Source organism: Colius striatus, chromosome 4, assembly GCF_028858725.1.
Source record: "Colius striatus isolate bColStr4 chromosome 4, bColStr4.1.hap1, whole genome shotgun sequence".
In the NCBI taxonomy this organism is placed as follows: domain Eukaryota; kingdom Metazoa; phylum Chordata; class Aves; order Coliiformes; family Coliidae; genus Colius; species Colius striatus.
Window position 1 is genome coordinate 29,546,260 of NC_084762.1, and position 144,179 is coordinate 29,690,438.

Below are 144,179 nucleotides of genomic sequence, written 5' to 3' on the forward strand. Positions count from 1 at the left end.
ATAAAAATGGCCTAACAAAGGGGAACTGTTAGGGAAGAACTCATCTTGAATAAGTCAGGGAGGACTCCATCACTGACTGACTCCTAGGATCAGCTGAGAGGCTGAACCTGTTTCCCTCCCCCACACACAGGGGTGCCTTTGGGTAAGGTCTGAACTTTAAACTTAGAAATCTCTATGGAGTCTCTTTCTCTTTCCTAACTTTGCACACTATATCACTCACATATATACTTGCACCTGCTTTTTGCAGACAGTTGCTGTCACTGGCGATCCATAAGAATCTGTGTAACCTATTGCTTTAATAAATTGCACTGTTCGTATGGCCGGGCATTAAAGTTTCTCATTGGGCACTGCCACATGCTGAGCCTGGTCATGTGAGTCCATGCAGTGTGACCAAGCTGAGTGTGCAGTGTGCTGTGAGTGCATCCGTAACCGTGATAGTTCACAGAGGATGATTGTGACTGCACTAAATTGGACATCACTCAGAACTTAAACCTACTGCACCTAGCCTCCCACCTCGGTGAGGAGAGTTAGAGAGCAAGGTGGGTTATTTTCTGCCAAACTACTTTGTCCTTTTAATGCAACAGCACTAGACCTTAGGAGTGTCCAGAAATGGTGCAGGAGTAGAGAAGCTGTGCATGCTGAAGAATCTAGTTCTGTTTCTATAAACAAATGCCTTTCGTTAGCTTTGACTCTTGGCCTTGGCAAACCTAGGTATTATTATCCCGCTTCAAAGATGGGCCATTCTGATAAGAAATTTTCAGCTTGACCTTAAGAAAAGAGTTTGTAGTTGGCAACTCCATTAGAGAAGGCAGTATCCTTAAAATTATCTGCTGAGACCTTCAGAGCTCTGCCCTAGTTCTGTGATGCCAGGATACAGTCCCAAGGAAGAATTATGGAACTACATTTAACCTGGGAAAAATATGCTGGGAAGAGTAATTTGAAAGAAGGAAAATACATGATCTCACTGGTAGCTGAATGCAAGAGCAATTAGCAGAATGAAGTACCAATTTTTTGCATCAACTAAATTAGCCTTTGTCACTGGGAGACTTTCAGTCAAAGACTGTGTTCCCTTTAGAAACGCAGAGGTCAGTAGAAAAGAGCAGCTTTTTAAAAAAGATTGTTGAGGACTGCCAATGGCTGTAGCTGATCAGCAGGAAAAGATCCCAATCCTTTCCAAATTCCTGGGAGAGAAACCCAGAAAGTCAAAGGGCCTTGTTTGGCTCTCCAGCTGTGTTTTTAAATGATTGGTTATAAATATTTGTAGCTTTCTTCTTTTCTCCTCTCCTGTCCCCAAAAGGAGTGAATGTGTTTCTGTTGCATTTTTGTAAGCTGCTACTTCTTGAGATTCTGTGAAGTGATGGGTTGAAGAAGGCAGTGGTGAAAGACATAGATGCTTGCAGAGCCTTCTGTCTTCAAAGTCTGCTTTTCAAACTGCTGTTCCGTGGAGGATTCTGAGGGAGTCAATATTAAAAGGCAGTATTAAAAGAGAATTGCATAAAGGAAAAGTGGGAGTGAACTGATTAGCTCCAGATATCCTTAAGAAGGAGCAGTGGTATTTAACACGGATGAAAACATGGGAGATGTCACAGTTCCCCTTCTGTACCAAGAAGATATTCTTAAAAACATCTGTAAGCACTGTGGAAGTGCATTGATCCTCGCAGATACAAGGACAAACCTCTCCTAGTGCAAGAGGGGAAGCAGAAGCAGTCAGAGACTGTCATTGGGCATCTGCAGAAGTTGGTCTCTTCCTGGCTTTATTTCTCAACTCCTGTAACTAGATTTATTCCCTCAGAGGGGTTTGTACAGGACAATGAGGAAATTCCAATGAGATGGTAGGAGGGAAAAAGTGTTGTGCTGGTACTGGATGACCTTCTCCTGAGGTCTCTTCCCACCTGCACGAGTTCAGAGCTTATGATACTGAAAAGCTGTAAGCTGTAAAGAGGACTAGCATTACTAGTTACCATGTTTCACTTCTTTGTGAGATTTATCTTCTGGTGGAAAAGCTGGAAAATGTGATATTTTCAGACAAAGAATTACCTATCCTAATGCTTCTGGCAGGAGCCACAGATGCTGTAAGTGACAATTACTGGAGTCCAATGCCATATTAAAAGGGAACATATGATGGTGCTGAGCCTACACATCAGCAACCCATACAGCATCTGCTCTGGCAGCAACAGAAGCTGAGCAGAACAGAGCAAAACTATCTGTGCTGCTGCCCATTCTGCAATTCAGTTGTCCCTTTGGCTGCAGGGAAAGAAGGGCAGAAGGTCAGTGCTCAGAGAACGCAGCTGTCAGCAAGAGGAGGTGAGCAGGAAACTGCATGGTATGGAAGGGGAAGAAGTGGGTGGGAGTACAGCATAGTCTGCTTACCACAGCCAAGAGGCACCCAGCCACACGTCCTGTACACCCACAGAGAGAACATCATCTGCCCTTTTGCACTCGTTCCAGACTTACCATGCACTACAAAGTACTGCATAAGAGTATCTTCCAGAGGCATATCATGATTTGCCCAATTAACCCTGAATTCACTGTAAGCTTTCAACTTCCAAAGCCATTATAAGCCTAATGAAGGTCACTCAGCTACTTACCACAGTTAATCCTGTTAAGAGTGAGGAAGTTTTAAAGTTACTTTTGAACTCACATAGATACTGATAATCTGGCACGAGCTGCAACACATTCAATGAAACTTAATACACATGAAGTTTTTCTTCTTCATTAACTGCATACAGAACCACGTTTGCCTTAAAATGATGTCATTTCCACAACTGGAAAGTTAAACCGTTTAATTTAATATCTCCAAAGTTACACCACTTAACATTGTTTTTCACCACCTTTCTTTCCAAACATGAAATTTAACCATCCTGCATGCCGAGTCTTTTATTTGGGAATGGAATGCATAAAATAATGACTTGAAGAGGAAGGCCTTGCCCATTTTAAGGACTCTGAATGTTCTAATTTTCAATCCTTCATGACTACTGTATAGGATATTATGAGGTCATTGTCATCGGAAAATGCAAAACAGAAGACCAATAAACTCACATTACATAAAAGTGCAGGAATGATTTTTCAACAGCTACATACAAAAATGAGTGATGAAATGATAGAAATACCCAAATATGGTATTCTGGACATTCCGGAGCTACTTCAGGAGAACAAATTGCTTGACTGTTTTGAAATGGCACCAAAAGCCAACGTGCTATATGCATTATTTATATCAGGAAAAAATTCCATGTATTTACAGTTCATGATTTTTATGAAATAGAAATTAGTTAGTCTCAAATTAGTCTCAAATTAGTTTGCATAACAGCAAAGAGCTCCTCCTAAACAAACCCCAAACAGTTTCAAAGTTCATGCAAGCTCAATTTTGCATAGACTTATTTGTGCATGTTTAATGCTAAAATTAACAGTGTTCCTTTGTTAAAACTAACAGTGTAAAGAAACCTTAACATGAATATGAGTTAAATATTCCCTTCAAGACTGCTTCCCGTTGCCTGTAGTAGGTAAAGAGGACTTCAGTATAAGACAGATTATAGTCTATGATAAAAGATGTTAGGCACATTTTTGTAAAATATTTATATGTTCAGTCTTCTTGCAGGACCAGAATTGGATAAAATTTACTCCATAAAGTAGTTCCAGACTACAAAAGTAGATCAATGTTCTTCAAGGTTATTCACTTCATTTTTATCAATCAGTGAAACATTAAATCACAGAATCTTAAGGGTTGGAAGGGACCTCAAAAGATCATCCAGTCTAACACCCCTGCCAGAGCAAGACCACCTAGAGTAGGTCACCCAGGAACTCATGTAGGTGGGTTTTGAATGTCTCCAGAGAAGAAGACTCAACAACCCATCTGGGCAGCCCATGCCAGTGCTCCATAACCCTCACAGTGAAGTTTTTCCCTATGTTTCTTTGGAACCTCTTATGTTCCAGCATGTACCCATTGCCCCTTATCCTGTCATTGGACATCACTGAGAACAGCCTGGCTCCATCCTCCTGACACATGCCCTTTACATATTTGTAAACATTAATGAAGTCATCACTCAGTCTCCTCTATGCTGAAGAGCCTCAGCTTCCTCAGCCTTTCATCATAAGACAGATGCTCCACTCCCTTCATCTCTGTGTCCCTGTGCTGAACTCTCTCCAGCAACTCCCTGTCCTTGGATTGAGTGGCCCAGAACTGGACACAATATTCCAGATGTGGTCTCATGAGGGCAGAGAAGAGGGGGAGGAGGACCCCTCTCGACCTACTGCCCACACTCCTAATACACCCCAGGATGCCACTGGCCTTCTTGGCCATGAGTGCACATTGCTGGCTCATGTTCATCCTGCTGCCCACCAGGACCCCCAGGTCCCTTTCCTCTCCACTGCTCTCTAACAGTTCATTCCAAAACCTGTACTGATACATGGGGTTTTTCTTTTCCAGATGCAAGACTCTACACTTGCCATTGTTGAATTTCATTAGATTTCTCTCTGCCCAACTCTCCAGCCTGTCCAGGTCTCCTTAAATGGCAGGACAGTCTTCTGGTATGTCAGCCACTCCCCCCAGTTTAGTATCATCAGCAAACTTGCTGACAGTGCCCTCTGTTCCCTCATCAAGGTCATTAATGAATAGATTGAACAGTACAGGTCCCAGCACTTACACCTGAGGAACTCCACTAGATACAGGCCACCAACTAGACTCTGCCCCATTGACCACAAATCTCTCCCTTCTTCCCTTCAACCAATCCACCTCGCTACCAGATCATCCAGCCCACACATTCTCAGTTTTGCTGCCAGGATGCTGTGGGAGATGGTGCCAAATGCTTTACTGAAATCAAGATAAACCACATCCACTTCACTATCACCATCTATCCACTTGGTTACATCTTCATAAAAGGCCGTCAGGTTGACTCCTCCTAATAACCCTCTTGTCCTTGAAATGCCTGGAAACAGTACCAAGGATAAGTCGTTCCACCTTTCCAGGGATGGAGGTGAGGCTGACCAGTCTGTAGTTACCCAGCTCCTCCTTCTTGCCCTTTCTGAAGACTGGAGTGACATTTGCTTTCCTCCAGTCCTCAGGCACCTCTCCTGCTCTCCATGAGTTACTGAAGATGATGGAGAGTGGTTTAGCAATGACTTCCATCAGCTCCCTCAGCACCTGCAGGTGCATCCTATCGGGGCTCATGGATTTATGTACATCCAGATTGCTCAACTGATCCTTAACCCAGTCCTCATCAACCAAACAAAACTCCTCCTTTAACCTGACTTCCTCTGGAGTCTGTGGCTCCTGAGGACAGTCTCCAGCAGTATAGACAGAGGCAAAGAAGGCATTCAGTAACTCTGCCTTCTCTGTATCCTCTGTCATCAGGGCACCTGCCTCATTCAACAGTGGGCCTACATTGCCTTTGGCATTAGTTTTATCTGCAATATATTTGAAGAAGCCCTTCTTCTTCTCCTTGACATCCCTTGCAAGGTACAAGTCCAAGAAGGCTTTAGCTTTTTTAGTTGCCTCTCTACATTCTCTGATAACAGTCATATTCCTCCTAAGTGGCCATCCCTTCCTTCCATGATCTATAGACTCTCTTCTTCCACTTGGGTTTGCCCAACAGTTCCCTGTTTAGCCATGTGGGTCTCCTGGCTCCCTTGCTTGATTTCCTACCCACTGGGATGCTCTGATCCTGAGCATGGAAAAAGTGATCTTTGAATAGAGACCAACTGACTTGGGCCCCTTTATCCTCTAATAACCTGTCCCATGAGATATCCCCTAGCAATTGCTTGAAAAGGCCAAAGATGGCCCTGCTGAAGTCCAGGGTTGTGATCCTGCTTGGTATTCTCTTCCTACCACACAAGATCCTGAACTCCACCATCTCGTGGTCACTGCAGCCAAGGCTGCTCTCAGCCTTCATGGCTTCAACCAGACCCTGCTTGTTTGCAAGTACAAGACCCAGTAGTGCTCCTCTCCTGGTTGGCACATCCACCATTTGCATCAAGAAGTTATCATTGATGCACTGAAGGACTCCTGGACTGTAAGTGACTAGCCCTGTAGGCCTTCCAGCAGATGTCTGGGTGGTTGAAATCCTCCATGAGAACCAGGGCCTGTGATTCTGAGGCTGCTTCCAAGCTGCCTGTAAAAGGCCTCATCAACTTCCCCATCCTTATCAGGTGGCCTGTAATAGACACCCACAATAGTGTCACACCTGCTAGCCTGACCCACACACTCTCAACTGGCCCCTCATCCTCACCTGGACAGAATTCAGTACATTCCAGCTGCTCTCTCACACAAAGAGCAACTCCACCACCTCACCTTGTTGGCCTCTCTTTCCTAAAAAGCCATCCATGACCACATTCCAGTCATGTGAGCTGTCCCACCTTGTCTCTGCAACAGCCACCAGATCATAACCCCTTGCCCATACACAGGCTTCCACCTCCTTCTTTTTATTCCCCATGCTGCATGCATTGCAATACAGGCATTTCAAGAAGGAAGCCAGTTGTGTAGGATTAACCCCCCAGCACTGGCTTGCCACCCTTGAACTCAACTCTAGTGGGATCTTCCCCCTCAAAACTAGTTTAAAACCCTTTCTATGAGACTCACTAACTTGTTCACAAGGATTCTTCTTTTTGAGACAGGTGAACTCCATCTGTCACCAGACCAGGTGTCATGAAAATTTCACCATGGTCAAAAAACCCAAAGTTGTGTTGGTGGCACCAGTCTCTGAGCCACCTGTTAATCAGGTGAGTTTTCCTTATTCATTCAGTATTCCTCCTGTCCTGAAAGGGTTGAAGGAGAACACAACTTGTGCTCCCGAACCTTCTAGCATTCTCCCCAGTGCCCTGCAGTGCTTTTTAATAGCTTTTGAAGCTAAGTAGCCTTGCAAAAACAGCACGCAATTTAATAAACTTAAGAATCATTAGATTTGCAAACTTACTGACCAAAGAAAAACTAGAATTGGAAACTATAATTCTGTCTTTTAGATTATTATAAATTGCACTTTATTTGCTGCTGAACAGAATGCACTCGGTATTTCACTTACAAAGAAACTTTAAAACTTAAAGAACTTAAAACTTTAAAAATCTAGAACCATAGTTTCTAGATACCGCTGTCAAGTTTAAATTTTGGTATAGTAATTCAACCTGTTTGTTTTTACTAATTTGAAAGAAACAGAACAAAATACACCCATATTCCCTGGGAGCAGTTCATTAAGGGATTTAAAATTGTGTGAAAGGAAGGTATCTGTTCTTCACCACTCTTGTTTTTTCCTTTCTCTGTATCCAGGCAGTCTTGCTGAACCTGTACTGTATCGGAGCAAAATCATTCCGCCTGAATCGTGTGTTTCACCTTATAAACACAATGAGGCAGGGAAGGAGAGGGGAAAGACCAAAGACGCTTTGAAACATGAGAGAACCAGCCTAGTAGGCCACTGGGGTACCACATGATTAAGAATTTAAGAGGTGTTAAGAGACTTTCCAAGCACATAATGATTTGTATTGTAAAAATACCTGTTATGCCAAGAAATCATAAGGTTTGCCAACAATCCGGAAGGATTTACCTTGGACACTTATGGAAAGAAATCATGTTACAGTTTCTTCAAGTCTTCATTCAGTTTAAGACAGCTGAATCCCTCTGCCACGTTGTAGGCTAAGAATGTGGAAGAATTTGAATTTTAACAACCTCATCCATATCATCCTGTATTTCCAACACTTTAAGCTATGAAGCTTAAACACTTCAAACTATGAACTTAAATGCCCACTTAGAACTTTAATTACAATTTTCAGAATTTCTGTTATCTCCATTATCAAACAAGAATGATTTGTGATTAGGACATATAATCCAATATTATACATTTTGACAGCCTCCAGTTTGGCTACAATACACGATTCTGCTACAACACGTTATCTTGTTTTATTCACTCTTCATAGCCCAGTGGCATGGGCACCACACTTTTAGTTTGTGAGTTGTCTGAAAAACATAGATCTGAATATTAATGACAATGGTCAGGACACTTAGTTTTCCACAAAGAAAATTTTAAATGCAGGAAATGTGTTTAATGACAATCTGACAGATGGTCGACCTTGTGAGGACAAAAGAGGGTATCTTGAAATAGGACGATATCAAAACTAGATTTTGGCAATACAGAAGATGTACTGTCCATGTAGTTCTGTCATAAGCTTTAAAAATACTTTTATTAAATAAGTTTTTCCTTCCTGAAGACCAGATAATACACGAAGCCAGGAAGAGTCCAGGGGTCAGAATCTTCAGTTCTTAGTTATTCTCTATGAGGTTTTTTTTTTGGCTTTTCTTCATAAGATTCTCCATACTCATTCACTCTGCTCTTATCCACAGGATAAAGCCTGGCAGAAAAAAAAAAGTTGCATTATTGTCTGCTACCTGCAGGAATGAAGCAGTTCTGTGCTACCTAATTTTAAAAAAGAATTTATTTCTCATCATATTCTCTGTTCCCATTTATGGCAAAAGCCACAACAGTTTTAAAGATTCACCAAAGATACATCACATTAAGACTTAACCAGTTATCTGGTAACAGGGCCTCTTAAGACATGTATTAGCTGCAATAAAGCTTGGCTGGAGTATTTATCAAGAAATTCAAGATAACTCTCAAACGTGAAACTAGTGCCCAGCCCTATCAGAAGTTATTGATCTCTTAACTTCTAGAAAAACTACCTTGGAAAGGGACCTATTTTACTACACTTATGTGCAATTATACAACCCCAGCTGAAGCCTGCTTTTACTATTACTAATTAGTTGGATGTACACATCCATACACTCTGCTATGATGTGAATTTGGCCTAAAATTCTCATTTGCTCCACATATAAATATTCTTGGGAACAAGAATTCACTTTGTGTAGCCTCACTGATGAACATTTATTTCAAGGATTACTGCACATAACCTTCTTCCTCATCTTAGTTACTTAAAGAATCTGAAACTCATCAGATACTCAGCTTACAAGAGAACCTGATAGCCTGTGTTTGGAAACTTGATAAAGGGGAAAGCAGAACAGGGCAATCCCTTGTCAGAAAACATCCTTCATTAGTGCCTCGTAGAGCAACTTGGAAAGCATGCCTCAGTTACTGAACATGTGTGGACACGTAGCCTCTCAGCAAGGGGCCCAGAACTCCTAAGTGGGTTTGAGAATACAAGCTTAAGAACTGCTCTCCTTCACTTTCCTTCAGGTATTCATCTGGCGGGTTAATTTTTTTGGTAACTTACAAATGGGAAATGATCTGCTGAAAAGGAGGAGTGCTGTTTTGGGGAGGGAGAAGGGAAAACTGACAAAAATTCTGTGAGAAAAGGGATTTCTTGACTACTCTCTTAGCATGCTAAAAAGGGTCCAAGAATACTGTCATCTGTGGGAAAGCATTTTCACTCCTCGTACTTCTGTTTTCAGGATCCTCTGTTCACCATTCCTGTCACCGGGCATGTGCTCAATTGCCATTTTCTGGACCACATTATGTACTACTATGGTATAAAAATTCTGCTTGAAGTCTATCCCAAACTATTCTATAGCTCTTTATAGCAATAAGACAGCAACTACCTACAGCATGGTAAATACTCTCATCAATATTAAAGAAAAGCATACCATCTTTGGTAAAGATAGACCAGGAACACGACATCATCTCTAAAGCACGCCAGCCTATGAGATGTTGGCATAGTGATGATAAAAGCAAATATATCATCAATAAAGGTGTTGAACGCCTACAAATAAAAGTATACTTCAGTTGGCTGTGAAGAAAGGAAGTCATTTGTCATATAAAGCTACAGGAAACAGGCTTCTTAGAACTGTATTTTTCAGTAGAAACACGGACTACTTCCATATTTAGAACAATACTTAAGGGTTATGCTGAAAAACTAATAAATGCAAACTTTACAGTGCTTTAATTTAATGAAGATTGTGCTGTCTACTACAGACCATGCTATTACAGTAACAAGTAAAAAGGCAGTGAGGCTACTTCGGGTGAGAGCATTGTCATGCAAGGGGAAAAACATGGATTTAACTTCATTGAAATCTTTAAAAGGAAGTGGAAAGAAACTTCATTAATTACTCAGGTGATTTAAGATGTAAAAAACGTCAGGGCACTTTCGTTTTCTGTGGGAATTTGAAATATGTGTAAAAACTTGTTAATTTAGTGCTCTAAAGAACATTAACTTGACAGCCTTGGAGAGACTTTCATATTTTCACTTGTCTCCTGGAAGTGACCATTCATCCCTTATTCAAGACATAACTGTCTACACCATTTCTGGTCAACTAGGCATACTATAGGCTCTGTTTTTGAAGCAATAATGAAATATTTTCTCACTACTTTTTCCTGAGTGAGAAAGTTTAAATTCCCAGACATCTGCTGAGAAAGCAACGCAAACAGGCTCCAAGTATGCAAAGGCAACAACAGTTTATCAGGGAAGGTAAAGAAAGTAAGAAGAAGGGCAACTCCCCTGGATCTGGCTCTAGCCTACACGGAGGACTAGAAATCAACTCTTAAGAGTGCACCATCTCTAGTACACACAATAAATGATTTCAACTCACTACAAGCAGCAGGAAATAAATCCAGCAAAGAATATTAACTGTTGGATTAACAAACCGAGTCACTAACACGGCTTCCCCTTTCAGCATCGGCAAACTGCACCTTAATCCATACCATAAGAAGGGGGAAACGATGTATTCTCTTGTGCACAGAAGAACCTACTCTTCAAAATGAATGAACATTTACATGGTGAAACAAAGCATCAGCAGAAGATGGGGGTGTTGGACAGGGGAGAGTTCCAATTAGTTACAACGGGAAAGCTCTTCCTGGCAAGTCAAACCAAATCCAGAATCCAGAGCAACCAAAGAATATAGACAACACCTCTCAAGCCTGTGCAAAGGTTTGTCGAGGAACAAAAAACACCATAGCAAGCTGGAAAAGGTGGCCTAAGTCAACATCCAAGTGAGTGATCGTACAATGATGAAAGGAAGAAAAAGCTAAACATTCCACCTTTCAAGCACTTAGGCAGTTGTCATAAGCCATGGAAACTGAATGCACTAAGGCAGGCCATCTAATAGTATTTAGTTCACCTAGTTGTCTTTTATGATGAGTACTTTCAAATGAGATGAGCTAAAAAGTATAAAGGCCATAACATCAAAGAGTACAGCAACTGGAAAGTTTGAATAATATTCATTTTTGCCATAGTCATCCGAAACAGGAAAGAGTTCAAATGAAAAAACTCAAAAGCTCTCTAAAACAACAATTGCAGATGAGACCTCAGACTATTCTTTCCACTCTTCAAAGTGCAGAAGACAGCAAACAACTTTAAACGTCCTTTAGGAAAAAGTCAATTACCCACTCCAAAGCCTTGTAAGTTAGACATAATGTTAAAACATCATATACTTCTTTCTCCATACACACAAGCCTTTGTTGTGGGTAGCCAATGGCATCTTAACAGGAACCATGAATGTTCTGCAAGAACGAGCTTATTTGCTTGAATACTTGAAAGGTTATTTGCTTGAATACTCTCCCTTTGCTGTCTATTTAACTGCTGATATTTCTGCTTAACTATTGTATTTTGCTGCTGAAGTAAAACTGTGAAATAACTTCACTAATACACCTTTTACTCCCGTTAAGAAACACACCATTTTGTCTAGTATAGGTCTGAAAGACTAGAAGTTTATTTTTGACTGTATTCCCACATCAAACACAGTTTAGTCACTATTCTGCTATCAGATATATTTCAGTCTGCTTTCCTAGATGCCCTTATTCTCTAAAAACATGAAGGCAGCAGAAAGTTAGGCTATTGCTGTAGGCTCACAGAAATGGAAAAGCTACACAAGGTACTCTGAATTTTATTATTTTAGTTCTTTTGTCGCAGATAATCTGTCCAAAATTAAACCATGTCTTAGGCAGTTTTTAATACCCTTAAATACTGATGTTCTGGAGAATTATAATATGTTGGCACAAGGGAAGAATAAATGAAAGCATTTATGAGGGGAAACAAGAAAAAAGGGCACATGTTCATGGCATCAAGGTGGTGATCCAGCCCGGGTTTCTCAGGACACAGGGAGTAGGAAAACAAAGGACAGTACAAAAATCCTAATGACTCAGAGAGGTGGGAAGGATGGAGTCAAATTGCTATCAGCTCTTTACAGGTACCAGAACAAAACTAGAATGTAGATGCTGACTGAAGGACGTAGAGACACAGGAGCTCAACAGTGGATGTCCCCTGTCCTCTGTGTCAGTGCAAGGAATCCTGACTGCGATGCTACGGTACATCCATCTTGGTGCCTGAATACACAAACCACTTGGGCAAGCAAGCAGGTGCCTGTGAGTATGCAGGTATCAAGAGCTGATTTTGTTTTGAAATAAACTCACCTTCTCCTCCTCCAAAGTCCAACGTTAAGTTTTGCTACGGTATCACATTTTTTCCTATCTGGGCAGTCTAGGCAGAGGGGACACCACAGTGCAGCCTCTCTTCCACCACCTAACAACCCAACCCACATTTCTCATTACACTGCCCAGAACCTCAGCACATCCCAGCAAAGAACACTGTGTACATTACTTTAGCCTCTGGTAGCTCCTGGAACATGCCAAAGGAAGGTCTCTGAGTGGACCTATCTGCTCTGGACAACTATCATTTGTTAATATAATCTCTCTTTCATAGAAGAATACATTAAATTGAGACTGAATGGTTTATCTGCAGGACCAACATTTGCACTCACACAAGACAGTCAACAGTACAAAAGGCAGCATTAGCATCAAAACTCTCATTATATGGAAGTCATTATGAAAAATGGAAAGCAATGTTGGTTGTTTTTTTGTTTTGTTTTGCAGGACTTTAGGAAACAAGTTGAGCTTTTAAACAACAAAAGCATTTTCAGCTTTAAGCTACATCTTACTAAGCTGTTTCTTACAGAAAATTATTTCCAAAATGACCGCAGCAATCTTTAAATTCGAGATTTACTTACTTTGTAAGTGAAAGCCTTCCATGGTAAGTGTGCAACAGATTTCATCTAGAAATAAAAATATCAATCTGTAAAAGAGTCTGGAAGAAGGGACTGGAAAAGTAGTCTTTTATCACTTTTCAGTCTTACCTTGTAGTTTACAAACAGCTGGGGCAGCATAAACAGGAATCCAAAAGCATACACTCCTGAAGTTAAAACATGGAAAATTTACAGATAAACGCACAGCAGAAATACATCACACAACTATGCTTTCACAATTAAGAGACCGACATTCCTTTTCCTAAAAAGAGACGATGCATCTAATCCTTTTGTTTACTTTGCAGTTTTGGAACTTACAGTCAAGCTATTGCTCTATATTACGCTGATCAAGCTGATAGCAGTTGATTTTCTACTTTTGATTCCTGGCCTCCATTTGAAAAATTACAAATAGCAAAAAAGACATAAGAAGGGACTCACCATTGACAAAACTGTTTATCAACCAGGAGTACCAGCTACAAAGACAGAAGATAGTTCTGTTATTTTTTCACATCAGTCAAAAATACATACCTGCAATACATCCTCTCTGTGTCTGCATGTCAGTTACTCAAAAAAATGGTAATGTCGCCAAGTACTTTAGCAAGAACTCAATACCTCAGCTCTTCTTTTGATTAGGAAGGGCTCCAGAGAGGGTAGTTTAAGCAAAGGAACAGGAGTTCATTTCAAATGGGCAGTGGCACAGGTTGCCCAGAGGGGTTGTGGAGTCTCCTTCCTTGGAGGTCTTCAAGACCCACCTGGACATGTTCCTATACGACCTCATCTAGGTGAACCTGCTTCTGCAGGGGGGTTGGACTAGATGATCTCTAAAGGTCCCTTCCAACCCCTACCATTCTGTGATTCTATGAAATGATGCTCATTAGTAAAAAACAACGAGTCTGAAGAGCTTTATCAATTGCTTTTATAGTTTTTCAGAACGTATTCTAAATACTCAAGAGACACTTCACATGACAGCATAAGCACCTACCAAATTTCAAATGACAAATACCATTCTGTGTAAACCACTACAGCAGACACTTAAAAAAAAGTAAATAAGATGAATCTACTTTTTTCCCTCCACACAGCTAATAACCCTTCCCATATGTTCAATGGAGCACAATCTTAGCAAAATAACAGTAAGAACAGCTAATTACTGTGATGCTGGTTGCATTTATAATTAAACCTGCACTGCTATGTTAATGACATGTTAGTAGCAACATTACAGCTGTAGCAGCACTTCAGTAATCCACAAGCATTTAAAGAATGCCTCAGAAAATGCCTGCAAGATTAAAGGATAAACTGCTGCTAAGATTATTTGTTCTGTCAGTTTAATACAAACAGATTGAACAATGATAACAATTGTATGACATGAATTGGTTTCACTTTCTTAAGCTACACCTCATAGAACACCTAGTGGATAGATTCAACAATTTTGTGAGAGAAGTAGAATTTTTAAATGCTGCCTCTTTGTTAACTGCTTACTAGGACAAGAACCTTATGAAAAAACTTGTTTTTCCAATAGCCCAGAAATTGCCCCTTTCCAGTTCAAGCGCTATGGCTCACATAGACAGCCAACAGTAGTTCTGATGCTATATTAAGGTTCTGCCTTCTCTCCCCTCCGGGCCTAAATACTGCTAAAAACCACATCTACATTCCTGTCACCATGCTTGTGTTTGCAGACTTTGTCTACAACAAAGTCTCATGGCTGCACACTGGCTTGCCTCTCTCCAACAGAAAATGAACTAGCTATATTTTGAGTGAATGCAGACAGGCCTTTCATCTTCTCATGAAATACTGACTCTTCAGCTCTTGCTGAACTGTAAGTATATTGCAGCAAGTCCATGGCTCTAAGGGAATCCAGAGTTCGTTCTTAAAAACTTGCTTTCTTCTTTTGCTTGCTTGCTATCCTAGCTATCACATCTACCAATATAGGAACTTCTTGGTCTGAGCAAATGATTTTGGGACAGTTTTTGCTTCTCTGATATTGGATAGGTTTAACCACTTAATTCCTCTCATCTCTCCTGCTACCTTATCAGTTCTATGAACATCAATGGCAGCTTTCTTCCTTCTCTTCTGATTGACTGCTTGTGTATGCAAGCTACTTATTTCTGTACTACAGTAATATCAGGTTACCTGTGAAATACAACAGTATGGAGTGTACAGGACGTTTAAAAAACCAGCTAGGCTCTTCAGCTTTAGATCCTACAGAATGAGGAAGTTTCTGGTTCATGACTTACAAGCCAAACAAACTAAAATAACTGATTTCTATAACCCATCATCTCCACTTAATTAATACATAAAAAATGGAGAATGTTTCAATTCTGTATAAAAAAAACGTTTATAGATTTACAGTACCTTTTGTATTTGACATTCAGCAAGGAGTAAGCTGCACCTCCAATACACAGTGGATAGAGCAAATATGACAAGTATTTCATAGCCTAAAAGGCAAGGAAAATAGTTTGTTAGCTCACGTTTTTTATACAGTAGTCTTTTTGTGGCATTAACTGGAAGACAGCACTCTAGCTTTTTTCCTGAAAATCTTTTCCTGTTCCCAAATGTCTTGCTTTTATTTCCAGTAATGCTTCCAGTTCTAGAGAAGGTGATGAAAATTCCAATGTCCAGTTCAGACAGCCCAGCACCTTACAGCAAGAGGCGCCAGAGAGATCGGTCTAGAAGTTGCTCTCAACACCCATGTGACATCTATGTTCAACTCCTTTCAGAAATCAGGAAGCATCAGGAAGCAGTGTAAATGACAAATACCATTTTTTGAGTTAGTGAATTGTAACATTTCTCTTCACACTTGCAATTCTGCTTCTCAGAGAAATGTTTCAACCAGATTCAGGTAACAAAATGACTCTTTCACTGATTCGTTTCATAAATTATCAGAATGAAGCTTCACCATCTGATCATCCACATGAAGATGATCCAGTTGGCAACTATGCGAACATGGAAAATACTGCAATATTGTGGCAATAAAAAAAGCAAAACAAGTCAAGCATCAGGCCACATATAAAGACTTTATAGATCAGAAGTCACAGTATTGCCTCTTACCTGGGTATCATACTCCTCAGTTTTCTTTTCAGAGTCACTGTATGTACCAAACTGCAACACACATAAAAAGTACAGTCAAGTCAAAACTGGGGGAAAAGCTTGCTGTCCTACTCCCTAAACATGGATTTCAACTGCAAACTGAACTGCTTAGACATTAAGCTAGGAAACAGTTTAAAGTTCTTATAAGCTTCTACACAAGAGCAGGATCACACAAATGTCCAGTGCAGCCTACAAAATACAGGGTAGGCCAAAAAGTTTAATTTTTCTCTTTGTATTTTATACCAAACGTCCAAGGACTTCTTTGCTTAGGAAAATGCTGTTGATACAGCAGAGTTCACAGAGCAAAGTCAAATGGCTAAGAATATGGCAGATATGAGAAGCCATTATTAAAAACATAACTACTTTCGTGCACGAAGAGGTCAGTTATGGGCAATTTCCACTTCTCCAGGAATTGTGACTGCTTAAACACAGTTCCTTGAATACTGACAAAGGAACAACCAGAGCTATCAGCCACTGAAGATGCACAAACTTCAAGCAGCACAGAACCTCAGTACTTCTTGTGAAGTAAACACCAAGGATTAGACATACATTTCTCAAACCAACAAGAGAAACTTTCAGTGTAGGTTGTGTATTAAAAAGATTGTGCTTGCATTACAAAAGAAGTTAATCTGAATCTCTGCTGCCAACTGCATGTCCTGCCAAGAGTCTTAGGACTTAATTTTTAAACAGAGAATTTGTCAAAGGTTGTCCTGTCCTCAAACATGTCACATCTTCTACTAGTTTCACAACAGAGAAGTTATACCTACATACAAACAGCTGTTTCTTCTGCTGTACTCCAAGAATTTTTTTAAGTTTGAAAATGCATATCCAGGTTTTGGATTAAGCCATCCATGAAGAGATGTACATGGGAAACTTTTATATTTCTTTAAAAAAAAATTTTATTTCCCTAAAAGCCAAACTGAATAGTCACCTGGAAACACATGGACAACTCCAGAGCCTAATCATTAACAGATCAAAGTCTACTATACCTGGATTTTGGGTCTCCAGGCTTGCCACTTGATTGTCATTTTCAAAGCTTTCTTCACTTTCCACAGCTGTGATTAACAAAAACAAAACATGCATACAAAAGATCATCAAAAGGAATACCTTATGCAGGACTCAGGTCATCAGAATCAAGACCATAGTAGGTCTATTTTAAGCATCCACTGCATAAAGCAGCAACAGCTCAATTGCAGTACAGTGCCTGTGTCTCTGAACAACAAAATGCCCTGTCACCAGACAAGTATCATACTGGGATACATACTATAAAGGCTCCCTGTCAGAGGATGTACTTCAAGTGCAATAATGTAGTGCTTCCAGGAATGCAAAAATCTTAGCACTTTTAATTGCTTTTAAATCCTGCTACCCTGCCTGATCTGGTTTCCACTTAAACTTCAAAAAAGAGTAAATTTGACATCAGAGTTATCTTTTTCCTCACTACAAACAAAAAAAAAAGCATCACTTTTCTTGACCCAAATATCTTTTAAATTACTTGACACTTTAAATACTTCAGAAATTAAAAAAAAGAGAATTATTTAGATTTCAAGGATCAAAATACAAAATAATTTAGAGAAAGAATTACAATATTTACAGGAATATATATTTGTTCCTAATACTTAGTTAAACTTTCACACAACTGAAGAAAGTCTGAAAGATAAGACTAAATTGTTAGTTATAGGAACAAAGCCACCAGAATATCTGATGTAGAAAAAAGTAACATACAGAAATAAATCAGACTTAAAAAAATCTCAATTTACTGAAAAATAATGTAACAGTCAATGAAATGGTACTATTTAAAACAACACTGTTCATAGTTTTCACAACAGTTGAATCTGTTTTATACAACAATTTAAAATTTAAGGATCCCTTTGTGACTTCACATTCAGCAATTTAATCATTGACTAAAAATTCTGAACTGTTTTGTTTCTACAGGGACTATCTGCACCTAAAATGGATGTGTAGTCAAAAATTCCACATGAGAGTTCTGATCTTATTTTTAAAGACTGAGAAGTAAATAGATCTGCAAGCAATGCCGGGTAGAGAGATCTCTTGCATGTTACTATGTGCTTCCCTATACATAAAGCCAACTTTTAAGCTGTGCTTGCAACCCACTGACTGGAAACAGTCTTCTGGAATTCGAAACACAGCAAGCAGTCTCCTCCTTTGCCTCTCTCACCCTCCAAACACCTCAGTCACTGCCAGGGAGAACACTGCAGACCAGTGGCGCTGCCTGATGGCACATGGCCTGCTCTTAGGCAAATGTTTCCGTGAAGCTTTGGTGACATGGTTATACATGTCTGGTCAGGAGTGATGCCCATAAGGTGCTGCGACACAAAGAAGCTGCAGCATGGCTCTGTGTTTGGTTTCCGCAATACCAGCTGGCCCATCCCAGAAAAAAAAGGTGCTCTCAGTTTAGTTATTTGGTAAAGGGACACAACCTGCTTTCCCACTGAAAGCCTGTGAGACAACGCTGCTAAGACAGCAGACTACAGCAGTAGTTTTCCAGTAACTGGTTCAGTATTCTTTTTCTACAGTGAACAACGGATGTGGCTGCAAAACCTGTTTTCTGGTTCTAGAGCTTTATGAACTCACCTCAATCACTGCACCAATGCCTGCTGGGATCAGTACCAATAAACTTGTTTGTTCATCCAAAAGGAAAAGAAATATGACCACAGTACTGAAGCACCGCCAAAGCACTGGAGAGGAAAAAAAACCAAATTAAAAGCTTATTAGTATTTCAGCTGACAGCTGAAACGACAGAAGTCTGTTGGCCTATTTGCTATAATTCTATCTGACACAGTTTAAGCCTGAACATCTATTTACATCTAGATACATCAAGTAGTCCTAGAAACAGCAAATGAAACCATTTTATGAAATCTGTACCACAAAAGATGAAAGAAAACAGGATTTTTAAAGGACTTCTGTACTGCAGCAATCCAGCAACTTATTAATACTACTAACAACTACATTCATGAGTCTTGTCTCGAGGAAGCTGAAAGGCCGTAAAGTAACATAACGTCAGTCTTTGAAACTCATGCAACTAATTTAATGTTTGTAAATGTTAAGAAGTAGGGGTTATCTTTCAGGTTTTGCTTGTGTCTGCCAACTAATTCTTAGATTTGAATATCCATCCTCTTTAGCAGGGACTAAAAGAGAGAAGACCTATACGCTCAGACATCAACAATTACTCTGTACCATTCCACAGCAACTGCCTGTCCCACTGCATCCTCAGGGCAAGAAACAGATATAGGCAGAAAAATGACTAAGGCTTACTAAAGACTGGATGGAAGTATCAATTACTGGAGACTAAAGACTGATACTTTGATAGTGAAGTAAAAAAACACTTTGTCTTTCTGTCTTTCCAATTTGACTTTACTCACTTTTTAAACTAGCAATAAGACCTTAATTCTGAAACTCCATGGAGTGCTTTGAATTGTTACTAACTTTGTGGTGTACATATGAGAGCAGCAGTATAAATACCTTACAAAAACAAAGTGTGCTCTGACAAAGGCAATAAATGGATTCTCCACATGCAAAAACCATGTTGCTGCTCACCCTAATTTAGAATTCCTGATTTTTTCCTGGTAGTGATATTCCTCACGCATTTTAATTAATCTGTAAATATGACAAATTCAGGGATAGTTTCAGAGGTCAACTGACTCTATTATTTTGTTTTATAATCAGAATGGAAAAATCTTAGAAAAGAATCAGGATTTTTTGGGGGGCGCAATAAACAAGGCTAGGAAGTGCTGTGTTTTTTAAAACCTCCAGCATCCAAGGCTGGCTACTACGTCGTCTGTCTCTAGGAAGACTTCACAAGCTGTCAGACTATGTTTCTTTCAACATCCCTACATCCAAGTCAACTCAAAGTTCCCATGCTCTCCCTTCCCCACTGCCCCAGAAGCTTCTACTGCTCCTGCTTACATCAAAGCCCGAATCAAACAACAGCATTTCACTACAGTGTTTTTCCAAGAAATAGTTTGGAACCTGTAGTTATCTATGAGGAACATACGGGACTTGCAGGGTAACATTACCCATGACAGCACATTCTCTCCACCCGTGGGTTTTTTTCTGGTCCCCATTCTTTTCTCTAAGTATCTTTCTGTTCCTTCAGCAAGGGAAATAGAGTAACTGACTTAGTATTAAACTAACTCTCAATTGCAAGACAGTCAAATTTCAGAAATGACACAAGTGCTTAAAAGCAAGTGATACTTGAGCACAATGTTAGCAAAATTAGAACCAGCCCTTTAGCAGTCTTCTTTTCACACACAAAAACCCGCTCATTTTGCCACTTTGGTGAATCTACAAAGTGTCAACCTAGAGGAAGGCTGAAAACACACAGTCTATATTACACAGAACACACATAACACTTTGCAATCTGGCCCATACCTGCTTTTGTAGACATCCCAATCATGCTCCTCTTTTTCTTCCAAAAACTGATGTCATTTTTGAATGCAAGGAAATCAAACAGAAGCTGCGAATAGCAAGAAACACACTCATTTGCTTGAAACGTGCACAAATTAGAGACTGACAGCTGAAATGTTAAATATGCATTTAAGCTGGAAGTGAAGAAACACGTGGTTTAGAAGCTTCATAAATAAAAATTAAGTACCACAATTAAAAGTGAAAACCTGTTTCAGAAGCTCAAACTCTAAAAGCAGGGCAAAATGACAGGATGAATTCCAAAAACTGACACTGCTACAATGCTCCACAACTAGGTGTCCTATAAAGAAAGTTAGTGACCCAATACAGGGTTACACGCAGTAGAGAACGAAGTATGAGGATCCTGAAAAACTGCTCACCTCCTTGACAGACCATATTAAATTCGATCCAAAGTGCTTGGTATGTAATTTATAGTGTAGCCCTCCAGAATATCAAACCTTTTTTTAAAAAAGTCCTACAATACAAATCAGGTTTCCTCTCTACTTCATCACTAAGAAGCTGACCTAAGCTTTGGGAACATTTCAGCATTACATTTATTGCAGTATTTTTTCCAGTATTTTCATTCGGTATATTTTTCAATATTTCCTTTGAGCATTCACTATCCTAAAAAAACAAAAGCAGCACAGATGCATGAAATTCTTGGGTCAGAGAATTTTAATGGAAGAGTGTTTTCTTTTTCATTTGGGAAAATGATGTACAGAAGAAAAAAACATATCAGAAGAACAAGTCCTAGTCTACAAATACCTTTCAAAAACACAATGGAAAAAAGGAAATTAATATGGCTGGGAAGTCTAAGGCTTTCCAACCAAATTAACTTTCCAACCATAATATGCCCAGCAAGTTCTTATCTCTCCCAGAATATGGGAATCACAATGAGTGTAATTGTAGATGACAAAAATGTTCACAGTAGAACAAGTCTAAAAGAATTGTTCATTAAAACAAAGACTCATATTTAAACAAAGACACTCAATACTATGAGAAAGATGCAACAATAAGTAACTATGACTATAACCCTTGGCTCAGTTCTTTATGGCAACCATTTTTTGAAGTAATTTGCACCAGCTGATTTAAATTTCTCCTGGGAACAGAAGTTAGAATCTCGAACCCTACTACTGGTGCCCCAGCTGTGCCAGTGCCCTGGTAAACCTTGCAGCAGCTCCACAAAGTTAAGAGGCAATATTAATTCTAGGAGCTTTGGTTCAACTACAACTTAAAAAAATAAATAAGTGAAGTCAAGTGATTTACATTTCAGTCAAGACTGTTAGTTTCTATGTAGTCATCTCAAATTTCTGTCTTGAGATTTTTATATTAACTCTGTATTAGAAACACAGCTGGCTTGTACCAGGGAACATTTCCATTGCTCTACTGAAATTACTGTTTCCAAGAACAGTTCTTCATAAGTGAAAGAGTTGAAATTCAGCCCCTGTCCTTTTTTATTTCACTTACATGGAATGCTGCTACGAAGAATGTCAAAGCCAGAAAGTACAGGTTAGTGTCAACAAAAATTCCTTTTACTTCATCTGCATCCTTTTCTGAAAACCCTAAGAGAAAGAATAATTAATTATGCAAGTACCACCAGACAGTTAATCACCGTTATGCTAGAGACCAGTAGGAATCTTATGTCACCTGAACACATTTTGTTAAGGAATCATAAATCCAAAACATGATGGCAACTTTATTGATAAAACCCAAGTTTATCTATATTTTGGCAAGCTATTTTGCTTGCCTTAAACAAATCACATCAGTTAGACCGATGTGCCTTTAACACCTTGTGTAAGTACAATCTAAGCTCAACCCCTCACAGGCAAAAGGAAGTAATTCTGGCCTGAAGTGAAAATAAAAAGGCTTATTAATTTTATACACGTAAGCTTCACATTGAAAATTAAAAAGTGAGAAAAGGACTATTCCTGTAGAGGACAACAAAGGTTACACTTACTGAGGACAAGCAGCATCTTAGGAAAGCCTTTTTTTCCAGGCAGAGGAGGTACTCCTAGAAGCATAGGTCTTGATATATGTGTCCATCACAAGACAGTCAAGACAGAATTTAAAAATTTCAATTATGCCATTCCAAGAAGGCTCATGAAAATTCATGGAGAAATGATAGTGGTTGTCCTGGTTTAGCAAGGAGCAGCTTTTGCTTGGTAACGGGGAGTGGGTTGCAGTGAAGACCCATTAAAGAGTTCTCGGACTCTCCCCTGGCTCCTGGGTTCAGACCCATCTCTGGCCCGGCTGGGCCAATCTGGCGCCTCTGCCATCACTATTTAGGGACAGGAATTTGGAATGCTGGCAGGAGGTGTGAGAGTGGTACAAGATGGAGGTGACCACACGGACCCCACAGTCAGAGAAGGAGGAAGGAAGGAGGAGCACTAGACCAGAGACCCCTCTGCAAGCTGTGGTGAGAATTCAGGCTGTACCCCTGCAACTCATGCAGGGCAACGGCAGGACTGAGAGCCACCAGCAGCTCCCTGTGAGTGCACCCAGGCTGGCAAGGGACTGTGTGGGGAGATGGCCATGGTGCAGGTGGTGCTGGAGAGCCTGCGTGCCGCAGAGCAGCCCTACACGAGGCAGAGAGGAGCTGCAGCTTTTGGGATAAATGCACGTCCGGGCTGCCCTGTGTGTGAGGTACCCCATGGACCTGCAGGGAGGACTGGTGCGGAGCCTCTTATTTTGCTTTTACGGTAGAACTATTTTTAAAACATTTACTTCCCCCTCTATATTCTCGTTTCCTACCACAGATAAGGATTTTATTTTTATCTTTATCTTGAGAGAAAACGACATAAGATTTGTAGCATTAAATCTTTTCACCAGCTAACCAGAAAAAAGAGCATTAAGTGTAATTTATGTACTTATACAAAAAAAAAAATGGGAGGCTGCTTGGATTTTTTTTTGGCCCCAAGATAAACAAACATACCAAACTGCTGCAGGGAGTACACAGCATCCTGCATGTGGATCCAAAACCGGAGTTTTCCAAGAGATATTTTGTCATATGACACTGTAAGAGGTAGCTCTGTTGTTGAATGATTTATAACCTGTATTTCAAAAAAGCATAGTTTCACTATTAACAGTAGAAAAATTGCAACAATTATTTCCATTCTCTTTTTTAGAAAAGAAAGAGATTATGTCACACTATGGTTTAATCACACGATTTTTTGGAAAGGAATAAGACCTTAGACTCAAGTTACTTTAACATGATAGAGAGCACCATCAGAAAATTTAACCATGAGTTAATTTTTTGGACATAAGACAACAGCTATTGACTTAGTATCAGCTGTGTCCAGTATACTCATTTCCATCACAGATCTCAGAAGCCACTCTGGGATGATAACACAACTTTTTCAGCTTAGGAAGTCTAAGACTTTACTGCTCACGAGACTGCTTCCACCACAGCTGACGCTGCAGTGACTGTCCTCCATATCCACTCAAAAGGCAGAAGCAATGGAATCCAAATATATTTGGTGGAATAGAAGGGAGTGCTTGGCAAATACTTCTGCCAGAGGAGAGTCTCAAAACCCACATCTAGCCTCTGCAGTTACCACAGTTCATTACAGTAAGTTAAACAGTCGATAGAGTCCTTTTGTGCATTTTCACTTTTCTTTTATGGCAAACAACCTATGACAAAATCTCAAGTAAGACAACATTGAAGATTACTGTAAAAACTGTTAGATGTAATTAATATTACTCACCATCAAATCTTTCACTCTGTTGCTTAGCTGATCAATAAATAATATTGGAAGGTAATGCACTGTCTTCCCCAACTGAACCCTAGGATGTTTAAACATGGATTTTATGACTGTAGTGATCTAAAAAGAAAACTACTTTTATTCAAATTAGCACTGATATATCACTTTCAGATCTACCCACGTAGATATTTCCCACCATCTTTTCAGACACATTTTAACATACAGCAAAAAATAAGCTACTAGCCTAGAATCTTTGAGAGATCTCTGTATAAAAAAACTAGGCATGTCTTTTATCTTCTTTTAGTTTGCTTCTACTTTTCTGTAGAAAGACAGAGTAAGAATAAATTAAAAAAAAATGGTTGTGATGATGCTGAAGCTGTTGCATGATCAAGGGCAGAGGAAATACAAAAGTCTATTGAAGAGAGACGTGCTGAAGTTTACTACCATATATTTGTGTCCTTTGTCTCAAGTAACCCTCTCCTGTTGCAACAATGACAATTCTCCACCATCTCCCCCACTCCTCTGTACCCCAATGACATCTATTAAATGGTCAGCAACAGTGCATGCTCTAGCTAGCATGGAACTATGCACACGATGGCTGGTAGGCACAAAGGAAGGCTAGAATACTACTGGAGAGACTGTACATGGACCAGAAATCTTCTATGCCTTCTCAACAGAAGCTCTTGTTTGGATTGCTCTTCCACCTCAGCAACCTGCATGGAAACAGTGGAAACTTCCAAGACTTTAAACTCTCTACAAAACTGATGGGTGGAAAGCTATTTAGCAAACTGTGTCCTACATGCAATTGCTTTGTCAGTATTTTAGAGAAGTATTTAGCTTAATGCTCTGAGAGAGACAAATCCTTAAAGTTCTTCACTAGAAAGGTAGTCATCTACACCATGAAGTTCTCTGTTAAAGTCTATAAAACCATAATAACAGGGCTTTCTGAAGTCTGAAAGTTAAATTTTGTTTGTTCACAAAAGAAAGAAGTCTCTATGCATGCTAAGAAAGACTGCATACTAAATATATAATGGGCAAGGCTAACACAGAAATGTACTAAATCAAGGCCAGAAATACTGCTTGATTATTTAACTGAAGAGATTTAGATTTCTCTAGAATGACTGCAATTAAAGCTACTGCTAGTGCAACTGGCTATTTCATATCCAAACTATTTCCTGTATAAGGCAATGACAAAACAGCACTGACCCTTATCTAAAAACGACCAGAAAAAATACCCTTGACCATCAACCCCAGTCCAATTCCTTCTTGTCATGAGCTTATCTTAGGACTTAAGTTCATCTATTCTGTCTGGGAAGCTATTCCAGAATCCCAGGATTTCCTGATTCAGCAACTGCTTCTGAATTTAGCAGGATACTTGTAGAGAAATGCCTCAACATATAGCACAAGCCAAGACAGCACTGCTTATATGGTTAACACTGGAAATAATTTCAGCGAGCTGTGAACAGAAGCTACTGCCTGCATTTAGTGGCCCAAAAAAGAACTCCTATCTCTGATTTTTAGTATTTTGTCAAGAGAATGACATAGTGTAGGAACACACAAAGTAGAATAAAGTCAGTCACAAAGGGAGAAAAAAAGATGTCATATGGGATCTGTGACTCTTCAACACTTGCAGTTTTTACAGACAATTTGCAGATTTGAGAACAAGGGAGTATGAAGTAATATTTTATTTTCTTTGTAGTTCTGCTTGTCTTACAATAACTTCATGCAAAAAAAGTATTCTTAGCTCCAAGATGCCCATGAATGAGATATCTCCAATTAGGTTTTCAAGTACATAATATCTTACTATCTTGTCACTATCTAAATACAAGCATTAGGAGTACCTATTCTTGTCTTCTAGATGTCAATTTAAACATAAATGTGCAGTAAGTTTATAATAAGAAATCCAGTAAAATTAAGTCACCCACTTACATCTTCATGTAACGGTGAACGTCAGCAGGGAGGGATGATCCATCAAAGACGAAATCTTCCACCATTATATTTAAGGTTAATCTTGACCTCCAGTGAGAGATGGGTTCATCTAGAACATTGGTCTGTTTTTCTGCTTCAATTTGCTTTAAAAATACAACAAACACACATACTTCTAACCAATACAGATTTCTGAATAACTCACGCGAACTATGGAGTCATTAACTGCATCACAAGACAGAAGCCCACTAAAAAACACTCTGATTTTTACCAGATCAAGTATTTTGCTCAAATACGACAGAACGGACAGAGCCACCACAATCTGACACTGAAAAACTTCAGCGCCCGTGCATTGCCTTAATTGTCAAGAATGAATATTAAGCTCCTTGATCTTAACGCCTTAAGAACGTGGATACTAGCCTGAAAAGGTCACTTATTTAAAATAAGGACTATAATCAGATGTTACTTCAGAAGACAGAAAAGGATATGGATGGTCAACCATATTAATTTTTGGGAGTAAAAAGATCAGACTGCTTGTTCTGAAATGCTGAGCTTCCAAATGTTGCATAAAGCGCTACTGATACCGAGTACAACCACTGCCATCTACTTGCTTTTCTTTGGAGGAACACCACTTGTCCTAACTTGCAGTGTTGGACTCCAGCCACAACTCGCTTTCAACTTTATTCTGATGGGATTTAGGACCAGTACTGCTGGCTACAGGTATATTTGAGATTTCAAGGAATAAGACAGAGAAATTCTCAAGCTCCACTTCCTATGAGGCGTAACAGCCATTCACAAGTAAATAATTAAATAACACTAGATTTCTCCCTCCCTAGTGAGTAATCATAGCATTTGTCAAAAGATATTATCACATTCTCTTGAATTAAGGGAAAGTATGACACAAGAGACGCAATTTGATATTGGTCACTCACCAAAATCAAGCTCGTATCTGTTTTATAGAAGCAAAGTGTATTATTTCATATGAATCCAATTCACTATAGAAAGCAGTATCATAGTGTTCCAGAATGATACACTACCATCAAAAGCAATGAATCCTTAAAGAAGTAATTAATGTTAACTAAGGAACTGGTTTAAAATCAGTTAGTGCTATAGAGAGCTCTACCTCTGCTGTGCTGAGTGTTCTAATATTAGCATATAAGCTGATCATCAAGAAGAGACGTTTGTAGAGTTTTTTTCCTAATACCATCATTAGTGTAAAGATGCAAACATAGCAGATGTTAACACTAGAAGTGCCTACAAAAGAAATTACTTTTCTTTGCAGTTGTTCATGTATAGATTTAAAAAACACCTACCTGCGTGGCTGATTCTCCAGTGAGTAAGTTAATCTCTTCTGGTTTAGGGACCATGTATGTGGTCAGAGGGCTTACTATATGCACCTGCTTACTGTCATGCCAAGGTAAAATGCCAGCATGATGAAGAAATATATATGCATATAATGTACCATTATTTCGAGTTTTCTTTGGTACAGAGACATTCACTGTCCTAAAATACAAAAAGAAGACATTACAAGACGGCATAGCATGTTGAAATATTTAACTATTACATACAAGGATTGCTGAAGATGTTCTGAAAGCGAGTAAGAAAAGGTTGGAGACCAAAAAAAAGAAGATAAGACATTTGTGTTGCCTGGCACATAACAATTAGTTCTGGTTAATACGTCCTAATGAACTGTGGTTGGATAAGATTGCTTTATATTTTCCAGTAGATATATTTGTATTTCCAAGGTTTTATTATTACCCTAGGATACTTTAATCTTTATCCAACTTGTCCTTTATTACCCTGGATAACACAGGACTACCTAAGCAGCTCTTTTGTTGTTTTTCCCTGATAATAGGTCATAGGGCCAAAATCATCACAGCACTTGTAGAAAACAGCCTTCTGTGTGTCAGATATATAAAACAGACTGTATACAGTAAAAAGTTTAAAAAGAAATTTGAGTTTTGCCAAGCACTTTGAATTAATAGAATGTCTTCTCAGCTATAGCACGCCAAGCACAGAACTCTAGATTGGAGCACTAGACCATGAAGTCACTCTCCTTGTGTTAGCCAAGAAATCATCCTACTTGCAAACTTGCATAATGTCTCCTCTGTTCCGATAAATTTGCTCAGTTTATTTTTCTCCGAATACTTTCAGTGGCTTCACAGACTGTCAGTAAACCCATTCTTACATTTCTAGACTGTCTGGGAAATTATGACACCCAAACTGCACATTCTTTAGTTACAAAAAGCTCGGGGCCAGGCATTTAGATTTTCACAACAGAAAGTCATTTTTACTATTATAAGCAAAGCATGCCTTTGTAAGACATTTGCCTATATGGCTGAAAACAGTATGGTGATCCAAACTAATAGCTCTGTTCAGCACATCATATGTACATGACTGGTCTGTAGCATAGTTGGCGAGATGAATGTTTAGAATGGAATCTGAAAATTATGACAGAAAACGTAGGACAGCATTCTAGAATCTATGTGAGAGAAACAAGCATTCTGCATTTACCAGCGCAGCCTTGTTTAGCAAGCTTTGTTTCTTGCAACTATGAGATGAGTTTCAATGTAAGAAAAGTTTAAGAGCCTATTCCTCAGCTCCTGGTGAACTTAGCACACAATTTCCATCATGGCAGACACTTTGTAAAAGCTTAATTCATTAAATATTCTAAGAATGTAAAGAAAATAATACTGATTTCATTAACATCAGCACTTTGTCCTCAACTCCAAGGCTGAGATCCATCTAACACCTTGCTTGCCTTAACATGCAAATGTTATTACTTTATGAAAACAAGTGTGAACTGGATGGCCTGGACAGCATGCAAAACCAGTCTTAAACCCAAAATAAAGAACAAAAGAGCAACAACTCTACCCTTCCAACAAAAATACCTTACTTCATGTATACTTCCACACATGTAACTACTAGGTTGGATACACGCTTCAGAATTAAATAAAGAACTCGTGGTTTAGATACCTACCTTTCAAATTTGGACTCAATATCAAAATCCTCCACGTTCAAAACCAGATCAATATTACTCTCAGCACCAATGCTTGATCGTGTAGTAGTATACAAGCTTAACTGAAATCAAAACACAGCATTCAGAGTGCAGAAACGCTAACTTCCTCCATCAGTAAGCTAAGAGTATGGAGCTGTATTCCAGCTTCATTCATCTCCCCAGTCTCCTGACAGTTAAAACACATTCTGAAAGAAAATGCTGGAGGACTAAAAAAGCTTTCAGCTATCCCTTCCCTCCTTTTGGGAGCAGAAACATATTGTTATGCAGCCACTAAATAACTTTCTATAAGATGACCTATACTCGAAGCCAAAGGTTTGTAAGTAAATTGAGCCACTTCTCCAGTCCAGCTGCTCTATTCAGCATATGTACCAACAGATATCGGAAGTCAAAAAAGAAAATACACTTCCATCGCCGCTTCCATGCTTACCTACAGGACAGAGGAAACCTACACAGAGCACTCGCCGTGCGCTCCCCGCCGCAGCACAGGACCGGGAATGGGTGGGCAGTGGGCGTGCCACGCGTGACTACAGCTGTCAGTCGAGCCGGCGCGGGGCTTCCAGCACCCGACAGGCGGTGGAGACAGGCCTGGGCAGGCACTGCCGACTCCTGCCTCCGGAGCGGGCCCGGAACCCGTGCGATACTGAGGAACTCCATTCGGCAAGCGGCTGGCTGAGGTGCCACGGGCCGAAGCGAGCCCCGGCCGCCTCCCTCGGCAGCAGGGGCCGCTCCCGGCGCCCCCGGAGGCCCGGCGCTCGCGGCCGCCCGCCCGCCCGTTTCCAGCGGCTTACCTGCAGCTTAGGCCTCCGCGACAGGTAGGGCCAGACGCACCCCGCCGCCGCGCTGCCCCTCGCCTCTGCCGCCGCTGGGCAGGGCCGCGTGTAGACGATGCCGTACATCACCCAGCACGTGTGCGCCACGTACACAGCGAACACCCCCACCACCAGGCTGGTGAACGAGCTGCGGCTCAGCATGGCGGCGGCCGCCCCCGACCCCTCAGTCCCGCTCGGGATCAACCGGGCCGGCCCGGCCCCCGCCGCCGCCGCTCGCGCATCCCCCGTACGGCGTACGGCCAACGGCCCCGCTCCACCCAGCCTCGCGTCAGTTCCGGCAGCGGGAAGGAAGCGCCATGCCGCCGCATAGCAACCGGCAGCGCGCGCCCCGGGCACGGGCACGGCCCCGGTCCGCCGGTAGGGTGCGCTGCGGGGAGGGGCTGCCCGGCAGCCGGTGCGCGCTCCCGTGGCGCCGGGCGGGGCTGCCGCCGGGCTGTGCCGTGGGGCGGGGCCCGGCCGCGGCGCTGCGGCGCGGTCGGTGCGCCCCGCGCGGCTGCCCCTCACAGCGTCAGGGGGCGCGGCGGGCAGGAGCGTGACGGTTGTCAAAGCAGCGGGACAGGACGCTCCTGGCTAGCGGTGTCCACACCGCAGGACCCCTACGAGCCACCTCCCGGGGGAAACAAGCGACAGCTGAGGACTGAAAGGAGTGTGCTAAAAAAAAATAATGCTAAATTTTTTGCTAATATGCTAAAAAAAAAAAAAGGAAAGGAAAGGAGCTCGAGGAGGAAACAGCCGGGGCCATGAGGGGAAGGGATGAGTGTCCAGCCCTGAGCAGCACTGCGGGAGCAGTTCCCTGGCAGCACTTGGGGCCAGTCACGCACTGCTGTCGCAGCCATGAGCTAACAAACCTGCCCCTCAAGGGAGCTGGAAAGCTCTTCCAGAGCCAGTGCTGGGAGTAAAATGGGATCATTTCTTGTGGTCCTTATGTGCCTACTCATGTGGTGTCAACCATGAGAAAGCATTGACAGGGGAGGGGTACGTACCTCAAGAACAGCTCAACTGAGAGCTTCAGGTAGAAGGTATCTGAAGCAGAAGAGGCACAGGCACTGGTTAGAGATGACCCAGCAGCTCAAGGAGGTAGCACGACAGTGAGCTTCCCTGCAACACAGACAAGCAAGGAAAAGGGCATGCAGGCAGGTGAAGGGCTCAGGCAGTCAGGGGTGTCACCATACCTGCTTCACGGGAGGCATGGAGCTTGGGAATACCACAGGGGAAGGGGAAGTTGGGTAGCTAAGAAAATGTGGAGAGTAACGGGAAAAAGGTGGGAGCATGAGGGTAGGGAAGGGGAATAGGGCAGGATGTAATAGCTCAGAACTCATAGTGCTACCTTAGCAGAGACCACATCACCTGAAAAAGACACGGAAACAAAAGAGCAGAAGGAAGGCTGCTGGATTCAGACCCTGCTGGCTCCCTCTTGAGCCAAACAGCAGAGGAAAGCTCTGCTGCCAGAGCAGAGCAAAGCTGGGGCTACAGCCTGTCTCTTCTGGCAGGCCACATGCTACTTTGGCAAGCAGCAGGGAACAACAGGGTTGTATTCAATCTGTTCTCTTATATAGAATGAACTTACATGCATTTGCAATCACCTACAGATATCTGTTCTTTCGCAAAAACCACTGCATGACTAATCTGACTTGGTGTGATGGTTTAGCCCTGGCTGGGTGCCAGGTGCCCACCAATTCATTCCATCACTCCCCTTCCTAAATTGGACAGGGAAGAGAGAAATATAACAAGAGGTTTGTGAGTAAAGACAGGGAGATTGCTCAGCAACTAGCAAAACAGACTCAACTTGGGGAGAAAAAAGGTTTGTTTTATTAATGAATCATCAGAAGAGAGCAAAGCAATGAGAACTAAAACTGAATCTTAAAACACCTCCCCCCACCCCTCCCTCTTCCCAGGACTCTCCTTCCTTCCCCTCCAGCAGCACAGGGAATGGGGGTTATGGTCGGTTCGTTACAGATGGACTTTGCCACTGCTTCTTCTTAGGGGGAGGCCTCCTCACACTTCCCACTTGCTATAGTGTGGGGTCTCTCCCACGGGAGACAGTCCCTCATGAACTTCTCCAGCTGGAGTCCTTCCCATGGGCCACTGTTCCTCATGAACCGCTCCAGCATGGGGCCTCCCACGGGGGCAGCTCCTCACACCCTGTCCCAACGTGGGTCACCCACCGGCAGAACAGTCCTTCAGGGACAGACTGCTCCAGCCTGAGTCCCTCACAGGATCACAAGTCCTCACAGCAAACCTGCTTTGGTGTAGGATCCTCTCTCTCCACAGACTCCCAGGTCGTGCCAGGAACTTGCTCCAGGGTGAGCTTCCCACGGAGTCACTGCCTCCTTCAGGCATCCACCCACTCCAGTGTGGGGTCCTCCATGGGCTGTGAGTGGATCTCTGCTCCCAGTGGCCGTCATGGACTGCAGGGGCACAGCTGTCTGTTTCACCATGGGCTGCACCACAGGCCACAGGGGAGTCTCTCCCCTGGAGAAGGAGGGGAGGCTTAAGCACCCTCCTCCCCCTCCTTCTCCACTGACCTTGGTGTCTGCAGAGATGTTTTCACATTCTCACTCCCTGTTGCTGCTGCAGTTTAACAAAACTGCGCAGCAACTTCTTCCCCTTCTCCAACACATTATTCACAGAGGCGTTACCTCAGTCACTAATTGACCAGGCCTGGGTCAGCTGCAGGTCCATCTTAGAACTGACTGGCCCTAGCCCTGTCAGCTACAGGGGAAGCTTCTGGCAGATCTTTGTTTAAAGAAGCCACCCCTGTAGCCCTCCCCACTACCAAAACTTGACCCAGGCAAAACCACTACAAGCCCCTTTTCTGGTTACTTTTTGATCTTTCAGTGTTATTCTTCGATCACAGAAAATAAAAGTGGAATCAATATCCCTGACATCCCTAGGGGAAACAAAACAAAACGCCAATAACCAAACTGAAAACTACACACCCTCAGAAAAAAAAAAAAAGCCAAACCCTGGAACACCCCAAACCCAAACAAAAAACCCTTAAACCCCTGTATTTCCTACTTCTACAGGTTAACAAACACTGTTCTACACACATTACCACAGAGAGCACACACATCAGCAGAGTATGCCTAAAAATATATGGATTCAGTCTTATTCATGATTGACATATCCTTTCCCTTATTGTACACCTTGTTGTTTATAAAAACTGAAATCTTTTAAAAAAATAAATTCAGTGTAAACCAAATGTTTTTTGTTTAATTTTTAATTTGGCTTTATGCTGAAAGTTCAATTCACAAGCCATTCATAAGGAAAACGTCCAGTTGGGCAGAATGAGCCATGACTGTATACTGCACATCAACACTTGTAGTGTGTCATTTTGTTCCCTTTTAGTAAATCATCATATGACTTACACAGCACAGTTTAAGCATCTACATCATTTGGCTCAGTTCATTACACGCTATAGTCCATTTCAGCCTATCAGACAACTAACAAGAACAGAATGCTCAAATTGAGGTATTTCCTTTAAGAATTTACTGATCACTGGTATTCAGAGGTAACGTTAAATCATATCATTTTAAACATTGAAAAATGTACAAAAACAAGTTCAGTTTTTAAAAAATATTATCCTTAGTCTTCCATGCATGTTAATAAAAAATATAAAAATCAAATCTGTAGCACTGAAGCTATAACTTTGCATTCTGCAAAAGCATTTCCACAATTGGAACCACAAGCTACAGTCATCTTTAGTACACTACTTGGTTTTGCTTTTCAGTTATGAAGTACAGTCAGTTCAGTGCAAAGGTAACAGTCTATGTACACATACCATAGGAGCCATAGGAGGAAAATTCACAGCAGAAAATATGCATTCGAGATGATTATTATCCAGTAGCACTATATATTGTTACAGATTTACACTGCACATCCAAGGACTCTTAGCATAAAAAGCTTGCAGCCAGTACGCATCTCTAAACACACCAGGTCTGCCTGAGCAGCCTTGAAGTCAACAGAAGTTGCATTGATGGAACAAGCACATAATGCCTTGCAAGCAGGTTCCTACAAAGCACCTTTCTGCTCATGTGTTCAACTAACAGCATCCTCTTCATGGCAGTGCCTAACTTGGACTCGCTAGTGGTAAGAGAAGATTCCAAAATCTGGTCATTTAAAAGGTTACATTTTCGCTTTCACATTTAAACTCCCAAGTGTGTTCAAAAATATAGCAGTATATTTTTCAAAATATATAAATGATATCCTTGATGCAAGTTTAACCATAACGAAATAGATCACACTGGCTTTCTTCCCTTGAATTTTCAGCTTGTTAATAACTTACTGTTCCAAAAAGATGAATCAGTACCTGCGATCACATTAGAAATGTCTTGCACACCTGGAGAGGTGCTGGAAGTTAGAAAAGGTTTAGAAAGTGGTCCCGTTGTACAGAAGCCAAATATTTTCAGCATAACTCTGCAACACTGAAGTTGCACAGTATGTAACACAAGGTTGGCAGATCTTTAGTCTTGGTCCTCCTCCAGGGAAAAAACAACATCTAACACTTCTAAAGAAATGTACTGCTGACTTCTATTTCTAATGTTGCTGATTTACACGGAGCTCTTAATACCCTTACAGCAATTTAAGAAAGCAACATAAACAAATCACCAAACACAACCATACAGACAAGCAGCTGCAATGGTTTTGCTTTTTAAGTATATACAATTGCTAAGGAGAGATGTTTAACTTCAGGAATTCTGATCTACATACTTAATAACAAAATATCATTTTCAGATGTTTGCTTAAAAACTGCTTTTGTAGTCTGGAAAGTACAGCACTGGCTAACCTAAACCTCCCTTCTGAATCCTAAGAAATATTTTGCTTGAACTTCATTATAAAAGAAAACATAGGACAAAAATATATACTTAGGGCATACAAGATCTTTACAAGTTTATTTCTTTAGTGTTTAAAATAGAAAATTATCTCCATACAGGATAACGAATGAGATATGTATTTGGGTGTTCCCCACATACATTCATAGACTTAGAAATAACCTGTCATTGGATGAATTTCATTTCCAGTACCATGGTAGGATGAAAAGTGTCTGAGCTTCAGCTTTCTTCAGTATCCATGAGACTTTATTTGCTGTCCCATTTATAGATGCTGCCTTTGGAAGTTGGAAGTACACAGGCACAACTGAAAGTAATGCATCAAGTCAGAAGCCAATCCAACCTAAATGTTCACTGCATTATATTTCTATATTTAATTTCTTATCATACATAGGAACAAGGAGAATCTCATTAAGCTCTTTCAGACCTCCTGTCACCTGGACACACCTGCAACAGTTAAAAGTGTGGGAAAAGAAAATGCAATCCTAATGACATGCAGAACATAAAGCAGTACTTCAGCCCTTATTTTTGAGTAGCATTACCAGAACAATACTTTTAATAGTCTATTGCTGCTTATGACTCAGGGAGAAAAGTTCATGACTGTCTCTTAAGCTTAAGAGGCAGTGAGGCCTCCCTCAGATTGCAACACACCTACAAAGAACAGACAGCACAAGCCAAGAGGGAGGGATATAGAGCACTGAACTCACCAGACCAAGAGGCAGAAAAGATTTGTCTTTACCACAGGAAAAGGCCAACTGCACAGTGAAAGCTTGGCTGCCATGCTACTTTCGAGGGGCTTTTCTATTTGCTGGTTCAAGACCAGAAGTCCAGCCTAGTTTTTCTCCAGCTGACTCTCTTGTCTCAGAACTGGCACACTCTCAAGTAACACTTAATTCATAATATCAAAACAGAATGTTACAAAAGTTGTAAGTTTTCTCCTGCATCTAACATTTTTGCTCAAAGTGAAAAAAGTAAAAGTTCACACTCTATCAACAGATTATCATACAGCACCTTTTTTGAGATCCCCAAGCTAACCTCAAGTAAGGTATGATGTTCATGTTGCCCTGGGTAATTTAGTTCAGAACAAAGCAGCACCACAGCCATTTTGGTAAAAAAGCCCCGAACAAACAAGTTAATTAACAGGAATAACATCAGCTCTGTAGAGAGGGACCTGGGAGTCCTGTTTGATAACTAAACATGAGCCAGCAATGGCATCGTGGGATGCATGAAGAAGAGTGTGGCCAGCAGGTCAAGGGAGGTTCTGCTCTCCCACTACTCTGCTCTGGTGAGGCCTCATCTGGAATCCTGTGTCCAGTTCTGGGCTCTCCAGCTTAAGAGGGACAAGTTCAAGAGAACTTCCGGAGTCCAGCACAGGGCCAAGATGATCAGGGGATTGGAACATCCTTCTGATGAAGAAAGGCTGCAGGAACTGGGGCTGTTCAGCCTGGAGAAGACCGAGACTCATTAACACAAGTACTTAAAGGTGTTTGTCAAGAGGATGGGGCGGCACTTTTTTTTCCTGTAGTGTTCAGTGACAGGAAAAGGGGTAACAGATGTAAACTGGAACACAGTAAGTTCCACTTAAAGAGAAACTTCTTTCCTGTGAGGGTGAGGAAGCTGTGCACAGGCTGCCAAGGAGATTGTGGAGTCTTCTCTGGAGGTTTCCAAACCTGTTCCTCTGTGACCTGGATCTAGGTGGATGCAGGGGGTTTGGGCTAGATGAACTCTAGAGGTCCCTTACAACTCCCACCATTCTGTAATTCAGTGATTCTATAAATAACTTACTCAGGTGCTATCTGAGCTAAGGAGATTCTACTGTTTCCGTTCCTGGAGACCGATCCTTTGAAAACTGCAAACGTCTTTACTGATGACAGATGGCCTCCTGCAGTGGGCCTGTGCAGAAGGACTCTGCTCTGCCACTTTGCTAAGGAAAATGGAACATGCCACTGGAAATGGAAAATGCTGCTGGCAGTCGCACAACTAGTGAAATTATTTTGCCTAACGAACTTGCAAGGCAATCTAGGCAGAGTGTCAACTGCTGCAAAAACGTCTCAGCATATTGTACAGAAACATAAACCCTCCATTTTATAAGCCTCTTAAGCTGTCTTGGTATCATTCACTTCAGTTTAATCCCGTAACACTTGATAAAGCAAATCACAGCATCTGGGGGAAAAGGAAGCTGTTTTCTACAAAACAGATCACTTTTCCACTTGTAAAGTAGAAGTAATAATCATCTTGAAACAAACTTGAAAGGTTTCCTATAGAAAGAAACTGTCTAAACTTGATCACTATGAGATTCAGGGAGTATTCACAGATCTAAGGCCAGGCACATCTAATGGTTGATCTGTCTCAGTACTTATTGATCACACTGTGTTGGTGAGTAACATCTATACCCTGTTCCCTGCCTTGGCTATAGTGAAGAATGATCGTGCTTGTTCCTCTGAGGTGGTGTTGCAGGATTTTACCTTGAAGGAGGCCTTACAAGGTTCCTGTCATGCTTTGAATGCTTTTCCAGTCTTCAAGGGAAAAAGGCAGGGAGAGCACGTGAAACCCCATTGGCTATGCTACCAGCGACATAGATATTACTTGGATACAGATGCTGCCATTCCCTAATTGAAGAGTAGCTGGCTTAATTTCTGACTAGCTAGGACTGCAAAATTACCTGAAGAGCATCTCAGTCTTCTTGATCATCTGTGAAACAGATCTTGCAGTTTTGCTGGATTAATAATAAACTTAATTAATAGCCAATTATCAGTGGCATTGATGATAAACCCTGACTTTCAATTTTGACCTGTTGGACCTAATCCTCCTCCTGAAGTTTTGCTAAATGTGAAACTCTTGGCCAATGTATTGTCATGTTTTAGTTCTGGAACACTCATGAAAGTTGCTGCTAGAAAAAACCCAGAGGCTTCACATTAAGCAGAACGAAACATTTCAGAAAGTCTTACGACCCATACTCTGACCTAAAGGAAAATTTATCTGACTTGGTCACAGTTTTTAATCAGAATTTTTATTTTCTCTCCATCCTAGCTCAGTCCTGTTACATATACAAACCTGTCCTTGCTACATGTGCTGCTCAAATTCTGAAACTTGTATTCTTAAATGATTTTCCCTTTTGTTTTTAAATAAGAATACCATTTTTGAAGGAGCAGAGAGCAGAATGTGATTTTAACAGTCAAAATTAAAAACTGTACTTACCACATTACAATATAAAAGTAGGAAGAATAATTAATGGCAATACCATAGACAGCCATGGAAGGGAACTCTTTACATTGGCTTTGGAAAATCATCAAGGTATGCAAATGCTGAAGTGCAACAATCTCTTTTCCAGAAAAAAAGTTGACTACATTTTAGGAATTTAAAAATCATTCAAACCAGTATGATGCTTACAATGCTTCAACTAGCTGACAAGCTTACTCAGTTTGCAGGAAAAAATTAATAACCAGCTATGTACAAAACTTAACCATTGTTAACATTAACAAATATCTAAATGGTTGGTGTCAGGAGGCTGGGACATCCCTTCTTTCTATAGTAGCTAGCAACAGGACAAGGGGTAATGGGATGAAGCTGGAACACAAAAAGTTCCACTTAAATACAAGAAAGAACTATTTCACTGTGAGGGTGAGGGAGCAGTGGAACAGGTTGCCCAGAGGAGTTGTGGAGTCTCCTTCCTTGGAGGTCTTCAAGACCCGCTTGGACACGTTCCTATGCGACCTGATCTAGGTGAACCTGCTTCTGCAGGGACGTTGGACTAGATGATCTCTAAAGGTCCATTCCAACCCTACCATTCTATGATCTATGATTTACTGTTACTGTGAGGGTGGTGAGGCACTGCAACAAGTTGCCCAGAGAGGATGTGGCTGCCCCATCCCTGGAAGTGTTCAAGGACAGGCTGGATGGGCTTTGAGCAACCTGGTCTAGTGGAAGGTGTCCCTTCCCATGGCAGGGGGTTTGAGTGAGACAATCTTTAAGGTCCCTTCCAGCCCAAATGATTCTCTGATTCTATGATACTTCCATCAACTTTGCTACTCAATAGGCTGCATCACTCCCCTGCTGCACGTCTCCTTTTCGACCTTTGTGACCTAAGGATTTAGACCTTCGAAGTGGGATTAACAAACATACACGTGGGCCTGATTGCTTTTTATCATAGTATGATTATTCTGTGTATTGAAACATAGTGTAATTAATTGGTATGAAATCAAATGTACAACCCAATTTCTCCATAATGCTTACAAATTACCCATAATACCTTTTAAGTATCTGCTTACGGCAGTGGACTCTTGAGACATCTGTAACAGCGCTTGCCTTACTGTGGTAGAAACAGTGGTTTAAACATGCATTGCACCTCCTAAATAGTTGTTCTGTTATCTTTGAAGAAATTTAAATAAAGTAAAATCCCTTTTTTAAAATACAAAAAAATATTAAATCCAAGGTGTTAAATATATTAAAAATACAGAGTATACTTGCTTAGCCACATCAGAATAACAGAGCTTTGGCCTAGTGTCTCCTACAATATGTAAAAATTCTGTCTGGTGCAAGAGCTCTACTGACAAGGGATGGCAGTATTACATAAAAATTGAACAACGTGCATCAGAAATGGCAAGTCCCTTCACATCCCCGCATCTGTTGTGTAAAGGTCATTTATTATGTTAAACCATTGTATTACGTTAAATCTGAAGTAATTTCCTCATATGTCCCTGTAAATTTAGAGGCTGTCAATAACACTAGTTAAAATAAAACACTGTATTTGTAAATTCCATAATGTATTAATTGAAAGCATTTACATGTCAGTGTTTGGCGTTGCAACGCCTATAACAACTCAGCTGTTCCACAGTCAGGTACCTTTTGTAAAGGCTATAACTATGGAACAACTAAAACATTTCAGGGGTGAGACTTTTGACAGATGAGCTGTAATGAACATTGCTGCAGTAATGCAAGGTGTTACAGGTCTCAGTCCTCAATAAAATCCAAGCTTACCACCCTATGGTTATGTAGCTTTTCTGTCACTATAAGGCAGTCTAATATCACAGCTTCATATTCTACAGATGCTAACATGACCTGAATTATACTCACCAGTCACCTAACAATGTTTCCATGGAGGTTGAGCAGGACTGCACCCTATCATTCATCCTATTTTGTCTCCACCATGTTAAATAATCTCACGAGAGCATCACAATCCATTACAGAATCCAAGTAGCATTTGGTTTGGGTTGCATTTTTGGTTTGGGTTATGATTTTGTTTTGTTTCTTTAGTATGATTGCTTCCACCAAGAGTGTGTGCTCACCAAGCAAACAATGCTCTGCTCACTAGCCTTCTTCAGTAGCAGCTCTGGACTGAACTCACCAATGCGCACTTTTTCAGTGCCACATCACCACACAACATGGCATTTGTCTAAGGGTTAATCTATTTAGGCTGCAGCACCCTTCAGTGTAAACAGTCTGCACAGTTTGAGCACATGTGCAGCTATCAGACTCATCACAATTAGAAAACATCTGCCTCATCAAAACAAATATGAAACCAAATGAACCGTTCTGTTTTCAGAAGATGGATCCCCAAGACAGACACACCACACATGCAGATTAGTCATATCCATGTTTAGCCAACTTCAGTTTTCTTTGCCCTTTCACAGATATGGACAGAGTATTTATTTCTTCCTCTGGAGAGCCTCCCACTTCAAAGCTGTCCACAGGATACTAAGCTTACCTTTGTTTTTGTTTTCAGACACATGTCTCAGGGAACTGTATCTAATCCTCTGCACTCTGAAATTCTCGAATATCCAAGCTCACATTCAAAGAAAAAGATGGCCACATTGAGCCATGTACCATAATGTCTTGTAGAGGAGATATGATACATCCAGACTACAGTTCACAGGTCTTGTCTTACATACTGACTACCATACATGCTGTATAATCACAAAGTAGTCTCAGAACGTATCTCTATGACCCTGGGGCCTGATCAATAAAATCAGGTTATCTCCATTTTAGTTGTCTGTCCTGTTTTCAAAGTGAACAAAGGCCCCTCATCCCACCTGGAATGACCCATTCTCTTTAGTCTAGCTAAATTTACTGTAAGGAAATTTCCTAACTCTTAACTTGCTTTTTAAATGAATAGCCTGCATCTACCATCAACATGGAGAAAAGACTCTTCCTGTCTTCTCTATAGCAACTTTTTCCATATTTGAAGACTGTTTTCATATCTTCCTTCAATCTCCTCTACTTTAGATTAAAGAATACTTTTGATCTCTTTTGAGTGCGTTCTGTCCTTCAGACTCTACCCAGCTACTCTCCACCTTCCTCAGGTGCCACAATATGAATAGGTAAGGCCTTATCACACTTTGGTGACACAGAAATGCCACCATACTTCTCAGGCTACACTACTAATGCAGCCCACTACAATGAGTATCTTTTCTGCAGCAATGAGTTAGAAGTGCTCAGTTGTTTTGTGCTCTATACCATCCTTGCCCCAATAGGTGTTATGCAGTAATACCTACTCCCTTCTCTATTTGAGCAGCTGACTTGTCCTACCCCAGAGTAGTTCCTCACGTGCCTTATATTTCTAAACTACTTTTCGTGATCAGTTTTAATTCAAGTCTCATCTGTCAGTCTGCTACAGCTGTGTCAAGCTTCACATCAGTTACCCATATAAATAAAAAAATGTAATTATCACCTCCAAATGAGGATTTACCTCCACATACCCCAAAGAAAGCATAATTTACTACTTCCTCCCCCCCATTTTTCTTCTGAAGTCTGTTTCAGTTTGGAAACTTGCCACATACAGTGAGAGATTTCTAGGGACACATTCCAATACCTTAATGAGCTTTAAGACACCTCCTGTTAGTTAAAAAATACTAGTAAAAGCATTTGGTACAAACAGATTTCCCTCTGCTAAATTCCGTCAGGTCTAGTTTTACATTACTCTAGCATGTGGAAGGTACAGATTTCCAGTCACAAATCCATCACATTTTAGCACAACAGCCCTACAAAATTAGTCATAGAAATTATTTGAAAGTATTTTCTGTTTGTCTGGAAGTAGAGTTGCCAGAATTATTTTGTGACAGTCCTCATTCCTACTCCTTGAGGCTTTTGTCACATTTCCTAATCAATGAAGCCCTATGGTTGTATAATCATCTAAGTTTTTCTCTGAAACATTCACTGTTAATTAAGGCATCTGGCTTTACAAAAGGAAAGCTAAGAAATGTTACTAATATAAGTAATTTAGGTTGGTCATTTTTTGAAGCTTCATACACGTTATATGCAGTATATGTAATGTTGCTATAGAGATCTAAGTAGCATTCTTCAGAATGCTTTGCAACTTGTTGCTGCCTTGGCCTCTGATGTAACTGCAATCTTTTCAAACTTGGGCTGATACAACAAAGTTTTCATGATGTGTTCTGTGCTCAGTTATCTGTATATACAGGTTTGCTACAAAAGAAACCTGTGATTCCCAAAAAATCTACATTAAATAGAATTGTGTAAACATCTCCCATTTAAATGATGGGTGGACATGATTCTAATTGATCCTAAGAGAAAAGCACAGTTTTGTCATGCATTTGCAAACATGTCAGTTTGGAAAAAAAATCACATTTAATTTCATCTAGAATTTTACAGTAGAAAAGTGTTGGAGTGAGGGATAAGGAGTCTTTCCTTTTCATTCTACCATGGAATAGACTGAAAGAGAAGCAGTTTTGTCATTCAAAGACAAAAATAAAAAAGTAATCCTTAGCAAGTCTTTGCTTTATTGTTTCCAAACTGCTCACTGAAACCAAAACAAAGGGCCAAAATACACTTGCCTTGCTCAAGAGAATAATCCTTCTGAAATTAACCAGACTGACTATGCAAATATGAACAGCAAAGTTTGGCCCCAAATAAACATCCCCAGAAGTAGGGAAAACACTAATCACCAAAGTGCACTTAACACCATAGTAGCTACAACTTCTTTATACATGCACAGTTTGTGCGACACTTTGTACATGAAACTAGCCAATGGAATATAAATAAGTGTGTCGCTTCCTCTTAAATATGAACATTATTAATGAAGCACATTCACATTTTTGCCTTTCAAAGACCTTTAGAAAAAAATAAAAACACCTTCCCCGAAGTAACCTGGAACATGTTGTTAAATATAGAACATATGACTCAAAACGGTTTTAAGGTAGAAGAACTTTCACAAACAAAACTGGTATTTGCTGTATAATTGGAGTGACTTATGAAAATCCCAAGAAAAGACAATCCTCTCACCAGGAGAGGAAGGTAAGAGTTGTAGTGTTAATCCAGCTTCTTCTGCAGAGGCTTGTTTTTGTCTTCAGTGCTTTCAGGGCTGAAGTCAGTACAGATACCATTAGGAGCAAAAAGAGATGAAGTCTCCAAACCACTCTCAGTTCCCATCTGATCAGCATAGAGATAGTCTTCTGCAAAGTGTGGCTGCAAGTCAGCAAATCTGTAGAAGTCATCTAAAAAAAGAAAGTAGTTACACAGAATCAGCTCTCTGAAACAGAAGGACACTAAACGTGAATACTTACAAATACATAATCACACGATCACTTTGCAGAAAAATAGCAGCAGTTAACATAATGCTATCCCCATAGCTTGTTTTAGCTTTAGTGGTAAGTTTATCACATCCCCAGAGCTGTGATGCTGCAAAATGTTATCTAAGCCCTCTTAAAACACTTCAGAGCAGTTTAGCTTGTATGGTAAAGGATAACCAGACTTCGATCTGTATTAAAATGCATGAGGAGAACCACATGCCCTGCCATACCCTCTCAGTGTTCATTGATGGAAAGCAAGAAGCCCTCCAGCTGAGAAACAGCAAACAGGAAGAGTAGTCATTTCTTAAAATCTGGAAGTCTTGCAAACGTGCCCTCATAATCCTCTTCAACCTAACAGCAGCTGTCATTGTTGCCTTCTGCTTTCAAGGTCTTTTTCAAAGTCCTAATATTTTGGAGAGTAATATGTGGAAAGATAACTAATTTGCAACACATTAAGAAAAAAAATAATGTTTGATACTATTACAACAGTAAAAAGAGCAGAATTAGTTCTTGGGGGAGCAGGCAATCCTTAACATCAAGAAGTTTACATTTTGTGTTAAAAATAGGTAAAAATTTGCTCATAAGACTTTTAATTCAGACATGATTTGAACACAAGGTACTGAACAGGAGACAAGTTGTAAGAAGCTATTCTTACAATGTAAACTGACACTGCAAAAAGCTGGATGTGAACATTATCACTCACTTAGTCACCTATAGTTTATCACACACAGCCCACTCAAATTCACTGCCTTATCTCAGAACAGTTCATGATCAGATGATGCCCTGAAGTCCCTGGAATGCAGTTCAGATGACAGCTGAAGCAGCCTTTCAGAGGAGTGAAGTCCAGTTCCTTTTGATACAACCAGGCTAGTGTGGAAGAAGGGAACCTTTCCCTCTCCACCACCTTTCTCTGTTTGAGATGACATATTTTTCTCCATATTGCAAAGAGCAAGGGAATGTCATTTGGCTCACAGGGGCACTGAAGTAGTAGGTCAGCCCTGCCTCTGAACTGTTGCAAAAGAATAGATGTGGAGAATGTAGTAAGCATAACTTCCTAAGTAGATATTCTTTATCCACAGTTTGTATGGACGTAAAGTATTTTGGACCCTGTAATTTCAGTAAAAGTTGATGATGTTCAGGCCATGAAAACCAACACTATAATCTCAGCTGAAAAACCTGTATGTACAGCAGGCTTTACAAATCTTAAATGTTTGAAAATGCATACAGGAGAAAAACTATTTTTGCTAATATTTAATCCTAGTTCAACTGTTTAAAAAATAATCTCACAGCAAAGAACCTGATGCATCTGAACTTTTCAAGAAAGATGTGTAAAATTTATATTTACAAATGTTGAACAGTGGTATTAGGTGCAATTATATATTAGAAACACTTGAGTGAAAAACGATTAATGAGAATCAAATAGTTAAGCACATTCAATGAATCCAACTGAGTATATTATTTTTCTTCATGTAACAAGGAGAGAGCAATCAGCTATCAGCCTTAATTGGATCTGGCTTGCAGCAGGAGTATGAAAGCATTCCCTTTTTTCCCCATGGACACTTGAAGCCCATCCCAAGGATCTATTCCTTTTTGTAACATATAATGTATGCATCATATTAATGATCGTGAAAAAATGGTGTTTTTTGGGAAAGGTTATTCTGATAACTATCCTAACTAAGGTAAGACAAGTATAAAAATTTCAACAATCAGTAAAAAAGATGCTCTTACAGTCACATTAAGCATGATCCTTTTTGCAAGGGAAAGACTGGAATATTTACTGTAGATACCATTCTAAGAAATTGTTCAAAAAGCAACTGTATTGTTTCTGAAAATAAATCCAGAAAAATAGTCTAAAAGCTCTCAGATTCCAGGGAGGACTGCATTGAACAGGACAACATTTCTGATATATCTCAGTAAGCAGACATTCTGTGTCTTGTTGAAATGAATCCTGGAGATATTAAGGAAAGTTTATCAAAGTTGTACACAGCAGAGCACAAAGAAAAGCACCTGGGATCCCATTTGATCACAAACATGATCACAAACATTGCCTCATTGATCACAAACATGAGAGATAGGGTGATGCAGGAAGAATGAGATATTCAAGTATTACTTCTAATCACAGGTCTCACAATGGAGCTCAAGCTTAAAGCAGCTGGAGGAAAGATCACCATAGGCACTTACTTGATAAAAAAGTAATTTTGCTTCCTACCCCCATTAAGAGGCAAGAAATAAAATGAAGAACCTAAAGTGGAGTTCTTTCAAACTCCTGTCTGTATTTTTTACATTGAGTACGCACGTGTACTGCAAGAACAAGACATTTTTCTCCTGCCTTTGCAATATCCTCCTACTACTTGATGCTCCTGATAGAAGCTCTAAGGCTCTGCCTTGTTGCTGCAAGCAAGCAAGCTAGTCTTCAGAACACTATTCACAGTCATCATTTGTCTTTTAAGAGCAGGTGGAGAGTTTCCTGGAATTCGTGACGCCCACCTATTCAAATTCTTCAGAATCACATTTTAAGATTGAGAAAATTTTGCTTCTCTCTGGATTATGGTGAAGGGATGACCTTGGAATTAAGGCACATCTAAATAGTTAAGTCAACAGCACACTGCTTAAGAGAACTGATATACAGATCTTTATCAACTAGTATGTTTTTCAAACATGACACAAAAATGTAACTTCTTCCAATTCAGAGACAAGACTATAAATCTTGTTGTACCATCTCAATTTTGTTACTGCCTATTCTGTTTACCTGCAACTTGATCTAATTTTCTGGGATGAGATCTCTGTCTTTGAGGACTCTGCTTTGTGTGCAGCAATTTTAGGTTTGATACTTCAGATATTTTTATTCTTACAGGTAAGACTGAAGACTTAACATTCCTGTTTCACGTTCCAATAACTGAGAAAGAGGAGCTTTTAAGTAGGCCCTTCTGCTGTGTGTATCCAAAATAATGTCAGTTCTTTTCCATTAGATACAAAGTTTTCATTTCTTAGACCTTGGTTGGGCAATGTCTTCAGAAAAGTGTAGTCCTTTCTCCTTTCTTAGTATTTAAATGCAACAAATTAAGTATGTGGAAAGTTCCGCATATTCTCAGGAAAGGCAAGTGACTGAGTTCTCACAGAACTTTGAAGATAGAAATGCAGTATCAAAACTTTATTTTTATCTTTAATTCTCTACCATATTGAATTGTACATTTATTCTTACTATTAAGATTTCAGATGTATTAAAATCTCAGTGAAAGATGAGAGAGTCCTCTCCAAAAAAGATCCAAGCAAAGTTTCAAAGAAATGATGTAAACACCATCCTACTTTGTGTAGCTTCACAAAAGACCACTCTTGACTACAGGAAATAAAATAGCAAAATGAGAGCTAAGCACTTCAGTGGCCACTGCCAAGGCTCAGTGGTTCAGATTTTCTTGTGATGGGAACATACCATGACCACGTATGGGAAAAGTGCAAATTTAAAGGCAAGTACTAGTAAAGATGTATGTTAAAGATGTACACTGAATGTACATTGAAGATGTATATTGAATTTTTGAATAACTCTCATGAACATTCAGTTGTACACTATCTCAAATTTAGCTATTCTCAAACAATGAAGTGTGCAAAAATTAGAGTTCTACTAGACTTACCACCTTAACACACTGTGCTGGTATTTCTGAAGCTGGCAGTGCAGTGGAAGAGTTGGTTCATGACTCAAAAGAGTTGGGAGATGAAGAGCAACAGAGATAGGTAGGAAAAAGGCAATAGTACAAGATGGACATGGAAATCCTGGGGATATGACAGATGAGAGGTATAAAAAAGAAAGCACTAGTACAACAGGAGTCAAGGACACATGACATAGTAGTCAGGAAAAAGAGAGGAGGAGGGTAGTGGTAATGATACTTATTGCAGTAGCTATGACAGTTGTGTAGTTGAAAGCTTTACATTGTATGACTGAAACACAGGAATAACTAGTGGAGAAATTGTTATTTACTAACACCAATGTCTTAGTTTGTAAGATTTTTACATATTGATTATCCTCAAGGAAAACCAATAGAATGGGGCATATCATAAGCACTTCTACTCGAGGTGACATGTTGGCTATCAACAACTCAGTCATACTAAAATGATACAAGTAAACTTAGATTCTAACTGCATAAAGAATGAAGAATCTGAAGTATCGCACAAGTACTCTGATTCCCAGCATAATCTATTCACCCAGATCACACAATTTTTTAAATGGAACTTTCTTGCCTCTGTATCTACAGACCATGTGTTGAGCAGCCTGGTTAATATCCCCTCATTTCCCCCTGCCCCACACTCGTGACTTATTTTTCAAACATATTGAGAAGTTATTATGGGAGTAGAAAATCTTACATCTCTCTGCATTTTGTGAGAGCTGAAATAGTGGGGAACAAGAGGCAAACCAGCAGGACAGAGGTAAAATAGCTTTCTTAAAAACACATGTTCACATACATAAAAGTCACAGAACAGTACATGATGAAAAAGCTCATCGAAGTATTGCCTGACTTACTGTGGAAGGAAAAAACAAACCTGAAAACATATAAACCTGACATTTGATATTAAAGGTGAAACCAAAGTATTTTTTTAGAAAACGTAAATTTACTTTCTCTGAAGATTTATCATTGTTAAAGTCAACAAGTCAATGAAAAATATGAAGTTTAATAAAAATATAAGTTGTTTGTATACAAACATGAGTTCAGACAACTCTGACATTTTGTGACAGTTCAGATGGACTTAAAATACTTACCATATGTAATCTCTCCTTTTTCGTCCTCATCTACAGCTCTAAAAAGATGTGTAACATTAATCTGTGACACACCCATGGCAGTCTTCAGAATATGAGCTAAATCCTCTTCTATTATAGTTCCATTTTCTGACTGGTACAGCTATGAATCAAGACAGCAAGATAAATCATTGCAAAACTGAACGCTAACTCCCGCAAACAGCGTTATGCTATTAAGTGACACCAAGGAAAATCTGGAATTGGAAATTCTAGCTGCTTTCAGACTGATGTGCTCCACTGAGGATTTCTGATTAGTCTGGGTAAAAGACAGCATTGATTATTAGTTTATTGTGTATGCTGAGAAAGCAAAGCTACAGTCAGAAAAACCCTGATGTTTACATGCCTAACTACTGGCATTTCAATGACACTCAGAGACATGACTGTTTAACAAGAACATGTTTTGAAGACATATATGCAACTGAGAATAATTTTTAGTCCATTGTGGTATGTGTCCAAACTTCAAGAGTCTGTGGAATCAGAAGATAGATTTAAGTCAGCCTAAAATACATAATGTTTCTGTTTGATCAGATGAGAAATTCAAGGTTCCTTTGACCAACATTCATGTGATTTGGAAGCCAGTTTGCATAAAACACCTACATCTAAGTGGCACTGTATTAATTAGGAGAAATTAATATAAATATATTAATGGGCCTGTAATTTTTTATTTGCCAGAATTTTGAGTATTTGTAATTATTTGCATATTCTTAAGTTCTGAAACAGTTTCCTCACAGAAGGAGTTAGCCTTACTACAAACAAGAGGTTGGTAACTGAAAATAATTGTTCATAGTCTCATTCTGTCTTTGTACATATACAGTGTTTTCCTTTGAAAAAAAGTATGAGTATTTCAAAACATCTGTAACAAATACAACTTCACTGAACTTTGTAAAATAACTCAACTTGCCTCTGCAATGGAAATTGAGACAGAAGAGTTTTTGAAACATCCATGCCTCATTTTCAAGAACAACACTGCAAATACTGAACCACGTAAAAAAATGCTATTTTGGAAACTTTCTTTCAGTTTCTCTATATCACTGAGAAGGTGGCAACTGATAAGATTAAAAACCAGCCATAAGGATGTATTTTTCACAGAAACAGAAGTTGCTGTCGTGAGACTGCACACCTTAGTGGAATAAAAAAACCAAACTCTGAAGTACTGTGGAAGACAACATTCAAATCTTGCCTTTTGCTCTGTAGCACCTAACTTGCACACTGTTTCACACGGAGTAGGGGCAGGGATAAGACTTGTTTAATAAAGCCTGCCATACGTTTATACGTCAAGTTGTCAGGTGATACTTGACAGTAAGGCTCAGAAGTGTCATATTGGTAAAATTTATCGCATCCTTTCATTTCCATAACAATTACAAAGGGAGAATGCATAGCACTTACACTAGAGCTCTGCTCTTAGGCTTCATTGCAATAATCCCCCCATCTCTTTTAATTGCCCAGCGCTTTAGAACTCAGTAACTCATACTTTTCAAGTTCTTCAACCATTTACTAAACACTTCCACTTCGAAAACTTGTGCAACTATGTGACATGTTGCACTTTATACACAAACAGCAAGGTGCTTTGCAAAAAGTAGCACATGGCAGAGGATAGCAACTGCTCCAAATCACACATTCATGAACTAGCTAGATCCCTCAATGGCTCCTGAAAAACTATGCCAATGTCTTACTGTAGGTACACAAGTCCAGGAAACTGGGGAAAGAAAAGAATTCAAAGTTCTCTTTCCCTTTCTTCTAGGATACTGTGAGCAATTTTTCTTCATCTTGAGAGTTTTTAACCCTTCCAGTTATTGCTAGCAAGATAAAATGAACCATATCCTGCTTCTGCTTGCTGAGTGCTTCCTCTTGTTCATACATGCATAGAAATCCTTTGTAGTTCTACAATTAACTTTATATTTTGCGATTAATCAAGGAACCCAAAATTATATATTATGAGTTAAAGAATAGAGCAGATAGTGAAGACTTTTTTAAGAAACAGTTCAAGCAACTTAGGTACTTCCAAAAAAAAAAAAAAAGGGGGCTAATCTGAGCTTTTCTTCCTCTAAGATGGTATAGTGCACACTATGCATGATGACAGCTAAGTTTCACTGAAATACTGCACAAAACCCATGTTCAAGTTTACTTTAAGGCTGTTCATTTCAGTATGAAGGCAGAGGGCTGACCAAAACAGCACCTGATGATTTGTCATGCCATTACACAGATAAAATGCAATAATAAGGGCAGAGACTTTCCTGGTTTTCCCACAGAAGTAGTGGGAGTAACAGCAGCTATTAGAGGCAGATTTCCCCCAATATCCACAGGAACTAATAATTTTATTCCTTGCACTATCAAATTTGTTTGATACTGGTGAAAGGGTAAGAGTTAGAGATGTGAACACTAAACATACACAGAAGCCTTATGGCCTTAGCAAAACATAGTTAAGAGAGTAATATATGTACGCAGTGGAACCTGAAATGTAGTACCATGCAAATGAATGTTCTCAACTCCATACATTCACTAGTGATTCCTGTAGCAAAACTTAGAACCTCTTCAGTTTCCATAAAACTGAAGACCATGGGAGTTCAGAGAAGAATCTTAAGGGTTGGAAAGGACTTCAACAGATCACCTAGTCCAACCCCGCTGCCAGAGCAGGACCACCTACAGTAGGTCACACAGGAACTCGTCTAGGTGGGTTTTGAACGTCTCCAGAGAAGGAGACTCCACAACCCATCTGGGCAGCCTGTTACAGTGCTCCATGACCCTCACAGTGAAGAAATTATTCCTTTTATTTCTTCACCTCTTATGTTCCAGCTTATACCCATTGCCCCTTGTCCTACCATTGGACATCACTGAGAACAGTCTGGCTCCATCCTCCCGACACCCACCCTTTATGTATTTGTAAACATTATTGAGATCACCCCTCAGTCTCCTCCAAGCTGAAGAGCCCCAGCTTCCTCAGCCTTTCATCCTAAGGGAGACGCTCCACTGCCTTCATCATCTCTGTGGATCTGTGCTGAACTCTCTCCCGCAGCTCCCTGTCCTTCTTGAACTGAGGGGCCTAGAACTCGGCACAATATTCCAGATGGGGTCTCATGAGGGCAGAGAAGAAGGGGAATAGAATCTCTCCCAGCCTACTCACAGCATCCCTTCTAATACATCCCAGGATGCCATTGGCCTTCCTGGCCATGAGGGCACATTGCTGGCTCATGTTCAGCCTGCTGCCCACCAGGACCCCCAGGTCCCTTTCCCCTCCACTACTCTTCTAACAGTTCATTCCAGAACCTGTACTGGTACATGGGGTTACTCTTTCCCAGATGCAAGACTGTACACTTGCCCTTGTTGAATTTCATTAGATTTCTCTCCGCCCAACCCTTCAGCCTGTCCAGGTCTCCTTAAATGGCAGCACAGTCTTCTGGTGGTGTCAGCCACTCCCCTCAGTTTAGTATCATCAGCAAACTTGCTGACAGTACCCTCTGTTCCCTCATCAAGGTCATTAATGAATAGATTGAACAGTACCGGTCCCAGCACTGACCCCTGAGGGACTCCACCAGATACAGGCCTCTGACTAGACCCTGCCCCATTGATCACAGCTCTTTGCCTTTTTCCATTCAACCAGTTGACAATCTACCTCATTACCTGACCATCCAGCCCACACCTTCTCAGTTTTGCTGCAAGGATGCTGTGGGAGATGGTGCCAAATGCTTTGCTGAAATCAAGATAAACCACATCCACTGCACTACCACCATCTATCCATCTGGTTACATCTTCATAAAAGGCTGTCAGGTTGGTCAAACATGATTTCCCCTTGGTAAAGCCATGTTGACTACTCCTAATGACCCTCTTGTCCTTTAAATGTCTGGAGATAGCACCCAGGATAAGTTGTTCCATCACCTTTCCAGGGATGGAGGTGAGGTTGACCGGTCTGTAGTTACCCAGCAACTTCTTCTTACCCTTTTTGAAGACTGGAGTGATATTTGTTTTCCTCCAGAGGTTCTGTGTCTAAACAGCAGTATTAAAGAAATTAAGAAGTAATAAATCAAGCTGTCAGACAAACCCACTGGAATGGGAAAAATTGCTACTGTCACTTTCCCAAAAACCCTGCATTAACCACCTATTTGGATGTTACAACAAACCACTGAGGCTAGAACAAGATCAGAATCCCTCCTGGGAAGCATAAAGTCTGGGCAGAGACTGCAGAACCAACACAGAAACATGAAAAGATTAGGATGGAAGAAAAATATACCAAGAAGATGTAAAAAGATGAATCTCTATTTATGTGTAGGAAAAGTGTTAAAGTATTTTATTAACTTGAAAAATAAGATTTGAGACATTATAGAAGTAGTAAGCACAACTTGTTAGCCTTTAGTTTAGAGGAATCAATACAAAAGGATTCCAGCTTTGAGTCTTAATGTGCTGAAGAGATTCTACCAGAGCTCTACAGAGAAGAATTTCTAACTGCAAACTTCCACAATTTTATGCAACTTAAGCTTGCAGTGCATTCCCGCTGAACATGACCTCTTAGTCTAACTTTTCATTACCATTGTTTTAGAATGTAATGAACTATCAGCATGACATGTGAAACAAAGTTCTCTTAAGTCTAATGTCAGTATTAATACTTTCTAAAAAACCGAAAGCAAACCCCTAGACTGCATAGAGGAAGAAAACTCTACTTACCTGAAATGCCAACTGAATTGTTTCCAGAGTTTTGGATGGCTTACAGACAACTGACAGAGCAATGACAAATTCCCGAATGTCAATTATGCCATCTTCATTCTGTGAAGGAAAGTCGCACCTGAAAATGCTGCAGTTTGTCTGTGAACCTTCATAAATAACAGTTGCTAAAGATGTAGAATATTCAGAATGACCATTACAGATGTCACTACTAAAAAAAAGCCTCATTGAGATAGAATGAATGCAGGGCAAGAATTAGAGTCACCAAAGCTCTGCAGAACCTTTCCAGAGCCTCAGTCAGAAGCCATAATGCAAAGATTCTTGGAAGGCAGTGCTGCTACTGTCACCTTTCACTTGGCATATTTAAATATTTTACGTTAAACTATCTTAATTACCAGGTTGAAATTAAAATTAGAGAACCAGAGAGTAAGGTAACCTAATGAATACGTAACATCTGGTCTTTCGAGTAAGAGAGAACACTGTGAACATATCCATCTCCTGGTCCAAACAGCACCTCATCGAGACAATGATAACAGATAGTTCCCCATCCTGACTGATTGCCACAGGAAAGAAAAACTCTCTCATTTGCCAAATTCCTAGGTCCTTCACATTTCAAGTATCCTAGTAGAACAAGTGATTTATTTACAAGGTAAGTGAAGTATCAGCTAAAAGGCATTGCATTCAATTGTAACAAGACACAGCAGAGGTGTAGCCTGAAGCCATCTTTCCTCCTCTTCAAGGTTTAGCACTAGAAAGAAAATCAGTTTTGTTCAACTGATACTCTTTCCAACTTCTACTTGAATTAATGCTTTGTTTGGATGATAGGTGCTCTTAGCTTACTGAAAAGGAAATGCAGTAGGCAAACACTACAATGAAGTGCTCAAAAGCCCACAACATTGGCCCAAATAAGAACCTCACTGAGCTCAACTAGAACAGAATGAAGCTAAAACAGAGCTTACCAAAGTATTGCAATTTTAAAACATGTTGTTGCTTCTTACCTCATCAAAAAGTGCAAACATACTTTCTAATGTGTGAGAAATTGGGAATTCCAAATATGCTGAAAATTCTTTAAGATCAACTTTTTCTTTTTTCATTTTCATGGCAGTTGCAGCATATTTATCAAGATCATCTTCAAGTGTTTCTGGCTTCAGCCTAGAAAGCATATTATTTTTGCATATTTTAAAAATAAACCCAGTTTTAACAATATAACAAATGAAGCAGTGCAGAATAATGGTGTAAAACACTACAAAATCTGCAATGAGAATTACTTAGCAACTTTATAATAAAATAATATTTTATTTTATTTGTGGTTTTAAGGCTCCCATTAGCTCTTAAAGTAATTTTTAATACAGTTCAAGGGCTTAATAATCCTGATAATGAATTTGTATCCTTTATTGTATTTCATTACAAACCATATGTGTAAGCAGTTCAACTTCAACGTGAAAAACAGTCTAGAACTACCAATAAGAAATACCAGGCATGGAGAGCTAGGTGGGATTTAGGTCACCTGTATATGGCTGTATTTTAGGAAAGTAACATAAACCAATTACGATTCCAAATTTACTAATGTCACTGAACACAAAAGACCTGGTGCATCTTGCCTAAAAGAAATCAGGGATTACATAACAGTGATTATACCGTTAATCTGTTTGCCAGTTCTCATTTTTCTCATTCTGTCCAGAGCTGGACACCATTGCGAGGTGACCCAAACAAAGTTACAGAAGTGAATACAGCTACAGAAACTCTCCATTCCTTCCAAATGCAAAACCAGATTTTGACTGATGAATGAACAGCTTTGTATTTATGCAGGTATCTACTGTGTGGTTGTGTCTGGGTTTTTTTGCTAAGTCAAGCTTCTTGTTTTCATTTTGCAAAAGTAAGTCTTACTATAATAAACAGTGCTGCAGGTATGTAGGGAAAAGTAAATTTTCTCCCTGATACAACATGAACCAAATCTTGATCAGGTTTTCTCTGAACTGATTTAGGGTAACATAAACATCCAAACTTTCCAGTCTGAAGACAAAAGAAGCCCATAAAGTCTTCTACAATATTGTTCTGCAGTTTTCTGTTCTGCTGTTTGCTGCTGCAGACAAGGAAAAGCAGTAATTTACAGAACTCTCAAGCTCCCACCAGAATTCTTCCCAGACTGCAGCTGGGACTCCTCAGCAGCTTCCTCTTGGTGACAAGAATGAAAAAAATACTAACAGCATTCTCAGGAGCTTCTGAAAAAAACCTCCTGAAAAGCTTCTGAAAAGAGCACTTCTGATAGGAAGATATTTGTTATGTCAGCTCCACATCCTGGCTGTTTGCTGAAATCACTCTTTTTAAAAAACACTGCTTTTAAGTAAAAACACAACTACTGTGCTGTATGCCATTACCTACAGTGACTTACCAGAAATTTACTAACTAAACAACACCAAGCCCTCTATTTCTGAATTATAAGATCCAAACATGTATGATTTGCCCAGAGATTCATTGCCCCTACAGAACATTCCTACGTTCTTCATCCTGGCATTAGGGCACTCGTCTTACGTTCTGGTCCTAGATAGTATAAATAGTGAAACACTCCACTGCAAGCATTTATTTTCCATGATCAAGTAGCAGAAACAATGATGAAGGAATCCATAGAGGATTTGAGATGAACACAGAACTCAGCTTCTCACATGTAGGATTATATATGAGAAGTGCCCACAGATACTACATTGCCACTACAGTACCCAAATGGATTTTAACTATAGGATGAAGGACAGCTGGCATACAAATCCTCCTTTGAGATAAGCCACCAGTGACACAGAATACACAGTCTAACATCTGTTTCTAAATCAGAGAGATTTGATTTGCAAGGAACTGACTCAAAATTCATCTTCTAGAACTATTCGAGACCTGTGAGATCTCTTTACCAGTTAATTAAGTCCAAAAAGCTAAAAAGTTGGAAGGCAAAACTTTGTATGGAAAGTAGCATGGCTTACAGCAAATCTTACAGATGTTCTACGGTTTGGGTTTTATAAATAAAGGAGATATGAGTCCATCTCAGAAAGAGTATGTAGATCAGCAAGGCCAACTTACTACTTCAGCTTAAGTATGACTGTATTGTACTTCTGGTAATTCAAGGTGGGCTGAATTCCCTCCAGCCTTTTCAGAACCAGAAAGTAGCTGATGTGTGGATGCCCATGATCTACTATACTGAAGTCTTTTCAACTCGAGTGTTCCAAAGCCCACAGTAGATTCTGAATCTATGTGAAATGGTTTGAATTGTCCCTATTCCTATATAACTGTTACTTTTAACCAACTGGAGGCTATGAGAGCTAGAAAGCCAACAGTGGATATATTTGTTCATGAAATCGTGCAGGACCTAGGCTTTTGATGCATAACAGTATTTGCTTTTGTGGTGTTTTGTTTCATTTTTTAGGACAGTATATACCAAAGAGAATAAGAAGTCACTATCAAGTCTCTGAGATGGAAAGGTCATTTTTCAAAATTAACAGCTCTGGACATTAACTCCTTTCACAGCAGAACTCACAAGGAAAACTAGATTCCTGAAGGTAGGATAATCACCACTATTTTTCACTAGCAAAAGGTCTTACCCTATTAAAGCTAGTTTTAGCTGGTTTTGACTATTTGAAAACAAACTCCTTTCTTGCATGCTGGGAACCTGACAAAAAACTTGTAGTATCTCACAAAGCTGGAAATTGTGTAAGAACAGCTGGATCTTGTAGCTAGCTACTGTAAACTACAAGCTTAGAGAAACACACTCTAAGCCAGAAAATATATTCAGTTTTATGTCTGCTGATGTACTTCAGTGCTACTTCTTGTCAAAACAGAGAAAGGATTTAACAACTGCAAAACTGACCTTCCAAATACTCTGGCACACCCTGCTTTGTTCCATGAGGCAGGGGTTATCATGTTTGGTATTTGCTATGTTAAGCCTGACCCACAACCACATTCTATAATGGAGAGCATTGCTTTTATCATGACTGCAGATGGAAAACACACTCCAGCGGATTTTTTCTTGTTACAGATCATCTCTGAACACACTCATGTCATAGCACTGTTAGTTGTGAGGGGCTATTACTTTGAGGATGCAAAGCTTTACCTACTGTCTGGGCCACCAATTCAAGTACACATAAAAAGAAGACGTTTGTGTTGTAATTTGGATGGAGAAAGGCTGCTGAGCAAGAGTGGAGAGGCACCAGGCCCTATCTCCCACTTGCAGATCTTCCTAGCCTATGGGGCATTGCCTACTAGGATCCTTGCAGCCAGTTAGATAATATTGGAGTATAGTGGTAAAAATGGAACTGTTATTTAATCAGGTCTTACCAAAATATTATGGCCTTTAAGAGACAGCAGAATTGAATCAATACAAGTAGATTTATTAACACTGAATTTCACCAGGGCCAGGGAAACCTGTAAGGAAGTAAGCCCTGCAGGCTTGCTAAGGTAGTAAAATACTCTTTCAGGGCAGTCATCACTAGTATCCATCACATGGGTACAAGATGCTAATAATATTTAGGTAAGTAAAAAAGATGGTTAAGGACACAAAACTAATAAAAAAATAAATTGTCACCTCTTGGTAAAAATTACTAAGAGTAATCCTACTGAGAAAACTAAAAAAGGTAAGAACAGAAGATTTTCCTGAAACCTGACCTGGAAAAGACGATCTGATTCAAATCGTATCTTTTAAAAGAACTGGACGTAATCAGCAAAGCCATGTCATCTCAGTGAAAAGTACAAAGCATCTCAGAGTCTGCGTACTAAATGCATGCACCAAATCCAGAACTCATCAAACCAAAGAGTTTTCTGCCACATATATATACCCAAAAGAAAATGTGTATTGACCACAATAGCATATTATGTTCTTGCTGTACTTTCTGTATTTAATGCTTTTTGATGCATGAGAAAGATCAGCTACTATAATGGAAGAGAAGATGTGCCATCTTGAAAAACCTATCAGGCTGCCTAGCCTCCAAAAAGCAGTGAGATTAGAAAAAAAACAAACAGATGAAAATCCCCTTAATTTTAGAAGAATATTTGGCAAAAAGACTTCAAATGAATAAGGAAAGTCAGAAAGTAGAAAACAGTGACTAAACCAAGAAGGATATGAGACACAGTCACCCTTGCCAGATGTTCCAAATCACACCTGGGGTTTTAAAAGTGAAAGATTTGTGAAAAAAAAAGAAAAAAACCCGACCAGCAAGCAATTAAGTAAATGAAGCAGCAGCACAGTACTGGGCGTTAACAAATTGAAGTGTTGAGAGAACACAAGAGAACAGAGATCAGCAAAAACAAACAAAAAAATTCAAGCATGAGATAAAGCAAACAGATGATCCTTAACCTGGCTAGAAGTTTGATGAGGCTATCAATACTTCAATATTTCTCCCTCAAAAAAAAAGATGCAAAAGGCCTGGTCCATTAGAATGGCTTCAACAAAATTTTAGGTTACATCAAGATCTGACTTGATAAGCCTCATCTGACCACAATCAGAAAACAGTTACTAAAATATTGCTACATTGGATTGCAATATATGCTACATTTGGCTTCTTTTGAAGAGAGGCGAGATCAATTGATCTCATTGACACAGTAGTCATTTTGGTACAGAGTTCAGTAAAAGGCAGCTAAATTTCAGCCAACTGTGACCTGACAGCTGTATAAATGTGTTAATAGAGCCCAAACTCTTCATTAGGTGAAGCATGAGAACTCGTTGCTGTGGCTGCACGGCTTCTGGACTGGATCACATCCAGCTGAACACAGACTAAATTTTATAGACAGTGCTAATGAAGCCTGTAGATGCACAACATGAATAGAAATAACTCTCCAGTGTAGCAAATTGAGGCATAACTTACTTCTAAAGAATCTAAACCAAAAAACAAGTCTGGATTTGCCTTACTATAAAAATCTTGCTTACGTTTAAAACTGGATGTTACCTTGAAGGTACATTATTGCTCAAAAACAAGTATTAAATCTGTATGCAAATCCATTGGATAAAATTTACTGTTTCAGTTATTTAGGGATGTGACTGGATGATCTTAATGCCTCCCTGGCCTCAAAACCTTTGAATAAACAGCAAAATTACTGCATCACCATTAAATGTGCATTAGAGATGAAGTCATATTACAATCTTCACCCAACTGTGCCAGAAAAGTACCATCATACCAACCTTTTCACTGGCACATATCCAAATCAAGACAGGATTGTATTTCACCAATGTACAATTGTTCAAAATACACAGAGAACTTTTATGTTGTGGGAAGCCTCGGTTGCACATAATTGTTTTGGAGACCAAGACAAAAACATAGAAAAACATAGTTTGAAAGAACAGCTTTAAATTGAGCAGACAGAAGACAGATAGTTTAACAAGAGGATTAAACTGAATCCCAGGATTATCAACTGCATAATAAGAGGCGTGGGTGGTTTTTCGGGTTGTTTTGTTTGCTTTTTCTTCTTAGTGTTGTAGATTTAGAGCCTTTGAAACAAAGGAAGAATCTTTGTTTTTCCCAAGAAGTCACTCCCATCCTACTGGAAATCTTTTCAGGTAGATGCCCAGAGAATTAATTAAAAAATGCTTGTCATTTGAATGCATAATGTGTGTTGTCCTACATTCCCATGTACATCTCTTATTTTCTTCACTTATATACACAGATGAAGTAAAAATTAATGAAAGGAAATAAAATACAGAATGGAAACATGACATTATGCTCTACACTTTCAGGTGAGCAAACAAAAAACAGGAAAGGGTGATTATTACAGCAGTTAATAGGATAAGGCTGTAAATTTAGTTTGTGGTTGTTCAATAGGATGAGAAGAGAATCAGAAGAAAAAATGGAAAACAGCAGCAACAGGTTCTATTATTTGGTTTATGTGATTTTTTTTCACTGTTTGCTGAAGCTTTTCTGAAAGGTAAAGCCAGAGAGAAATGATCCTATGAGAGGAGCCACACTGCATACACTAAGCTAATGTTTAATTAGAAAGTCCATCTAGCAGTAACCTACTCAACAAGCCAATCACTTCTTTGTGCTTCTTGGGAATGGGAGATCCCTCCTCCCTCACTATTATAACACTAATCCAGTCACAAGACTGGATCGAATACTGGGAATCCCAGTGTTCCTAATCCTCTTCAGGAGGTGCCCTCCAGTTTTGCTCAAGAATGAACAAACATACTCTGAACAGACATACTCTGTTCACTTGTCAGACTGTGAAAATACAAGTTTTACAACATACTCATTAGGATCCAGAGATGCTGCTTGCAAGCAAATAACAGTATTGGTTTATTTATATCAGTGTTTCCCCAATTGTAATATAATAACATTTTATATATATTCATAAACGCAACACTGTTATATGAAGAAAAAACATATAAACATAGATATATACTAAAGATACATCTTATATATAGATATTCTATATGCTCACCCAAGGCTTCTCACAAGCTTTGCAAATTCTAAAAGACATGTGTCTGAAGGCAGACGAAGTTGTCCTTCAGCCAAAGCCAGCTGACAGTCTTCAAATGTATAGTCTGTCACGGGAACTCCCAACGCCCTTGAATAAACCAAAAGAAACACAATAAGCAAGATATGTAAGAAAACAGAGCAGAATCATCACTTTTAAAAAAGATATGAAGAAATCCTGTAACAATTGCACTCTATTCTGAAGAACCATATGGAAAAGTGCATAAAAGCAAGTTTACATACAAGAATGAAATATGGTACTCTGTCCTTGAAGAACATCTATTTTGACTTTATATGGCAATATAAAAGAACACAAGGGAAAAATTAGGCTGTGAATAGACTTTCAATTTTTCATAGAACTGAATAACAGTGGTTTCAAAATCATTATTCTAGAACAAAAATACATAATAATTATGTCAAACTAATATCAGTGTAATTAGTAGTATTAATTAATAAATCAACACCCGAGTGGAACAACCTTTACTTTCAGCTAATATTAAAATTCTACAAGGAACACTCCTCTATAAAGAATGGCTAGAATATAAAATATAAAAGCAAACAGTGTTAAACTCCAAGCAAACACAAGTTATTTTAAAGGCCTTGACTCTATATAAGCACTGTTCAGCAATGATGAAAACATTCTTCCATTATCAACTCTGCTTCAGCACAATTCCAAAGCATACTCTCACGCCAACTACAATGAAGACAATTAACTCTATCCCAGCCAAAACCAGCGCAGACGTAAAAAAGGCAGAAGGAGAACCACCAAGTTTGATATGCCAAACAACTAAGTACTCATTTTTGCTTCACTTGTAACTTGATGCTTTGTAGTAATAGTAGCACCAAAAGATACTGAAATGAAATTGTGATATTGTAGTTGCACTGCATTATTGTGTCAAAGTTCAGAGAAAAACACTTCACTTTGGAAGAGGCCCTTAAGAATCCAGTGTACAGACATTAACAATTTAGAAAGTGAACAATGCTCCATATGACTTACACATCTGCACGTTTTCCATAGTACTTGATTTTACTTCTGTTGGTATGGAATGTTATCTCCTTTATGCAGCCTTTTCTAGTGTGATGAAATCTTCCCAAATTTTTTTTTTCTTATCTTCCTCCATTATTTTAATCTACAGGTTTTTCTACCTTACTACTAACCATCTTTTCCATATGTGAAGTTCATAAACAATAATATTAAGATTGACACAAAACCTCAAGACATGCCACAGTTATTTTGGCTTTGATGAAAACTCTGGATCCAATTCTATGCTTTATTAGCTTGAAACAGTTTGAAAAAACATACAGGGTAGTGATCCTGAATGAATCACCACTCCCTTGTAAGAAGAAACAATAAACAGGAAGGAATCAGAGGAAAAAGAACTAAACCAAAAAGATACAGGTACACAGGAAAGAGTGTTGAAAGCTGGTTTGCCTCATATGAGTGACTATGTAAAATGAAATTCAGTTCCTCCACATTTTTTACTTCTTCCTATGTTCCTGTTTCATTGCTCTACTCCTCCTATGAACTGTGTCCTAGTAATATTTCCAGATCAGTAAGCCACCTTAGAGGAATGGATTAGTGTCTTGTGATATGATATTTCCTTCCAAAGATTTATAGTTCACACAGTAATGAACGTTGTATAAGATCCAGATGAAGAACTCCCGCACACTGTGGGGACTTAAATCCTTTCCAGGTTCCACTTGACTTAGAGATCAGGTATTGCAGGTCTTGTCAATATTTGTATTATATGGTATTCAAATTAGCATTGCATAATACCATATTGTACAATACAAAAACAGTTTTCTTGGAAGAAGAAAAAAAGATGGTACAAAGGAGGAGAGTCTATCCTGCCAGTTCAAATTACTTCCTATTCCCTTTTCTACTGTGTGTGCACTACATTATCCTTACGAACTTCCTTGTCAGCAAAACAGATAATAACTCTTAAGGCAGTAGACATGCTAAACAGTACTACTCAGAGCAAGAATATGGTAATAACAAAAGATCTTGTTCAGCCAGGCACACTACACCAAATTTTATCAGATCTTAAGGCAATAGTATAGCACACAACAGAAATACACAAATCTAGAGGTGGTCGGTTACAAGACAACTACACTGAAAAAGGGAAGATGCTTAAAAAAAAAGTTAAAAGAAGACATTGAAAGGATAAAGTGCTCACTTGAGGTACAAAACAACATATCATATGGCATTATATTAGAGAATCAGGAGATGACACAAAACACTTATCAAAAAAGATTATGAAAGGACAAAAAAAAAATCCATCATGACTCAACAACTGATGAAAGGTGGCAATTAGAATGAAAAGACTAAAAAAACCAGAGCAGACAGACAAGTTAAAATGTAACCATGAGGTGGCAAGCCAAAGTAAGAAACAATAGCTTGTTATAACTAAAATATTTAAGCTTTTCAAACACATCAAAAAAAAAGATGACTAAGAAAGAACAGGCCACTAAACCTGGGGGAAGGGTAGAAGCCTGACTGACTGCCATCCCTGAACCAACTTCAGATTTATGTAATCTCTAATAATGGTCCCCAAATACGCTGAAGGAGTCTAACCAAATAGGAATTCAAAACATACACAAAAAAACAAACTGAAACCAAGTTTGCAATACAGAATAAATTCCAAGTAAAAGCAGGAATCATCTCAGAATCATCCAAACCATAAGAGGAAAATGCAACCTGCAATTTTTTATTGCCGCATGTACCCCTTGCAGAAGGGGTAGTATTTGGTTCAGATGTTTAGTGCTATCAATACAGGAAAATCCCCACTTACCATCAATGCCAGCACGTATGCTCAGTGTCATCACATACAGAAAATAGCTCATCTGCTGGCAATTTTTCATCCTTTTGACTTCCAAAGAAAGCAAAATGAACTGAAACAAGGTGTTTATATATCCAGATTTCAGAATTACAAATATGAGAAGTAAAAAAAGGGAAGCAGAAACTTTCGTTCACAGTAAAATTCAGCCACGGGATCAAACGAGGCCAGACAAATTAGGGTGTATAGGGCTAGCAGGTTAACACAAAAGGTCCTTCATTTCAGCTAAGACTGTTGAAAAAACTAAAGCTGAGGAACATACAGTCACTATTTGTGCTAAGACTTGTGTATTTTTCAATTTCTTAGAAGAAGGACTGACATACTAGAGAAGACTGTAAAGCCTGAGTACACCTATAGTTCCCAGGATTTTCTTGAGAACTGGTTACCAAACTGTTCCAACTCATCTCCAGGGCAGCCTTCCTCTACTTCAATTCAATTGCTAAGAAAAAAAAAATAGATTTCAAATTGAGATGGACATTGCAAGCACAACTCCATGTTTTTAATCAACTAGGACGATATCAGCTTTTCCCATATTTTGTTTGGAAGCATTGTTTTCCTCCTTTCTTCATACTATCTCTGGTTTCACAGTCAATTAACCTGAGCCTGGCCTTTTTATTCAGCAATTTTATAAGGCTGGAAGTCCATATCTGGCTTGACATACCGTAAGACTTTCTCTTTCCCTCCATCCTTCTCTGAAATGCTGGCTATTTAACTTTCATGGTATCAGACCACATGAAATTCCCAAGTTGGTAAGTCACTTCAGAAAAATAAAACACTGCCCATCCTCCCCAGTAAAACCCCCAAAGCCAAATAAAAGAAAATAGTATAGACAATATTGTGATGGTGAGGTGGACTGAGAGCTGGCTGAATGACAGAGCCCAGAGGGTAGTGATCACTGGCACAGAATCAAGTTGGAGACCTGTGGCCAGCTGAGTTCCTCAGGGATGGGTTCTGGAGCCAGTTTTGTTCAACATCTTCATCAACGACCTGGATGAGGGGACAGAGTGTACCCTCAGCAAGTTCCCTGACGACAACAAACTGGGAGGACTGGCTGATTCCCCAGAAGGCTGTGCTGCCATTCAGCGGGATCTCCACTGACTTGAGAGTTGGGTAGAGAGGAACCCCATGAGGTTCAACAAGGACAAGTGCAGAGTCCTGCACCTGGGGAGGAATAACCCCATGCACCAGTACAGGCTCGGGGGCAAACTGCTGAAGAGCAGCTCTGCATAGAGAGACCTGGGAGTCCCGATTGATAAGAAACTGGACATGAGCCAGAAATGTGCCCTCATGGCCAAGAAGGCCAATGGCACATCTTGGGATGCATCAAGAAGAGTGTTGCCAGCAGGTCAAGGGAGGTTCTTCTCCCCCTCTACTCTGCCCTGGTGAGGCCTCATCTGGAGTCCTGTGTCCAGTTCTGGGCTCCTCAGCTCAAGAGGGACAGAGAACTTCTGAAGAGAGTCCAGCACAGGGCCACCAAGACGATTAGGAGTATGGAACATCTTTCATGTGAGGAAAGGCTGTGGGAACTGGGGCTGTTTAGTCTGGAGAAGAGGAGATTGAAGGGAGATCTTATTAACATTTATAAATATCTAAAGGTGGGTGTCAGGAGGTTGGGACATCCCTTTTTTCTATAGTAGCTAGGAACAGGACAAGGGGTAATGGGATGAAGCTGGAACACAAAAAGTTCCACTTAAATATAAGAAAAAAATATTTCACCGTGAGGGTGAGGGAGCAGTGGAACAGGCTGCCCAGAGGGGTTATGGAGTTTCCTTCCTTGGAGGTCTTCAAGACCCACCTGGACTTGTTCCTATGTGACCTGATCTAGGTGAACCTGCTTCTGCAGGGACGTTGGACTAGATGATCTCTAAAAGGTCCCTTCCTACCCCTACCATTCTATGATTCTATTATTCTAATTTTCAAAATCTTTTACATTAGTTCACAGTTCTGCTTATTAACAGTCTAGAAAATATTCCAAGGGGTGGTCAAAAATACAATCCCTTTAAATCAGCTATAATCTTTATGGGGTGCTGGAGACATTAAAAAGATGGCAAATTTGGTATTTAACTTCCTATCAGATGTTTCGGAAAAAAATTGTACAAAACATGGCGGACAATTAACCCCAGTTTCTAGCAGTCAGCTGTATAGGAGCTTCCTGAATCAGAGACTATTTATATCCCTCTGGTTTAGAATCACTGATGGTCCAACTATTTTTATAGTAGATCTCATCTCTGATGAATTCATTTTATGCATCTGGTAGTGAATGCCATACTTTTGTATATAAGAGTATTTCCATTTACTTTTAGCTGATCTACAGTTGAGTTCTACATCTTCTGCTATGGAAGGTAACAGACTTGCCCTACTATGTGTTTCCAGAACACTCATGATTTTACTGACCTTCAACCACTTTTTCTTTCTTTCTTCCCCAAATGGAAGGGCTTTCACCTAATTAGTCCTGAAAGGCCAAGGTAGATAGCCTCTTTTCTCTCTGTGGACTACTACTACTTCCTGAAATCTCCAAGCAAATGAAGTCATAAGAGTCTGGAGTTTACATGAAACATACAGCATCTCATGACAGTTTAAGTTTTAGACAGAAAAAGAAGCTGCTAACAGTTGCATTTATTCCTTGTATTAAAACATGGGTTCTGTAATTATTAAACTGGGTAAGATATTGTAGGCTTGTACATCACAAATCTTCATGGAGTGAAAAAGTAAAGCAGATACTTTCTGTTGTTAGCATTCAACAATCTATTTCAAACCAGACTGTTGCAAAATATTACTTAACTTAAATTAAAAAATTATTCCTTGAGACAATAAACTTAGCAAGAAGCTGCACAAAGTTAACCCTGTTCAACAACTACATTTGCCTGTCACACTTACAGCATTCACAGAAATAAACAAAATGTACAGTACAGTAGTTCTCATCTCCATTTTTGTATATGATCTGAAATCTAAACAAATGGATGCTTGTTAACTCCAGCACTTCTGTAATTTTACTACACTTATCCTCATGCCTTTGATAGTATAAAAATAGCATAAAGAAATCTTGAATTTCAAAGTTTAGCACCAGACATCCAACTTCAGACATCACAGGCATAGAGCACCACATTTTTTCCAAAATTAGATGTAATTGGCCACTGAAAATACAACAAATAGCCACAAAAAAGACCAGTAAACTATTATAAACCCACATCCTCAAGGCTGTTGTTATCAACCAGCATTACTGTATCACATACAATGACAGAGATCACATTTTTGATACTATCAAAGGCTGTAAGAAAAAAAGTATCTCATTTTGACTATGTAGAAGGCAATAAAAAGTGAAATGGACACAGAAGACTATCTGTAATATCTTTGGCCTTCACCAGCATGCTAGAAAAAAGGATTTGTTTCTCAAAACCAAACCCATAATCCTCATGTGTCAAGCTGGTAAGAATTACTGCTTTAACTGTATGACGTGCGCTGGCAAGGAGCAAGTAATCCCAGCAACCCCTTGACAAACAAAATATAAGACAGATGTTTTCAAATTCCATTTCTAAAAGCTTTACATTTCAATTGATTTGCTCATCTACTGAAAAAAGAAAAACACGTCTTTAAATGTTTGTGTAAATGGAGAAAAAAAAAAGTTATTGGAAAAATGCAAACCAGACTATAACATTTTGGCATTTCTACAGGCCTTCTGGGCTTGCCACAAAAAGAAACTTCAAAACTCCTGGAGAGTGTCATCTACGTAATTATAATGCTGAGTTCTAACACCAGAAAGACTGGAAAAATGAAATGATCAAATTGGGAATGCTGACAGAACTTCAGTTCTGAGGCGGTTACAGTTTTGAAAAACCAAGGGGAAAAAGTGTTCAGTTTCCAAGAGGTTTCAGTCTAAACATATGCCATGTGCTTTATAAAAAAAAAAAAAAAACAAAGTTGCAATATTTTAACTTGCTTTTTTCCTCCAAATTGTACCATCTAAATCATATTATTCCCTATTTAGAAGGCAATCTCTAAGATAAGCTAACAAACTGAAGTCAAACAAACTGTGGCAACACGTTAGTGTCCAACAGGTCTGTGTATAATTATCTAAGCAGCTTACATCTGTGGTTATGGGTGAGATTACTTGAGATGAGTACAAAAAACCTGCAGTGCAGATTTTCACAATTATCTGCCTGCACTACCATGGGCTTATTTGTGTACAAAATTAATAGTTCTAAGTACATACAACTAACTGGAAGCTGAGCTACTGCCATGATCCTTTTAAGTATATTTGAATCCCAATGGATAGTAAGGTAATCAACAAACAAATTTTGCTTTGCAAGGCAGAAGTGGAAGTTATCTACCTACTTTTTCTTTAAAGTAGTATTTCTATACCCTAAACAGTACCTGGATTATAACTATCAGATGTCTTCTAAAAAAGTGCTAATAAAAATTAGGTGTTCAAGAATCTATTCATCAGGCAAAAGGCTACAAATACACAATGAAGACACATAACTAATATTTTTCTTCTAGGCCTTAAAAAAAACCCCACCCTACTACAAAACAAACAACCTTTAAATGGATATCAGTAAATTAGAAACTGTGATACATAAAAACAATATGGAAGGGTAAAGACAGGGAAAAAAAATGCAACTGATACAGCTAAGAAGCAGAAAACTGTTTTTAAAGCACAAGAAAAAATAAAAACAGGGACATAATCTATTACTGAGGATAGTAAAAATGCCAAGAGGCAAAGAGGACATCTTATATGAAGAAACAATTAAGATAAAGCACGTGAAAGTACTACAAATATGTTAACAGTGGTAGAGATGTTTCCTATTGAAATTTTTTAGAAATAAATACTTGCGATGGCAAGGTCAGATGATTTGTTCTTGATGATTCTGGAAGAGTGGGAGTTGAAGCCTCAATTCTACATACTGATGATTTTACAACTCTGCTCTAGTTCCAGTAAATAGTGAAGATTCTAAAGATTCTAAAGATAATTTTTTAAAAAATGTAACAACTGAGGCCAGACAGCCTGCCACAACTAGAAAATATATACAACAAACAGTAAGTCCTGAAATGAATAAATTAACATATCAAAAAAATCCACATTAACTTCTCTTGATGTAAGGAGATAACAGCTCACACACATGAAGACTGAAATTACAAATTTCGTATTTTAAGTAATACTTACAAAAGTGAGCCAATATAATATATATCTACATGGCATGACTTAGTAGCATAGTGGTTTCAGAACTGTATCAGAGCAATAAGTAACACATGGAGTGAATTGAAACTCAAGATATCACCAAATTCTATTTATATATTTTAAAGACAGAGACTACATAGACTGTTACTGTATTTAAAAGTACTCAATATTTTAATTTTCATTTCAAAGTGCCTCTAAGCAGACTTTCTGACAGCATGCTGTGGATGAGATGGACATTGGCTAAAAAGAGAAGTAGTAGTAGGAAGGCCAGAAAGACCAAAGAAGACAGACTCACTCAAACAAAATAGGTCACATGAGAAAATCAAATATAAAGCATATTGACAGGGAATAATTTGAGGTCCATACTTTTAAACAACAGATTAATCTAATCCGTGCATACATTTTATACAGAATATGAAACTGACCCTAAAGAAGACAAGCATGGAGTAACTATTCAGCAGAGGTGCCTATTCTGTTCTCAGTACACAAAGAATCCCTGAAACGGGAGAAAGAGTGAGTTGAGTGTAACAAGATCGCATATGATTCTAGTTTTCAGCCCAATGCTATTCAGTATCTGTCAATGAGAAAAAAGGCTGACATTCATAGACATTAAAAAACCAATAACTGCACAGGTGAGATTAAGAAGCTCTTTTAGAAAGAAACTTTGAATTTTTATAGGTGCTGTAAAGCAATCAACCATTAAGGCTTCGGATATTGTTCATCCTCCTGATAAGGACTGCAATGGAAGATACCACTGTAAGTTAGCATCGCAAGAAGCAAACAGCAATTGAAAGGTCTGTAGACCTTGTGAGTCTTAAGTTCATTTTCTACCATGAGTGACCTTTATAAAATGGAAACGTGTACCTGGATTTGTGTGGAATTTGGTGACAGATCAGTGCACAAGTATCGAAACATCATAAATCAATAAGAGCTCAGTTCCTATTTATTTAATCAAAACATAAACTAAGTTTAGTTTATAAAAAAGGAGTCTGCAAAATGAAGGCCTGAAAAGCAGCAGGAAAGGGTGTTTTCAAAATAGTAAACCGGACTAAGTAATTTCTGGTAACAGTCTTCACCAATGAGATTATCATCCCCAACATGGTTCGGGAAAAATTAACCATTGTGTTCAATCTCGGATGGTATATGGCAGCAGAAAAGATAATTGATACAAATGGTGGGTTAACACTTGAATGCATCTTCAAAAGTATACAATCCTTGTCGTCATGGATGAGAAGCAATAAAGACATGCAGAGTGCTACAGCAGTTGAAAAAATGGCATTTCCTGTGTTATACTGGTACATCTGCCTGAGAAAACCTGAAGCACAGAAGAACAGCTAGGCTTGAAGGCCCTGACCTGAAATAGAGCTACAATGCCAGGCTCATTTTGGGTTTCACTTTCTGGGCAAATAAATTGCTCTGTCCTGCAAGAAACTAATGTCCTACGGAAGCAAATCTCTGTGAATGACAGCCTCTCCTTTATTAAATATTAAATTTATACGAAAGTGAACATGAAATATCTAGAGACCACCAACACTCTCATCTATGACTCCCAACAGAAAATCTAGCCAAATGAGGCTAAACTAAAAATTCACCATAGAGTCAACAAGCAGAAGCAGCATAAGAATCGGACATCCTGTCAAGCACTTTATTCAACGCTTAAAAAACTGTTCATGAGACAGGATTATGATGAAGACAAACAGATTTCAGGAGTGGAAATCGTAGAACTTGCTGAGTACAACAGCAGATATCAACTCCCCTTGAAATCAGTGGCAAGATACAAGGTTTTGCTGCAACACTGGTTCTAGACTTTCTAGACTCACAAACACAGTATCTGGGACTGCCACCTCTGCAGCTGTAAAACATCCAGTGTGATTAGACTCTCCCAGAAAAATATAACGGGGATGAAGGTGAAAGTATGCATCTAAAGAGATCCTGAACTGACCTCTTGACATCAGAATTGCTGTCACTAATTCAATCTCCAAGAAAAGGAGACAAATCCAGAGGAAGCAATGATATTGTCCTTCACTGAGCAATGCAGGATGCAATGCTGGAGCTAAACAGCACCTACGGTGCTATAGCTGCAACTGCTACAGCTCCAGAACAGACTGACAGCATGTGAGCTGCTATTGTCCCATACCAAAAGCCACCTGAATTAACTGGAAGAGTCTGGAGAACTGCCACCACAACTAAGCATCTGGAAGTTGTCAGAATAAATGTTGGCTAGGTTGATACTATTTTAACTGGTCTACAATACAGTAATCCATGGTATCCAGGAGTCAGCATGCTGTTGAATTCCCATCTGCATTTTAACTTCAGAACTTTGGTATCCAAACACATTTGTTTTCCTTTCACATCAACACAGCACCTGCAGCCCTTCCTTCACCTCAAGCCATATTTGCTATCGCCTGTTCTGACAATCTTCCTTTTGGACCTGCATCCCACTTCCGTAACATCAAATGTCTAATTCTTCAGAGGTGGAAGGGAGAAACAAGCAGAAGAGGAAAATAATCTCTGTCCTCCTATGCACACATAGAATTGACTAAGAAACTTTTTGAGGCCACTGCAACTCTACAACAGGTTGATTCATGCAGACTCATTTTTTTTTCTCGTCAGACATTTCCTTTTGTACAATGAATCAAGTATTGATGTATTGTAATATTATAGGTCCAATATCCTTAAGGAAAAATATTGCAGTCAGGTTCTGCTTATAAACCAGAGAAGCATTACCAGTTTCTATCTACAAACTGGCCTTTGGTTGAAACCGGTAAGTTAGAAATGGAAGAGGAATTACACAAAGGAAATTAAGATTTCACAAGTTCTTTCAAAATTAGTAGAAATCCTTCAAGAGTTATTAATAATCATAGACCTGAGGGTTCTACACAAATACTGAAAAAAACATGCTAATGGCAGATGTACTGAAAGGACAAAAAAATGAACGAACATTAGAGGTTAATAAAAAAAAAAAAAAAACAAAAGAGAATGAAGGACTCTGTATTCAATGTTAGCTTGCTTATGCAGCACTATAGACAAGTGTTTAAAGTGTACTCATGTTAACATTCAATTAGTTTGCATTGTTATCAGAGCTCTATTTCCAACAGAAATAGCTTTCCTGTGTTTTATTACTTGAAATAACCACAGGCTAACATTCCATATCTGAAACTATCTTAAACCTCATTAAAAAAGTCATAGCTTAAAACTGAACCTCAGTAGCAGAACATTCAGTTATATTCACTTTCATGAAATTCAGCTCCCCAGAAGACTAAATACCCACAGCAGTGACAGAACTGGCCTTTTATATGAACATGTTTAAAAATCCAGACAAACAAAACCATCAACCTGCTTTATTCGTGGCTCCTTGGCCTCCTCAGAGAAGTCAACTGCTACGTAAAAAGGTCTGTATACACCACTGCAGACTACAATTTTTTTTTGCAAGCAGGCTACTAAACTGTCTTGATTTCATGGCACTTTGTTGATCCTAAAATAAAGTCATATAAGCACTTTTGTTCCATTTACAACATACTTACTCTGCCATTACACGTCTGACGTTATTGGCATATAACACTGGATTTTTTCTTTCTTCTTCTGAAGGAATATACACTGGTAGAAACTGTGTACAGAGAACTGAATTATACCAAGAGTATTTAACATTTTAAGCAAGCTATTATAGAACTATGGTTAAAAATGTGTACTGTTTGTTGTTACTTACAAAATTATATTAGCGAAAGGATTATAAAAATGGAACTTTAGAGACCAGAGGAAAAATATAATTTTCAACATATCACAACTCATTTTTCCTGTATGTTCCTAAAACTGAAGCACTTTCTTAGAAAAACAGATTCAACAAGTAGCTTTCAAGTACTCTGCCTTACACTTGTAAGCAGCCTTGCTAACAGCTCTGCACTTCTACCCTCTGCCAGCTCCTGCTTTGGTACAGATATTTCAGAAAGTCATTAGGTTTTTTTTTAAAAAAAAAAAATTCCAAAGATCCTAACTGCCCTCGTACAAGTTCTGTACGTGCTACAGAAACTCAGCATCTGCTAGTAGTTGCTGCCTCGAAAATCAAGAATGCTCAGCAGTGTTGACTTCTCTGTGAAAGGTCTTGTTTTACTTGCCTAGGGTAGAAAACCTGAGATAAAGTAGAAGTCCTGCCCATCAGCTGTTTTGTTTTACCCCTGCTGTGAGGCAGTTGCTCCTTGGCCCTTCTACCAAGAGACCACTGTTTTGTAAATAAGTTTTTTTTTTTTTGTTTGTTTAAACACACTATTAATAGCTGAAAACATGTAACTACAGTGGTAACACAAATCACAAATTTCTACAATAGATCCAATTGTTCAGTGGCTGGTATTTTGTGCATTCATTATTTCTGAGGAAAATGTATATCATAAATACATACAGAACACAGTAATGACAAATATTATGATTAGCATATGTTCTGTGTTATAATAATGTAGTATGCATATGTATGTAAACATGTAATAGTTGTTCCTACTAATTCAACCTGCCACCAGTAAGAGATAAGTAGCTATTTGAATATTAAAAAATGTAAGCAAAAGCATTGCAGAGCATCTGTCAAATATCTTATATAATACCTTTACAAAATCATACTTCTCCACAAAAAAGTAATTACACTCTGTAAAATGTTTGAGAATAACAATTTAAAATGAAAGGTTTTAATTGTTTTCACATTTTCACTGCAATCATCTTTAACCTTACGACCACAGAGTATTTTCCTCTAAACAAAATTAAGAATATACATAGATTTTTATGTGTGTTTTCCAATTCCACATTCCGAACAGTGAAGACTAATAAAAAAATATTAGACAAACATATTAAATAACCGGTCTGGCCTATAAGAAGCTGCTTACACAGATTTTTCTCTAGATAGTCCTTGGTTCGTACATCATTGTTCACACACTTGACTAACAAACAGAGTTGGTGTACTATCTGGAATAGCAATCAGGTAATAAAAAAATTTGTTCACAGAACAGAGTTGAAAATGTATTTCATTCATTTAAACTGATTAGAAAGCAAAGCATTAAGCCAAGTAGAAAACTATATTTTGTGATTCCATTTAGACCACATTTTCAGATACAGAAGACATTTTAACCTAGTTTTACAGATCGTTTTACATATAAAATATTAATACAAACTTTTGCTGCAGAATTAAGTACAATATTATGTATCCTGATGCTTTGCAGAATACATTGCAGTATTTTTACTGACCTCTATTTCCACCGAATTGTGAAACTGACACAAAGTAAGCCACAGAATTTCTAACCTAAAAGGAGAAAAAAAGCAAAAGTATGGAGGAAAAAATTTACACGTAGTGCAATGTAGTAGTACATTATGCTCCAAAGTCTTTAAGAAACATTTCTACCTGTTGGTATGCTCATATTCAGACAGAAAATTAACAGAAAAAGGCCTTTGAAAGTACTTCTATATATTATATTCTCTAAGGTGGAACAAAACCAATTTTTACTGAAGTTGCATCTTAGAAGATACTCAGAAGCAAGTAGAGAAGCAGTAATATGATATACAGGTACTAATACATACAGTAAGATATGGAATAAGCATAGTGTGTAAAGAAAGGGTAGGTCTTTTTCAGGAAAATGCTGTAATCTGCATAGAGTTGGTATGATTAATTATGATCTCTAACATTTTATCATTATTTTTTTTTTGAATCAAAGTTCATTGTGCTTTAGAAGTCTGCTAATGAAATGCAGTACATGTCTTTTAGTAGCCTAAGACACAAGATACTGGAATAAACTTGACCTTAGAAAGCACTAAGATTCAAATCCAGGAAAGGATTTAGTAAACCTAAATTAGGGAGCAGAGTCAGTAGTCACATTTTATACAGTATCTAGGTAGTTACAGCAGTCAATCACCATGAGAGAGCTGGCCAAAATCCTCTTAGGCAGATAAAGTGCCGTTCCTAGAAACAACAACCTATTCACTTTGCTATACACTCACTCAGGGCTGCAACATCCTTTTTTTTCCCTTCTTTCTACTGAACTTCCAACACATTAAGCAAAGAAAAGGAGCAAGAACATCAGCAGAACTTCTGATTGGATGTTTATGTCACTGACAGGCAATGTTAAAGTCTGGTTCCTAGGTACTTGTCCAACAGCATTGAAAAAAACCCAGTAAGTTAAAAGTAAAGTTTTCGCCCTGCCAACTCTCCATAATTCTCAAAGATTAAAGATCAAATTATAAAAATCATTTTAAAAAACCTCACATAATCTGTATCTAACTCATCTGATATAGAGAAAATTTAAGTTGTATGCTACAGTCAATCCTTGTTTTCAAAGTACAGTCAGTTGATCTGCTCTGAATACTGCCAAACTAGTAAAAACACTACTTTCCCTAAGTGGAAGAAAGTATATCGTTTCCCATGTGACAAGTTTTCAATTCATTTTAAGTTACAACTTTGAACCAGCAGAATACTTATGGAAACATCAACATTTTCCGATTAAGTTTTGGCTAATACTTGTGAAAGAAGAAAAGAGACGTTTGCTGAGGAAGACTATTACCAGTTTTAACAGTGTTTTCTGCTAAAACATCAGAAATAACTTTTTAGGTCACTTGGGAGAATTCATTCTAGTCAAGTAAAGCTGTAATTTAAACTGACCCAGTAAACTTGAATAACATCACATGCTGCCTCAGATTCCAATTCAGCTTTATTTTAATTTAACTTTATTAGCAGAGATCAGCACTTCCAAATAAGGGTTTTGCACATATTAAAATTATCTGAGGCAAAACACCTGCACCTGCAAATTCCTTGCCTCCTCTTTGTCCTACAACATGTTCTTGACTCCTCAGGTAGGACATTAGGCTGAAAGTAAGTTACTTAACTTTCTGCCCTCTGTCTGAGCTTACTTGCTACATGAACTGTAGTGCAAATGCAAGGGAAGAGGTAGGAACTCACAAGGAAGGAACAGAAACCCCTGCATGCAGTAAATGCTTGTCATGGTTTAGCAAGGAGCAGCTTTTGCTTGGTAACAAAGGGAGCGGGTTGCAGTGAAGACCCAGTAAAGAGTTCTCGGACTCTCCCCTGGCTCCTGGGTTCAGATCCACCTCTGGCCCAGCTGGGCCAATCTGGCGCCTCTGCCATCACTATTTAGGGACAGGAATTTGGAATGCTGGCAGGAGGTGTGAGAGTGGTACAAGATGGAGGTGACCACACGGACCCCACGGTCAGAGAAGGAGGAAGGAAGGAGAAGTACTAGACCAGAGACCCCTCTGCAAGCCGTGGTGAGAATTCAGGCTGTACCCCTGCAACCCATGCAGGGCAACGCAGGACTGAGAGCCACCAGCCGCTCCATGTGAGTGAGCCCAGATGGGCAAGAGACTGTGTGGGGAGACGGCCATGGCGCAGGAGGTGCTGGAGAGCCTGTGTGCTGCAGAGCAGACCTATATGAGAGGCAGAAAGGAGCTGCAGCTTTTGGGATAAATGCACGTCGGAGCAGCCCGTGCAGGGCTGCCCTGTGTGTGAGGTACCCCATGGACCTGCAGGGAGGACTGGTGCAGAACCCACCTGTCCTGAGGAGAGACAAACAGCAGAAGCTATCAGGAACAGACTGACTGAAACCCCCACTCCCTGCCCCCCTAAGCCATTCAGGGGGGGAGGAGGTAAAAACACCAGGGTCAGGGGTCTGAGCCCAGGAAGAGGGGAGGGGTGGGGAGAAGGTGGTCTTAAAGGGCTGGCTGGACTTGCATTAAATTATTTTCTGTTTTCTTCCCCAAGATGAGTAGCCTGGTTTGTTTTGTCCTGAACCTTAAGCGGCAATTAAGCTCGCCCTGCCCTTTGGCAGTCCTCAGGTCTTTGGTACTTGAGGCTAATTGTGGTCTTTTGTGCCCTGATGGGCCTAAACAGTCTCCCAGCATTGCTGCAGTTATATATTTTAGACACCATCCTGGAACCATCTACTTCCAATGTGATGATTTAATTAAAAGCTGAACTTTTTAAAGTGATCAATGATCACTTTAATGTCCAAATCACTTTAATGTCCAAATCACTTTAATGTCCAAATCTAGATGTGTCCTTCATTAGGCCTGGTATCCAGTCCATTTGAAGGTCAAAATTCTCTGAAAAAATTCTAAATTACCTGAATCTTGGCTAATCCCAATGGTTTCCTTGTTTTAGTAATAACATAGGATCTCAGGTGGGCCATTCAAACAATAGTTCCCAAGAAGGAACTATGAACCAGAGAATCCAACCTGTCTTTACAGAGGGTTCAGAATTTCTTGTTTTGATCTTCATCTAAACATTTCCGAACTTCTACTCCAACATGAATGTAACACTAAAAAAGTGTGGTTTTTTTTTTTAAACAAGCAAGAACTGCTTCATTTAGTATTTTACATTATATGAATTTGCTAAGGAAACTCTAGAATAACATTTTGGGGTTTCTTAATTAAAAAAACAAAGTTACATTCAGGCAAGATGATGCAAATAGCATCTCTTAATTCCTTATGTGGGTTGACTGTTCTGTAGGACTAGACCAATTGCAAACAACAGCCATATAAACGGCTGATGACCAAACTGATTTGCAGGCAATAAAGCACATAGAGCAGAAGTGACTTGTTTTACTTCAGGTACTTGGCTAAAAAAATATTACAATTTGAAATAAAAACTTAAAATCTATTCTGCAAACCACCAAAATCATAGCAGCATTTTTACACTGTTTATATCTGAATTCCTCTAACTGAATATTATCCTAATTAAGATCCTAATAATAAGGACACCAATAAATCCCAAATTATATTCCAATAACCACCAATTACTACTTGATTATATGCACCTATAAGACATGTAAATAAAAACTAATGAAGGAAAGCAATCATGATATATGCAATTAATCACTTACGCTCCTGGCCCTTGCCATGTCCATGTAATTGTATCCTAAGAAAAGAAGCATAAGTTGGCATTAATTATTGTACCTTAAACTTTTGTTACATTATATATAGCACAACTAATGACATATGGATAAAAGGTTGTCATGGAAACTTCAGTGCCCTCTTTGCAAAGTTCTTAGCCCTAATAGGAATCAACCCACCTTTTACATAGCTAGCAAATACCCAGTAACCCAGCTCTTAAATACAGACTGTTTATATTCATAAAATGTTTAAAGATCCAGGTCAAATGCTGTTAGCCTTGAAAGTAAAGCTATTTACTTTAAGCTGATGTTCCTTGATAACTGGAGTCCACATGTATCTTCCTAACTCATCCTGCTCATCAGAGTGTCCCTGCATTTGACTTGGACCTCCCAGAAACAAACACCCTGTAACACTTATGATTTTTTTGACATCTGTGGAGATGACATCCAGCAATGTCTACTGAATTGACACAAAGTAGCAGGACAACTAAGACCTTATGTCTTACCCAAAGACAGCATTTTTCCAGTTGCCTTAACTCACAGATGGCATACATCCACCTCCCTGATCCAAGAATCAAAAGGTACATTACAAGACATTTAAACCCATCAATTTAATCTCAGGCAAGACCAGCAGCACTTTTAGATGGCTAGGGCAAACAGCATTTAAAACACTAAGAGAGAACAAATAACAGTGAAAGAAGTAAAGATGACACAAGGAGCAAAAATGGAGAAGAGATTTGGAAAGAACAGGTGACAAGAAGGAATATGAAAGTAAAGGTCACCACATTTTTAACTGTAAGACTAAGAAAGTGTAGAAAAAAAAAAGCAATACTATGAGATGATATTTAAACACAGAAGAAATAATCTAAAAATGTGAAAATTAGTTCCAAGCTATTATTCTGACCAACTAGGAAAAAAATGTACAAGTCATTAATGGAAAGACAAGAGAAGTAGGTAATTTCAGGTTTCTAAAAGACCAGATCAGAAAGATATTTCTATTAATCTACTGAAGATGTTCCAGTTCATTTCCATGCTCTTGAAAAATTAAGTCAAATTCATACTTTAATTATGACTTAGAGCAAAAGGCTATCACAAGAAAAATGAACGAAAGCAACACACCCGTAATAGATGGAAAGTGTGATTAATATGATCATAAGCAGCTTGGAGTAACGTCAGGATATCATGAAGGACTAAAATAAATTTAAATTTTCACTTGCAACATTTTAAAATAAAACAAAATATGATAAAGAACAATTCTATCTCTAGCAATCAACAATGAAAATAGATGTATGGTGATCCATGTACTGATCTTGTAGAACTTTAATATCTATAGTTTCACTGTTAAACGGTTTCTGGCAATTTTGAGGTCTCTGATAATACTGCAAGGAAACACATTATTTGGTTTGTTTTTTCTATAAGCAACTCTAATTTACAAACTTTAACTGCTGCAATATATATAGCTACTTATTTCTCTAATCAGAGACTAGATCTGCCATTTAGGAACAGCATTACACATATGCAATTCCGCTCACTAACTCAGAACAGTGCAAAAAGAGACAAAATTTAAAAATGAGCTCTATAAAGGTACCTTGTTGGGGCAATCAAACAGCGAATAGGTATTTTCAGAATCCAGTTGTTGTGCTAGCTACCTGGCACAATAACTTCAAATAAGCTATGCAGACATGTGCTGCTTCTCATTGAGATCACGAGGGTGCAGCAGGGATGACAATTGAACTCTACGTGGTGGGAAACAGGATTCTGGTGTGCAAGAGGCAGACCTATTTTCCAGAAGACTTCTGCCAGCATATCCAGTGTTTTTATGATAAAAACAGCATGTGGAAGATGGAAGTGGTGTTTTACATATCTAGTTTATACACCTTTTGTATTTAGCACAGCTACTAGCTTATGCTTATGGACAGTACTCACTTTGATAGCATTCTGAATACTTAGAAACTTCTGTACCTAGATAATGAATCCTTTGATTTGTGCAGAGTACATATTCCATATAATTTACATTTGACACAAGAATGTGTCAAATCTTTCATATAATTAGCATTTGACACAAGAGTCATGCCAAGCTTCAAGCAGCAGATTGGCTATGTTTTACAATGCTCAAATCTGATACACCAAAGCTGCACAAGAGATGCCGCCAAACCTCTTACCAAACAGCAGTTACTGGTGGACACTTGAACATAAAATTGTATTTAAAATGGCTCTGTAATACTTAAACAGGTATGCAGTCTTTCATAATTATCAGCACTCTGGCAGAAAATTTAAAGGAAGGAAAAGCTGTATACATAGAGAAATTTAGTGTAAAAACAAATTGTTAAAAGGATTGCTGTAGACTCTATGGAGGCAGATATCAGAGCATTTATTTTAATTAGAACCTAGGTAATATCTGTCAAGCCTCCAACAGGCAAAATATTACCAAACTAGACAAACAAAAGCAAAGTTTGAATTTCAGATCTAAACAACATGAAGTCTTACAATTTCCTTCTGCTCATGCATCAAGAGGAGCAGCATGCTAACATACTACTCCTAAAGAAGCAGTGGTACAGGACCAGAGGTATCATCTATTGTAAACAAATCACAAGCCTGAATACTTTTCATGTTCGGAGGGCAACCCTGACCATAAGGAGTTCTTCATGACAACTAGAACTAGATTTATATGCTAGAAAGGAACTGAATTTTCATCATCAATTTTGCTGCATGTTTCAGTCCACTAAAGAACAATAGTGCTTTTTATGTCCCCTCCCTTTATTTGAATAAATTTTACAGGATTCCTCCGTCTCCATTGTGACCATCGACCTCTGCTCACGACATTTTTCCGAACGCTACCTCTTAACTGCACCCTAATGAAAATAAATCTCACCTTCATGTATCACATAATTCTCCTCCCTCTTCTCATTTTAATTTTGCTGCAACCCTTCTGCAGCCAAGCTAATCTAAAAATCAAATGGTAATAGTAATTATTCCACCCCCTAACCCCAGTTAATGCTTTGTGGAAGGAGACCTTTGGAGGTTAAATGACTCAGCCACTTAAAATGAAGTATTTTACAGTAATTATAACAAGTAGGAAAAAGATTCAGATTCAGGTTAACTCTAACGAATATCTAGAGATATATTTACAATTTCTTTTACAACATTTTGTAGCAATATAAAATTTTTTTTAATTAACTTTTGCATTGATTTATGTCAATGTAAAAAGCTCACAATTTCTGTTAATGAAATGAATTCTGTTCTGTTAGGAACATTTAGCAGGGGGACTACCTATCTATAGAGGACTACCAACTCCTACCATTCTGTGATTTAGTATTAGTTGACAAACACTGCATATTACGTACTACAGGCAATAAGGATAGTTCAGTATGAAAACAGATTTTTGAAGATAAAGCCTTTGATAATTTTCTACTGTTATAAAGAAGTTTAATAGTAATATACCTTGTTACTTCTTACGGCATAAGGGATGTGCCTATCTGCAATTTAAACTGGCAATGCAATACAGGCTGAAAAATATTTTTACAAAAGAATCTTTCTTCCTGAAAATGAAACAATTATTTAATGAAAAGTCTCATGCAATCCACTACACTGCACTTATTTCTATGTGAGCATAATAGAATGTTCAAAAAAAAAAAAACCCCTTCAAGTATACGAGCTAGCAAAGTTCACTAGGAAGCATCTCCTAATTAACCAAGGAATGTAGACAGACAGGATTCTGGTTGCAGTAAGACAGGGAAGTATCTACATGAAGTAAAATGAATAATATTTAAAAAAAACATTCTCTTGCGATTTCCTGTAGGCTTGATCTTGAAATAGATCACGTGAACTTTGTCTTCATTTGTTTGTCTATGTCTTCAAAAGCATTTGTAACAATTGTACAATGTAATGTATAATGTAGTATAATTGATACTGCAAATACACACTGTATTTTGCAAATAAAATTTCTGTAAATCTGATTTATATTGAAGGATTACTTCAATTTGGCTAGGGTCTAGCATTTTGTAGACAACTGCACTGTGAACGTAAAATATGGACAACCAGACATCTTATAAAGGGGCAGGAATCCCAAACACATTACTACCGTTTAACTAGTTATTCAACTAGTTGCAACTAACACCTCCACAGGCAGAAGGTGCAAAAGAATCTTTCAGTAATAAATTATATTAAGAAAACTCTCCAGTACACACCGCAGTTAACAGGAAGCACATGGGAACAGGGATCCTAGACAGAAATTGGGTTTTGCCTTGTCATTTGTAAAGTGCTTCTTGTAACAAAGTCAGCAACTTTCAAAGCACTGTTTTAAAGCAGTAACCTAGTAATAGCAGAAACATTTAAACAGTTAAGACCAATTACATTGATCTCTAAGCATTTATTAGTTTCTCAAATGTCCAAATTTAATTCTCTAACACAAAAGATTACAAAAGTGCCAATGTATTTAGAGAAAAGCCTTCCATATCTACTATAAACTGAACTTACCAGTTTGTTTGGGTAACGTAAAACCACTGGCTGTACAGGAACTCCAGGAATAAATGCTCCTAGAAGGCACATACAACACATCACTACTTTATAGTGATTTTGGTACAGAAGAAATTTATTGCAGTAAAGAAAAATATTATACAATACTGATATGAACAGGATTTAGTTAAGAGTGAAAGAATAAGACCCAAAGGTAGCCTCAAAGGTATTTTAAAATGAGGCTCTGAAGAATGACAATGTATACCTACCTTTTCAGAAGATAAACAATTATGAATGCTTGCTTGCATGCTCTAAATTATCCTCTGCCACCGACATAAACTATCATATACCCAAGTCAAAGCCCAGTACCAAATTCAGTTTGATAATGTTAAAGACAGTGAAGTCATTAAATATCCTGTGTATTTTTCGGTGAGGAATCTAAAGCCTTCTTATGCAAAATAAGCTTTCTATTTTTAGCTAAGCAACACTGATTTGTAGGAAATTTATCATCTCTAAATTAAAAGAAGTAATTTAGCTTTTCTCCCATCTTAATTCCTCTCAGAAGGGCTTACATGTTTACTCTCTAACTATGGAAAATCTAATAGTGAAAAAGCTTTGAACTAGAGGTATTGTACAGAAGTACCACTTCATTTCATAGAAAAATTATACTTCTGATAAATAAGTAGCACAAGATCTATAAATGTCATTCTCTGATCATTTGCTTGTTTTTTAGCACAAAGATTGGGTAAGCATTATAACTACTCTGCTCAAGACTTCTCTAAACATCTTTTCCATTAAAACAGTAACGACAGTCTTCACTTACACTATGTTTTTTATAGCAATTTACTAAGCTCTAACATTTCAATTAAGATTTAAAACTGAATGATGGAAGTATATTGTATTCTTAGCATTACATTTACTTTATAGAATATTTGCATAGATGAAAAGAAGTAATTGTTGATGGAGTATAAGTATCTTTAAATGAAGATTGTCTAAACAGAACCCTGCAGAGATTTGGTTCTTGACCCAGTGGTACTTTCCGTTCAGTCTCCCAAAACAGCCTAAGAATCTTATGAAAGAGTCCAAAGACGACAAAATCTGAGTGGTAGATGAGAAGACCACTATTTAAACAAAACTAGACTAGCTTGTCCTATCTGACTAGCTGGCAAAAACCAAAAATCTGTGTAGTAAGAGCAAGGAGAGTAGGACACATGAGTAGATTAGGGAAAGTTACTTGAATAGAGACCTAAAGAAATTTGCTAATAGTAAGGAATTTTCAGGCAAAGTATCTGGGAGGCTAGATGGATACAGAAGCAGGTTCCAGCAGGAAAAGACAGAAGCATGTATTAGACCAGAGAAAGGAAGTAGTGACTTGAGGCGGAAAGTATATGGTGCCTGGAATGTCTATGGCACAGAGGGAGTGCAGGAAATCAGGACTTTAATGAAGGATTCAGGCTGTTTTTCAAAGCATGGACAGGATTCAGATGGGGAGAGAGAGGGAGAAAGAGCGAAAGAAGTGGATGTTCTCCTAACCACCACTTATTCATCTAAAAAGGTAGAAAGCCAAGAGGGGACAAAGAAAAGAAAAGATTTTGAATGTTTGTTCAAGAGACAATACTGAGATTCCTTCAGCCAAATTAATCAGTGCAAGGAATCACAATGCTGACTCATTTCATGATATTCTAATAGCAATATGTAAGTTGTAAGCAACACAAAGTATAAGACACACACTGAGACCAGAACACAATGAGCTAGGCAGAAATCTAGGAAGAGTCAAAAAACACATTCACAAATGCCTTGCTCACTGCAACCTTGTCATTCACATCTCCCTACCTGTATCATAAAGGCAAGTTTACATTAAACACTGGTGGTTCACTGCAGTATCCTCATTTTGCCCCACTGTAACTGCAGTTTACAGTTGCAACAATATTCTGTGTTACACTTGCTACTAATTCAATCAGCTAAAAGGGTGATACTAACTGAAAAGAGCTTAGAATTTAGACATTCATTAAAAAGCATTTCAAGAAATTACAGCCTCTCTACCAGTGCTATGCTGGTACGATTCTTGTGCTATCTTCACCTGAATGCAACTTAGCTGAAGAGTTGGATAGGAATCAAACACATGCAACACAGCAACAAATGCTGTAGCAGCCTGTAATAGATACATACTGATATCTTAAGCATTATAGTGTATCTAAATGCTGCATGACAGACCCAAAATAAGAAATTGAGGTGGCAAGAAAAAAAAGACAACCACAAAAACCCAGTAAGAAACATTTGCCCTCTAGCTCTTATCACCTCAGCAGCCAAGAAAAAAACCAAAGCATTTATCTGAAATGTTTGGCCCAACAGTGGAACTACAGCCCTTTTATAACATCAGAAAATTTCTATTCCAGTTCCACCCTACTGCAAGTTTTTTCACTCAATTCCTGAAACAGCAAGTAAATTAGAATGCCAAGTGGTATCTCAGAAAATGAAGATACAAGAACATTCTGTAGAGAACAGAGAAATGAGCATCATACCTACCAGGCTTGAATGTAATTAGACAGGATCGGTTTGTGCAAGTGCCCTCTGGGAATATCATTATCTTGAAGTAAAAAAAAAGTTGACTTTTAAGAGCTATTTCAATGTGGATTTATTTATAAAACATATCTTTTCAAAGCTAACATTAACTGATTACAGTTTTCAGGGAAAAACAGCTCAGAGTAAAAAAAAATACTGCTCAATAAAGAAGTCCAGTAATGTTCTGTCTTAATAGTAAAGATATTTTTCTTATCTATGAATTTGCCTCTTCCTTGACCTTCTATTCAACTGGAACATTGATAGCAACCAGAAACACTTGTGAGTACAAGAAAATTTTCCACAGAAGGTTTTGGTGCTGGTAAAAATATCTCAAACTACCTGCTTACAGGCTAAAAGGAAGACTTATTTTTGCATTTATTAACTGGCATGTGCACAGATGTCAGAATGAGAGGCTGAACATATGTAAACAGAATTCTAATAAGGCAAAAAATGATAAAGTTAAACTGAATTCAGAGGAAGAGGTCAGACTGTAAAAAACGTTGAGGTCGGCAAAAAGCCAAGAACTGCTGAAATTTTGTTGAGTAACGGAACAAGACATTTAAAGGAAATAAATACATATAAGGAGACAAACCAATGGACTAGAATTAACATTACTGGTTTTATTGTCCACTCTGGTACTAAATTGCTAGACATTCTGAAAACCACTTCAGCTCTGCAACTCAGTTTCTTCATCTGTAAGTAAGAATATTTACTTTTTAAAGAGCTTTGAAATCTACTGATGAAAAGTCATGATGTGAAAGCTACGTATTACCTTCTGTCACATTGCTTATATATAATGTTTTTGTAGTCCAGTATGTGCATATAACCACTGCCACGTTGCTGTACCTTAACTATAAAAATTTACGAGAAGAATGCTTCACAATAATCACATGCTTTAAAAAAACTGAGATGTTAAGCAGTCATCTCTTCCTTCTCGTTTCTCTTTTCCAAGTCGCATTATAGTGAAGTTTCAGGTGCAGAAAAACCCTGAGCCATTTACTTTAGTCATGCTTCATCATGTGGTGTAACAGAGGTGTACTCCATTTATTGGAACACCTGATTTGCTTCAGCTGTGCTGGTTAGCATCACATCTCCAACAAAGACTTTGGCCACAATCTTTAGAAGAGCAAGGACACACAATATTCCCCAGGTACTCTGCTAAACACCTTACTATTTTCTTCTTCAAGTACTTTCTAAACCTGTCTGTCCATTTAGTATCATTTAATAGAGCTGTCTTCCCATGTACTTCCTCAGTTTCCCCTTTAAACACACTGCAATGAAAAACCTGTGTTTTGTACTGACAAGAGCCTCAGACTGTATCTTCTAGAAAGTGGGGGAGGAAATCCCACTCCCTAAAAACCATATAAAGCATCCCACAAGGAAAAAAGTAAACTGTGCCTTGAAATTACAAGTACCATCTGTCACACAGTAGCAGTATACAGTACCTGTGGCCATTTACCGTCAGACTGAGCACGTCTCTTTATCTCTTCAACGGTCTTCCTGCGAGAATCTTGGTCTGATCGAGACACAAACACTGGTCGGATGTATTTAATTAGAGCTAAAGGGAAAAGAAAATCAAATAAAACAGCCTTTATTTCCCTTTTGTTTTAAAAAGATTTCCCCTCCCCAGTAGTCGTCTGGACAAAAATTTTGATACAAGTACACAAGTACTTTATTATATTACACTGCAAGCTTAAATATTGAGCTGAATTATTGCAGTTTTACTGAGATATTTTCATGAATTCCTGTGAAGAAAACACTTTTCACAATTTTAGCACTTCATACTTGCTCAATTTTTAAATAGACCAATGCACATATAGCACAGATAATTTAAAATGTGATTGTACATATTACGCACACTTTTTTGCAACTAAGCAGCTGTGGCTGGCTATAGGCCATTTCCTCCTACGATGAAAAAAAAAAAAAAAAAAAATCACAAAACCTATAGCCACCCCCAGCACAGTGAAGTAGCAAGAATCTCCCTATTCAAGTGCTTCCAAATAACATTCTGTGGATCAAAATTCCGCTGTCTTTAGAGTCCTTGTCTTCTATGAGAGCTCAGCTTCACTGAAGGTACAACAAAGCCATCTCATACACAGACTATCTTTTCTGGGTAATCAGAATCATCAAGAGAAAAAGCATCTTATTTTCTGAGCTGTCACCTGTTTACCTGTTCCTCATACTAGATGAATCAGATCTTAGGCATTCTCTTCCTGGTTCAGTGGAAAACCTCTTATACATAGCCAGATACATAATAAGCATACACAAGAATCAGATATCAATCCACAGTACCCTCTCTGTCACAAGAAAACTGAGGTCACTTACAAAATAGTAAGTAGCATATACAAATCTTCTGCAGCATGAAGCACTATGAGAGAAGCATAATTTATTTAAGCAGGTTGATTTCAAATACATTGTTATAATTTTTGTATCTCGAAATTTTATTCAAGGTTCAAGAGTCACTAAATTATTAGCTATTCTGTTTGCTCTCTATACAAAAGTTGCTCTCTATATGAAAACTCTATCTAAAATAGTTTTCATATTTCCACCACTGTGAGGTGGCTTCGCTAGTTGTATATACAACTATACTAGTTGTTATACAACTAGTATACAACTAGTTGTATACTAGTTGTATACAACTATCCTAGTTGTATTATACAACTATACTAGTTGTATAATCTTCTTTGGTCAAGGATAAACTTTATGCATTAATGGATCAGCCAGTGCTTAAAACGGAAGAAGAAAACAGTTGAAAGAATTACAGTACTGCACTTGGAAAAAGCTCCTGGTTCTGGTGTTACCCCACTGGCAGTTTAGCCAGCAGCTTACCAAAATCCTTCTATGGTTCTATGAAACTTTTTTTGGTATACTTTGCAGTAAATTCCCAAACAATCAGCCAGCCTCTGAAATACAGCTTTTATCCCACAAGTTCCCAAAGCTTAGGAGACAGTGTATCAGAGGAAAGTTACCAAGCTTTTTCACTTTTTCCTACATCCCTGCTCCTAGACAACATCCACAGAACAACACCTGCTAGGAGAGCTAAGATCATCCTGGGCCAGCTGGGGTTATTGCTGTGGGAAGGTAAAAGATCCCCAAACAATAACAAAAAACCCCACAACTCCAAGAAACCTGCAAAATAACCATACACAAAAAATAGAAACGAAAACCATCAAAACAAAAACCCAGAGTAAGCAATAAAAAATGCAAAGGAAGCCATACTTGATTTTATAACTGTTCATTTTGTTTCTTAGTGATGCTAGTCCTGACATTCTTTTATTGCTGCAAATTACTATTCTGAAGCAAAAACAATATTATCAAGTAAGAGAAGGCAAAAAAGAAGGCAAACATACTAAGCCTTCATCTTAAAGTTTCTTTTACATTAAGCCCAAATAATGAAATTCAAGTTACTTCTGGCCAAGGAATGAACAGGGTAATTTCAGAGCTCCAAGGCGCTTTTCTAAGGATATGCTGCAAGCATGGTCTTCTTTATCGACAGTATGACAGAAACATTAGACTACAGACAATTTTTGAGTCTCTAACCACTAATGTAACCTAGATCTGAAAACTAGACTGGCAAGCAGTGGTAACTTTACAGTTAAAACCTTCCCAAAAGCAAGCTACTACAATGTTAACAACCTCAATAACACTGCAAGTTAACTTACAAACAGGCAACACCACTAACAGCAACACACCCATATGCAAATTAAAACTATCACTGTATTCTGGAAAAGAATGGGGACAATCAAAAGCTTGGTTTCCTATGAATTTGTCCTGTCTCTTGAATTATGTGATACAATAGTGGATGCAAGGTAAGTTCATTTATTTTCTCACAGTTCAGACACTACTTTCACAAAGCTTGCAGAACTCAGTACCTTTCAAACAATCACCTTTCTTTGAAATATGCATGACACCATCACTATTTCAACCTGTCACACCAATTCTTAGCCTAATAGACAGAGTGATCATAGTAAGTCTTACTTCCTTAGGTATTATACTAAAAAGCTGACAGAATTCTTGTTTTAACATTAAACAGTAACTAAGATCCTGTAAGACACCAGATATCAGGATCTTAGTGGCTAAGTCCAACAATTTCAGTAAAACTGGAACTCAGTCATCAGTACAAAGCTGAAAGTACACACCAAGGGAAGGCTACCTCTGTACTTGTCTTTCCCTATATACTCTTTTCATAACAACTTTTGAAAAGAGAGCACAGGGCTACGGACCTTTACTCTCATCACGTATTTTCGTGTTCAGTAAACAGAGGAAAAACTTGAAAATTCAAAGGCTGTGCAAAGTCAATCTGTGCAAGAAATAGTCAGGAGCAGGGCCAAAGGTCTGTACAAAGAAGCTGAAAAATACACCAAATAGATGGAGAAGATGAGGCTGTGGTCAGAAGTCAAGTCAAACCACAGGGAAACCTCAAGACTGTACTGTAAGGTAGTATGCAAGGCAAGGAATAGGCAGGATAAGAGCAAAGTCAGAGAAGGAAAAAAAATAGCATTCATGAAAACGCTTCAGATCGCTGGCATACTTAGCAATGAAATAAAAAAGCAGAACCATGCAACAGGCTTAATAAACAGAACATAATTTTAACCTTCTCTGCTCATCAATTTAACTGTCCAAGACCAATTGTAACAACTCGGTAAAGACCACAGCCCAAGTATTCAGAGATGCTGAAAGATGTGCTCCTCTCACTCCATTAAAACCACACTTAAACTATAAATTCTAGTGGGCCATAGCAGACAACCCCTGAATTAACAGAATTGATCTTGCCAGTGTCATTATTAGTTTTTACTCTAGCAGTGTCAGTCCTACTTGGTGTAGTCACTCTCATACCCAATTTCAGCTAACTGCAAGTAGTCCTGAAGACAGGCAACACATGCTGTGATCCATCTTCTTAGACAGACATCTAATTTAAACAATTCTGCCAGTAAATTCATCAAAACCTCTTTCAGGGCAGCCAGAACACCACAGATAACCATCAGAAAGTTGCTCTAACAGAAAGAAGCATTTTTTTAAGAGAGCCTGAAAAAAAACCCAGTACTGCTTTAATTAATTTCAGGGTGGCAGAACTGTAATTCCCATGCAATCATTTCAAGTATCAGCTGATGCATAAGCAAAAAATATTTCCGATTAGATGAACACATAAAATTGGTATCAATGAACCTTCCAGGATAAAACAAACCAAAAAAACCCCAAAAAGTTATTTCACACCTCTCTATTTCCAGGCAAATATGGATGAGGAGACCTTGTTTCAAATCAAGCCATGAAGTGCTATTTAACATACAACAGAATAAAGTATTGAACAAATAATTTAAATTTTGCTTGACAGTTACAACCATATAGTAAATAAAACTATTCTGGTAACATCACCACTGGCCTACAAGGTGTCAGAGAACACAAAAAGCAATGGGGTGGCAATGTGGCACTAAATACTGTTCTAAAAGGTATCCATAGATTTACACTGCTGTACAAACAGCAGAGTGACAGATTTCCTGCACAAGTAGAGAATGCTGAACATGAGGCTTTCACTTGATCTCTGCCCTAAACAGGCAAAATCCCATCACATATGTGTCTCTGATGTACTGGCTCTTGCCGTCTCAGTGTAAGTTGCCTCTAGGTGAATTTAACATGGAGATAGGCTGTGTACTGTGACTTGCAGTGGAACATCCATGTATAGTATTTACTCTTTGATTTTTCCTACTATGAAGAAAAAAGAGATTACTTTTCTAATAACAGTTGCTCTCTTGTGCATTCTGTATTTAGGGCTTACAAAAACAAAAAGGTTAAAGGTTGAAAAGTGCTGATTCGGTCTTGGTTTTAAGAGCTGCCTCCCTCAAATAAACACACAAAGTTCCAAACTCACGCCTTGTCTAATGAAGTATTACCTAACACAAAAACTGCTCTTTTCTGGACAGAAAGGAAGAAAGAAATCTGCAAGTGGCTCAGAGGTCTTCTGAAGGTTATGGGAAATAAAATATTAAGGTTCCGGAATAAAATGGCTTTTTTCTTAAGAGACCTTAAAAATGGGAAAAACCCCTCAAGCCCCAAACAACAAATACATGAGGTTCTATCAATGTACAAAACTGAAGCCAACCAAGATCAGGATCTTTTCCACTTGGAGTTATATTGTTCTTCCCAAAATAGTGTTATTGCAGTCATGGTATTCTACATGAGAACTGTAAAGTTAGTGGCAGTTTCTTATTAGAGCAACAATCATACACAGAAATAGATACTTTTGTGATCCAAGCTTGAACTAACCACTAAAGCTAAGTAAGTGTCAAGAACAACTTCTCTGAGTTTGACTAAACGGACCATCTGACACAACAGATACCAAGTATCCCTGGCTATAGAGCCAGCGTTAATCGAAAAGTTCTATTTCCAAAGAGAAAGGCAGGAAATAGTCTGTAGGACAAGGAGAGGTCAATAATGGGAGGTAAATAATCAGTGTTCTCTCCAGCTTTAACAGAAGTAAATTCTGTGGTATGTGGGTTGGTCTTTCAAAACGTGATCTATTTCCTCTAAGGACTTCTTACAGAACAAAGACCTTTTTCATATTACAAAGATTGCTGTTTGCTCTCACACCTGCAATGGCTGTATGAGAACATGGTTGTATGTTTTAGCTTTCTGTTGCCAGTCTAAGAAGGATTTTACAAAGGCAGTTGTGTTAGTCTGCAGGTTTCCTTTATAATGTAGTTTGTAACTTCCATAAATGATATTAACAGGAATGCTCAAAAAAAAAGTGATGGTGGCATTCCAGCAGCAGTTTAAATGAGAAGTAATTGTTACTGACTTCATGGTGAAAAAAATAATCCAAGAAGTCCTGGATTGCAAATAATAAATGCCTACCAATGATACACAGGTGACAGTGCAAATATTTTGTCTCCAAAAGAGCTCTTGTGAGGACTGAAATATTGCAGGATCATCTGGATGCCTAGAGCTGGAAGAAAACATTGAATTTTGAAATGGAAGTTTTTTTAAATGAGAGGCTGAAATGGATAAGCAATAACTTCAAGATGCTCCTTGCAATTGGGGAGCCCATCTATGTACTCAAGGCAGGCTACAGTCACAGGATGTTGGTATTCAAGCTGGTGACCTTAGTGATTAATCAGCAGATTTATGGTGTATAAAGAGAAGAAATCTGTGATGCCTTTATCTCACAGCAGGTTTTTTTTGATGAATCTTGGAAATATTTAAATGTAAGATCCTTAGAAAAGAACCGAGTCTACCACAGGTCCGTTCCTTGAGTGCTATGGAAGGTACGGGGAGTGGGAAAAGCAACCAGGTTGGACAATCTGGAAGATTAGGTTGCATAACAGAGATTATGAGTCATTTGGAATCTTTTCATTTCTGAAATGAAAATAATACTCACCTGCCATAGCATAAATGTTTCCCATCAAATTACTTATTTCTTGTTTTATAGTCATGACAGTCAAGACCTATAAAGCACTTTCAAAAGACAAGCTTAAGCAAAAACCCCCACATTTACTAGATGTGGAAAAAAATGCCCACAACAGAACAGATAGTTTGTGTAATTGTCTTCTATTGCTCTTCTGCATTCTGCCAAGTGCAAATGATCTCCTTTCCTTTCATAAATTTAAGATAACATATCCTCTCATTAATTTCACAGGTACCTTTTCAGAGGTTGACATTATAGATAATGAGGAGTTACTTAAAGTTTAAATTAGCTTATCATCTTAAATATATTTTTTTCTAAGTTCAGACCACAGATGACTTCTGAACCACAAAAGTTGTCCAACAAAATCCCTACCAAATCATGTTTATGGACAAATCCCTCTTCCTCCATATTAAATTATTTCTGCAGAAGCACTGGCCACTTCAGCAATGAAAAATAACTGTTATCCAGGTTCTTTTACCAGACAAAAATAAGGCCAGAATTTATGTAAAGAGGTTGCCCTGACTTGAAGCAGGGTCCAGTACACAAAACAGCAAAGTTTAAGGACCTGCAGCGATGAATCGACTGATCTAACTTCTTCAGCCATTCTAAGCTGCAACAGATTCCCAGGTGTCATCTTCCCTGAGCTGAACACCTTACACTAAACTGGTCCAGTAAACTTTACATCTCTGACCTACCAAAACTCTGGTGAGCCACTGTGCAGAAATACTTATTCTTCAGCATCATGTGATGTGCTCTATCTGTTCTGGCATTCTCTACTTAGCAGTTACTGATTCTTTTTTATCATTGTTCAAATGTGTGACCTGATCTAGGTGGACCTGCTTTAGCAGGGGGGTTGGACTAGTTGATCTCTAAAGCTCCCTTCCAACCCCTTACCTTCTATGATTTGGGCAAGTAGTTCCTCCGTAGAGTTTGTTAACATACTCTGTGTGCCAAGTAGGTCATTCTCTTCAATACTGACCACAAACTGAAAAGGTCATAACTCTTCTGTCACAGCAAAAGGATGTTTTCTATTTTTTTTTTTCCTAAAAAGAAGGAAGTTATCTGAAAGAGTCACAAGACTCAAGTCTGCTTTTGAAACTGGCTTTTGTAGTCCAGAGAGTTATCTTCAAGTTGGAAAGCTATAAAACACTGGTACACAAACACACTTGTGGAATACTTCCAATACCATAAAGAACAGGCTTTTAATGATCTGGACTTAAAAGTAGTTTGAAAGTTTAATATTCCATGACTAGAAAATTATGGGTACAATAATTTGGGCAGCTGCTCCAGAAATAATTTCAGAACCAATCTTGGTAATCACTTAGCAATCACGTGTTTTTGTGACTGCTAAACCACCTGATCTCTCTGACAGGCCACATACAATGTCCTGATAAACAGTCTATTTATTTATATTGTATTTGGATATTCTGGAAGATTTAGTCTTCACCCAAAGTCCTCATCTTTGGAAATTATCTTCAAATTTCCTCTGTTGCTTTTTTTTTCTTTTAAACACTGAAAAGCCTGTTTACAGACTTAAGTTTATGTATTTAAAACTTCGCAGAAGATTCTGCATGACCATTAACAAAGTCTCAATTGAGACAGCAAGGGTAGGATTATCAATAGCTGGCTCAAAAACTTTGTTGGTGATGGTACAAGTTCGCAAGATTTACAAAACTGAAGAACATAAAAATAAATTTTGACCTATACAGGAAAAATTCTAGATGAATGTCTAGACCATTGACAATTCTCCATGTGATCCATGAAAACATGGCCACTTTTTCGCAGATAGCACACGACAAATAGCAGTAGTGTGTAGAGGTTTTGCCTGGGCCAGGCTTCTGGAAGCAGCGGGGTTACAGGGGTGGCTTCTTCAAACACAGATCTGCTAGAAGCTTCCCCTGTAGCTGATAGGGCTAATGTCAGTCAATTCTAAGATAGAACCCATAGCTGACCCAGTCCTGGCCAATAATTGTTGGAAGTAACATCTCTGTGAATAACATATTTGAGGAGGGGAAGAAGTTCTTGTCCAGTTGCTGAACTGCAGCAGCAACAGGAGTGAGAATGTGAAGACATCTCCACAGACACCAAGGTCAGTGCAGAAGGAGGGGGAGGAAGGTGCTTAGGTCCTGAAAGAAGGACTCCTCTGTGACCTGTGATGAGGATCATGGTGAGGCAGCTGTATCCCTGCAGTCCATGGAGGCCACCAGGGAGCAGAGATTCACTCGTTGCCTGTGGAGGACCCAACACTGGAGCAGGTGGATGCCTGAAGGAAGCTGTGACTCCATGGGAAGCTCACCCTGGAGCAAGTTCCTGGCATGACCTGGGAGCCTAAGGGGAGAGAGGAGTCCACACCAGAGCAGATTTGCTGCCAGGACTGGAGCAGTCAGTACCTGAAGGACTGTTCTCCCGGTGGATGAGCCACGTCAGGGCAGGGTGTGAGGAGCTGCCCCCGTGAGAGGCCCCATGCTGGAGTGAGGAACTGTAGTCCATGGGAAGGACCAACACTGGAGAAGTTCATGAAGGACTGTCTCCCATGGGAAGGAACCCACACTGTAGCACTGGGAAGTGTGATAAGGCCTCTCCCTGAGAAGAAGCAGTGGCAAAGCCCATCTGTAATGAACTGACTGCAACCCCTATCCCCTGCACCACTAGAGGGAAGGAAGGAGATTCCTGGGAAGAGGGAGGGGTGGGGGAAGATTTTTTAAGATTTGTATTTCTCATCTCCCTGTTCTGATGGTTCATTAATAAATCAAACCCTTTTCTCCCCAAGTTGAGTCTGGTTTGCCTGTGATGCCAATTGCAGAGTGATCTCCCTGTCCTTATCTCGACTCACAAACCTCTTTTTTTTTTCTTTTTTTTCCTTTTTTTTTTTTTTTAAATTTTTCTCTTACTTGTCCAGTTTAGGGGGCAGTGATATTACAAATTGGTGGGCACCTGGCACCCAGTCAGGGCTAAACCACCACATGGTGCAATGACATGAAATATATATTTTTGTGTGTCTTGGTAGAAAAATGTAAATAGCATTGGATGGAATTTAAATACTATATCAAAGGAGGAAAGGACAGTCAGGATCATCCGCCTCACAGAAAACCTCTTGCAAGCAGCAAAAGAAAAAAACCCAGCAAAATATCACAACTACAGTGTAAAGTTTTTACTAAATTTTCAGTGACTACTTACCTCTCAATAAGGTTCATTTATTTAATAACACAAACAGCTGTAACTAATGTAATTAAAGTACTCCTCTAAAAAAAAAAAAAAGGCTTCTGAACTCTGAATTCCAGTTATGACCTTTGCCATGCCTCATTTCCATGTCATTTTTCTGAAGACTTCATGAGGGACTAGATAACTTTTGCGCCTGCATGACAAAGTGAATGCAGACATATAGGATAAAATATTTGCTTACTTCACTGCACTGTACATTCCAGTAACATTCCATTAAATTGCTACAAGTAGTTTTCTGTCCTTTTGTAACTGGTTTTGCTCGCACATGAACTTAATCAAGTGAATAATTTTTTTAAATTATTGCATTAAGGCTGGACTTTTAATTGATTTCTCTAAAAGTTACCTTAAAATTAAACTAGATATATAGGAAATGGTTTGAACTACTCAATATATGTTATTTGTGGTACATACAGTGTAACTACGACCTCTATATCCTTAGAGATGCTCTTCAGGCTTTCACACTGGTCTGTACTAAAACTATTATGTGGGATGGTTAAGTAGTTATTACAGTATTCTGCCAAAAGCCATTTTGTCCTTTCACGACATTTCGGTAACACAACATGGCTTGGAATTACCTCATCCACTGTGGGTCCCCCAAACAGTCCAGCTGCAAGTGAAGGAGAGCTCCACATGGACTATTTTATTTTGCTGAGCTATTATTAAACAGTCAATTGAGTCAGCTGAGAAGATAAATCTGCCCCTGTTTCTATGGCTCGATTTCTCCTAGAGCCCAAGTTCGCCTGGATATCCCCATATGTACAGAACTGTCAACATACCAGTTCACAACAGTATCTTCTTTCAGTTTTGGACAAGGGAGTTCAATTACTTTTTGTTTTCACATATGCTTGTTTGTATAAATTTGTTTTTAAAAACATGCCTACACCCTTTTTCTCAAAGCGTCTATTCATTTTTATACTGAGTTTTAATTGCCACAAACTTTTACTAAAACTCTATTAGATATTCAATGCAATCAAGATACAGCTACAGCTCTGGCCTGAGCTTTACCACTTACAGAGTGACCTTTATACCAAGAGACTCCGTACATGAAGGTTCAGATGTAACCGTTCACCATTTATGGCCATGTCTCAGCTTCTGATTTTGAGTATGTTTTTGAAATCACATTGCCTAATGAAATTTTAGGAGGATGTCAACACTGACAATCTGATTCCACTTATTTGCAAAGGAACTCAAAGTTTTTGTTTAGACTTTTCACCTAAAGCCAAAGTAAAACCTTTTATCCTTTTTAAACTAACCTTTGAAATCTACACAATGAGACACAGAAAGATTCTCTGAAGTTTTCTGGTCCAGAGAAACAACACGGTGTTTTTTTCCAAAGCATTTCTACATAGACTTTGATTAGAGGTCTATGAGCCTAAAAGCTTACACACTTTTTTGGCATTACTACATAAAAAAAAAAAAAAACAAAACCAAAAACCCACAGTTCTCTCAAGCCTTTGTGAGAATTTACAATGATAATTTCAAAGACAGTACTCAAACACTACTGACTTGGACATCTGTATTTCTTATGACTGAGTCCGAGTGCACAACAATTGACTCTTGCTCATCTCTCACACCCTGTCTGAAACAAACTTACTGATGCATGAAGGGTCAGCAGCACTCCCTCAAGTCAGAGGACAACATTCCTAAAACACATTTTTGAGATAGCAGCCCAGCTTGCACTAAGAAAGAGCTTTTGGTGGACTTTCTCCATAGCCTCACCCTTTGCTTTGATGGTCCTATTCTAACTTTGTTTTCTAATTGTCAGGTCTTCAAATGTCACAATTTTACTGCAAACTTACTGTAAGAGTTAAGTTAAGGGGCTGCTTTGACTTTGTACAATGATTCAACTTTGGAGAAAGGGAAAAAAACCCAACATTCCCTCCAGATTTGCCAACTGACATTCAAAGTAGACCAATAAAACCAAAAATCTCCCCATATGTAATATCAGGTTTTTTTGTGTGCTTCAGACCTTCTCAAATACAACCAATAAACTTCTTAAGTAACCATTTTCAGTTGTTCTTGAAAAATAGAGAATCTACCAACTTACTTCCCCAAACAGGAATATCTTTGCTTTCTGCTTTCATCACAATGGAGGCGAAGGTCATAGTTACTGGAATGGCATCAAAGTAGGAAGAATGGGGAGCCACAGTTAATATTGCTGCTTCCGATGGCAATGCCCGTCTGCCTTTTACATTTATCCAGTGGAATCCACCAGCAAGCCACATCATTCTCATGATTGCTTTCAGTAAAATATCCACTATCCTGTGAAGAGAAAATAGTTATGCTGCCAGAGGAATATCTTAAAACAACGAAAATAAAAACATTACACACAAACTTCATAAGCATGACAGAAGTACAGACAGGACCCGCTGCTTACGTGGAGCAGCAATGCTGCACCAACCTTTTGCTTTCTATCTCTCAGCAGATTTAAGATCACTTTCAAAGTAAGATGCCACTCAATTTCATTTCATGTCTCAGGATTAATACTTTTTAATTATAGTAAGATTAACATTTATCACTAAATTATTTTTGACTCAGAAGAAACTAAATAGTTAATAGTCTATAAAACACGTAATAATGTTTTCTAGTAACACAAAAAAAAAAAAGCTGTAATAAATCCAGTCTTGAAAAATGTTATTAGGATACTGCTAGAATGCAACAACCCTGGTTCAAAAGTTCCAGTTCACCCAAATAAAACAGTGGAGAAACATGGGACTATCTACAAAACATACCTGGGAGCTTTAGAAATATTTTCTTTTGTTCCTTTTTCCCAATCTCCTTCTGAAGTGTTTTGAATTTGGTCTTTTTAGGGGGGTTTAGATTGCTTATTTTTTAAACTGTCTGACAGTCATAAAAAGAGAAACATTTACTTTAAACCAACAGAGTCCATCAGTCAAACACCACAAGTTGTTATAATCACATGGACTGGAGGCTGAAGACGGACACTGAAAACGGAACGAAATTGGGGAGGGACAGCCTAAAAAGTTTCAAAATAACTATATGCAAGACTAAAGGCACCCACTACTCCTTTAGCTATTATATTGATATCACACCAAATGAAATGTAAATTGACATGCGTCTGTGGTTCTCAACCTTCCCTCCCGCGATACAAAATACAATGCTAGTGTCAGCTCCTAATTCTAAAGGTCTCTTCAGAATAGCTGATACACTTCTTCCTTGCTTCCCAAACCGCAGTCTTCATAGTTGGGTGAACAACGTCTTACATTCTACCTTAATTAGCATTTCAGTATCAAAGCAAGCACAGACTTATTAATAAGCACCAAAGCATGAGGCAAGACTCAGACAATCAAGAGAAGTTCTGTCAATTCATCACAGGGTAGTAAGCAATGAGGTGAAGCAGTTTCAAACAATAATTTAGAATATGAAATCTGGGCACATTCCATAGTGTCAATCTTCATAACAGAAAGTTGACATTACGGAAGTAATTGAAATAGAAAGATGCCATAATGAAGCTTCACACTACATCCTAGATAAAGATACCAGGCCAGAGATGATCAGGTTTTCTCCCTGTAATTCTTAGGTCACTCAGTAAATCAAACAATTGAGCTATTTTTAGTTTCCCATCTGAGGAAAGTGTTTAAATAATATTTTTTACATTTTTCTTTTGCAGAGAGAAGCAGCTCTGTGGGACAGATATCAGGCATTCTCATTCTCCTCTATTTCAAACTGCTGAACTAAATAATGACTCTCTCAGTATTTCACATCATTCACTCACTTTCGCCACCAGGAGAGGGGCTTTTCAAGCTCTTGCTCATCAGATCCCATCGAAGCAATAAATGCAAAAGGCCAGGCCAGCAACATCATAAAAGCCGCAAAAAAGAGTCGGATGGGAAACAGAGTCAAGGTCATGAAGGCAATCTGAAAAATCCAAAACAAATGCATTATTCTAACACAATGTCAGACTGAAGAAGTCAGCAAATCCTAGAAACTGATCTTAAAACCTAACTTAAAAATATCTAGTGTTAAAATCAGCAGAATATGCTTCAATTCCAAACAAATAATTGTCGTGTTGTATGTAATAATTCTGTGTTCCATCTTGTTATAGCTGTAACAGAGCACACTTTAATGCCGTCTTAGCTTTCCACACTTATTCAGACCCCGTGTTTGTTAGTGAATACATCTGCGTGAGCTTCACATGAAGTAAATATTTCACGTAGGTGTGTTGCAAGTCTTGTCACACTACAGAGAAGTTGGTCCATCACAGCAGCTCCCAGACAGTGATATGCACTTCTTGAGCAGGGTGCATTCACATGGCAATATAGAGATCAACCTGGAAAGCACTTCCAGGACTGGACAGGCACCAGTTCCTCTGTTTTATGTTCTTAGAATGCTGTGGGGAACCAGACGAGGGAAACCTACAGAGACATCTGTGGACAAACATCCAGGCATGCATACAAATTCATGTTTCGGGTCTGTGCTAACAGGCACAACCCCCTGGAAATCAATGGTTTTCAGGAAGTAATCCTCCCCTGGGAAGCCACAGTGAATCTAGTTGCTTCTGCACCTTCTCCCAGCACTCTAGCTCTCGGAGACACCATTCCCAGCCAGTCAGCCATCTGTCCTCAACTTTGGTGAAAAATATGGCATGTTGGAACTTCTCCCATAGTCTTTGGAAGAATTCTCCCAAAAGCAGGGCCTCTCCTGAGTTGTTTCAAGTTTTTCCCAGCTGTCCTCGGGAAAACACAACTTAGCGACTATCTTGTGCAAAGATCCACATGCTCCAGGAAACAGTTCCAGGAGTCAAAAGTCCCATCCTTCTCACTCAAAGGACTGGAAGAAAGAAAAAACAAACAAACAAAAAAGCCTCTCAAAGTTAAGAAAGGTATAGCTTCATATGACTGGTTAAGGGAATTGAAAACTCTTTGAAGCCGACTGGGGTAGTACCAAGGTTCCTCAAGCTGTACACTGGAGGCTAGCAGAAGATGAAGACAACACTATGAAATTCGGAAGGGCCACAAAGAAAAAGATAATTCAAAAGGAAATACGCTACATATTCATAGGAGTACCCGATGAGGTAGAAACATGCTTCTTAGCATCACAATGGCTGGGCAAAAATGAGTAACGAGGCATAAGGTGCTATCTCCTGTTGTGCTTAATCTGATGCCTCTCCAGGCTTCCATGGAAAGCATTACTCATATTCTCTTTCCTGATGCTGACCTAGTCACCATGCAGCTTAGTTTCCCACTGATCAGTTCCTGCTTCCTCTCACTCCCCAAAACAGCTAAATAATCCTGTAGATCTAGGGAACATACAGCAAGGCAAAAGCCTAAGCTACCAGTTTCAAGCCATAAGTTACAAGCCCACTGCAACATCTGATTTTCAAGTGATGCTTCAGGTCAGCACCACCATCTGATAAAAACCATGGTCTCACTTCTCAACACAGGATTCCAGTCCCTGGGTAAACTGGTTCAGGCTGCAGAATTGAAAGAAAAAAAAAGATTTTTTTTTTCCTCACATAGTTTCCCAGGTGAACCAGCATCACTTCCTAAACTGCAATGGTCAGGTGAACGCTGAAGTCATACTGATTCATGCACCTCTGCATCCATAGTTAAGACCACCATGTCTGTCAACCGACAGAGGTGGCTCCATGAACTACGAAGCCATCTGTGAACTGGAGAAGTGAGTGATGATTGGTGACGACCTACTCAGTCCTTTGCATCTCTGTAGCAATCATTGGTTTTAAGGTCACTTTAGAGACATCACAAAACAGAGGCAGTAGTTGTGTCTGTAAGGTTGTAAAAGATGGCATAAAAAGAGAAAAGGCCTCTTGGTCTCCTGTGTCCAGAAACAGTAGTGGTGTAAATGGCCAGCAAGACGCAGTTCCAAATTCGTAGGTGTATGGGGTCTGGAAGTGACACCAGCCTCTTTTTTAGCAGGTGGCAGCAAAGTACCTATCCACATAAGACATTTGGTAGGAGAGAAAAGCAGTATCTTTAGTCCCTGAGGAAGGTTAGGAATCAACAAAAACAATAACATTTGGAAAGTAGTTCCATTTACATTCAGGCATCTTCCTGGTTAAGAGAGCTTCTATCCTGTAAAACCTAGACACAGCAGTAGCGTCAGTATCAGACCGAAAAGAGAAGAACCTGTCCCCACTGGCCACTGCCAGAGATAAGAATGTGTGACACACACTCCTGGTCTGACCTTATACAAACATCTTATTTTGGTGATTATATTTCTACATGTTTAGGATATTCACCCAGCTATGTTTTCTATTGAAATTATAAATTCTATCTAGTAGTAAGTCATATGTAAACACCTGTGTTTTGAGATATATTTAAAAAACTCTAAAGATATATCTGGAGCTGTACCTTGGGAGGTTCAGCTCATGACCTATTCTCTCAAGAGTACTTTGACTACAGCTCATTTAACATTTGCTGGTCTACAGGATCCTACCTAAGTTTTTCAGAAGTTGCAGTGTATGCTGTGAAAGTCCCATGGACAACAAGAAAGGAGAGCTTGAAACAGAAGGCTGCCCTAGGAAACTGTACTCCACTCTTCCATCAGAATGCCTTCAATCTGATGTAAGGTAAGTCACATAAACTAAACAGGTATCGTATGTTCTTCTCATTTGGAGACTCTGCATTCAGATTTGAGTATAAACTTACAATGAAGGCATGAAACTCAGTATTATACCTTTCACTAACAGAGAAGCTGAAATAAAACATTGTCATTTGAATTAGCAACACAATGAGAAACAGTACTAAAAAAAAGTTTATTCACAGCAAAAATTCCATGATTCCTTACAAACTACTGGTCACATATAGAACAAAGAAAATAGAATAATGAACTGTGCATTTAACATGGTAGAGGTTTTTATTTGTTTCAAAACATATCACATAGAGACTACCTCTTGCCCCATTTTCACTTCTTTGCTATTGTCATCCCTATAGCCTCAATTTACCAAAGATGGCATTGGAGCAGCCAGGAATTCATCTCTCAGCAATTTTCTTACTATCAAACTTTCTCACTCTGTAAGTTTCCAAATTGACACAAGTATGGAAATCAATACAGGATTAGAAATTTTCAAGTGTAGCTAAGCCAATCTAAAAGATCATTGCTGCTAAAGAGGGTGGTCCTGTTCACTCTCCTCTCAATCCTTGAGTTAGCTCTAGCACTTATCTGAGCTTGCAACCAGCCAATAGAGCTCATTAGAGTAAAGAAAAGCAATCAGAGCAAGAGAAAACTATCAGAAAACAGAAAAACACAATAATATGCTGGCTTAATGGGCCAAATCAGCTCAACAAGGCACCAAAGGAACACCAGCACTGATGCAATAAAAGGGCCAGGAACACTGGAAGCAAGGAAAATGGCATCTTATTATGTTTTTAAGTATCAGGGAAACAAAGCTACAAATACCTTGTGACAGCTCCAGCAGTGCATCTGCCTGTTCTGCAAGACTAAAATCCAGAGCTTTGACTTGTGTGATAGTTACGCAGAAGGTGTTAGTATGAACAAAGCTGATGGGTTAATGAAATCATGTCTTTTTTCCTTCCAAAAAAGGATCTTTATTTTATTGTGGCATTGAAATAAAATGGGTAGCTTCAAGAACATTGCCCACTGTCACCCTCAGATCAGAGTGAAATATCCATCATTTCTACAGGAAGCACGAGACTCAGCTCTCAAACAGTCTTACTGCTTTTACACTCCTGTCATCTCCCAGTTATTATAAAGCAAATAAAAGATGACATGAACAATTCCTTCGCACACAAATGGATTTGTTTTTGCTGTTGTTTTTCTTTGCAGTTGTTTTGTCCTCTTACTTTTGTCCTCATACTTTTTTTTTTCTCCCACAGTCTCAGGCTGAAATGTTCTAAAATGCATTTACTTTGAGTTGTATTAAATGAGGGAAAAAAGCTAATCTAATAATCTAACCTCTTGCAGAGTGCAGGCTGAGGTGGTAGTGAAGATAATGGGGCTATTTGGCAGGCTTTCAGCAACAGTCAGTCAAACAAAGCATTCTTGTCTCCCCATCCCCTATGGTCAACTTGTTCATATACCTCTAGCCCTCACACTAACCTTTCTCAAGAGGCTTTGCAATCCTGGAACTCACCCCTGCTAGATTCACAGGACAGAAAAAAATCTGTGACACAGTGTGTGCCCTCAGCTGAACAGGAAGTGAGTTCAGCTGTAACACTTCATATGGAACCCTCAGTAACAGGCCAGGACTGCATGGAAGAGAACACACACTGCCGTAATTCACTGTAAAGAAACCTCCCCATTCAAGAGGTCTGCCTCTCCCGGAAAGAAACATTTCTCCTAAGTGGAAAAGTTCTACAGCTCTTCTTTAACAGCCACTATCTCAAGTCCACCTTGTAATCAGTGAAGGGGACAGAAGACCGTGATTAAGGCAAAGAAGAAAATGTATCATAGTTCTGTATATCAATCTGCGTGCTTTTTCCTTACATAAGGCTGCAAGAAAGGTTGTGTTGGAGAACCTTGTGCTGCTGTACATCAATAAAAGATTGCTCACTTAAAAAGTAAGACCGAGCCACACTCTTCAGTGAGGTGATTCCTTTGGTCTGCACACTGTAAAAAGCTACAGAGCTTTAAAACACATCTTACACTTTTCATTGAAAATAAGAAATCCTTGTGGTCTAGTGGCAAAGCTCATGTCTCATGCAGAGGTACAGGGCTGCCCATACGGAAGGCAGGTATGTTCTACCACCAGACACTTCACTGGTGATGCAGCTCAAGGTCTGTTAGGAGTAACAGATCCTATGCAATGTTAGTAGCTCCTATGAGACTCAACGCTGCAAAAACTGATACTTTGTCCTCTCAATGGTATTTTTTAAATTCCCTATAAATAATCAAGTAAAAAGTACCATTAAAAATATGTGTTAACACTGCAAAATAAAACATTGCTACTGTGAGAATTAGATACAACCTTAGTCCATGTGAACACATGCTTTGATTCTCTCCGGTCCCTGAAAGACTTCTCATTAATTACACAGAAAACATGACTTAAAAAACAAAAGTTACATGGAAATCATTACAACTGTGATTTGCTGAGGAAGCTCAAATTATATACTGAATGAGGCAAATGACACAAACATTTTCTTCTTTCTCCTATTCAAACAATAATTTAGTTAACAGCAACCACTGAATATATACTGGGAAACTTGACTAAAAAAAAAAAAAGTCCTTTTCCACTGGAGCTTACTATAAATTCCTTGGCTGCCAGATACTTAACATGAGGCACATTCCAATGTTTTGCAAGACAGCAACAGGACAATGCAACAATTAATTTAATTTGCATTCTCAGTAAAGTTTTGAGTTGGGTCTAAAGCACCTTGATCTGGGAGGATCAACATTAACTTCCATGTTGATAGGTATTGTAGGCTGTCAGGCCCCCGAAACAACATCTTTAAAGAAGTGAAGTATTACAATGATGGAAGTAATAGAAATGACCAACTTAACAGAATGGCTTTTACAGTACTCTCTCATCCAGCAAGTGACCCAAGTCTAGCCAAAGGTCTATGACAAGGGCCATACACTCTGAATATCCAACCACCTACCGCTCACGGTGTGAGGTAAGGCAGAGGCACAGAGGAAAAACCAAAACCCCACAAACCCAAACAAAAAGCCATGCAACTGCAATTTTGCATTTTAATACTGATCGCTGTCATCTCATGCTACCTGCACAATATACGTTATGCCATAAGGACTACAGACCCAGGAACCAAACTTAGATGCTAGGGATGCCTCGACCCAGGCATACCTTAACTTGACGGTTGCCGAAAGCGCCTCCACAGCAACGTTCTCCTGCCCCCATTTAAAAAAATAAGACAAATCCTTTGTCCTTTTTTTATCTTTAAAAGCATTATTTTTTTTTTTCCTAAAGCAAGTTGAGGCACACGCCCTGCGAGCGGCAGGCGCTGCTGCGGCCGCTATCCCCGCGCCTCACAGGAGCCGTCGCTCGCCCGCTCGCCCCGGGCGCTGCGCCGCCGCAGCCCCCACCAGCCCGGCTTAAGCGCACACACGCATGCACCGGATTTCCCCGGTCCCGCCGCCTCCGACGGCTCACAAAGCGCCGGCAGCGGGGTGTCCCCGCCCGCCGCAGGACGCGGCCCGCCGACCGGTGCGCCGCGGGGTACGCGCGGGAGGAGGAGGAGGCAGGAAGCGGCGGGCCAGGCCACGCACGCCCCTACCTTGGCTTTCTCCAGGGGGCTGAAGCGCAGCTGGTGCACGAAGGGACTCCGCGGCGGCGGCCCCCGCTCCCGACTGCCGGCCACGCAGCATCCCCGGCCGCGGCTGCTGAACTTCATGGCGTGGCAGGACTAGGCGCGGCCCCAGCACGGGAGAGGGCGCGGAGGCTCCGCAGCGACCGCTAGTCCCCAAGTAGCGGCGACTGAGCGGGCGACCGAACGGGTACCGGCGTGCCACCTCGCTCGCCACTAGACGCCGGCCCCCGCCCTCCTGGGGGCCCGCGCATGCGCGCCGCGCGCCGGCTACAGCGGCTCGGCTGGGCGCCGGTTTCCGCGTCGACTGGGGGAAGCGAGGCGCGGGGAGGGGGGGTTGCGGCGCGGCGCGCGTGCACCCTGCCTGCCCCAGCCGCGCGCCGCCGCCGCGCGTACACGCGCGCCCACCCAGCCAGCCAGCCAGCCGCGCTCTGGGCCGTTCCCCTCGGGGCATGCTGGGAGAGCGGCCCCCTCAGCAGCCCGGCTCGCGGCGCTGGCGTCACGGGCAGTGGCGGCGCGGGGGCGGCTGAGGGGGCTCTAGCGGCCCTCCCGCCTCCCGTTGAAAACATCTGCTTCCCCGCGGCGGCAAGGCACAGCTGGGGGGAATGAAAAAACAATGTGAGAAGCCACATGGGATGGGGGCACGCTGGGTGAGCCAGGGATGGATGTTCGACGCTATAGCAGAAGCGGCGCGGGCGGTCGGTGATATTGAACGGGCATCGCCGCCGTATCTGGAAGATGCAAGATGTACTCGTGGCGAGCCGTTTGTCGGGTCTGTAGGGAATCTTCTGTTTCAGCCAGACCTAGACAGTTTTTAATGAAGAGTCTTGGTAATTTGCACCCTGGAATCTTGATGAAGTATCTTAAGTTTGAGCTTTTAATGACTCTTTAAATACAACAGAAGTTCTTGAGAAAGAAAAAAACCCAAAACACTTATGTTCTGCCCATTTTCAAAAGATCGAGCAGAATGACCTGTGTAATTCTTGACTCATTCTAAGTTCGATCAACTACAGGCAAAATGGTAGAAAAGATAGGCAAACTGTTTGATAAAGAAACATAAAAGATATTATTAGTCATCATTCAGTGAGATTTAAAGATAAATTAATAAACATAATTCCAAAACCATCATGACTGTACAGTTAATTCCTAATCATTAGGCTTAAAACTACAGTGATCTCCGAGTCCAATGGTTAGCATCATACATGCTACTAGTGGCTAATGCTATTAACTGGTTAATGTGTTAAATGGATAAATAATATCTTACTTTTGAAAGACCATACAAATTTTCAGAGATTAGTCTTCATGACATTGGGATTTGCAAGGTTCTCCTGTGTCAGTGTCTTTCAAGATTTTTACCAAAGATGCAAAATAAACACAATAAAATCCATGGATGCACTAAATGGTGACTTGGTAAACTATTGTGAGAGCAACTGTAATGTCATCTGGACCACTTAGTAAAATTAACTCTTTCAAACAGGTTTTTACAGCCAAACGTGTATGTATTTTTGAAGAGTATTGACCATGCTTCTGGAATGAGAGCTTACATCCTGGAAAAAAAGAATCTAAAAACAATTTTAGGAAAACTGTAACAGATAAGGTCCCAGTACAATGTGTCCAGTATGACTGTTGATGGCCTATCAGGATTAGTGTACAGGAAATCAGTTACTGTCTCTGTTAATGAGACTGATATTAGAACAGGGTGTGCAGCTCTAAAGATCAGGTGTTGCTCAAAAGACCTGCCAAAATATTGTAGTACTTGAGAAAATATCTTACAACAATACATTTTGAAAGCTACATCAATTTAATTTGTCAAAAAGATCTGCAAGAGTTGGCTTTCTTGTGGTGTTCAAAAACCTTCACAAGGAAAAAATACCACATGCTAAAAATTTTTTTATATGGTAGAAAAAACACAGAAGAAGAATCAGTGGTTGGGAGCTGAGATAACGCAAATATAATGGTGTTAATCATAAAAAAAGCTCCTTGGTTCAGTTTGGGATTAGTGATAAGACTATAAGTCCCATGGTCATATTGTCATTATGGCCCATGGTCATAATGTGTGATCCAATGATCCCTTTTAACCTTAAACTCTCTAAGAGTGTTTTAGCTGTGTTCCAAACGATTTCGCTGCTCTCTCCTTTTCTTCGTCTGTGGTGACTTCGAGCCAGTGATTACTTCAGCCATATGAGGTTGATTTCAATAATGAACAACAGATTTCTTGAGGAATGAAGCAGAGACTCCCTCTAACAGGGCCTGCACACTGCGAGGCTGGGGCGGAGGTCATTGCAGCTCCCCTCACTGATCTGCCTGGCTTGCCAGCTGCTAGAAGCGCTCCTGTCAGGTCAATGGGTAGGAGGTGGTGGCCACCCAGCCCACAGCCCATCTCAGGGCTCCAGTGCATGTACTCATTCCCTGACTGGTACATGTAGGACACAAGATGTCATGAGGGTATTAGAAGAGGTTCAGCTCTGAGATGCAAGCAGGCTTTTTTAGTTCTGCTAGTTGTTGATTTATTAGTGTTCTAAAGCCAGCTTTCAAAAATGATCTAATATAGTTAGTCTCATCAGAGTTTTTGTTATTTGTAGCATCTTCCACAAATGTAAAAAATAGTGGAGCATTATACACCTGCCTGTTCCCTTAGCTCTTCACTTGTTGGAGCACCTGTTCTGTACTAGGGAGTGCACAAGCAGTATGCAAACGTTTTATTACTACTTTCATCGGTTTAGTCTATTATTTTCTAATTACCATATCTGTAGCACTTGAAAGATTTTCCATGAGACTTTGTAGTTTTATGGAACTCATTTGTTGGGTAGAAACAGTGTTCCATGAGTTGTAATTTGATAGCAATCTTCTAGGTTGTTTTGAGTTTATCTAAACATATGTGAACTAAGGAAGTCAGAGGTGCTTCCCTGGATTTTGTTTTCTTTAAATTTTTTTTTTCCTTTAAAATTCTGATGTGATTAGTGTCACTTAAGACAGACAACTTAAGATGTACAGTCTAGCTTTCTTAAATTTACAGAAATGTGTTTCCCCACCTCAGCAGTCCATTTAATGTGTAGTTGTGAGAAGATGTATTCAAAGCCCTGTTCCTTGTGAAAGAAAATTTGCCCAGTGAAGGAGCAGAGCATAAGCCTTGGAACAGGGGCTATCCTGTGGCAGGACTTGAATGGGAAAGGCAGACTAAGAGGCTGCAAGCAAACCAGTTTGGCACGTGATAAACAGAGGGGTGAAGGGACCAGCCCACGTGGCAGGGCAGAATAAACCACGCTTGTAACAACACTACTGCTTTTTGTGCAGTGAACTGAAAGGTTTATTTGGATCCTTTCTGAGACACATGCTGAAACTTGCTCCTGGAATGTTATTATATGACCCTGAGAAGATAGGAGTAAGACTCTGCAAGTATGCATAAGAAAGGGCAGTGTAGTGTAATTATTTAAAAACAAGTATAACTTTTTTTTTTTTTCCTGGCAGTTTGGAGATTGAATAAAATACAACTATATAGTATTGGTGTTTGGTTACTACTTTTTTTGTGCAAATCACAAAAGAACCATAACTATGGTGTTGCTGTCAAGGCTGGCATATGTTATATAGCTCACCTAATAAGGACTTATAAGGACATTAGAAGAGGTGATGAATTTATTGCAGGATTTATGGACTCTACCTTGCTTCACAAGAGGTGAAAATGTGTAATGCATTATATTGGATGTAAATGTATTATGATACAATTGGAAAAGGAAATGTTGAAGCTGACTATCACTTGAATAAATTGCAGTATGCTCTCAAATAATCTCCTCAGGGAAACAGTGGAACCTGGAACCATTAAAATGAGACTGCACAAACATATAAGTGCCATTCTACTCCGGCGCACAAAAGCTGTAACTGATCCTTTCTGTCGTTCGTTTATATGATTTATACAGAGCTGTACAAATAAGAGAACTCACGTATAAAAAGCATACAAATATTAATGATGAAATATGCTTATGTGAGCCTTGAAGTAGGCGAAGGACTATTCAATATTTAACAGCTAGACTGAAGTGTTTTTTTTCTAAAACAAATCAAATAAATTTTCAGAAAAAAGCAAATACGTTGACCACAGCACTGAACTGTAAAAAAAAACCCAACCAAATCCTTGCCTAGGAAAAGTCTTTCCTTTGATTTTTATGATGATCCTTGACTTTGATGGCTATTTGGTAGAATCAGCTGATACCTGTTCAAGTGCAATTCAGGTACACCTCCACCCTTAAAACAACTTTTCTGCAGATGGTTTCACACATTTTTTCTTTCTAGTTTTTTTTGCCTCTCATGATTCCCATTGCAAATCTCTTCAATGTTTAAATCAGGAAAGGTTTCAAAAAGTATCCTGTGAAGAGAAAAATCAAACAAGTTCATGCTGAGTTACTAGCTGGAGTACAGATTTTGCAATGAAAATGTACTGACCTTTTTCTTCTGTGAAGAAATGCAGGACCCACCTGGACATGTTCCTATGCGACCTGATCTAGGTGAACCTGCTTCTGCAGGGGGGTTGGACTGGATGATCTCTAAAGGTCCCTTCCAACCCCTACCATTCTATGATTCTAAGATTCTATGATCCATCTGACTTTTTTGAATAAGGAAAGGAATGGGGCTGAAGTTAATGGCAGGTCTGTGACAAGAACAGCGATTTCTTTCTTTTTGATAGTGCTCTATCATCTTTGATGTCTCAGCCTGAAGAAATGAAGTCCTTGTGACAAAAGTAAGGGATGAGAACTCATTCAGGAATTATTAGGAAACATATTTCAGGGTTTTCAAGAAAGAATTGTCCACTGTAATATGTGTCCATCTCAAGATTCCCAGTGTTATCATTCACACGTGGCCTTGGCTTCAGCAATTGAGAACAGACTCATCAGCTGCCTTACTGGAGTAAGAGAAGGAGCGGGTGTTAGGTGTCACAGAGCCCCATGCTGAGCAGATCACAATCACTGCATAAACCCTGTCCCTGCACACCGCTGGAAATTCTTGGCGTTATGAGAGTGAGTGAACCCAAAGAGCAGTGTGTGCTAATTTCACCTTTCCCCAGTTGATGAAAATTAATTTTGGGCAGCTGGAACCCTGCTCAGCTCTCCCAAAAGCCAATCCAAAACTGTAGAACAAATTCCTCTGAGGACTGGGATCTGCCTCGTACTTGATCACTTGATGAAGAGTATCCCAATATGTCCTGGGTATTTTGTATCTTCCTTATTGTTCTTAGACTGAAACCCAGAAGAAAGAGTTTCTGGTCATGCTGACCTTTAAATGTATTAGTTCTTAGAGATGATTCAGCTCTAGACTAAGTTCCTCAGTTCTTACTTGAAAAACCGCAGCCTTGTAAATGGCCATACACACTATTTGTATGCAGATGAAAGCAGAGCACAAATAAAGGCAAATAGGTACAAATTAAAGTAACAAATGTTTTCAGTGCTTTACTATGGTTGTAGTCCTTGATACTGGTGTTCAGTCTTTTTTCATCTTCATACATCTTCCTTTTCTTTCTCTGAATGTCTTAGCTAAAAACACTTGCTTCTAGTCCCAAGAGGAAAGAGCAATCCAAAGGAAATTAAACAGTGTCCCACTGACACAAGATAATCTTGGAAGGTGAGGAATGAAATCCTTGATTTTTTTTTCTGAGATGTTTTGGGTACATCTGTGGTTTTCAAGACACATATGAGCACTCATCTACAGCTGCACCGATTCTCAAAAGAAGTAATTTTTCTGTGCCCATTTTAAAAGGCCCTTGCCCAGGCATACAGCAGCTAAAGCTCTCTATGACTGTCATGGTAATTTCTGTGAGTTGTAATGCTAACTACTGAGTCAATGTTTTCTGTCTTCCAGAGCACATTATATAAAGCAGATAAGATCATCTTAAGCTTTCCGCAGACTCCAAACTTGCATCTTTGTGCAAATATTACAATATCTCATGAAAATACCTTTTGAATGCCAGCACATTTGAAGTTTCAGTTTGTACATGTTCTCTTCCGCCTGCTTCCTTTGATTTCTCATTTCTAAGTTACTGTGTGTATTTACAGAGGTTTTGTCTTAGGCAACCTTTATTTAAAGAGCACTACATTAACATTGTTCAGAATATGTGTAAAGCGGTATCGAAAAGATTTATTTTAAGAAGCTTTGTGTGTTATTCACGTAACAAAATAATAACGGAGATTGCCGATAAAGTGGATCAAATTCATATAAATGAATTAACCAGAAGCAGCCTTTGTGAAACGAATACCATGATCCAATCGCATCCAATACCGCTTTCCAATCATGTGAAATATTTCAGTTATTTTTTCTGACGTGGGAAAGACTACCATTTAGTATGTTTTAAATATTTATTGACTATAGGCTAGTAACACTGGTTAAATACGCAAACATAACATACAAACATTTTATGCTTTTCCAAGTGTAAATAGGACTCGCTGCCAAAAGATCCCTGGGCAAGAATGTCCAGATCCAATCTGTTGCCTTGGGAGGTAGATTATATGGAGGCAAAAATCACAGCCTGTAGTGAAAAAGAGACCATATGAGACTCACAGTGGTGCCAGTGGCTTTATGCCCAGCTCATGCCCATGCCCACGCCAGCTCCCTGGCAGCTGCAGTGCTTGAATGAGACAGGGCAAGGCAGAAAGAGGTTGCTGTGTCTTTCTTACCTGTATACACCTCCCTACGCTGCTGGGGGAAGAGAGAGATAAAGTGTGTGTGTGTGCACACGTGTGCTTGTGGATGTGTTGGTGGGGACAGCAGGGATACACCAACTGCTCTCCAAATACAGATGGATGCACAGGTCTTCCCTGGGGTCAGTAAAATCCAGGGATTGTGTGAAAAAACAAAATATGGCTGTACAACTGTAAGCGGTCTGTTCTGATTGCATTTGGCTTCTGTAAGAACCACAAAGGGCTGCACTTGTATATCTGCTGGTCAGGATAACCCAGAGGCAGGACAGGATACAGGGAGAGCAGGCGGTGTAGCCAGTAGAACCGAGAAAGATGATAAAGAACTGCCAAATACAGATACATTGCTTCAGGATGTGTCACTTACTGCGTCATCCAGTGGAATAACCCATCTAAATCTAAGCATATTAAGTTCTCCAGTGAGTTTATTAACGTGGGCTAACACCATCTGTTTGTGGACGTAGGACATTTTATCTCTCATTAACATGATACAGCAGTTAAATTTAGAAAGGCTCTTGTATGAGCTGAGCATCACTTATGCTATGAATGATTTCTAGGCACTGGAGAATGGAGGGGGTAGTTAGTTAATATGATTGATTACACCTAACTTTTCTGCAGCTTTTCTTAAATTCATGGTCATCTTGCCAGTAGAAAGACAATTATTTGAGTGCAACATTTTGTCTTAGTGATGTTTCAATGGAAATATTTTACAACGATGAGCCATAATGACAAACACTAAGAATGGCAAAACTCAATGCATTAATTTAATGTGAAAGTTTAAGACCCTGTCGAGTAGTCATAATCACTTGAAATGATTTGTTTTTTAGATACACAGACTTATCTTGTACTCAGATTTTTACACTTTTTCATCAGGTCTTGCCAAAAGGTAATTGATTATTGCTGTCAGTTGTGTAAGGTGAAAAAAGATGGTACTAGGTATCCAGTTACTGCTGAGTGGAAACTCCCTGCTAGTGACTCTTGCTTCATTAATATTGCTGAGTGGATCAGATTTTTTTTCCCCCAAAGCTTTGACATGGGTGGCTAGATCTTAGAAAGTTCACTCAGTGGCAGACAAGAGTAGTCATACCAATGGTCCACTGAACTGCTCCTGTTAAAGTGTCTTACATGAGGTTTAAGCTCATCTAAGTGACTTCACATAACTCCACCCACAATCACCAGTAATCGCAGGTCAGACAGCAGAGGATTTGCTGAGGGCACAGGGGAGATTATCACTCCTGTGTGTTACTAGCAATATAGAGCTGCTTGTGTGCTGTACCATGAACACACAGTGATTGTAACCCTTCAGTGGAGCAGCCTCATCTGCTCATCTGTATTTCTCTGGCTCACATCACAGCAAGCCAGAGAGAAGGGAAATAGTATTCCGAGATGATGAATTTATTGAGAGGTCGAGGAGATCATCAGCTCAGAATTAGCTGATCCTCCCAACACAATGTTCAGGCTCCCACTCATGTATTAAGCATGCAATTACTTAGCTCTCCTGTTTGGACTGAGCATGTGTCTCTTGTGACAGTCCTTTGCTTGCGGCATGAGTGAGATTGTTACCAGAGAATCACATCCTCCCTTCAGAATGACACCAGCCTTTCAGTGAGGTTTCAGCCAGAATGCAAAAGAATACTCCACCATCTGGGAAAAAAAAAAATCAGCTGGTGAGAAATTTGGAGTCGGATGCACACTGTAGGATTCATAATTATATGCACTTAAGGAGATTTTCTATCAGTAGATTGCAGAAAGCAATATTGTAATAAGATTCAATGATTGCAAGTATGAGGTAAAATCCTCCAGATTTGAATTAAATTGAAGAGGAGGACATTTGGGGAAGGACTAGTGAAAACATTTAAACATTCAAAAGCTTCCTTTCAAATGCTTACATGTCTCCCACTAGACAATTTTAGTAAAGATTTACTGTCTCTGATAGTAAAAGTAGGAACTAATGCAAAAGTTACTGTCTGGGATTTGGGCCAGAAGTTATAGAGATCAACTTAGGTGGTCATATGATGTTCTGCTTGAATGGCCATTGCTCCAGAAGTAGTGGACTTTACTTCTTTGGCTGGGAAGTTAAACTAATGAACCATACAGGAGAACTACCAGCAGCCAGGGACTCAAGTAATGGTCACAGTCACCACCAGAGAGAAAAAGCAAACTGTGAGAGATAACCAAGTTGAAATGTATTTCAGGGCTCAACTGCCCTAAAGATATGAAGTTCCATAGCAGCAGTGAGGCTGTTGTCACGTGAAGTGTTTGTGAAGTCAGAGAATGAGAATGACTTAAAAGGAGGTTTCTCAGAAGGCAGCTTTTTCTTCAGATGAATTGCTTCCATGATGTAAAAATCTTTTTCTCATTTTTTTTAACTGCTTGTTGGGATTCTTCAGAAAGCATGAGAAAACATGAATGAGCTTGCTGCCAGATAATCATATCTTCCATAAGTGACACTAGCCTTTAAGTGACATTTCAGCCAGAACACAAAAGAGTATTACACGGTCTTGGAAAAAAACCCCAAAAACATGCTTTTGTGTCACTTTCCCTCTTTTGTGCCACAAACTTGCTGCCTGTTGACACGGTGAAAAGAATCTTCCATAATGCTTTTCAAAAAATGAGCCATGCCAGAATCCACAGCATGTGAGGAACTCCCTCTTAGCTTGGTCCTCTCCCTTATGATGAATGTCAAATTTCTAGTCATTGTCTTATTGTCTGAATTGCAAGAAATATAGCTTTGTAGCCTCTCAGTTCAGCAGAAGCTTTGCAACTGCATCTTATTTATAAGAATATACTAATTTATATATATAAATGCACACAGGTGTACACACTATACCTTCAGTTCTTGATCTCCTGTCATTTACCATATAGGAACTGTTTACATGCAGGTAATTTGTTGCCACAGGCCACATACAAAAACTGTAGTTTCATATCCTTCTGCAAAAGATGGAAGTCAGCACAGTTGGGTTCTATGAATCTCTCCAAACCTCTGTTATGCTGGCATATTTGTTGCTCCTCTTCACTTGGGACTGCTGCTTAGTGCTCTTTCCTCACAGAAAAGAACCTGAAGAGGACCAGCTTCACTGTATTTTGCAGTAAAGTTGCATTGACAAATTGTACAGTAGGCTTTTGTTTTATCAGTATATTTTTTTTAGACAGTCATTGTCTCCTGCCATTTTTAATCCCATGGAGTGTGCAGCTCTTGGTTTCAAGCTTTTTTCTTTGAAGACTGAATTTTTTTATATGCACAAATCTGTTGGAAGGATGACTAGAATTCGATTTTTGTCACACCAAGTTCATTAAGTTTCTAAATTCTTGATATGTTGTGGTGTAGCTTCTTGTTCCTGTGTGATTTCTAGGCAGAGTGCTTACAGCTAGATAGTCTAGACAGATAGATAAATGACAACAGTTTTCACTTGCTACAAAACTCCTGAAAGGAGAAGATGCCAGAAAGTGTAGCAGCGAGGGATTTCTGCCCATGTAGCAGTACAGCATATCTGTCCTTCTTTGATGGATTTAAAGTAACTAGCAATTCCAGCTAGCTGGCAGTGGTCACTGAAGAGGCTGCAAACCTCTTTACATTGATGTAGTAGTCATGCAGGAGGCTGCCTGGCCCTTGAGGAGGGCCTTTGAGTTCAGGAAAGCATCCTCACGGGCTCCTCAGACCCAGGTAAGTCAATCCACCAGATACCAGCATGGTAGAAGAGGACACATTAGAGAGCTTGGTGGCTTGGAGGCAATGGAGTGAGCCCAATGGCTTCTCCTGGGGAAGAGAGACTATCTCAAATTCCTGGTGAGGAGATGCTGAGCATAAGACTGTTCGCTGCAATGAAAGGTGTTGTTTTGCCATCTCTGCATCTAGAAATACACCGTGGCAATAACATTTTCTTCAACACCACTTCTGTTCTGTGGGACAGGAGAATGCAGTCACGCGGCTGAGGGACACGGGCAGAACCACTCTGACCACTGCTACCATCTATCCCATCCTCTACTGGGTGCTTGATGAGATAGTGCTGGGGCATTCCCTGCAGAAAATACAGGCACAGGAGGAGATGGTAGTGAGGGCCATGAATCTGGGAAATTCAATGCAGCTGTTTTTATTTTGGGCAATGTTCTGAGTACTCAGTGTGTCTGAGGCTTCTTCCTGTTAAGGACACTGCTATACCAGACGCACAGGCATGCAATCTGTAGCATGGAGTCAAGGCTTGATGTGGTAGGGCAAAGTGGGCTACCCTCATCAGTCGCAGAGTTTCGTAGGAGGGATCTCTGCAGTTTGAACTTCTAGCACTGTCTGTCCCTTTCTTCCATACATCTTGCTCACACAGAACAGGCTAAATGTATCTGTCAGCTTCAACCTCACATTTTTTCATTTGTCTGACAGCACAAATTTCACTGTCAGTTAGCCTAGGGTCAAGTTCAGCTATTCCTCTCTTCTAGCAAAGGAATTATTAAAGGGACTTGAAGCCTAGAGGAGAACACAGTCTGCCTTTCCCTATTAAGTGTGATAAACCAGTCTTACTGTAGCTACAAATTCTCTGTATCTCTGACAAAACACAGAAGTATTCTTTCTGTGAATCAACTCAGAGTATTCAGTTCATGAATTTCACCAGCAGCTCGCATGAGTATGCGGTCTTTCCAGATGCATTGCAGCACTGGGCATTGCTTCTTCATGATGGCAATTTGTACTACTGTCACAACAACTGATTTATCAACAGTGCATCAGTTACCACAATTGTAAATGTTGATCTTCAAGATGTAAGAGGAAAATCTTATATCCCAAAGAGAAATCACCCTAGCAGCACATTTTAAAGACAAAAATTTTGCTGGTGCTGCCAGCTATTGATCTGTTCCTCCAACCAGTGGAAGCTGTTTTGAGCCAAGGCAGGTAGTTCTGGCAAAAAAAGGCTCTTTGGGGAGACTTCATATAGGCTTGTCTGGTTTAGCTTCTTCCACCTCACTAATCTATGCTATTGTCCCTTCACATTGCACAAAGTTGTTTAGCAGCTCTGAATAGGCTTGAGCATGTCTAGAAAGCCTCAGTACAATTGTAGCCCACATGCACGGTTGCTGTACACAACACGTAGCAAAAGTCTGCTTTCAGTTACCACATGGTCTGTTTGCAATGCTTGCTTGCTCTACATCAGTCTGGCAAGTGCAATGTTCCCAGGAACTGGCAGCAGTTGTTTTTCATGCACCCAGTGAGCATGAGGTATCTCCAAATGCACTTGAACCTAACTCTGCTGTGTACCAAGAATGTGTTAGACAATTATGTCTATATATTTTTGTACTGTACTAATTTTTACCTTTCTTTTCCCACCTTGGGACTGGATGGTGCTTAAACACCTTTAAAGTAGACAGATTTGAACAAATTTGCTTTTTCCTATATAATAATTTTTGCAGCTCATTTCTGAAATGTCTTCAGTATTTCAATATCCTTCTTACATACGCTGCTGGTACCAGGTCAACCGATGAAAAAGCTGCTCTGCTACTCAGATGGAAGAGAGTACAGGGGAAGGTATCAACAGGTGTTACCCAGGAGGTCAAAGAAATTAATGCCTTTTTTGCAGTTCAGTCTCTACACTAATGTCTGACAATGGAATTGCAAAAGTGATTGTCTGTGTGGAGCATTATTTAGGAATTTGTGTGTATGTGTGTTTACCTGTCAGAAATTAAGAAGATGGTAACCTTTAAGGCAAGAGTGGAGGAGATAAAAAAGAATAGCAGCAAGAATAAAGATGACCGGATAAAGAAGCTGCATGATATATGCATATTTTTTTCCTAAAGTGACTTTCTGAGAGATGATCTACATGAGCCTGCTCTGCAAAATAAATATTAGAGGTGTCTTACAGGCCTTGTGAAGTTCTGGAACTGAAGAAGAGCCTGAGGCAATGTCATGGTTTAACTCCATCCAGCACCACGCAGCTGCTCGCTCACTCCTCCCCCTCCCAGTGGGATGGGAAGGAGAATCGAAAGATGAAGTAAAACTCGTGGACAGTTTAACAATTAAGGACAGTTTAATAACTAAAATGAAATAAAATACAATCAGAACACCAATAAAAATACATAATAATGTCAACAACAATAATAGTAATAATAATGAAAAGAAATATAACAAAAAGAGAATAAGAAAAAAACCAAGGAAAGACAAGTGCTGCACAATGCTCACCACTTCTGACCAATGCCCAAACAGTGATCCATTCCTTTGCACCAGCCCCCCCAGTTTATATATTGGACATGATATTCTATGGTATGGACTATCTCTTTGGCTGGTTGGGGTCAGCTGTCTTGGCCACATTCCCTTCCAGCTTCTTGTGCACCTGTTTGTCTGCAGAGTCTGGGAAACAGAAAAATCCTTCACTTAGGATAAGCCCTGCATAACAACAACTAAACCATCATCCTGTTAGCAAAGCTGTTCTCACACTAAATCCAAAACACAGCCCTATACGAGCCACTAGGAAGAAAAGTTAACTATCCCAGCCAAAACCAGGACAGGCAGTAAGATCGGTCTCTGCTGTGGGAAAGCTCGAGTGTGGGCTCATCAGTCAAGGGCAATGGGTGCTCAGGCAGTGTGGCCAACGGATGCTGCCAGCTGGTAGCTAGGGGCATGGGCAGGTTACTAGGTTACTAGGGGAAGTAGTTATAGCAAAGAGAGAACAAAACTGAAAATGTTATGATGTGAGGAAAGAGACAAATTCCTGCAGCCTGGAGTTCTGGGAAGGTGGGTTGAGATCTGTAAGAAGCCACTTGACGTTTGTTCACTCATCAGCCCATGAAAAAAACTCGTTCCTCCTCTTGCATTGCAGCAGCAGTTTAACCCGTTTATGGCTTTTCTAAAGCTAGGAGCACCATCTAGTGGAATTCTACGCTGATCCAGAAAATCAAACAATCTAGAGGAAAATCTCTCTAGAAGGAGATTTTGTTTTTACATTGGAAGTGTACACATTTGCTTTTATCTCTGTTTACAAACACATGGGAATAGTTTAGGTCTAGTATCATGAATCAAATGAATTACAAAAATGGTTTTATTTTACCTGTATTCCTATCTAGCCACTGTTACTATCAATTTTCATAGCCATCGTAAAAACACAGCTTATCCCTTAACACAGTCCTTTATTTTTAAGTGCTGTGGATTCCCCACTGCTATGCTTAAAGCTTGGTGTTTTCACGTTCATATTACAGTACTTGATGTCCTAACTAATTCCCTTCGACCCAATTTATGTGCACGTAAATGTCTGAACTGGAGGGGTGCACAAGAGTCTGGTACAAATGAGTCTGTATTCAATGAAAAATCAGCACAACAAAAGACCATAAGAGGAACTGCAAATAATCTATAAAAAGAAATGTTTAGCTTTTTAATGCTTATACTTTATGTGTAGTAAATTTTGACACTAAACTCTCAAAGCTACCCCCTAAGATATATATTTTCTAACATTTTATGAGAATAATTTTGCACTGAGTTATAAATAAATATAAATAAACTGCCTCAGGCTAGAAAAGAGCTGTATGAATGCATGAGAAAGAATATGATAAAGATCCTCTCCTTTTTTATTGTTTTCTCATAATGCAGCAAGTAGAACATTGCAAATGAAGATGCCAAGTGACATATTTAAAGTAACAGAGATGAAGTGCCTTTATACAGAATTTATAAATGAAGTTTAGAATCCTGTTGCAAAGTGTCATGGAGACCAGAAGCAGGCTGAAAAGTAGGATTAGGTGTATTTCTGTAGATAAGGCCTAATGTGGCAGTTGAACACAGCAGTTTAATAGCAGCTCTGGAAATTTCCCAGCTGCTGCTAACTAAAAGCTGTTAGGATTTACCAGTTGTAAGAGGAGTGACTGGACTGGTACAGATCACGGGCCAGCTAATCCATTATCCTGCCTCCAACAGTATCCAAAAGCAGATGGCATGGGAAAATAAAAGCAAATCTATAAAATAATTCCCTTTCAAAACTTCCCCAGCTGAGAGTAATTCTTGAGTCTACTCTGGTCTCTTTTACAATCCTCAGGATTTTTTAAATGCTCTTGCAGCTTCCATTTGATCCCTACCAGACTTATTGCAGCCACAGCCTCCTGGGTGATGTGTTTCTTAGCACTCTTGTCTGTTGTGTGGTGAACCATTTCCTTTCTTTGTTTTGAATGTGGCTGCTACTAAATAAATTGCATGGCTTTTTCTGCTTGTACTGGACAAGACGGGGAACAGTCAGTCTCTTCTCCATTCAGAGTATACATAATACAGCTCACTGTGAATTCTGCTGTCCCCTTATGCTACCGGACTACCACTCACAGGCTTGAACTCTCTCTGATGCCCTGGGACTTGATGAAATTTTAGGTGATTTAGGGGGTGTTTCCACTGCTACATAAGGGAGACTACCCAAGGCCACTGTGGCCCTTTTCTTCCTCCCACCTCTTCTCTGACCCTGCTCCTGGCCACAGGCTCTGGGCTCTTTGTATCCTTCTACCAGCATCAATGCAATTCAAGAGCTGTGGTAATAGCACTGGGCTGCGTTGAACTGCACTACTTGTATTTCCAGTTTGAGAAATGTGATGCAGGGATCCCTGGGCTGGGTTTTCCCAGAATGGGCTGAAATGAAACCAAATGAGCTTGGAAAAAAAGACAAAACAAAATAAATCCCAGAGGTTTCCCAGGACCATGGCTAGTCTAATAAACTCTTTAAGACTGGAGATGGCTCTGCAAGTGTTTCACCTTCCCGCTGCAGAAGCTGGTGAGTTCTAGACAAAGGGCTAGGGGCATGCAGGCTGCCAAAACAGCAGTGTATCCCAATGCCTTCCTGTGGCCAAATAAAATAAATCTGCTTTTAGAGCTGAGTTCAGCCATCCCAAACTTAAACATACATTATGAAACTACATTTCTGTATTTTGCCACCTCTTTATAAATTTTGTAGCTATTGGTTAGTTTTTCACTGACACAGTAAAGCTTCTAGGCAAAGCAGTTTGCGCTTCACACAGATTGGCAACCTCAGTGCTAGTATTTATATGTTCCCTTTTTTTAATATTTATGTAATCCATTCTTTCCTGCCTTCTGCCTCCCCCACCCCACCCTTCCCCTTTCCCTGCCTTCCTGTTGTTACTCATCTAGACTCTTTTATTTCCTTAACTTTGTCATACCTGAGATTTGTTTCCTTCCAGCCTTATGGATTCTGCCTTGCTGTTATATACTCAGCAGAAAAGAGTATGTTAAGGATGAGAAAGTCTATCTTTTGGTGAATTTGGTGTATGCAGGTCACTGATGTTTTTGCAGCTGAGTTGGCTGTCTTGGGAATGGAGTAGTGCCATTTGAAAGAGCAGCTGTTCCTGTCTGAGCCTCCAACCTTCTAAGTATGAATTGTGCCTGTGGCAGCAAAATTAATGGCTAACATAAAAGGAGAAATAGGAAGCAGGTGGCCTCTTGAAAAAGCAGCCGGAGCTCCAGGACCGCATTTGTGCTGCAGAGCACATCATCAGCCATGCATTTTCTTTACCAAAAGTATTTTCTGCAACCCTTATCTGTAACCTTATTCCTTATTTGACCCACAGTCCTTCCAGAGACCCTTCCATCAGCGTAGGAAACTTGATTCTAAAGTAAAATTCAAATGAATGCAGTCAGATCTCAGTAAGAAAAAACCCCACAAAACTCTGCAATGTTGCACATGTCTGTTCATTTATATTTGCTGTTCATATGCTTTTATTTGTAAAAGCAATTGAGTCACGAACATCCCTATTCTTGGAAGAGTGTAATGCCATAATGCAAGGCAGCATATAGTTGAAATCTGCATCTTCCTTTCTAATTGCAGTGAATCATGTCTCTTTGTTGATACATCTCTATGTTTTGCTGAATTCAATCAAATGCATTTAAAATTAATTTTTCAGATATGAGCTTGAGGCACAGAGATCAAGCAGGGCTATGAATATGGCTCTGTAACATCTCAAATTTCTTCTCAGATCTGCAGTCAGATCCACTACACCAGAGAATCATTCCCTACCAGTGGCACTAAATGTACTTTTTTTTAAGACCTATTTAAAAAACCTGCCCTTTAAGACAGGCAAAGTGAGCTACCTAGAGGTTCTTATGTGAGTAAAAGCTGTCAGACTGGTTGATCCCTCTGAATGGCTAATTAATTCACATAAGTCTACATTTTGAGATACACATCAATACTACAGAACAAATGATTTGTAACATTTTGTAAGTACTAAAATTAATGTTGTATGAATTTGTCATTTCAACAAAAAAGTTATGGATTGTTTGTATTATAATTTCATCTTGTTAATGTAAAAGTGGGAATTTTGCTTTCCCTGGCCTCTTGGGAAGCAAAAAACCAGTGTATCTAATTATCTGAACACTCAAGAACATAAAAGAATAGCAAGTGGTGAAATTATAAATCTGTTGGAACAACTCCATGTTTTCTGATTAAACTCTATTTCTGGTGGCTCTCAGCAATCATGTTCCTCCTATGTTCATAGTAATTGCATGTGTCAAAGCTGAGGCCTTCTGTAAACTGTACCAAATGAGTTACAATTTTAATTTAGAAAGAGATAACTGTATTTGCCCCTGCAGGCAGACTGCATCAGGTCAGAAGTATAAAAACGAATAAGAAAGAGAGCAGGGAGGAGGCTGGAGGGCCTCAAGGTTAATAATAAGTAGAAAATCTAATAAGGCTTACATTACAACAGTTGAATTTTAAGGGAGGGGAGGAAAAAAAATGTAATTTGCAAACATGAAGCCAAACTCTGTTACTTGCATCCGATCTATGTGTAAGAGTGCACATTATGATATGCATATGGGTAAATCTTGCTTTGGTACAGAGCTATCTCTGTATTTCATAGTTGAAGGCTGCGATGCACTTTATGCCTAGCATTACACTGATGACAAAAAATGAATAAATAAAAGTTTTCAAAACCTTGGAAACTCTTAAAACCTGAATGTATTTTCACTGTTTAAAAAGGCCTTCTCAATCCTGATAATTGCATTATATTTCAGATTATTTCTGGTTTGAGCAATACAACAGATAAGTGTCTTAATATTTCCTTGCATTCGAAAAAAGTTAGTGTCCTCAGGAAGAATAACGTCCTGTTTTTCTGAATCGAAAATCTTATTTTTTATTTGAAATGTTAATCAAGACTACTAGAAATAAGTATGAATGCAGCTATGAAGCTACAGTAATTTTGTGTATATTTGAAAACCATCACTTTAGCAATGACTAGATGCTGTCGATAATTTTGCTTAATACTCAGGCCAGTGGAAAATTGTTTCTGCTTTACCCTCTGTATGGAAGACCAGTAAAACCCAAGGGTTGTTTGCAAAGAATGAACTGGTATTACTGTTTGTAATTAAGACTTAATTTAATTTGTCTAAGCCTTGCAAAATTTCCCCTTTAAGGAGCCTGCTTCAAGCTAATTCTGTGCTTGTGCATGTTTGATTTTCACCTGAAACAGCTCAGTTGTTTCACAGAGTGAGATTACAAGAAGCCTATTTTGTACCTGTTAACATTGTTTCATTAAGAAGCTGTAGTTCCTTCATGTTTTAATGCGGGATAGATAATTCGAAGACCATGAGAGATGGATAATCTGCTATTTCCTCTATTACCATTTTTCAGAGGTAAACTACCCTCCTCATTAAAATATTCTGCCATTTTAATAATGTGAATATACCAGGCTTTAGCTTTCAGCCTTTCATTCTTGTTGCACTTTTCACTGCTGGCCTGAAAAGCTACTTAATACCTGTATTAGTGTTTTTCCCTCATGGAGATAATTATACTGTGTCATAATTTCTTCTTTCAGTCTTCTCCTTGGTAGGTTAAAGATATTGAGGTCTTAAAGTCTCTTTCTCACTTTTGGAGGCACCTTTTGTGAGTTTTTAATATTTTTTAAACTTTTTAACCCTCTCCAAGTTATGCTCTGCAAATGACAGTGCAATGCTTTCACTGCATTTCTTTATTTAAAAGGAAGAGTGGTCCTTGTGATTTTCTTTTTGCTATCCATTGCATGAATTTGTTCTGAAATTTTTTCTGCTGTCACTTGGGATCTGTTCCCCCCAAATAATGGATCCTCATGGTCTTCATCAGCACTAACTTGAACAACTTGTCTTTTCTGCAAGGTCCATTACTTCCATGCATGTAGATGCATCTGTAGATGCATCTCTCATCTGTGTTGGACCCACTTCTCTCTGGTAATCTGTATACATTCAGAGCTCTGAACTGAACCATGTAATGTTTTATTAAGAACTTCAGGACAGAGCTGATGTGTTTGAATTTTGGTTCTTGATGTTGTTTTGTATTTTTTTTCCACTGAGTTGTATTAATTTTTCATTGTTTTGATAATGTACCCTAAATTGTCTCCTGAACGTATATGAGAATAATATGTATGAACCAGAATCTGCCATGACAGAAAAATGCAGCAAGAATCCGGAAAACATAGAAACACACATTTTATTTCTGCAAATGTCCTTCATGCATCTTTTTTTTTTGGGTAGGGTGAAGGCTGGGGACTGAAGAGGAGTACACAAAATCAGTAGGAGATTTCCTTTTGTAAAAAATCAGTTCTGCATCACAGTGAAGTCAAGGCATTCACAGGCTGAAGGTGAAACTTCAAAAATTTGTTAGATCAGTAATTATTTCAACAATGTTACAACCATTCCAGAAAACTAGTATATATCATGTAAATGGTAGTCGTCTTTAAAGCTTTTTTTTTTACTTTACATAGGTCAGCTGTAATTACAGACTACAAAAAGCCTCATGAAAGTTGATAACTGAGCACATTTTCCACCATAGGAATTTTCCACTTCCATTTTTGCATAAATATATGGCAACACATTTGCTTATCATGTCTATTTGGTTTTTCACTTTGTGCATCACTTTTGACTGGGATGACCTAACAATCGTCACGAATACCAAAATTCTATAACTTAGTAGTTTGAAATTGATTGTGTTAGTGATTTAATATTTTAAGAAGGATGAGAAAACAGTAAACAATGTGGGCAGAATTCATCTCCTTTTGAGAGAGAAGCTTTAATGGAGTTCTGTGCCAAAAGGAACCACAGATGTAAATGAGTTCATGCATTTTAGATAAAGGAAAGTATTATTCAGAGTAAAATCAATTATAAGTTATACGTTCCTTAGCAAACAGTTCTATCATTTCCATTTCAATCTCCTATAAAAAAACCTACCTAGAATAATTTCTGAATGGCTGAAGGCAGATGGAAATAAAGTCTTTTGGCAAACAGAACTAGTTCACAGCAGAGTCACCTGGGGTGTTTTATAAACTGGTGATTTTTTGCAAAGCAGGATTGGTTCCACAGAAAAAAATCCCACCCTCCAATTTCTAGAGAGAAAATATTTTTCTATCCTGTGTTACTCAAAAGCAAAAATGCCTTTAACATGAGAGCAAACATGAATTTATATAATCAGACAGTTTACCTTGAAGTATTCAAACCCAGAATAACATGACAAATTACAGCTTAGTTGATCCTCTTGGAGTTTCAAAATGACATAATTAAATGTTTATCCTGTTCCATGTGGTCTGTTAGCAAACATATTTTCATGGGATATGAACCTTGCATTTTTTCAGAAATAAAGAGCTGCCTGGCATTTGGAGGCATTTAGTAACAAATGTAAATACGTGACTAAAAGAAGCCTTCAGTCTCTGGAACATAGCTTTTATTTATATGTTAGGGAAAAAAATATATGGAATTATTATATGCACAAAAGCTTATTTTATGCAGGCAGTCACTGCTTATTTCAATATTAGTTTTAAAAATGGGCATTCGGATTTATGTCCATGAAATGTGAACTCTGATAAAGGACACCAGCCTGAATTTTATTCTCTACTATTGTCTAACATGAGCAACCATATTAAAGCGATTAAAGCTACTGCAGAGTTTCATCAGCATTAAAAGAAAGTGGAATCTCTCTCAATGTAAAGAGTTCCTTCATCCTGAACCAATCACAACCAGAACCAATCACAGTGTTTCTAACATTGATGAGGTTGGCAAAAAAGACCTTATTTGTTTCATCTGAGACTCTTCAAATAAAGATTCCAAAGAGCATAAAATTAAACAAAATGCATTGTTGTGTTTTTTGTACCGTATATCCCCAACATTATCATGTGATGGACAATGAAGACAAACTTTCATGTATACAAGAACCTCTTTGCCCAAAATCTTAACATTTTTTTCCAATATGAGTTGGTTTAAGAATGGATGATAATTACAGATCTTGCCATGCTTATGTCTTTAGACCATCAGAGTTACAACGGCACCAAACTACTGTGTCCTATCTGCAAAGAGAGCCTGTATAGCTAGCCTTTGTCTTTCAGTAATTGACTGTCATTGACAAATGTACCCCTTTTTTTCACAATACCTTAGCACCATTACTCAGTTCTTAAGACTTTTATGATATTTCTCTCTAAGAATCATTGATCCCTACAACAGAGCCCTCTTGATCTTTGCTCTTAATATTCATTAGGTAAACTATGGAAATCTTCCAGGTTTATTGCAACGGATGATGAGGCAATTAGAATAGATTGGAACATACAATAAAACACTGTCTTTGGAAAAAGCATCCTCCTGATGGATAATACGACACTTTTTCTGGAAGTTTTCAGTAAAACAGCAAAATCATTATGTGTATCAGTTATGTCACGTATCTTCTCTGTGCAAGGACTAATTCAACTGTATCAGTGTACTCTAATATTTTCACTAATTGTCATAGATTCAGAACATTTATTTCAGTACCAGAATGGGATTCCCTCCACTGGTAGGGGTTAACACAAATATTGCTGAGGGTTTGTCTGGAGAGGAAGTTGACTCAAATTACAGCAACCTAAAGAAGTTTGCAGTTGTCTTCTGGTGTAGATACTACATGTTTCTGAGTGGTGTCAGTGTAGAAAGCACTTGTCCATCCCTCTTGCGTGTCTCGGAGTAGTGCTGTTATTCTAAAATTGGGCCCAAGTATGGCCCTGTGTACTACTCAGCTACAACTGTCCTTTTCTGACAGTTTTTACCACATGATTTGTTTTCCCTGGGAAGGTTTTGGCACAGTTCTGGCCTTCCAGAAGACATCTGAGTTAATTTTTTGGGGGCTTATGGTCCCTCACTCTGCTGGAGTAGGTTGACAAAATATTTATTTTGCTCACAGATAGGTCAGCCAGCTCTGTGGTTTCTTTCACCAAACTAGGTTAGACAATTAGTCTGCAAGCTGATATCAAGGGGAGTATTTCTCAACCTTTCTAGACATCTATGTTAGCAAGGACAGAGAGAAATACCTTTAATTTAGTCTATGACTAGTTCAAGTTTAGTTATATTTTGTTCATTCTTATTTTAGACAAAATGTTGAATGAACAAAAGCATCCTGAGATGCTGATTGTAACAGATCCAGTGAGGAAACTCTTCACACAGATAGCTAACTGCAATAGCACCACACATTTCCCTCTAGGAATAGGTCTTTTTTACAAAAAGGACATGAAGAGACAGCCTGCTGTCATATTGATCAAAACTCTAAGTTTAGACATAAATCCATCCTTTACGAATCCTGAGCTGGGGTAGAGTGCCTGGTATATAGCAATGCAGAAGAGATAAACAGAGAAGATAGGCTTTTTAAAGTAAGGTTTGATATCTCAGAATTCCTGGTTTGATTTGCTAATTTGAATGTTTGAGCAGAGCAGGATAATTAAGATATATGGCAGTAACTGAGCATTAATGTTTCAATATAAGATCATAAAGGATTATGTTTAGTTACGTATCTCTGCTTTCATTGCCCTCAGTTTGCCTCAGGAAATGGAACCTTATGAACAATTTTAATGAACAAACAAACAAAAAAAATCCAATTTAGGTGAAATGACATTTGTTTTGAGTTCAGTATTTCTCAGGTTAAATTCTTTAGTCAGGCAACGGTGTTTATTGCAACAGAGAATTGATTGGGTCATGTAGGGCACAGAGTACAAATAACAGTGTCATTCACCAATAGGCACCACAATTTCCTCCAACATGTACTGAACTCCTACCAGTCCTTCCAGCACAAGTGGAAAAGAAACAGGAGAGAGTTGCAGTAAAACACATTTTGTTTTCATTTCTATGTCTTAAATAAGCCTTGAGGCTAAGGCTCAAATGAGTGACAGCCTGGCTTATGTTGTTTTAGTCTACAAAAATGTTTTATCAAATCGGTAGTGCTGTATGTCAGTCATATGTGACCTCTGTATGGAAAATGTTTACATGATATTATTAACTGTTTTGCTCCAGGGTTTCCTCATGAATCTGTGATGTTCTGTGCATTAGCAACATGAATAGCTGTTATGTCTCTGTAACCAAGCTTCTCAAATCTCCAACTAACTTACAGAAACAATTATTTGAAACAATTGTATGTAGTCCTACATAAACTCAGAGTCTTACCAAGCACCTTTCTTCAGATGATTTTTGGGAAAAGTTATAAAAATTCAACTTGGGATTTCTGTGTTCCTTGATGGACTTTCAGCCACTGTATAAATCATCAGTCTCCCCTGCTTAACAATATGTCAAATAAAAAGAAATGACAAATGATTATCCAATGCAGTGATATAATATTCCTGGATGTATTGTTGTTACAAATATTGCTTTTTTTTTTTGTAAAAGACACATGATTTACCCAAATAAATTTTATATAGTGACTACTTTCCAAGTCCATTTCATTCTCCCTCTCCAATTACCATACACACCATCTCTTTGCTCTAAGTCATATTTTTCTCTCTTTTTTTCCTTTCTGTCTTATGAGACCTGTTTTACTTTGGCAAGGTTGTTTCTCCAAAGCCAGAAAGAACAGGTTTGTGAGTGACCTGTGATCTACTCTTCCCCACTCCAGGAAGGACTTGCATTTCAAAGCTACACCTTAAACAGAAAACAAAGTGTTTTGGGCAGAGTCTTACTGCTCACTTGTCTTATATTTTCAAATAAAACAGACCTTGTAGCTGAGTAAGGGAGCCAAAATCTGTTTATATATCTTGGATTGGTTCTACCTCTGTCACTTGTTTTACTTTATACCTTTTATGATCCTGACTTACAACTCAGTTATACGAGTGAAGCTGTGTTCCCTCTAATTGTGCTTTGTGGGACATGACACACTGTTCTCCATACAACAAACTGTTGCTTATATTGGCATGTTTTGTCCCTTGATTTGCTCCAAGGCTCTGGTTCCTCAATGGCTCATGCTGCATAAATGCTAGAATAGCAGCATCCCCATCTATAGCAAGTGATGTAGATCCCTCCGAAGGGAAGCTCAGGCATGCTTGGAAATACAGTTTACTGAGCTGTTTCTGCACTCTATAGAAAGCAGAGATGCAGATGTGCAAAAATTTTAAGAATGGTCCTCCAGCACCATCTCACTTAATCACTTGCATCTCACTTTGACAGACCCTCAAAAAACCTCAAAAATGTGCCCCAACATCTTTCTGATATTCTTTCCACCACCTGGTATAGGGATGCAGCAATGATAGTATGTCATTAACTTTTTATGACTTTAGAAACCTGGCTTATTTCAGTTTCTGCCTTTGTGTTAAATAGACAGAATCAGAGAATCATAGAATGGTAGGGGTTGGAAGGGACCTCTAAAGATCATCTAGTCCAGCCTACCTGATAAAGCTGACTCACCTAGGTCAGGTCACACTGGAAGACATCCAGGCAGGCTTTGAAAACCTCCAGAGAAGGAGACTTCACATCCTCCCCAGGCAGCCTGTGCCAGGACTCCCTCACCCTTACAATAAAGAAGTTTTTCCTTAAGTTTAAGTGGAGGTTTTCGTGTTCCAGCTTTTGTCTATTACCCTTGTCTTACCACTGGACATCACAGAAAAAAAATATTACCTCATCTCTTTGACAGGCACCTTTCAAGTACTTGTAAGTATTAATGAGGTCCTCCATCTGTCTCCGCTTCTCCAGGCTGAACAGCCCCAGATCCTGCAGCCTTTCACGGAAATACATTAAATACATGAAATAACACCTCAGATCATAGGATTATCTAAAGAAATCAGTACTATCACAGTCATCTATTAAGTGTCCAGGTCAAGTACAGGAAGGAGCACTTCATGCTTCACAGTCTTACAGGTTTGGGGTCAGTGCCCTGTACTAAGCTTTGGAGGAGTCTGACCTATATTTTGATCCTCTTGGCCCCTGAAGGTGGAGACAAGAATGGAGAGAAAAAGTTGTCTTCTTATCAACCTGACCTTCCTGGCATCATGTCTGGAGGGATTAGAGGGATACTTAGAGTGAGACAATGCCTCTGGTGCATGTTCTCCTTTGTCAACACTTTTTTAAGATCCTTTCTCCCCATTCATCCCCACTCTTCCCTGTTTGGAATGAAGAAGGCTTTTATGTAGCTTCTTGAACCCTAACAGCCCTGAATCATTGCAAGGACACTTCCACATAGCAGCTAGCTACATCATTGCTCATTTCTGGTTGCTAATCAAAAATCATATTAAAAAGCCACTTGTTTCCTAGTCACACCTATGTAGTCAGCCAAGTGCCACCACACTCAAACACACATGCCTCTTCACCTCAGTTTCCCAACACAGGTGAAGTGCCCAAGCACTACTTTAATTCTTGTAGTTGTAAGAATATAAACTGATGCAGACAGAATACTGATATACACTGGGAACTTCTGCACTGCTCAAGTCGTGAAGGTCAGCCATTTCTTTTTACCTTACCAAACTCTACTCAGACTTGGTGGAGATATGAAGTGGTGCAAAAATATTTTTTTCCTAGCTTGTGTTCCCCAGGGAAATGCAGGATGTCAGGCTTAATCAATAAATTCACATGCCAAACTGATTAAAGGGGTAGTTCTGGCTTGCTGTGCACAAGTCTGGAAATGCCCAATTTACAGTTACTGTTTAGCTTTCATTTCAGCTCTGTTGCCCTTCTGACCTGTAAAGTACATGACATGGGAATTATTCTGGAAAAGTTGCGCATACTCACGTATAATAGATCTGATTTATTTGTCACTAGGATAGTTTACCTCTGTTCTCTTATTCTTTGGTACAGAGACCCCCTGCCACAACCTTTCTGATTCGTACATAAGAGACTTTGGATTATTTGTTACTTTTTAAACCAGAACTTGTCATTACAAATGTGCACACATACTAAATAACAATGGAATTTCCTCCAGATGAATTCTTGGTTGTTAAGACCAATATGTCAACTTAAACACTGGGATACATGCTGCAGACACATTGTGGATTTAAAGCCCTCATGTCAGTGGCCACGTTAAGTCAGATGGCAAGCAGTCAGTGAGGCTGATACAAGCTAAAGACTTAACCTTTTAACAGCAATGAGTGAAAAGCCTTATCTAAGTCTTGCACTGAGCCAGAAATTGGAAGCTGAACAGGAGATACCTACAGATAAGCTATCTGATATATGAAAGAATCTAGTGTGCTGAACATGTCCTTTAGTGGTCTGCTGAGGAGTCAGGAAAGCATTCTGATGCCACCCTTGGTGCAAGACCAAGCAACGTTTTGAGATGACTAGAAAAAAATATATGTATGGCACTGAGCAGTCATGTGAAGATGTGCTTATTCTGAAGTGCAGGCTGGCCAGATCTACAGTGAGGCTCCTTGTCCTCCTGCTGACACCTTGGACTTTCACTGTGGCATATGAATCTTTGTGGAAGCAAAACCATGGTCAGCTCAAATCACTGCTGGAGGAGGAGGTTCAAAGTTGGAAATATTGCTTTCAGTCCTCCATGAATCCAACTTTGTGGATCATTTACAGTGCAGAGAAAATAGGTCTTTTTTATAAAATGTCAGCTGATAGTAAGCTGTCGCTGAGAGATGAGGAACACAGTGGGGCTCATAGCATTTGTTGTTAGGCTTGTATAGTTGCATTTTGGGGCAGTCTATGTTCCCTACACATGTTCTGTTAAACTGTGAGAGGGGACTACTGCTGCCTTGAGGGGAGTGAGCCTGAGCAGGTGGAGAGAGAGACAGGGGCATGCAGGCAACAGCTATGAGGGAGGGACCTTCCCTGCAAGACTTCAGGGAGCAAGAGATCTGTTTAAATACTTGTATCTCAGAATTTACACCATTCAGTTAATAAGATTTCTCCACCAGACAAGTTACTTTGCATCAGTATTTTGTGTCAAGTTCTAAAAAATCCTGTTTTAAAAGCTGGAGGCAGATGGTATCTTCTGGTTTGCTCACTTCAGAGATACGAGGAGAAGTTCCATCTCAAGGCTTGGGCTGATTCAGTCTCATCATCAGTACTCAGCACAGCAAACAACTTCAGACTGCCCCCAGTGAAACTGCAGGGCAAGAATGCCCATCTGGATAGAATTGAATGAAAAACATTTGGCATCTAAGGGGAAAAGATTTACACTTGGAAAAAGGACAAGTTGAGTGCCTGCCCATCTCGTACACTGAGAATGAAAAGACTCAGACTGTCAATACTATCTGCAGGGTGTTTGATGTTCAGGTGCTCAGATGCCTTCTCAGAAAGTAAAAATGTCACTGAGGCTAACATTGCAACTTCTACAGTAAATGTTAGTGCTTGATTTTTTTTGTTATTACCTCTACAGCCAGTAGCGTAGGCAGGGACAGTTGTTGTTTTCTTGGAAAGGAAGATCTTGTCAGTTAGTGATGATGAAGAATGTTTTAAGTGAGATATTCCAGCTTTGGCAAGCAAACTAACTCAAAACCAAGCTTGGAATTTGTTGCAAGCATGACTGCCAACAGATTGCATCCTGCTGGATTCACTCAAGAGGATGAAATATCACCATGAATGTATCACACAGAGATTTTATGTCCTGTTTTGAGAATTAAGTACCAGTTCTTAAAGCAGGTTATTGTATCAATAAAACTTTTTTTTTTTTAAATTGAAATAAGGCATGGGAATATGTTTACAGCAGTCCAGCAAAACAGAATGGTGGTAGCTGCAGCAGCCAGGCAAACATTTAATACTTTTCAGCTTTTCTGGGCCCAGCAAAGCACAATCCATCAAATATTCCATTTTATGCTTTTATCTTGTTTTTTAGTGATGAGCTCATGTAAAAATGTAGGGTTTTTTGTTATATGTTGTGCATTAAACACTTGTTCTGTAAAATTTGCTCCTGTTAATGACAGTTTTGGAATCATTAGAACTACAAAAGAACTTTGAACTTTGAAAAGTGTCACCTCCAGAATGCTGAAAATAGTTAAGTTCTAAAAATTAGTCACTTGTAGATAAAAAGCCAAACTTCCAAATCCTTTTTGAGTGATATAACTGTAAGTATAATTAAAGATCACACCATGATGCTTACACTGACAGAGATTCTCCCTTGGAAATGTTTGGTATTCAGTCACTACTGCCTGATAACATCAAAATGATCATCAAAATATATCTAGCAAGTATGGTGACATTTAACAGCTTGTATCTTAATAGAGGCAAAGGAGATGTTATGAGGCAATCTAAGGGCACTCCTTCAGCCTGAAGGCTCTCACCTGAACATAAAAAGCCTGCTACAGATGAAATAGACAATTTATAGTGAAAAAACAGCAAAAAAAATTCCTCTTAAGTTTATTAAGAAGTACTGTATTTAAGGTTTGCAGCTTTATTTATTTGTATTGACATTCAGGATGAAATGTATATCTAACACAATGATTTACGATGCAGTTTTATAATTACACTTTTTTTATCCACAGGACCACTGCCTCATCTACAGCAAAAATGTAATAGCTCTAGTTGACTAAAGCTGCTTCTTAAACATATTTTAATTTTTTTTAGGCAAAAGATGGGCCATGATTTTCCTTTTTGAATGCTGTCCCGTGCTTCCACCAAACAAGGATGCTAAAGCTGACTTTCCAAGCAAGCGAGCTGTGGATGTGTAGTGGGTTAATCCCGTCTGGATGTCAGGTGCTCACCAAAGCTGCTCTGTCACTCTCTCTCCTCAGCTGGAGAGAAAATACAACGAAAGGCTTACAGACTGAGATGAGGAGAGGGAGATCACATAGTAATTGCCATCACTGGCAAAACATATTCAAGCTGGAAAAAAAAAAATTACCAATCAAATCAGGGTAGGATGATGAGAAATAAACCCAAATCTTAAAACCACTTCCCCCTTGCTCTTTCATTCCAGGCTCAACTTTGCTCCTTATTTTCTCTACTTCCTCTCTTGCAGTGGCTCAGGGGGATGGAGAATGGGGGTTGTGGTCAGTTCATCACAGGTAGTCTCTGCTGCTCCTTCCTGCTCAGGGGGACTACACCTCATACTCCTCCTCTGCTCCAGTGTGGGTCCTACCCATGAGACATAGTCCAATGAACTTCACCAATATGAGTCCTTCCCACAAGCTAGAGTTCTTCACAAACTGCTTCAGCTTGAGTTCCTTCCACAGGGTACAGTCCTTCAAGAACAAGCTGCTCCTGTGTGGGTCCTCCATGGGGTCACAAGTCCTGGTGGCAAACCTGCTGTAGCATTGGCTTCTCTCTCCACAGGGTCACAGGTTCTGCTAGGTACCTGCTCCAGAACAGGCTCTTCACAGGGTCACAGCCTCCTTCGGGCATCCACCCGCTCTGGTATGGGATCCTCCCTGGGCTGCAGTTGGATCTCTGCTTCCTGTGGCCTCCATGGCTACAGGGGTGGGGCCTGCCTCATCATGGACTGCCCCATGGGCTGCAGGAAAAGCTCTGCTCCAGTGCCTGGAGCACCGTGCTGTCTGCAGAGTTGTTACTCTCACATATTATCACTCCAGCTGCAGGGGTTTTTTTTTCACCATTCTTAAATGTATTATCCCAGAGGCACTACCACCATTGCTGATGGGCTCAGCCTTGGCCAGCAGTGTGTCCATCTTGGAGCTGGATGGCATTGGCTCTGTCTTCTAGCAGCTTCTCACAGAAGCCACCCCTGTAGACTCAGTAGAGGGTGTTACTGATATGTGTGCCCATTTCTGTGTTCTAGGAACCAACTCTTTCTCCATGAAGTGGCATTCAGTGATGTAAGTGATCATTGTCTCTGGATATTGAGAGTTGAATATCTTCAACAGAACATCTCCAGGAGCTTTATTTCAGGGGCATGGCTACATACGAGAAAAACATTGTGTCAAAACATGGAGATGACCCAATTCTTTTCTGTTGCTTGTCACAGATGTGAGAAAAAAGTTGACCTTCGGCCTGTAGGCCATAGCTGCTGCAAGTAGCCCTGAATGTATGTAATAGGATGAGTAGTTTTGAAATGTTTATTTTTAAAATATTAACATCTGCAATTTATTGTGTTTTAAATATTTCTTCACTAAAGAATTAAAAAAATCAGCCAAGGAAAAATCACCTACAAATCTCTACTGGGATGGCAATCAACAAGAATCCTGCTGCCCAAAGTAGAAAAAAAGGTTTGCAAACCTGCTTGCAGCTTGATTTAACTATAAACACCAGCTCAGGACCGGTGGTGACTAAATAACCTGTTGTTTAATCCTTTCTTTCAGAAATCCTTATGAATGGTTTCCGGGGAATAAGAGACCAAAGCAGGCTAGCCATGAGTATGTAACAATTCACATTTCTGATTGGAACTTCTTAAACTGTGGTTTTTAAAACAGTGGTTATATACATGGACAATGGAGAATAAAATTTTTCAACGTAATCATGATAGAATATGTTTCTTCTGCCAGAATAATTTATGTTAAAAAAACTTACACATTTGCTCCAGTAAGTCACAAACCTCTCATGACCTTTGCTCTTATGTCAGTACTGCTCCTTATCTACAGGTGCTGTCATCTGCACCTAAGTAGAAGGAGGCTTAAACATTAGCTGGGAAATGAGAGGAAGATCTCTTTTAGATCTTCCTCTCATTCAAACAATTCAGCCTTTTAGCAACACCTACCAAAAATTCCCCAAAGCTACCCCCCTCCCCCCGGCCCCGCCTTCCCCAAACACTATCGTGGAAAGAGAAAACTGTAAAATATTGTATCTGCTATAGTTTGGGGAATTTCCCAGATATGTGCTGCTTCTGCTTTATGTACTTTCTCTATTCTGGAAATCCTTTTCTTGGTAATTATTTGCTTTAGGTAAAGCCTCCGTTTTAGAAGCATGCTATACACACAGTTTTTATTTGCATTCAAGTACCTTTTGTCTTCTGTCCATTTTTTAATTCCTCTAGTTGACTCCTACCAAAGAGCTTCAGCATGGCCCTGCAGTAACACATGGGTTGAGATGCCACATGGCACATGGCACATCTCTCTCATGTAGAACGCTCCATAAGCTGCTTGGTACAAACAGGGCTGCTTACTTTTCATTGCCAGAATCATTGTTCTGCTATAAACACAACTTTCCCCTGCCTTTTATATCAAACAATTTGCTATCACACTCTTTTCAGAGCACTTCAGAGCAGTGGCTGCAAGTTCAGGGTACCTATGTGTATGTTAAGGGGATAATATCAACAATACAACAGCGAGACTGTCTCCTTAGCTGTCTGCAGAGTTGGCTGTGGGTGGAAAATAGAGATTGCAAATTTTATTGTAATAGAAAGTACCATCTCTTGAACGTCAGCAGCCTTTCCTTTGCTCCTGACAGTAGTCAAAACAATTTGCTTATTTTTTTAGTGTATATCACGGGGACATGTAAAAGGCTATTGTATGCCATACACAAACTGCCTACCTCCAAATTTGTGAATCTCAACACAAGAGTTAAGACTTCACAGAAACACTCTGTAGGAGTAGAAATATTAATCACTAAGTGATGACAACAATGATCTCTCAGCAATCATATTGTTCTTTGGCACTTCTTATTTTTTGATCTGTGCTTCTACGTCTGGTTTAGTCATGGGATCCAAATAAAGAGCTGAATATATATTCTCCTTTAAAGCCTTTTCTGTGATTTTGCCTACTGTGTTAGCTCAGTCCCCCGTGCATGGTCACAAAACTTAACTGCTGTAGAAGGACAGCTGAGGGCTGTATGCTATGCTGAGTACAGAGGGAGCAAAGGGAGTAGGGAGCAGTCACCTCCCTTAGAACTTTGTCAGTTCTCATCCATAGGAATAATTTTGTTGTGTTCTGTCAATAAATACACAACTGTTACTGAAAATGGTGAGAAAGATTTCCTTTTAATTTCTTTGAACATGAATTGTTGTAGCTGAACCTTCTTTTATAATCTGCTGGTCTTAAAATTTTCCAGCTTTTTCTGATGTACAATTGACAAAGCCACAAATGAGTCAGACAAGCCATTTTTCCTGAAGGGAAATACCTGACCGCTATAGAGACTCGGGGTACATCAGCAGAAGACATTTATGTTAACATATGTAGTTAATATACAATACCCATATAGTTAATATACAATATCAAACACATTCCTGGGTTTCCAAGAGATAAATGTATGCCAAATGTGAAGAGAGCTCTTCATCTCCAGTAACCTGCTGACCTTTATATCTGTTTTAAACAGGAAATTTAGGGAAGATAATTGTACCTGAATTGTCTGTGAGTGCTCTTTTGTTTTTAATTTAATATATTATCTTTTCTGTCTCTGTTAAGAGCATGAGGTACTCATAGGCGGAGGCAATAACCAAAATACTCAGATGGCAATTCACACTTTTAACATTTGAAATGTGCAGCATAGAGAGTACTACTTGTCTGCCGATCTCTCATGAAAATCCTCTGGTTTTAGAGGCTTCCCACCTTTCTAGGATTGTGCTAGCAGTCTTCCTCTGTGCCTAGCTGGGCTTGGTAGCCTTTCCCTGTGAGACCTGCTTTGCTGGAGCATCTTTCCATGCTCAGTCCAAGCTACCTTGACAGCTCATACTCTCCAGGTTTCACAACCTCTTTGTTTTATAACCTTAAAGCTGAGTGGCCTCAGCTCCCTGCTGCCATGGTGAGATTAAAGTTTGGAGCTCACAATGGGTGGGCGCAGATGCTGGCAGAGGATGATGAAGTGCTCTTTGTCCTAAAGCATGGATTCATCCTCTACAAGGGTTGTATCTTCCACTGCCCCATGTGAAGGGCTATGGAGCACGAGCTCCAGTAATAATGCTAATTGCCATACTGTGTGGACTTGTGGTATAAAAGCTGATAGATACACAGTGCTTGGGGAGGAGGAAATTCAGATTTTACATGAGGACAATCAGGACATGAATGTGGCACTCAAGTCTTCCCAGCATAGCAAGGATGCACTTATGATTCAGTGGAGGAACTCGAGGGTCCAAAGTAAAAAGTATGAGATTAAAAATAAGCTTGAAAAATACCCAATGAAACCTAATCAGTACAGAAGGAGGTTCAGCTCATCCTGCAAAAAGGTACCCAGGGCTCAAGTCAGGTGTACTGAGTCCGTATGAATGAATGCTGACTGCTTGTCCCATGTGGTTCCCAGGCACAAGCACTGACCTAGAGAAACAGTGGTTCAAAACAGGCCAGCCTCAAAGGAATTTGAGTTAGGCCATGACCTCTGCAGGGCTGAAAAATGATTCATGGTGGTGTGTGTGGTATGGTTACACAAGGGCTAGAATAGTTTTGCCTGGGATAATGTGATGGGTGGTGGTAAATGTGCCCCGTGGATTGTGAACTACACCCTAAAACTTTAACTCAGTAAGCATGCCATCTTTCTTTCTGTTTCTGTAGACAAGTTAGTAAAGCAAAGTTTATAATCAAAGTAAGAAGTTCTGGATTAAAAATAAATTATGAGAAACGTGAGATACAAGTTTGATTTACAATTCAAAAGCCTGAGCCATAAATCAGTTCAGTGACTCTTGAATGAATACAATAGCACACAAAGTGGCATGTCTTATAAATCAGGTTCACACTTCATTCACCAAATAAGTAGGATGTAAATCCATTATTTGACAAGGTTTGTTAACAATTCAACACATAAATAATATCATAAGTATCTTCCAATCCCTACCATTCTATGATTCTATGATTCTATAAGTATATTCTGACAAAGGTAGACTTGTCTGTAGCCAGCACTCGGTAAGAGAGGAGGAAAGGACAGGTGATATTTCTGCATTTGCTACACAGAAGAGATTGTTTCGCCTCTGGGAGAAGGCAGCACAGCCAAAACCTCATTGGGGAACACCAGCCTTGCATGACACAGAACAGCACAAAGATCTCTCTGCCGGTCACGATCCTGCTAGGCTGAGGGGCATGAGCCATGCATGTGCACTGCTAAGCTGATCTACATGGCTGGGGATTTCAGGTTTGCATTTTTGCGGCGTGCTCTGCTGTTCCATGTAGATGGAACCCAGCCAGATGGGTATCTGATGCTGCACTGTGTTGTGCTGTGTACACATGCCCTCTGCCAGCTACATATCCATTACAAGTTCTTGTGGAAATGCTAGGACAACTTAACAGTCTGGGTAAATAAATCATGACGGAGTGACAGAGCCCAGCATGACTGTAAGCTGGGAAGCAGGGCTGGATCTGAGTGGTCAGGCAGGATGTGGTACTTCTGGAGCACTGGATGAATCTGTTGCTATAACTCAGCACAGTGAGTTTTGCTGTTATCTTAGATTTATTAACTTTAAGGTTGTTTACTGTGATCACCAAAGAAACATTTTTTCACCCTCATACTTAGCTGCTTTGGAGTGACACTGCATGGCCTCAAATACAAGGCTTGTGAAAAACCTGACAGTTCAATAAATGTTTATTGTGTTTAATAGTGCATATAAAAATATAAAACTTAAAATCCAAAAGTTACTATTACTTCTTCTTTGTCCACATTTTATGGTTCTTTTTCAGTTTCATGTACTTTTATTCTTTCTCTTTAGAAAAAGAAAGGAGATTTATCTGCATCTCCTTGGCTTATAAGTATTTTACTTTTCTAAATCTGAATGAACTAAGTTTGACATTTACTTTTGTTTTTGAAAGATGAAGCTGAAAAATCACATGGAGCGATGTGAAACTTGTCTGGGATTACTCACAGCTACTAGCTGAAACCTCAGAACTTCTGCGAGAAAAGCAGAAGTTTTTTTGGAAGTTGTGGCTGTTGGCCACCACAGCAAAATAACTTTGTCATTTCAGCAGAGGAGGTCAAGCATTCACCCATAGTTCATGTTCGCCCATAGTTGTCTCCTGCTGAAATCAAACGTGTACACTGCAGTGAGTGGGGCAGTGAGTGTCCAGACACAATTCAGAGAGAAAACATATGTCTCTAGGACATCACAGTATGGCGATGAGCATTCCTCAGAAGTAAATAAGGGCGATGGTGGCGGATGAATCCTACACCCTCTAGTGATAGATAGGTTTCCCAGAGTAACACATGTGACATCCAGGCAGAGGCTTCTGCGAGGTTCCTGGAAGAGGTGGCAGAGATACTACTGAGAAGTTTCTGAGGCTCAGCTGACCAGTGGGTCAGTAACTCATGCTGAACATCCCTGTGCAAGCACATAGTGCTGTTTGTTGGGGAAGGTGCAAAGCAGAGCCAAAATGAGTCTGAGGCTCTTGCAGGAGTAGGGTGCAGATGTGGGGCACAAATGTTGCTCCTGCCAGTCACTGCGGTCAAGGCACTGGCAGAGATAGAGGCATCCTGGGGAGAAGTTCACAGTTTCATATCTGGTGTTGGCAGCAGGTTTTTGGGTTTTGTCAGTGGTGGGATGTTATTCCAAAAGCTGAGAAGCAAAGATAAGAGTCTGCCTCATACACACACACCCAAAAGAAGTGTGCAATTTTACATATCAGCTTGCTAATCTAGTGGGAAGAGCTTTAACACAGGATAAGGAATAGGAGCAATAAGCCTATTAGATGGTAAAATTGTAAGTGAGCCAGGCAAGTGTTCAAAACTGTTAAGGTGTAGCTTTATTTTAATAGAATACAGGAAGGAACAAGGAAAAGGACAGTGGATCATCTTAAGATGACTTGTAAACTAATGCAAAACATCTGAAGAATAAATAAAAATAGTGAAAATTTTAATAAACATCCCAAATGACAATTCACTTGGTATAAGAGAGCTACCGGAATAATTTGCATTGTTAGAACTGGATCCAGCTAACCTCTTGGTAGTACAGGCCACAGCTTGTCTTGCTGTTTGCAAGGACAATACAAGGTAACTTTTTTTTCCTTATTGATGGTGGGAGTTAACAAAAGTAAATTTTATAAGAGCCTCAGGCTACTTCCCTCAGGCTTATTTCCCTGAGCAATAAGGTCTCCGAAGGACAGTCCAGTTTCAGGAGTGTTTGGCTTGGCCATGACCCTACCTACTTCTGTCTCTGATGCTCTGACAAGCAGAGGGCTCTGTACTGGTCAAGGGTGTGTTTTGGAGCAGGAGTTGGTGAAGGAGTGAAAGAGGATGAGGGCTCCTCTACAAGAAGGAGACGTGCAGAGGGGCCGGGGATTGGCTGGCACTATGAGAGCGGGGAAGAAGGTGAGGAAGGGACTGGGCCCTGACTATAGCTGGTTGTAAAGGCTCAGTGATGGCACTGCCAGGATGCAGGCAGGTGTTCTTCCTGTTGAGATCCAAGCAGCTGCTTGGACACAAACGGATAAACAGCGGTGGCTGTACTGGATCACTTCACATTGTTGTCTCTGGCTTCTAGTGAAATCAACTAGCCTACTAATACAAAGGGCTTGTCCTATGAGAACAGATAAGGGACTTAGTTAAGAGGAACACTTTGAAGCCCTCACCCTGAAAGCCAGACTGACTGGCTGTAAGAAATCTCTGCCTGTTGGCAGAAGAGACAAGCATGTCTACTTTCATGGAGGAAATCTGCTACAAGCAGAAAAAACAGGAATGGCAATAACTGAACGAGCAACTGGCAGAACAAAGCAAAGCAGGCAATCTGAAGATAACAGCAGTTTTTAGCAATCCAGACAGCTGCTGAGAGAGGACTAGGAGAGGACTCAGAGCACCCAGCTCTGCTTTGGATGCAGGAGTGACATATCTCGGTTTGGGATCCAGCAAAGACAAGCAGTGAGGGTCTCTGAAGGCTGACTCTCACCAGCAAGGAGAAGCCAGCTGAGGATGCGATGATGCTCAACTTCCTTGAGAGTGGCAGGATTTACAGTCCCTCAAAAAGAACAGAGGAAGAACCACAAAACACAAGGAGCGGTTTCAGGAAGTCTGGTCTCAGAGATGGCAGTGGCTGGATGAGAAGCAGTACTAATGGTACATGGCAAACTGTTCTGTTAGAAGGAAAAAAGGTGGGCAACGTCAGAAGAGACCAACATGGCTAAATGATGAGAGTTTCATTGTTCTAAAATGAAGCAAGCAAACTGTCAGGGCCATGAGGGCGCTGCCAGGCCTGACTGTCCCTGTTCAGTCGCTGTGGCTTTCACACCCTGTCCATGTCTCAGGATCCCTGCAGTAGTGCCAATCTCCAGCTCCCCACAGCCCTGCTCTGCCCCAGGGCAATGACTTACTAAAAAACCACTTTGCAACCAATAGTTAGGAACATCTTTATGAAAGCAATAAAATTGTTTAGAAACAACACAGATTTGTCAGGAAAAAGCTGTGTCAATGTGCTAAAATTCTGCAGCAAGATAATGAATATCCTGGATGAGAAGCGTTTGTCGCTGCCTCATGTGATACATTGACAACTGAGACTGGGAAGCACACTCCAGACAAACTGCAATGAAACGATAGAAATTGTCTGGAAAACGGTGCTCAAAAATTGTTTACTACTGGTGTCACTGTCAAAATGGGTAGGATTTACCTTGTATCCACAACTGCTCAGTATTTTTGCAAATATACTAGAGCACAGGACAAAGAAATTGTCTATTAAGGTTGCAGAGGTTATGAAAAGGAGAGGACTATGAAGGAAAACATAGTTTGAAATCATAAGGATCCTGACAAATCTATATTTTTAGATTTCACAAAATATTAAACAATGCAAAGAATTAAGCCTCAAAATGTCTTTCTGAAGTGGATGATCAAATACTACTACTTGTAGCTTTCAAACATGAAAGCTTAAGGCAATATGAAAGTAGCTAAAAGCTACTGTACACAGACCTTGAAATCACAGGTTCCTGTTAGAGCTTTACCCATATGATTTGTATCCTATTCCTTTCCTTATATTAATTATGTAATTAAAAGATTAAAACATTACCAAGGAAAGGCATGTGAGGGGACAGGGAATGGGGACTGGTCTGACTCCACAGGAGGAGGACTTTTCTTACTGAAAAAGTAGATTTTAAAAACCCCTCCAAACCAATATTTTGTTCTGTTAAAAATAAGTATTCTGTTTTGTTGTACATCTTGTGCAGCTTCTTTTTGGATGAATGGTACTAAGAAGCAAATGGCAACCTATGTCTAGGACATGCTTGCACACTGTGGACATCTTCGCAAGACGGTTACAGAGATCCAAATCACCGAGTGCAACAAGGTGAAGACTGATCACAGCAGCTATTTTCTTCCCATAGTCAAGAGACTTTCTCTAGGCACTGCTGTGAGGGATTGCTCATCTGAGGGTGTATGCAGCTCTGAGGTACAGGGCATGGTGATCTACCCTGCTGCGCTGCCCTTTCTGTGTCGCAGCCTGCTCACACTGTGCTGGGTGCTGCTCGTGAAGGCTTACTGCTGCATCTGCTCCCTCACTGTGTCTATATGTGAATGCTTGAAATGAACATCTCTCAGTTTAGTATAAAGCATAGACTCTAGAGAACTCTGTCTTTTATTTTCTGTTTCCTATGAGGAAGGTATCAACAAAGATACTAGTAAGAAAGTAGAAGGAGTGGACATTGCAGAGCTGTGTTTGTAACTGCAGAGATAAGATGCATCCACTGGTTTATTATTCCATATTTATAGTACTTAACCTGAATCTTGGTGTTTGGGAGGCTTTCTTTTTGTATTCAGGGTATTTAATTTTGAACTTAATGTACTTTCTGAGCATGACGTATCTTAAGTACAGGTCAGGATGTGGCTTTTCTAAGGCTATCATGCTAGTCAAGTGAGTATTGTTGTTTAATATCAGCCAACACTTTGAGTTGTCAATGTCCTGAATATGATAGCCTGCTTCCACTTCCCTGCAACGTCACCCATTAGCATTCCAATTGCATTACACAGTCTCTTTAGGGAAATAAAGTGAGGACACTAGTCTCTCCTAACATTAAACAAGGCAACTGACTCGTGTTGAACACTTAGGGTTCAGCAATAGCAGCTAAAAGAGATAAATGTTCACTTGGAAAAAGACTTTCAAATGGCTAAATTTGGAAAAAATACTATAACTTTAATTGTGTTACCTGTCCCTTTAATTAATTTGTGAATTTAAAAAATTCATTTAGTTCATAAAAATTGTAACTCCTGAATAAAATATGTACTCACTGCCTATATCTTACCTCTGTATTTGTGGCAAGTCAACATCCAGCTCCTCGTTACTTAACGCACTGAAGTAGTAGCTTTGATTTTAAGGCTCACCTCATATTACCAAAGCAGCTGGGATTTGAGTCATATAAAGTAATCCACTAGAAAGACAATACACAGCCATGCAGTATGGATTTATATTTGTAAAATTATTGTTTCAAAACAGCAATAAAATACAGCAGAAACCAGAATGGACGTGATCTTTAAAAAGAAAAATTCCATCCATTTACTGAAATAAGACTTGTAGTTTTCCTTGTAGTTTTTCCAGTCCAATTTAAAACTCCCAAGGGATATTAAATAACAAATTAGACATGAGCTTCCAATATGTTGTGCCTATGAAAAAAAGGTCAATGTGGTTTTGGGTTGCAGTCGCCAGGCACCCTATCATCATATATTGGAGCTGGAAGCTAATAATCTTTCTTTATGTGGTTTTAGGATGC

The 144,179-nt window shown here is 39.4% G+C and overlaps 2 protein-coding genes across 4 annotated transcripts; both read right to left on the minus strand.

Moving 5' to 3' along the window:
- Positions 1 to 6,969: 6,969 nt before the first annotated feature.
- Positions 6,970 to 30,157, minus strand: CLPTM1L (CLPTM1 like). Of its 2 annotated transcripts, XM_061995805.1 has the most exons (17): positions 29,884 to 30,157; positions 29,057 to 29,157; positions 27,390 to 27,579; positions 26,080 to 26,222; positions 24,154 to 24,232; positions 23,382 to 23,499; positions 21,917 to 22,011; positions 20,417 to 20,501; positions 18,620 to 18,723; positions 17,017 to 17,082; positions 15,989 to 16,039; positions 15,293 to 15,375; positions 13,382 to 13,416; positions 13,055 to 13,110; positions 12,929 to 12,973; positions 9,575 to 9,690; positions 6,970 to 8,328 (listed from the first exon to the last, which is right to left on the minus strand). In XM_061995805.1, exons 1-17 carry the CDS (start codon positions 30,064 to 30,066, stop codon positions 8,244 to 8,246), a joined length of 1,635 nt encoding a protein of 544 aa, XP_061851789.1. In that variant the 5' UTR covers positions 30,067 to 30,157; the 3' UTR covers positions 6,970 to 8,243. The 2 variants fall into 2 exon arrangements, with proteins under 2 accessions (XP_061851789.1, XP_061851790.1); XM_061995806.1 differs by lacking the exon at positions 9,575 to 9,690.
- A 12,313-nt stretch (positions 30,158 to 42,470) lies between these two features.
- On the minus strand, positions 42,471 to 105,166 carry LPCAT1 (lysophosphatidylcholine acyltransferase 1). Of its 2 annotated transcripts, XM_061994723.1 has the most exons (14): positions 104,857 to 105,162; positions 98,421 to 98,563; positions 96,732 to 96,946; positions 85,509 to 85,621; positions 84,028 to 84,088; positions 81,523 to 81,581; positions 77,038 to 77,072; positions 73,397 to 73,451; positions 71,698 to 71,780; positions 60,126 to 60,251; positions 53,717 to 53,870; positions 52,722 to 52,820; positions 48,030 to 48,168; positions 42,471 to 43,204 (listed from the first exon to the last, which is right to left on the minus strand). In XM_061994723.1, the coding sequence occupies exons 1-14, from the start codon at positions 104,971 to 104,973 to the stop codon at positions 43,020 to 43,022; spliced, it is 1,584 nt and encodes a 527-aa protein (XP_061850707.1). In that variant the 5' UTR covers positions 104,974 to 105,162; the 3' UTR covers positions 42,471 to 43,019. The 2 variants fall into 2 exon arrangements, with proteins under 2 accessions (XP_061850707.1, XP_061850708.1); XM_061994724.1 differs by lacking the exon at positions 48,030 to 48,168 and having other exon boundaries at positions 104,857 to 105,166.
- Positions 105,167 to 144,179: the final 39,013 nt, after the last annotated feature.

What these genes read in the sequence shown, in the direction of transcription:
- CLPTM1L (XM_061995805.1), bottom strand. Translation starts at nt 30,066, where the DNA reads ATGCTGAGCCGCAGCTCGTTCACCAGCCTGGTGGTGGGGGTGTTCGCT. An exon ending in CTGAGGAGTATGATACCCAG is followed by an intron (nt 15,376 to 15,988) that starts GTAAGAGGCAAT and finishes CTTGCCTTTTAG; the next exon opens with GCTATGAAATACTTGTCATA. An exon ending in GTCTATCTTTACCAAAGATG is followed by an intron (nt 8,329 to 9,574) that starts GTATGCTTTTCT and finishes TTTTTCTGCCAG; the next exon opens with GCTTTATCCTGTGGATAAGA.
- LPCAT1 (XM_061994723.1), bottom strand. Translation starts at nt 104,973, where the DNA reads ATGAAGTTCAGCAGCCGCGGCCGGGGATGCTGCGTGGCCGGCAGTCGG. An exon ending in ACAATTCGGTGGAAATAGAG is followed by an intron (nt 71,781 to 73,396) that starts GTCAGTAAAAAT and finishes CTCTGTACACAG; the next exon opens with TTTCTACCAGTGTATATTCC. An exon ending in AAGCTTGTGAGAAGCCTTGG is followed by an intron (nt 53,871 to 60,125) that starts GTGAGCATATAG and finishes TATGCTTTCTAG; the next exon opens with GCTGAAGCCAGAAACACTTG.